General features: G+C 40.2%; 3 protein-coding genes and 1 long non-coding RNA gene across 10 annotated transcripts in view; 2 read left to right on the forward strand and 2 right to left on the reverse strand.

Annotated features, from left to right (window-relative positions):
* The first annotated feature begins 280 nt into the window (after positions 1–280).
* Positions 281–7,454, forward strand: LOC120305876. The gene is made up of 2 exons (XR_005556117.1): positions 281–411; positions 4,689–7,454. It is a non-coding gene; the product is annotated as an uncharacterized LOC120305876 (long non-coding RNA).
* A 3,430-nt stretch (positions 7,455–10,884) lies between these two features.
* NCEH1 (neutral cholesterol ester hydrolase 1) lies at positions 10,885–39,447 on the reverse strand. The gene is made up of 5 exons (XM_039338280.1): positions 38,904–39,447; positions 25,340–25,571; positions 24,092–24,161; positions 16,377–16,548; positions 10,885–12,174 (listed from the first exon to the last, which is right to left on the reverse strand). The coding sequence occupies exons 1-5, from the start codon at positions 39,039–39,041 to the stop codon at positions 11,557–11,559; spliced, it is 1,230 nt and encodes a 409-aa protein (XP_039194214.1). The 5' UTR covers positions 39,042–39,447; the 3' UTR covers positions 10,885–11,556.
* ECT2 (epithelial cell transforming 2) lies at positions 34,834–115,145 on the forward strand. Of its 7 annotated transcripts, XM_039338221.1 has the most exons (28): positions 34,834–35,421; positions 62,074–62,161; positions 62,274–62,351; positions 66,605–66,761; positions 70,398–70,477; positions 71,285–71,467; positions 72,958–73,047; positions 73,644–73,751; positions 75,237–75,310; positions 75,451–75,581; positions 76,457–76,572; positions 76,744–76,806; positions 77,418–77,640; positions 77,750–78,112; positions 79,593–79,729; positions 81,108–81,227; positions 81,872–81,940; positions 82,584–82,694; positions 83,818–83,914; positions 89,752–89,833; positions 91,787–91,865; positions 95,030–95,149; positions 99,771–99,909; positions 103,121–103,275; positions 106,789–106,896; positions 108,448–108,594; positions 112,080–112,311; positions 114,539–115,145. In XM_039338221.1, the coding sequence occupies exons 4-27, from the start codon at positions 66,632–66,634 to the stop codon at positions 112,299–112,301; spliced, it is 3,147 nt and encodes a 1,048-aa protein (XP_039194155.1). In that variant the 5' UTR covers positions 34,834–35,421; positions 62,074–62,161; positions 62,274–62,351; positions 66,605–66,631; the 3' UTR covers positions 112,302–112,311; positions 114,539–115,145. The 7 variants fall into 7 exon arrangements, with proteins under 7 accessions (XP_039194155.1, XP_039194164.1, XP_039194174.1 ...); XM_039338230.1 differs by lacking the exon at positions 34,834–35,421 and having other exon boundaries at positions 61,522–62,351; XM_039338240.1 differs by lacking the exons at positions 34,834–35,421; positions 62,274–62,351 and having other exon boundaries at positions 62,104–62,161.
* An 18,750-nt stretch (positions 115,146–133,895) lies between these two features.
* SPATA16 (spermatogenesis associated 16) overlaps positions 133,896–144,179 on the reverse strand; it is a 202,864-nt gene continuing 192,580 nt past the window's right edge. Inside the window, exon 11 of the mRNA XM_039338463.1 lies at positions 133,896–134,066. Coding sequence (XP_039194397.1) covers positions 133,944–134,066 — 123 coding nt within the window. The 3' untranslated portion in view covers positions 133,896–133,943. The remainder of the gene's footprint in view (positions 134,067–144,179) is intronic.

A 144,179-nucleotide genomic window follows, 5' to 3' on the forward strand; every position in this document is an offset into this window, starting at 1 on the left:
CTGGAAAGAGGGCGGTTAATTTTTTTCCAAATTGTACTGTTTTTCTGATTTAAACTTTTTAAAGTTTAAATAATGTAAAAAAAAAAAATGCTATACAGAGATGTGCCCTCCATTTTTTTTGCATATCTTCTCTGTCTGGAAAAAAAAAAAGAATCTTCCTTCTTCAACTTCATAAGACTTTTCAGGGTTTTTTCAAACTTAGTACATGATTGCAACGTGGCAAGAGTTGTGCTGATGTGGTTGACTTGCTTCCAACACTCTTCCCTTTTCTGCTCCCTGACCTCCTCATCAGAGGAGTTTCCCATGAGATTGACTTAAAATTTGAGAATTTTGGACAACTGCAGATACCAGCAGAAAAAGCTGATAAAGTGTGGAGATTCACAACACGTCCTGTATTTACTTCACAAAGAGGTAAAGGCAAATGTTACATGTCAAAAACCCAAGAGAAGCTCACTGAAATATTTTTTCCCTTGAAAAATAATTGAAAAAAAAAAAGGTTCCTTTTGCATCAAACCGAGGAACAACAGTTGAAAGATTACAGGAGTAAATAATATGTCTATTTCAGACACTATAATGTTTATGAAGTGAGATAAAGGAAATTTGGGTTACCTGAAAGTTGAATACTATGGATATTAAAGATCAATTGGAAATACGTAATTAAAAATGACTTAGGTAAAATTTAATAACAGGACATTGATTGTTTATTGAGATTTATTAAGATACGTATAAGCAAAAAATGTATTTATAAATGCGATAATGAAATTTATACTGAATTTTGATATAATTTGAAATTTATTAGTTTAAATATGAAATAGTAAACTTTAAAGGAAACAGAGAAGAAATTTTTGATGCTGTAAATTTTTGATGCTTTAAGGGAAACAGAGAAGAAATTTTTGATGCTGAAATTTTTGATGCTGAGATATCTACTAAAGACTGTATTATTGAATTATTGTTTAACTCAATTACCACATTGCCTTCTAAATACTTATATGTAAAACTGGATAGAATAAAATATCTTTAAAAAAAAAGAAAGATTACAGGAGGAAACTTTGGCACCACACAAGTTAAAGTACCACACAACATTTAATAAAAATTTGTGAATGACTTTTTTCTAACAGTCAAGAAATAACTGAGGTCAAGAAAATGGAGCAAGGGGATAAAGTTCTACTGTTTTTCTAATATCATCGATATTATGGGTCAAAACTGAACAGAAATATATTTTGTGGCTGTGAAAGGAGTGTAAACAAACTTTCCAATCTGAAATGTTTATTTCCACGGGTTATCAGTTTGCCTTGAACTCTTTTAAAGATTGCTTCTTGTGAAAAACAAGCATATTGAAGTTGTGGTCAACTCTGAATTTCCTAAACAAACACATTTTAATTTTAGAACTGAAGACTTTGCATTAAAGAGCTTCCTATTTTATAGAAAAACAGCTTTAGAGAGTCAGCAGTTGTTTCCAACTACGCCATCTACTGGCAAAAGAAAGGAACTTTGTAACAGCTAAATATTTCAAAATACAGGTAGTCCTCAGCTTACAACAGTTTGTTTTTATTTATTTTTTTATTATTTTTTATTTTTTATTATAAATTTTTACAATTTTACAGTAAGAACCCCTTCCCCAATCCCTCCCAACCCACCCCAAAACCCTCCCCCATTCTTCCCAGAGCTGAATACAGGGTTAACTAGAACTTAAAGGAAAAAACTTTTGAACCCAAATAAACCTTAAACAAATATAATTACATTCAATAAACAAATAATTAAATACTTTAACTCCATTATATATAAAAAACAGAAAGAGAAAAAGAAGAAAATAAAAAAATAAAAAAATGATAGTAATAATAAAAAAAAACAAAAAACAAAACTATTCTACACTTCTAAATAATATCTTAAACTAAGTATAAATTATTCAAAAACTAAATGATATTTTCTTATATCATACTTATATTGTATAAAATTTATCCATCTTTTCCACACCAAGAAGTACTTCTCTTGCGATTGATCTTTCAAGAAAGCCGAAATCTTTGCCATTTCAGCTAAGTAAGAGACTTTAAAAAACCATTCTTGCGAAGTAGGCAAAGATTCCGTCTTCCAATATTGCCCTATTAACAACCTTGCTGCTGTAATTAAATTTAACATTAAAATAATCTCTCTATAATTAAGTTTAACGTTAAAATAATCTCTTTGTCATCACAATCAAAAACAATACCCTCATATAAGCTTTACTTACATCCCATACCATTGCCATTGAAGTTCCTTTATGCATATTTAAAACAAAATATTCCTTTAAATACTCTTTAAGTTTCTGAACATTCATTTCTTGTCTAAATAAATTTTCATTCAACCTCCAAGATCTCCTCTCCTCTTTTTCAGTAACCATTTCCATCCACACTGGGCTGTGATCTGTCAGTGTCCTTAAAAGTATCTTTACATTCTTTACCCTAAAATATAAGTCCATTGTAACCAAAAAAAAAAAAAAAGTCAATTCTTGAAAAGCCTTAAGTAATTTAACCATCTCCATCATCCAGTAGCCTAGGAAAGACTGCTTGAAGATCTGCCATTGAGGATTGCAACCGAAGATCTCTTAAATCTTACTCCTCCCACAGGCTCAGAAACAAATTTTATAGGACTTCTTTAACCTCTTTCTTCTGTTGTTCCTTTTCTTTACGTCTATATGCAGCCCGAGTCATTCTCTGCTCTTTCATCTCAGCATGCTGAAACCACTCAGCCTGTAGTTTTCCAACTTTCAACAATACAGCTTCTTCAGACTGCTGTTCTGCCTCCTTCTCAACCAATACTTTTAACATTATAGGTGGTGATGAGCGTGCTCCCAGGACCAAAGTATAAAACTCCTTTGCTTTAGAAACAGTATTAAGTCTATAACGTGTCCCCGCATGGCTCACCACTATTCCAATCGGAATATCCCATCTAAATGGCATCTGCCTCTTTTTAAGTTCATCTGCTAAAAAGCAAACTCTTTTCTTCTTCTTAAAATTTTAGATGGGATCTCCTTTAAAATTATAACATCTTGTGCAGCAATCTGAAACCTCTTGTTATAAAAAGCTTGTATAATTTCATTACGCAGAGATCTTTTTCCAAAATAAATTACCACATCTCTTGGCAGATTTCTTTGCTTTGCAATCCAAGAATTGACTCTAAATATTTTTTCAATTTTTCTAAATATTTCCTCTTTTTCTCTATCCAGAATCACAGCAAAATCATTTGCTGCCATCTCTCTCAAATCTTGTTGCATATTCTCTCTCAGACCCGATTCTTAAAGCAAGTTCCATCTCTCTATATTGAAACATGACAATCTCCTCTTGTAAATTTTCCATCTTATTTTCCATTCCTTCAAATTTCTCCTCCAACACCTCCACTTTATCTGCAACTCCTTTAACACGAAAATCCAATTTTTCAACCACAGAAGCAAGTCCTTTTAAAGCCAAAACTATATCTTGCCTCAAAATACTATTATTCTCCATTAAAAGCTCTTTCACTTCACCTCTGATTTGAGATATAACATTTCCCATTATATCTTGCAAGTCTTTTACCATTATTGGTTGCATAGGAAGAGAAGATGGTGGTATGGCTTTAGGTTGTTGTGCTGGTAACATCGCTGGAGAAGAAGCCACCTTAAATGCTGTAGAAGTTACTTGGCGTTTTGGAGCCATCTTTTTTTTTTTAAATTTTCTTCTTTCCTCCTTCTTGAAAAATACAGAAAAAAAAATCCCTTAAAAAAACAAAAAAAAGATAAACAAAAAAGAGGGAAAATATTCCCTAAAACCCAAATCCTCCTTCAAAAAATCATTATAAAAAAGAAAAGTAAAAAAGAAGTAGTTAAGTAACCAAGTCCGTTCTGTTCCCTTAAGAAAAAGGGAAAACCTCCAATCGCCATTTTACTTTCCCTCTCAACAAAATAAAAAATAAAAATAAATCTTTAAAATTAAAGTCCAAATAAAATCACAAGATAAAATCCTCTGTTCAGCTCTGTCCGCTTTTTAAATAACTCACCAGTTCTCTTTAATCGCGGAGGTGGGAGCGGCGTCTTGCTTTGTCCCCAACAGCGGGAGACAAAGACAGCTGAGAAGCAGAGACATCCTGAACTCCGTGGGAGCACTCTTTTCACTCCCTCCCCCAAATCTTTTGGGGATTTCAGAGGCTCTACTACTATTCAGGATGATACTCCCCTCTCTCCCTTTGCCCGGGAAGGAGGTTTCAAACCGCGGAACAGCTGATGCCTGTTGTTCTCAGCGGTTTTAACGCTTACTCAGGAGGACGGCTACAAAGTAGCCGCCATCGCCAGCGCAAACCACCGGAAGCTCCAGCACAACAGTTTGTTTTAGTTCAAAGTTATAACAGCACTGAAAAAAGCGACTTGGAGAAGCCAGATTCATTTAACAACCAGGTTACTAACTTATCAGTGGCAGGGATTCACTTAACAACTGTGGCAAGAAAGAGCACCAAATGGGGCAGAACTCACTTAACAAATGTTTCATTTAACAACAGAATGTTGGGCTCAGTTGTGGTCATAAATGGAGGACTACCTGTACTTTGTACTATAGCATAATTAATACCCTCTAGCTGTGCTGGACTACCATTCATGGTGTCTTCTGATTATACTGGTTGTGGATAATGAGAATAATACTGCAGTGTGCCTATAAGTGTGATGTTTCCCTTGAATGATTCCCCAGATACCTCCTCAGATGTCGGGGGAGGATGAACCAATTCCTGGTACATCAGGAACTGAGTTGATTGAAGGCTCTGAACAGCCAATCTGGAAGGGATTTGGCTGAAGCTCCAGCTGGGGAAAACCTGCAGCAGCAGACGGCCAGCAACAAGGAGGAGGAACTGCCTTCTGCATTTGATCCAAGAACATATAGGGCAGAGAAAAGACAGGAGCAGAGAAGGTCAGCCAGACTACTCGAGAGAAGAGGGCCCCAGCTATTTTGATGGGCTGCACCAGAAGCCGGCTATTTATCACAGCAGACAGATGGAGGCATTGCTGGAACAATGTGTTTGTTTTCTAGCTGTGTGTTTGGTCATTGTGATTCCTGCTTCACTCTCGATTGACATTCTGTTTAGAATTGAATCATGCCTTGGAGACTCTGAATTTTCTTGCCTCATAATCTCTCTTCTATGTGAATTTAAGTTTTGCCTGATGGGTTTAAGTTTGTATGGTGGAGTTATTTTGTTTGAGCAACTTTCAAATGTCTTGTGGACTATTGGGCCATTGCTCTGTGGACTAACTTTGGTCTGCTTGTGGCTGGACTTGTTTGGGACCATTCTGGATTTTGATGAAGGGAATTGCTGGGGAATATTAATAAACTCACTAAACCACAGTTATGTGTTTGTGTGAATGGGGCAGCACAATAAGGTACAAAACTGGCAAACATGTTAGACTGGGTTTGCATATCATGCTAAACTATTGTTTATTTAAACATGATTTATTAAATGAAAGTTAGATACTTTTACCATTTTGACAAGCCATAAATCATAGTTTACAAGAAACAATTGCTGGTTTCACACAACATGCCAAGAAAATCCCAACAAACAGTTATATATGTTAATGTTGTATGAACTCAGTGTTACCCTGAATTAGGAATTAATAGAAAGCAAAATCTTTAGGGAGGGAATACTTTTATTTATTTAGCCAGCTAATTGATATCCTTTCTTTGCACATATAAAATGCTTGATTTACCCAAATTTATGCAATAGCTGCTAATTATGGTAAGGAGCAGGAGTATAAACTATGCAGAATAACAGACATTAATAACTGACTTATGAAGAATATCCATTCTTGCACAGATAAGCTGATTCACATATATAGGTCGGCTACAATCATACATTAAATCATAAAATAATTTGACTGGTTATAGTTTAGCAGTTTGTATAAACCCAGCCATTTGTGATTTTATATAAAAATTGTGGCTAAGCACAAAACCTTGTATGAGTCAGAGTTTTGGCCTTGATCCTCAAGTCACGAGAACTACAAGTGGACTTCTGAGTGTCTCAGATATTTCAGTCGCCCTAGCTTCTTTTTAAGGCTACATTAATAACTCTATTTTGAATAATACGTTTCCTTTACCATTGAGCACTCAATCAAACATAGGAACTGGAGCCTCTGTCACTAAGTAATGTGGTTATTAAGTGAGTCACACTCGATTTTACAGTGGGTTTTTTTGTGATGATTGATAAGTGAATCAAATGGTTTTTAGGTAAATCTGGCTATTCCTATTGATGTTGCTTGCCAGAAGCCCCATGGGAAGGTCCCAGATGGTGATCACATAATCCTGGTTCACTATAACCATTGTAATTACATGCCACTTGTCAAGACTCAAATTAAGATCAAAGTAAGTCAAGAGCCGTGGGGGTGCAGTGGTTAGAATGCAGTACTACAGGCTACTTCTGCTGACTGCTGGTTGCCAGCAGTTCGATTCTCACTGGCTCAAGTTTGACTCAACCATCCATCCTTCCAAGGATCCAGATTGTTGGGGGCAATATGCTGACTCTGTAAACCGCTTAGAGAGGGCTGTAAAGCACTGTGAAATGGTATGTAAGTCTAAATGCTATTGCTATTTTTCAGCATCATTGTAATTTCAAAGCAGTCATTAATGAGTAGTCTTAAGACAAGGATTACCTGCCCTAGAAACCAAAGGATCACTGACTTAGGCCAGAGCAGAAGCATCATTAGGTAATCAGTTAGTAAGCATGAACCTATAATATAGGCCTCTTCCCAGGTAAGGAATTCCATATTCATGTATATAATTTCATGATTTCTATTTCAATTTGGAAATTAAGTTACGGACCATTCTCCGGTTTCATCAGGCAATGCTTTGCTCCTCACTTCTCCTCTTTTTGGGAGAAGGGAAAGGATTAATGTAATTTATATTTTGCCATAAGACTAATTGCTTAGCAAATAACTGGTTGGCCATTGGCTAACCCTTAAATTGCTATGAATCCTACTTTCTTCTCAGTAAATATGCCTAGATTGTTCAACCAAAGAACCGATCGTTGTCGCCTAAAAAAAAGTGATGGACCAAAGTATTTGCTTTTGCAACTGACTATGGATATCATATAAAGCCCTTATTATATGGGACTGAGAATAGTGCCCACTTGCAATATCTTTATACAGCAATACAAAAGTTTGAAAAACCTGCACAAAGACAACTCTTGGATCAATATGTAATCCAATAGAAGGAAGGTATACACAACATCTGCAGCTTCTAGGAGGGCTGCCAAATCCTATAAGGAGCAAACTGCTTGCATTAGTCTTGACATAAAAAAATGATTTGCAGACAACTGACACAGAAACACAGCCCATTTTCCTCAGTGCATTGACCCCTAGAGTCTTCAACATGGTGCTTGCAGAGACCTTTCTTGACACTGTCCAGTTCCCAGCCACCCGATAAGTTTTTTTAAAATCATATTAATGTTTCTCAATCTTGGCAACTTTAAGATGTGTGAATTCCCCAATCAGCCATATTCTCAGGGCACTGGAAGAATGTGTACCAAGGCCCCACTCCTGTCCCACTGAAACTGAAAAGCTACTTGTCATCAATCTTCAAGACCCTTAGTGCCATCAATGATGAAAAGCCCAGACAACCATCTACAGCGGTTGTGCTCCATTCTGGTTATCATCAGAGGCCAGAGGTCACCATGGCTCTGCAAGATACGAATTCTAGCACTCCTGGCCTAGACTGCATTCCTGCCTCAGACCTACTGACCTGGCACCAACCCTTGCTAGTGACTTACTTCAAATTGCTGCTAGCGGTTAGAAATCCATCTGAATAGCTAATATGCTCTTGAGTGGTGTTTCTGCCAAAGATTGAGAATCCATCTACTTTTATACATGATTGGCACTTACTGGAAAATTTGCTAACTTGCCCAGGAAACAGCTTCTGAAAGACTGATTATAGAAGGATCAAACCAAATTTGGCAGCTGTTTCTCCCATAAGCAAGTGCTGTTGCTATTATTTTGCACACATACTTAGACCCACTCTGAATTCCAAATGTGTGTCATCTCCAAAAAGGTTTGGAATCCAGTATTTCATATATATATATTTCCATGCATGCAAAGCAAGTGCTGCAACAATTGACATTATTTAGAAATCAGGTACAGCAGAGTATGCTAGTACAAGGGTTGATAATGTAGTATGGACAAGAACCAAGACAATTATCAGAACGGAGTCTTTTGACCCCATCCCCAAATCGAAGTTTTAAAATTTCCCAACTCTCATGAGGCTTCCAAATCTCATTTGATGTCAATTACTTTTTGTGAGATCATGCCTGGAGAGAGGCAAGAAGACTTCAAGTGACCTGTGCTATTTTGCAAATGCCATGGTATCCATTGCTACAGGTGTGGAACACAATGAATGAGCTCACCTGTCATGCTAGGTCATCATTTAGCTATCATTGGCTGGGTTCACAAAAAACACTCAGCCAAACCTAAATAAACTACATTATGGTTTAGAATGACCCCTAAATTTGCTTGGACCTTGGGCCATTTAGTTTAGGTTTGCCAACGCAGACATGAAAACATGACATTAGCCCTGTTGGATCAAGCCTAAAGCCATTTTCATTGATCTACAACCCCCCCCCACCTCCAGATGTGAGTTCAGAGGAGGAAGGCATTGCATTCTTATTGCATTCTTTGACCAAGTGACAAAATTAGTGGATCAGAGGAATGCTGTGGATATAATTTACTTGGACTTCAGTAAAGCATTTGATACAGTAGATCACAACCTACTACTTGATAAGATAGAAAAATGTGGGTTAGACAGCATCATCACCAGATGGATTCATAGCTGGCTGACCAACCGTACTCAGCATGTGTCCTCAATGGAACTGCATCTACATGGAGGGAAGTGTGTAGTGGGATGCCCCAGGGCTCTGTTCTGGGCCCAGTGCTCTTCAACATCTTCATCAACGATTTGGACGAGGGGATAGATGGGGAACTCATCAGATTTGCAGACACCAAGCTGGCAGGAATAGCCAACACTCCAGAAGACAGGCTTAGGATACAGGAGGATCTGGACAAACTTAAACACTGGGCGCTATCTAACAAAATGAAGTTCAACAGTGAAAAAAGTAAGGTTCTACATTTAGGCAAGAAAAACCAAATATACAGATATAGTATAGGAGGTACCTTGCTCAATAGTAGTAACTGTGAGGGGAATCTCGAAGTCCTAGTGGGCAATCACTTAAATATGAGCCAGCAATGTGCTGCAGCTGCCAAAAAAAGCCAACTGTGCTAGGCTGCATTAACAGAGGGATAGAATCAAGATCACGTGAAGTATTAATACCATTTTACAATGCCTTGGTAAAGCCACACTTGGAATACTGCATCCGGTTTTGGTCACCATGACGTAAAAAAGATGTTGAGACTCTAGAAAGAGTACAGAGAAGAGCAACAAAGTTGATTAGGGGACTGGAGGCTAAAACATATAAAGAATGGTTGCTGGAATTGGGTATGTCTAGTTTAATGAAGAGAAGGACAAGGGGAGACATGATAGCAGTGTTCCAATCCCTTAGGGGCTGCCACAAAGAAGAGGGAGTCAAGCTATTTTCCAAAGCGCCTGAATGCAGGACAAGAAGCAACGGATGGAAACTAATCAAAGAGAGAAGCAACCTAGAACTAAGGAGAAGCTTTTTGACAGTTAGAACAGTTAATCAGTGGAACAGCCTGCCTCCAGAAGCGGTGAATGCTCCAACATTGGAAATTTTTAAGAAGAGACTGGAGAGCCATTTGTCCAAAATGGTATAGGGTTTCCTACCTGAGCAGGGAGTTGGACTTGATGACCTCCAAGGTCCCTTCCAACTTTATTATTATTATGAGTTTGAGTCTCCAGAGGAAAGTGTGTAGCTGTGTATTGGTCAGGATCGGGGCTCAGAGAGTGCTGGCCAGATGGAGCAGCCTTAGCTGGGTCTATCAGTGATCAGAGTGATAGGATAAGGCTGAATAAGTTGGCCAGGAGGCAACTGCTTCCCATTAGTAATTAGAAGATGGTGGAGTCCATACTTCCTCCTGCTGGAAGGACATCTAGAGGAGAGATGAGACAGGTGCAACACCAGTTAGCTAGGCTACTCATGAGGAGGTAACCTCACCCCTCATGAAAGGCTGCACCGGGTATTGTCTACTTAATCTTACTCTGAGGACTTGAGTATTGCTGGAGCAACGTGCCCAGTTCTGTGCTTTGTGTGCTTGTGCTGTTATGTTTGAATTGTGGATTGCTTTCCTGGACTTTGTGTGTGCCTCTTGGACTCAGTTACCCAGTGGCTCTTGCTGTGCTGAGCTTGGAATCCGGATTCCTACAATGGGGATGCTTTCTAAGCACCTGTCTGAGGAGTTTGAATAAACACTTGTAGAACTCTTGCTTATGGGGGGGGAGGAGGGCACCACACCCATTTAGTAATATTCAACTCATAGTAGTCCATTAGAAGCTCCAGCAAGCCCAGAGATTATAGCAGCCTCCTGTCCCAATGTTGTTCTTATGAATCTGGTAGATACTCCATTGCACCCACTAAGATCCAGGGGTGTCAAACTTGCGATGTCATGTGATGTGTCATGACACATCACACCTTTTTTTCCATTGCTGGCAATGGGGTGGGTGTGGTTTCGCCATGAGGCATCCAGCCCGTGGGCCGGCAGTTTGACACCCCTGTGTGACTAAGCTATTAATGACCACAGACATTGCTGTTCTCTAGGAATATGTCTAGTCTTCTTTAGAAGCCACCTAAATGAGAATGAATAGTATGTTTCTATAGCTACAGGCCACTTTGTTTCCCCAGAGATGCTGGGAATTAAAAGATATGCAAAATGTCCCTGGGTTACAAAGATCCAGCCCTAAAATAATCTTTTTTAAAATGGATCACTTCCAATAGGATGGATAAGGTAATAACAGAACACTTCCAGTGAGCTTTTATTACCAAGAATGGATTATTTTGCATACTTCTAGAGATGGAATGAATTTGGATCCTTCTGCATTCAAAACATATCCTTTAACAATGAACTATGTCCTCTCTACTTTTTTTGGGGAGGGGTGGGGAAGCAGTAACATTTGCAGCAATATATAATTATGCCAAATTGAAGGCCATTTGGCATTCTGATGGATCCACTGGCATTCTGCTATAGGATACAAATATGCAATGATGTCATGTATGTGGCATCCCTTTGCTTCATTCCTCATGAATACCCATAGGGAGAAGAAACTCTTCTTGTATGTAGAAATTCAGTGTAGGAAATCAAGGTTAGGAATGACTAGTTTTTTCACTGTTCTACTTGAAGAAACTTTTATATAAAACTATATTCAGAGAACATTTTTGTCTTGTAAGTCTGCAGGGGTACGGATTATTTAGCCACCTTTTTCTACTGCCTCCACTAAGACCAGATTTATTTCCTTGCAAATACACTTAGAATTGGATTCTGGAGATTACACAAGACTTTTCTCCATAAATCATGGGTCACAGAAGATGTAAGGGACAGCATGTACTGGAAATTCTCTAGCGATGTCTTCAAATCAGCAGCATGAATTGCTTTTCTAGAGACTGATTTATTTCTATTCACAAGTTTTCATTCAGCCACTTGAAATAGCTGTCTCTGGTGTGAAGTCCTGCAGAAAAATTAAGTGGCCAAATGGTGAAGAGCATGCAGCCATGAAAACAGTCTTCAAAGTGATCAATAGTGACGTCCACACCTGCTTTCTCTAACCGCTTGGCATACATGAGACCATCATCTCTCAGAATATCGATCTCACAAGTCATAATATAACTTTTGGGCTGCAGGCGTAAAAGTTCTTTTTCAGCCAGAAGCGGAACCGCATGGACATCTAATAAGGCAGGAATATTCTGGATGATTTCAGATTTCCCTACGGTATGAATTACTGGCTTGTAATCCTTCCTGAATCTTGAAGGCAGGAGAAAAGTCCAGTCTAGTCGGTCTCTGAAGGTATTAGCCTCGCTCACATCCAGAGATGTATGATTGTTCATCAACATGGGCTGGACAAAATCATAACTTCCATTGAAATATTCTATCCAGAACTCCACCATCACTGAGCGTGACAGGATCGGGCTGAGTTTGTTCTGTTGGTATGAAGGAGTATTAAAATCAAAAGGCTGAAGGACAGGATAGATTAGGGCCTGAAGCTTAAATCTATTGGTCATGTTCTCCTCTTGACTTATCTGTAGAAAGAAGAGAGAAAAAGGGGAGTGATACAGTCAAACAATCCATGACTATAGACCCCAAACATACTGACCCATAGTTTATTTTGATCAAGTTTGTTGGAAAATCCAGTGGAATGGCTTCTTCAGAAGTTGTGGGTGCTCTGTCACTGGAAGTTTTTAAGAAGAGATTAGAAAGACATTTGTCTGAAATGGTATAGGGCCTCCTGCCTGAGCAGGGGATTGGACTAGAAGACCTCCAAGGTCCCTTCTAATCATGTTATGCTGTAATTCTGCATTCTATTCCAAGAGTGACTCTGATTAGACAGATCACAAATTGGCCAACTTTAAGTTCAAAGAAGGTTATTACTTTACTTGAATGACATATAATTTAATATATAATTATGTATAATAACATACTTTCCTATGCTTGCAATATTTCACAATTAAGTAAACAAACCTAAAGTTATGTCAAGGAAAGAATGGAGAGGATTGCAGTTAAGTAGTCTTATATTATCCTGATTAGTCTCACAAATAATCTGCTAGGACAGCCTATCTCTTCAATCTATAAGGATAATTATTATGCCTGATTAGGTACTCAGTGCCTGGGAACAGGCCCAACATTATGCACGGAGCAGCAACAGCATATGAAGAAATCCACTGGGGTTCAAATCATTGCCACTTAGATTGGTCATATCAATTAGAGGCACTTGGAAGTGAAATAAATTGTCATCCAGTTAGTAATGTTCCATTTTGAACACTATAAATCAATCAAAATAATTTCTCCACTTACTATTGAATCTGAAAGAATCCTGCAATATGTGATTAAAACACCACCTGTAGCCTAAACTCAATGCTGTAGGCTTTTCCCACACACCTCCTGTATTGCAGCAAACAGCTTTTGTCTGGGAGCATATATTTTCTTTTACTGAATAAATCTCACTTTATTAGGTGGGTTTTACACAATACACTAACCGAAAACAAAGATCACATTACAGATTAGTGGGAAGCATAGACTAAGGAGTTAAGATGTATAGTGTGAAACTGATAACTTGGGGTGTGGAACTGTTAACTGGAAACTTTTTGTAATCTCAGTGTGTTGCACAGCTTACGTTTGGGTGGCAAATTGTCATAATGGCCTGGAAAAGGACTTCCAGTTCTGGGTTGCGGCACTTCTAGTCGTACGAAGAGACTTGTCTCCTCGTTGGCTAGCCTCCCTCCGTTGGCAGACCCTTATATGGGTCTAAAGTCGCCCTGGAGGATGTGACTTCCGTCGAAGAGGCTTCGCTTGGCTGCGGAGGAGCGGCAGCTCCTCCAGCTGTCCGGGCCAACTCTGAGGACCGATGGAGAAGAAGATCGGCCAGTAAAATGGTCAATCACTCAGCCGCTAGTAACTGCTAGCTGCTAGTAACCTCAGCCGCTAGTCAAAGAACAGCTAAGCTTAAAAACCCACCGTGGTGAATCCAGGTGAGATCTTTTTTTTCCTCCTCTCTTTATGCCTTTTTGCTTTTTTTTTTTTTTTTGCCTGTAAGAGCCCTCTTGGAACTATTTCCCTGACTTGGAAAGGCAGCTTCTATATTTGGAAAGAAAGCCAAACAAAATAATAGAACAAAACTTCAAACATTATATTTTTTTATATAAGTTTTGGGGTACTGGAAAAAAGTTTTTTTTTCTTCTAAGAATCCTGTTATCAATCTAAGCTGATTTGTTTTTTCTTTTAGTATTTCCTCCTCCACCTTTTCCTGAAAAAATAGGAAAAAAAGGGGGGGGGGAAGAAACAAAATGACTTTTGAAAAAGATTTCTTAGCTTACCGAGGACATCTGCTGGTTAAAAGCTAATATTGTATTTAAACTGTTCTTCAAGAGACAGATAACTTGATGCAGCTGAACAATTTTTAAAATGGAGTTGCACTCACATTTAAATTGTAAACTTATTCTGGAAAAGATCTATGAAGCTCAAGAAGAAATATGTGCTACAATAAAAGAGCTTACTATAGAATTAAGAGCCAGAATTTCTCCTTCAAACTTCAAAATTAACTTTCAGACCACACCTGCTTCTTCTACAAAACAGATTACGCAAGAAGAGGACTTGATTGCGAATAAAGAGAAATTGATTTTGCCTTATAAGCAAGTTATTTATGGTGTGAGGACCAGAAAAAGCAAAGACTGAGACTTGAAAGATTAGAGCAACGAGACTTTATGGTTAAGAGAGTAGGAGGAGCAATGCAGAGGCCAAGATGGTTCTCACTGATTCAAATGACACTATAAGCAACAAAGAGAGAATTATCAGCTGGAAGAGAAGCTTTGTATAACCTACTTGGTATAAGAAGAAACCTAGAATCAGACTCAAAAAAAGTTAAAGTTTTATGTAATGGATTAAAGGCAACCTAGAATTATGGATTGATTTAAGGACTAAGATTATTATGAGTTAGATGTAAGGGAAATGGGTGATTAATGGAAGATATACAAAGTTTATCTATATAAAAACTATTATTTCTAATAAGATGATTTATTTGTTTGATGCTCAATGAATTGAAATAATTTAAGGTTTGATGTTATTTTATTAGCTTAAAGAGATTGACTGATGGATTAGATAGCTTTAGGTGTTGAGTTAATTTAATAAGATGACTTGATTGTTTGATAACACAGATCTTATTAGTTATGACAATTACTGGATGTAATTTGAATTTTGTTTAATAGATTGAAATGATCTAAGGTCTGATTTTTTTTCTGTTAGTTTAAAGAGATTGATTAATTCAAGGACTAGATATCTATAGGATATTAATATGTTATTTTAAGTAAGGGACATTAGTGGAGGAAGCATTGAATAAGATTTATGATAAAATTAAGAAACTAGATTATATATGGAAAGGATACCCAAATTGATAATGTTTGTACTTAAAGTTAATTTGATTATGAAAGTGTAAATTTTTAACTTTTAAAGCTTTAAAAACAGGTATATAAATTAGGTTATTTAAGGGAAAAAGAGAGGGAATATTAGATGTATTGACTGAATTATGTATATATGTTTTGTCTTTGGATGTTTGACTACCCTAACACCACGGTGTGTCTTGAGCATTTTGTTTGAAAAATTAAAAAAACAATAAAATTTCTTCCAAAATAATAATAATAATGGCCTGGAAAAGAGGAAATGTATAGTCCAATACAGCCCCTTGCTCAAGCAGGAGAACATATATTTCTTTGTTCTAGATAGAAAGTTCATAGTAGTAAAAGGGATATGTGTAGTGGGATTTCTGTCATAAGTCATGATGGCCATAAGTCAAGGTACCCATGAGACCAGACCTGATTTTATGACTTTTCGTGTGGTAGTTGTAAAACAAATCCATTACTCCTATAGGTGATGGTTGTTTAATTATTTTTTTGCCAGAAACAAATCATTATTTTAATGGAGTGTGTGAACTCAAGCAATGAGAGAACCCTTGCACTTTTACTGCTTCCTTGGAAGAAGGGTCTTACAGAGCACATTTTATGACATCTACACTACAAAAAGAACTGCCAATAAAATAGACTGAGAAGCTAGACTTCTGTGAAGGGGAGATGAAACTGCTTTTAGCCTCTTAACTAAAAAGGAAGGAAGAATGACACAATGGTTTTATTCGGTTAAACGTGCATTATTCCAAAGGCTGATTTCTCTTGTAGCTGTGACATTCATAACTTTTGTTGATCTCAAGATAGCATAGGGGCCTTTTTTATACAAGCTAAGCTACTTTTAGAAACACACCCACACACATTACAGAAACACATCCACGCCCACCCACCCACATGCATTCTTTTTTGGCAAGATTTCAGAAATGGCTTGCCCTTGCTTTCTTCTTCCTTAAGCTGAGAAAGAGGGACTGGACCAAAGTTCATGCCTAAAGTGGGACTAGAACTCAAAGTCTCCCAGTTTCTAATCTGGTGCCTAAATGACTACCTAAAACTGGCTCTCTAATATCTATGTACAGTATTTATGTATCTATGTCATCCATCCATCCATCCATCCATCCATCCATCCATCCATCCATCCATCCATCCATCCATCCTCTATCCTGGCTTTTCAGAAATTGACCCCTTCTCCATTTCCAATCCTTTCCATCGGAGCAGTGAAGAACTGACCATTAAAACCTTCCCATACAAAGTGAATGCGTCTTCGCTGGCAATCCTGGCAACTTCTGAACAGGTGAGGATGGATTTATGTATAGGTCACTCAGAACATTTCTTACCTCTTGGCACACAGCAGCAGCCAAGTTGCCTCCTGCGCTATCACCAGAAATTGCTATTCTGGTGGGATCAACAGAATATTGAGCTAGGACATCTGGCAGCAGAAAATGTTTGCTGGCTCGGAGGACATCATCAAACTGTGCCGGGAAGTGGAAATCTGGCACTAACCTGTAACTGCAAAGAAAAGGATTTTGTATTAAGACAAGCCAGGGTTTATAAGTCATGATGGATTGCTAAAATGAGAGTCAAAATGACCAATTACAGAATGCAGTTATCAGCAACAGAGGAAAGAAATAAACAGGAGGGAGTGGTTGGGACATAGTTAGAAAGAATAGTGTCATGGAGAATATTTTGCAATATTTTGCACACAGGAAAAAAGGATGTCCTGCTTGTTATCCATGTCATGAGTTGCTGATTTTACTGTCCAAAATACACAGAAAAATAAAGTGATTGTTATCTTAGAGCAGTGCTTTTCAAGTATGATAACTTTAACATGAGTGGAGTTCAACTCCAGAATTCCCCAGCCAGCATGCATCTTAAAAGTTGCCAAAATTGAAAAAACTTGTCTTAGAATCTACTTCTGCTCTTGTGAAGATACCTAAAAGCGAACAGCTAGGAAATGGCCACAGCCTTTCCCAGCTATGAAATACAACTGTCATCATTTCTGGTTATTGGCCATATGGCTAGGGATGGCTGACATTATAATCTAACAATTTCTGAAGATTCTTGGGTGGGAAGAATTGCATGAGTGCTAGCTTAGTAAAAGCTCCCACTTGCTTGGCCCATATGTTATGCAGTCTGTGTTAGCCCCAAGCATCTATGGAAGCTTGTTCTCCAAAATTAATGACATTGTCTTATGGGAAGAACAAAATTTTCATCAGCACTAATGGCAGGAGAACGGGTATTTTTTTAAAAAATATCTCACAGCAAACCAAATCCTGAAGAATGCCTCTTAGCCATGCAAGCCACACAATGTAGCACATTTACTTTAAATCTGAATTTAAAGATTATTGTGGCCAAAGACCAGCATAGAACAGTAGAGTGCAAAAGAATAGGAATTATTATAATAAGAATAATATAATAAGAAGGGATAGACATATGAAGCCAGTCAAATATAGTCAGGATTGCTCCAGTAGTTACCAAAAGGCAGAATAATAAAGAAATATCAAAAGAGTAAGGCTATGTGATATGTAAACTAGGCAGAAATATAATGAATAATTCATGGTTTAACTATGCCACTTTAAAATTACCCTAGCTAAAATATGCAAGACAATACCTAAAACAGGTACATATCTACTTCTGATTGCACTCAAAAGATAAGTTCATACAGTATATCACAATACATCTCCTCTGAGCAGCTGCAGACACATTTGTCTGATCCAGAATAAAATTCCGTTTCTTACAAGCAGCAATCTCAATAAATTTGCCAAGTCACTGAGGTGCTCTTTGAAGCTGTGTGTTAAGTTTTCCAATGTCAGCAATTTGCCGCTTAAAACATGCAATCACCATTTTGTCCATAATAGTATTTGTTCCAAGGATGTTGTATTTTCCAGGATTGCCTGCTGAATGTTTAGGTGAGCCATTTAGTCTTCCCAGCCCCAAGCAAACCAATCATGGTGACCACTTCACAGTCTTTTTTATGTTCTGGTCCTTTGGGTCCTCAAACTTTATCTTCCAGATTAACATTTTGGATGAATGGTATGGGACAATAAGGCTCATCCTTCTGACCAAAGTTGAATTTCATTGCACAGTTATGGCAGATCCAGAGTCCAGAGGACATGTGGGAAAATGGACCATTCGGAAAGAATTTCTTTAGGGATCTTAAAAGCAATTCCAAGGTCCTGCCCATTCTTTAAGTGAGTTCCATCTCATCACCATCTAAATTAGCAAAACACCCAATCACATCATTTTCATCAAATTTCTCACCAAAATCTTCACTCTCACAATTGCATGTCTTTATCCCTTTTTAAGGAGTATTCATAAGAGAATTCCTCCGAACCAAGCAACATCCCACTTGTGTTTAATGACCAGCCAACTCTCACTTCATGTATGTCTCACTTCATTTAATCATAGTTTGTTAAATAAATGACCACGGCTAGCCTAAATGATGATTTGTAAGCTGCAGCAGGATCCACAGCTTACACTAAGCCAAAACTAAACAAATCACATTATGGATTTGCACTGTGGGAAGCAGCCCAAATCATAATTTGTTCTGTTGATAAGGGAAAGAGTTCAGAAAGGCTAAATTTCATTTTAGTATTTGCCATTCAAATATTAAGCCACTAGAGGACACTGGCTGCCTTGAGTTAGACAAGGATGAAATGCTTGCTTTCAGTTGAGGAAACCGAGAAAGGCATCTGTGTTTCTAATTTTAGATTAATTCATTTACGGGCTATTGTTTCAAGAAACAGCTCATCTTAGCCAGCTCTTGTCCCATTCAGAAGATACAAGCCTTTAATTTTATTTAACAACAACAATATTCAACCTTTCAGTAAAGCAGATATAGCACCTTCTATTTCATTAAGAGTTTAACACTGATGACCCTTGGCAATTTTATTCAGAAAGTGGTGTTTACAGCTTTAGGAGTCCCAGATTGCTAGTATTTTATGGAAAACAAGTCACTTCTTCTTTGTCTCTCTCAATCTGACATCTACAACCAGGTCCCCTTGTCCTGTAGGACCTCACATCTATCTAACATCAAAGAGAAAATGCAACCTGGTGCTGGAAAATGACACCTCTAAACCACTGCTTCCGATCCATCCTTTATTAACTCTTATTAGGCCTAGGCTCTACAAAGTCGGTTAAAGACCTAACAAATGTACTTGTGAAGCAGGTTCAGCTTGCATTAATTATGATTTAGCATATTGGAGAAATCCATGCTCTTTGATTAATATATGCATCACTGGACTGGGTCAATGTAGCTTGTGAGTTTTTAGAGTGGAACAGGAAGAAGAAGAAATATCTGATGACAAATATTAATTAAGGAATCAATCATAGTTTAAACAAGTTTGTGTGGGCTGGACACACAAACACACAAAACCATAATTTGAAGGTATGTATCAGTGTCAAAAATAACTAAATATAAAACAAGGCTGAGGTTACAGTAAATTCAATTCAGCCTGCATTTATGGATTATGATTTGGCTTGCTTCTATATCCAAGGTTAGGATTCCCCTAAAATATGGTTTCTAAGCTCTTTAATCATGGCTGTTTACTTCTGTTGCATAATTGCCTTAGCTAATCTTTAATCTGATTTTCGTGATAATTTTTAAAAGGGTTAAAGCATTACGTTATAACATTTTTTTCGTTTGTTTGTCATAGAACATTACATTACTTCTAATCTAGCTTGATATATAAGGATAACAATGTTATCTCCCTCCCAATGGAATATTTTGTATTTTCTTCTAATTTTATCATCTACTATTCTGCAAACATTTTCATGCAATAGCTGCACTTTGACATCTCTTTGTATCTTTTCTCTCCCCCTGCCTTGCCTTTTTAAATAAATTTAAAAAAATAGGTATCTGAAACTCCAACAGGGTGCTGGCTGGGAGATAGGCCTGCCTATGTTATGCTGTTATAAATGTGGGGGCACATGGACAAGAATTAGCCTAAGCTGATTGTAAATGTTAATATATCTTTGCTAGGAAAAACCCACTTTTGGGTGGGTTGGTGTGTTGTCGATCTGAATTCGAGGTGGAAATCATTCTAAGACTTGAAACTGCTCATCCACATTAATAGTCAGCCAATAATGGCACATAAAAATTCTGGAGCAGGTATCTCATTAGTTCAGAAGACAACTTGAACAAGATCCTTTTGGCAAAATGTCTATGGAGATTCTCAGTCATCCAGGTCATGGTTGTCCTGAAGGTGCTTTTCAAAAGGCAGCTGGACTTTCTTTGTTTTTACTTTGAAGAGGTTTTGCTTCTCATCCAAGAAGTTTCTTCAGTGCTGAACTGAGGAAGCTTCTTGGATGAGCAGTGAAACGTCTTCAAGGAAAAAAAAACAAAGAAAGTCCAGCTGCCTTTTGAAAAGCACTTTTGGGATGCCTTTTGATAAGGCCTTCTGAGCAATGATACTTTCATTAGTCAAATTCTTGTCCAAGGTTAGAAAGTAGACTGGGGTTTTGCTACTTGAGATGCAGGCAAAGATGAAAATTTACATCAAATTACCTAATTGACCAACAAGAGACAAAAGGAGTCCAATGCTGAGTCCGGTTTTGCATCGTGGCTAGCGGATGCAGAACGGCAGGGCTCTACCCCCCATGCCCAATTTTGCCCTGTTGGGGGCCATAAAAAGGGCCTAAAGTCACCCCAAAGAGGCGATGAAGAAGGAGGGGTATCTCGTTGGTTACAAAGAGGTGGTCTTTCTGTTCGATCTGAGAAAATTCCTCCAAACTGGCAGGGGAAAAACTGGCTACATTCCTATGGCCAGCCACTAGCTGCTGACAACCAAAGAAGAAAAGCACCAATTAACACATCGTAAACAGCATGTTTGGAACTGGTTGAGAATATTGATCCTTTCTTTACTATTTTACAACTGAATTTCCTGGGAAAGGCTCCCAAGAAGCTAAAAACCTCTGAATGTGAACAGAAGTGGCATTTTAATTTCTATGGGGGACAGAAATATACAATATTGAAGTGGAAGTAACATAAAGCTACAGTTTTGAAATTTGAGAACTGGGATAATTGTTAAGATTTTCTCTTAAAAAACCATTGAGGGGAAACATAAGAAATCAATCCGTTGTTTTAAGAATGGAAAATGGATTTTGAATGACATCTAATGGTGGACCTGAGTATAGCACTATAACTAGCTTCCTACCTGCTTGGTGATTCCTAGCCTAAGGGAGAACAGCTGGCAATAAAGGAAAATATTTTGGCATACTTATCACCTTGGGCTTACTGGACTATAAACACCCACTGAGCTTGGACTTTTAATCTCAAGAGTTAGAGGAAGAGAAAGAAAAACTTGACCTTTGATTACATTTGGCTGGGAGAGACGTTTGAGTTGTTTTCAGGGAGGCTGAACACTTTGAACATTATGGATTATAACCTTGCCGAGACAAAGGATCACTATAAAATATTGCTTTGGGGACTGGACCTGTATTCTAAAATCTATTGGATTATAAAGGCTGCATATAAAGACCAGAAAGACTGAGACTGGTGATATTAGAGGATCTCCAGGAATGATGCCTCAAGAAAAAACAAATACCTTTCAGAAAGAAATATATTCTGTGCTACAACTAATTCACCAAACAATTGTTGCATACAAAGAGGACATAAAAAGAAACCACAATGAGACTAAACATAAATTAAATTAAATCTACACCTAGAAAGTTCCCAGACAATGACTACAAAGTATGAATAAATACACCAGAGATCGGAAGATGAAGCAGAGGAAATGGACCTAGAGCAGCAGTTCTCAACCTGTGGGTCGCAACCCCATTTGGGGTCGAACAACCATTTCACGGGGGTTGCCAAACAACACAGTCCGCCATATTTTTCCCCCCTTTCCTTAGCTGTGCTACTCCCTCTTATTCTATTGGCTTTTGAAAGCCAATAGAATAGACTCTCTTGAACAGAGTCTAATTCTACTGGCTTTCAAAAGCCAATAGGAATTGTCCAGGCTGTCGCTGCCCTGCTGAGCCCACCAAAAGTCCCAGTCTGCAAACGGTGCTGCAAGTTGTCTGCAGCTAAGGCGAGCTTTCTGGATGTTTCCACCCTTCCCTGCTAAGCAACTATTAAATAGTAAAAGAGGGCCAGGGGTGGGAGGTAGGAGGCCGGCGGGCGCAGGGAGGTTGCTGGCGCGTGTGGGGCCCAGCGGGTGCCTTATCTCCCTTGGGCTGGGCCAGCTGGTGGCCCAGCCGGTGGTTGCCCTGCGCCCTCGCTGCCACGTGCCTTGGCCGCCCAGAAGCACCTGGGCCTGCCTGCTGCTGCATCGAATGTGCGGTGGCCAAGGTAAGGCTAGCGGGGCAGCGGTGGGCACAGGAAGGGTTGCTGGCGCGCGTGGGGCCCGGCGAGTGCCTTACCTCCCTTGGGCTGGGCCAGCTGGTGGCCCAGCCAGTGGTCGGCCTGCACTGTCACTGCCGCTTGCCAGCTACGCCTCGGCTGGCACAGGGGGCGGCACCACGCATGTGTGGCGCTCCTGGGCCGAGGCGGTTGCTGGGCGATGGCCCGTGTGCACCCTCGGCCTGCCCAGCATGCGCTCCAGCCACAGGAGAGGAGGCGGAGCATGCGCACCTCTTCCTGCCCCACCCGCAGGGAAATACAGTAGTCCTCGACTTACGACCACATGGTTGGGGGTCGCGGCATTAGGAAGGTTGAGAACCACTGACCTAGAGGCAGAAGAGATGAAAGAAGGGAAATATAAACTACTGTACACAAATAAAATACTGCAAGATCTACCCATAACAATGAAATTGTCAAAGACCCTTTACCCTTTAAGCTTACAAGATGCACCTGATGATAAGGAAGCAGATTTTGGGGAATGGAACATAGAGCTGTCAGGGGAAATGTTACAATTTGGGAGACAAAAGATGAGGGAGAAGGAATGTGGGAGTTGTTTAAGGAACATAAATGGGTGGAATTCCCCCTCAAAAATACCCTACCTAAATTGTCTTTCTCATGCCAAGCAACTTTCATAAAAACAGAAAGAAAATTCCTGGGCAATTTAATTGCCTCGGCTTGGAAAGCTACTTGGCAAAGAAAGAAAGCGAGAGTAAGATTTAAAAAATAGAAGATTTGATCTATTAGAGGGGGCATCATATGTTTAAGTACTTGTTTGAATATGGTTAAAAGACCCTTAGATACATTTAGACTTTTATAATGAAAGATATGATTTAGAATTAAAATAGCATTTTTTTTCTCTTCTTTTGATATGGGAAATATGAAAATAAGAGGATTGGTATGAATAAACGTTTTAGCTATATAAATGTAATGAACATTGAGAAAATCATAACTGACAAAAATACTTTAAATATTGATGGGAAATTAAACCTTAACAAGAGCACGAAAAACAGGATATTGATTAATGAATTGATATTATTTATATATTAGTAAAATATGATGAAGATGTTTATATTTAACTCTGTATACATCAATAGTACCAAGAATTGCAATTGTGTAATGAGGGGAAAATGGAAAAAATATGGGGAAGAAAGGAGGATCAGGGAAAAAATACTGGATTGTGCAGTATTGAATAGACTTATATTGAAGAAGTTAATGTTAAATATGTGAAGCCAGACAACATGTTGTTTACTAAGCTCTAAAGATTGTAATTCCTAAAAATCAATAAAACTTTTTTTTTAAAAAAAGGAATCCAACGCTGAAGATAAGACTTCAGAAACTAAGATGAAAACCAAACACATCACATTATGGTTCAAGTAATTTAATGACCAACGGTTTAGCCCAGGATACAGTATTTAATGCTAAAATCAGAGCTTATTTTGGTACAGCTATGAATATGGATGGAACCATTTGTCACGAATGAAGGCGACCCATTTGTTTACTCTTGCCAAGAAAGCTATAACGATCGGTGCATGGAACTGAGTTCAGATTAATGGTATGCATTGTTCCAGAACTTTATCCTTAGTTCTCTGTGTTCTATGTAGCATTTCTTTTTCTTTCCTCTTTCTTTCCTCTACTTGAATCTTGTCAAACAATAAAAAGACAATAAAACCCAGTCCATACCAGTTTCTTAATTGTTTGCAACATACTTACTCAATTGAGACAACTACAGCATCCAGAGATTCAGCCATAATCTCACAGAGATGATTATAGGTGCCTCTTTCTGCAGTGAGAGACAGTCAAGGATGAGAAAGAAGCTAACACTAAAAGTACAGTTGCAGAATGTCTACAGAGCAGATATTTTTATTTATAATATTTGCAGAAGTATACATTCTGCAAATGACATTATTGATGTATAAAAACATTTCTGTTGGGCTTTTGAGAATCCCAAGATTGCCACTTTTTCTTCTTTTTTTTAAAAAAAGAAATCCTGAACAATGAAATGAGCCCTATTTCAAAAAGAAAGAAAAAAGGAAAATCCCAAGATCAAACCCACCAACCCAATCAGGACTTTATGGTAACTGGCCACAGAATTCTGGAAAACAAAGTCCAGAGTTACCTTGCAGGGGAGATGGATAGCATAGAAATTTAATATTTTTTTAAAAAAAGGTTGAAAGATCAAGTGATAGCAAAAGTCTTTTCATTTAACAATCTTGCCCTGGTTTTCCTCCACATGTTATTTTCAGCAATCTAATTTAGGGAAAATGAATTGCCACTGGGATTATGGATTCAAGAGCAGAAAGATGCTTCAGATGGTGGAGGTCACTTTAAAGCAGCTGCACCTTTTCTAGGATTCTTGGGAGAAGCAGCAGCTTCTTTAAAATCCTGAAAGTAAGTGCTATTTTCCAAAGCACCTTCTGGGTTTCAAACTCTAAGTGCTGCTGATTTCTACTGTACAGGTAGTCCTTGGTTAATGACCATCTGCTCAATGACCACTCAAAGCTACAATGGTGGTCAAATGAGTGGTTCTTGTGCTCAGAATGGTTCTTATGACCAGTCATCAAAGCTCTGGCTTTCCAGCTCCCCTGTGGTCATAATCTCATGATCTGGGCACTTGACAACCAGCATGCATTTACCAGGGTTGCAGTATCTAGCGGTCACAAGTTCAGCATTTGCAATCTTCCCTGCCGGCTTCCCCACTGACTGTGTTTGTTGAAGGTGACACGAAATTGTGAAGATTTCCTTGCTTAACAAGCCATGCTCCTTGCTTAGCAACAGCAATGGGGACTGTCTGGATTGTCATTGCTAAGCGATGTGGCCATGTGACATTGTGCTTTGCCACTGTGTTGCTTAGGGACAGATATTCCATTGCCAAAGCAGGACTACCTGTAGTGAGTTAATGATCACAAGATGGGGGAGAACAAGAAAAAGAACATGCAGTCCCACTTTAAGATGGCTTACTTGTACTTAACAAAGCCCATCCTCCTCCATGGATGTAGATGATGCTGCGATGTAATGTCTTCTGGCTGACCTGCGTATTTGGCTGATACACTCGGACCTCTACGCCATCAAATAGGGTATCTGTTATCTTCACATGTCTTGAAGATGGCGTATTCAGGTTGTCTATCCAACCAATAAAACTATTTAGCAATTTTGCATGGTGGCCCACTCCTATGTAATGACCAAGGTCGCACTAAGGAAAAAAAGAAACAGTGAAAAGGCAAAGGATTTGAAAGACATACTGTATAATTAAATCCATAAATATATTACAAGACTCATGCAAACCTTAATACTACAGTGACTGCAGTAGAATATAACTGCGCCAGAAACCCTGGTGGTGCAATAGTTAGAATGTAATACAGGTAGTCCTCAATGTACCACCACAATTGAGCCCAAAATTGATGTTGCTAAGTGTGGGGAAAACTGCACGTGTAGCAAACTGCCATGCTTTCCCCCCCACAAACCTCATAACCTTTTGATATCCTTTGTCCTAATGAAGCAGCCAGAAGGTCATCCTCTTTTGACTTAATACCTTATCTACCTAAATAAATAATATGCTTAAGTTCCCCCTTATCTCTTCCTGTCTTTGTCAGTTCTTTCTCCTTTTGATCTACCTGTATTTGTTTTTACCTGGTCTCTGAACAGGTAATATGTTACTAGAAAATAGTTGCTTATACGAAGGAATTTTCCAATGAAGAAACTTTATGTCAGCATCTAAAGATTAAACTTATGAATATAAAATGTTAGCATTTAATGTAAAAGCCTGTGTATGTAAAAAGTATATAAAAACCAATAAACACACAGAGACTCTCGTTTCAAGCTGTGACAAACAGTTCTGCGGCAGCTTCAAATCTCTGCTCAAGACATGCCTGAGTCTTTTTCTTAGCATCATTACAGCTAAGTGAGACAGTTAAGTGAATTTTGCCTCATTTTATGACCCTTTTGCCACAGTTAAGCAAATCAACGCAGTTATTAAGTTAGTAACATGGTTGCTAAGTGAATCTGACTTCCCCATTGACTTTGCTTGTCAGAAAGTTGCAAAAAGTGATCACATGACATCAGCACATTGCAACCATAATAAATATGAATCAGTTGCCAAGCATCTGAATTTTGATCATATGACCACAGGGATGCTGCAATGGTCATAAGGGTGAAAAACGGTCAGAAGTCACTTTTTTCTGTGCCGTTGTAACTTCAAATGATCACTAAATGAACTGTTGTTAAATTGAGGACTACTGATATTGCAGGCTAACTCTGTCCACCACCTAATGGGCTCAAGGGAACTCAATCTTCCATCCTTCTGAAGTTGGTAAAATGAGGACCCAGATTGTCAGGGGCAATACGATGACATTGTAAACTGCCCAGAGAATGTTGTAAAGCAGGGATCCCCAACTCCTGGTTGTTAAGTGACTTTGCTTGTCAGAAGGTTGTGGACTTCAACTCCCAGAACTCCTCAGCTTTGCTGGCTGAGGAGTTCTGGGAGTTGAAATCCACAAGTCTTAAAGTTGCCAAGGTTGAGAACCCTTGCCCTAGGGCATTGCAACCGTCATAAACATGAACCCGTTGCCAAGCATCTGAATTTTGATCACTTGACCATGGGGATGCAGCAGTGGTCGTAAGTGTGAAAAAAGTCACCCTTTTAGTAACTTTGTTGTAACTTCGGTCAGTAAACGGATTGTTGTATTCAAGGACTACTTGTATGTTATTCTAGTTCTTATATTAAAACTGAAGGTATAGATTCTGTGGGGCTGGCCCATTTGGCTCCTAAAGTCTTGGTAAAAAAACCAGCCTCTAGCTCAAATCCCATATGTGCAACCTTTCTCTTTCATGACAAGTTTAACCAGTCCAGTTAAAATCCTACTAAAGGCGTTCACACAATATAATATACTTAGATTTTATTGTGCTTTCTTTCCTTGTGGTTACAAACCTAAACCACTTAGTTATAGTTCAACATATGTGAAAATAAGTAAAAAAATAAGTAAAAAATACATCTGATCAAGAGGCAGAATTCCAGTGATAGAAAATTGGCTGTGTTTTGAGAGATTTTTTTTAAAAAAATCTTAGTCTTTCACAAAACATTTTTTTTCTGTGCAACCCCCTGGTCCTGTGAGGCACAGTTTGAAAACCCCGATCAAAACCCGCTAAAAGGCAATTCTTAACATTTTGGACAAACTTTTTGTGCACAAAGGACTCTCCATCACATCTTTCCAAATTATAAGAGGTCTTCATGGAGATTTTCTCTCTCCAGCCAGGAAATCCCATGCATTGGATATAGAAAGGGGCTAAAGCTTTCCTTGTCTAGTGTTGTAAATATCAAGGCATATTTGGCCAGACATAAGTGTTGCTGGTGCTTCCAATTCTCTCTCCTCTGGTACTATCTTCAGGAATGGAGGAGAAAGAGACAGACACATTAAGGCTGCCACCTTTTAACAACCCAGTCTACTACCAAAAGCAGTTGTTTTCTTCCAGGATTGGATTAATGCGGAGTTGCAGAGCAAGAATCTCATTTCAGAAGCACTTTATATAACATTAGTGGTCAAGATCTGGAGTTTGTTAGCCTATAACCGCTTGCTCTTCTCAGTCAATCACATGCTTGGCCTTTACAATAAATGGTGAATTCTATCCATAGCAGCAAAGCTGTGGTATCATGCTCAGTTATTTTAGGAACAAAGAAGTGAATTCAAGACAGAAATCAAGAGGGATTAGATAAGTGACTCATATTTATGATGTCCTGGGGTCATGCAATCCTCTTGTGAGTCTTTCAATGGGAACAACCAAATTAACTTTACAACTATGTTACTAACTTAACAATGGCAGTGATTCACTTAGAACTTTAGAAGAAATGGGGCAAAACTCACTTAACAAATGTCTTACTTAGCAACAGAAATTTTGGGTTCAGTTATGGTACTAACTTGAGGACTCATGTAATGCAAATGACTCTTCCTCCTACTTCTTAAACTCTGTTTACTTGTAGTTTTTAAATTTTGCTCCAGGGAATTCAGGAGTTTCTTGGAACCTTAGCCAGTAATCCTCTGGGGGAAGATAAATCAAGATGGATGACTCAAGAGAGCTCACTTGGTTGTGTCTACTCCTCTACTGATAACATGCAGCAAATTAAAGTGGCCAAGGCTGTCAGTCCCATAATCTTTACCAACAAAGATGCCTGAATGTGAAAGTGTTTCACATGGAAAGACATTTTAATAACTATTAAACCTGATGAGAACCTTAGATGGGAGGGGGAGGATGGATCTAGGAAAGAGAACTGAGGAAAGGTGGGGCTGACTTTTTGTGCTGAGTACAGCGAGGTTGTGTGGGAAGAAGCACACCTAGAAATGCCAAACTATGTTGCATGGGTGAGGTAGATGACCCAAACTTTAGGCAATCCTCGACTTATAGTTATTACATTAATTGGCCCAACTTTATAACCTTTTTTTTTGCTATGCACTGCAATTGTTAAGTGGATCACATGGCTATAAAGCAAATCCAATTTCCCCCATTGATTTTCCTTGTCAGAAGCTGGCTGGGGAGGTTAAAAAACAAACAGTGATCACATGACCAAAGGATGCTGTGACCCTCATAAATAAATGCCGGTTTCCAAGCATCCAAATTTTAATCACGTGACCATGGGGAACGCTGCTATGTTCATAACTGCGAGGACTGGTTGCAAGTCACTTTCAACGACTCACTTTTCAATGCCGTGATAACTCTGAATGGTCACTAAGCGAATTGTTGTAAGTTGAGGACTACTTGTATTACCAAAATGTTCTATCTCAACACTAAATAAATAGAACAAGCACCTGCATGTGGGAGCATTGCACGGGTAGTATAAATATCATGTCAAAAAACAGTAACACTGAAAAGCTGTTTATTCAATGTTCCAAATAAGTAAATCTGCATCCTTACCTTTCTTTTTTCTAAAAGATCCTCCCCAGGCATGGGGTTGCTCTTGATTTTTTTTTCCCAATTCAAGAGAGAAAATAAGCCCCAGGCATTCCAGCTGAACATAGGTTGTCCTTGCTCAACAGATAGCAGGGAGCCCCAAGCTATAGCAACCTAGTCTCTTTCATTGGCCTGCTTACTCAATTCCAATAAGGCAGCAATCAAAAGCTATAGCAATATGTCAAATTGCCTAAGCTGTTTATTTGGCACTGTGTTTTTTCTGGGACTTAGTGATAATATTAGTTGGACGACAGCCTCTTTGGGAAACACCTGTTATTTATTTATTTTTAATTTATGTTCTGGCAAACTCCCAATAATTCTGGGCATCTATTTTCTGATTGTCTCTTTGGGGCTGGATCGAACAGTAGCTAACTCAGTCATGTGTCCTGGCCTGATCTTCATTAAAGCTTTGAAAAGGGTTAGGGAAATAATGAGATATTTAAACTTGGATGCTTAGCTGGGCAAGAGCCATGCTTAGCTGGGCAAGATATATCTCAGTGATGGAGAACCTTTTAGAGACCGAGTGCCCAAACTGCAACCCAAAACCCACTTATGCATTGTCGGGTGCCGGCTGGGTGTGGCCCATTGGCTGGGTGTGGCCCATTGGGTGGGTGTGGCTGCGGTGGTAACAGCAGACTGGGTGGGACTAAAAAGTTCCATCAATCAATTCCAACTTTGCAAGATCTTTTTTTTCCCCCGCAAGAAGTTGAAATTGACTGATTGATTGAACCTTTTTTTTTTTGCACACGGTGGCGGAGGCCTAAAGCAAAAAGGTTTTATAAAACCCAGCTGAAGGCCTAGGACTGGGGCAACAGCATGTGTGTCCACAGAGAGGGCTCTGAGTGCCGCCTCTGGCACCCATGCCATATGTTCGCCACCACTGGTTTATCTCATTGGTCAGTCCTTACATGTAAATAAGAAGCTTGTACTGGAGTCCCAGGGCCGAGTTCATACTTTGCACGGAAGGTATTTTGTGTTAGAACCATAGACATTTACATTACGCTTGATATTAAGTTCTAAAATATGAACTGCAAATCACAATAAGTTTATGTCAAATTATGGCTTAACATGAGTGGAGCCAGTCAAACCAAGCTTATTGTAATTGTGGAATCCTAAATGCTTTCTGAACTTTGTTGTTTGCTTGCAGACATTTCATCACTTGACTAGATACTGTAACATCAGCAGTGCTACTGAGTATAAGTTTGCTCTCTGTTAACATACATTAGCTGGCCCTACCAGTGTTTCAAGATGTCTTGTCCAAGGTAAGGGTTGGGAGGCTTATCTGCCAATTGTTCTAATTGCTGAGCTTGTCAATGGTACCATCATGTTGGTGAAGAGTTTTAGCAACTACATAGATCAGTGATTCTCAATCTTCCTAATGCCGCAACCCTTTAATACAGTTCCTCATATTGTGGTGACCCCCAACAATGCATGGTCCACGGGAGGAGCCTCACTGTTCATCTCAGGCCATGCGGGGGGGGGGCGCTTATGGAGCTAAGGCTGAATGCATTTCAGCATAGATGGCCACCACAAAATTGTACATTGGCTCCCGGCTGGCCTGGGCCAGGGCCAAGGCAGAGGGAATTATTCCCTCACTGTTTCCAGGATGGCTTCGTGGGCCACATGAAACCACTTCGCGGGCTGCATCCGGCCCCTGGGCCTTGTGTTTGACATGTCTGTCCTAGACTCTTTTGTTACCTGCCTCCCATTTCAACTTCTCTCCAAACTTTCCTTAACTATTTTATTTGGGGGAAAAGGGGGGTAGGTTTGTGCTAGCCCACTTTAACAATATTTGGAAATCTATTTCTACTTTATATGTGAAAGCCCCTTCACTGCAGCTGGATATTGAACTCACTGCTATTGCTTATTCATCCATTCCATGTTTGTCAGATTCAATTATTGCTATCCCCTGCAAGTGAGTAATTACTCAAAAACCATTTCAGTTACCTCACTCCCAGACACAAATCATGACAGGATTTGCCTCTCTCCTCTGGGTTTTATTTCTCTCACAGGACTGTTAATGTGGGAATAAAATTAGGGGAGACCCCACCCCAACTCTGTTGCCTTGAAAGAAAAAGTGAGATATCCACAAAATAAATCTAAGCACTGAGCCACGACTCTTTGAATCAGTGGACATCACTAAGATTCTAAAATTGTTTTCTACAATGGTACAGATCAGTCCTCATTTAGCAACCACAATTAGGACAAGCAATTTGTTCATTAAGCAAAGTGGTCGCTAAGTGAAACCACAACTGTTCTTATCTTATTTCAGCTTTCCTTTGCTTTACAAACCTGCAAAGGTCATTAAAATAAGGATTGGTTGTAAAATTAGGAAAGAAAACATGGGCAAATCTCATGCAGTATCTGTTAGAATTTTAAAACTGAAGCATGCAGATGAAATCTTAGCAAGAGTCATTCACATTATCATTACACTTCATACTGGATACATCTGCTGAAGATGATCATGCTTAACATATCCACAAGAATATTCTTGTTATCAAAATTTGATATTTCTGTTTGTTAATTTTGCTATTTTTATATTACTGTAGCTTTAAGGGAAAAAAAGCAGATTCAGGTTCTTTGTCCTTCATGTTTGACCAGCTACTCTTGGCAATCCAAGTATAATTGTCACTTGCTGCCCTATTCTCTTTGTTGCCTCTTTCTGATAAAATCATTGGCCATGGGTGCCTAAACTACTACCAGGAAGAAGGAAGGAAAGTTTCTTATTCATCTTCTTTTGTGAATCTTCTTTTCAAAATGGGTAATAGAGCCAAAGCAGGCATTAAATTTGCTTGCTACAGGATCCAGATTAGGCTTGCAACAACTTCACAACTGGGAACTGGAACTACATTAAGGTCTTCAAAGAAAAAAAAAGACACCCTCCAGCCAAGGCAGAAAGTGTATCAGGATAAAGAGAGAGTTGCCTATGCTCTCCAGTTCTCCAAATTCCAAATTTTAAAATAAAGCATTATTACTTTTTGCCTGATCTGCAAATTTCTTCTACATATTTATTTGGGAGAAATCTCCAAGAAACTTGGAGGACTTTGTTTTCAGTAAAGGATAGAAATTGCTGTAATTCCAAACACTGACCCTCCAAGCCTGAGCTGGTTTAATACTCCTGAATTTAATGGGCTTAATGCCATTAAATCTTATTTCGAAATTCTGCTGATCCCGGGACTTATTGCTCAGCAAACAAAGACAAGATTCCAGTCTTCTGATTTTTGGAAGGTTTATATTCGAAATTGTAAAGATACTTCCGCACGAGTGATGTCCTATAAAATGCAACAACCATATTTGTAAGTAAAGTTACTTAAAATCACATCAAAAGGCTGCAATTCTACTCAAGCTGATCATCCTGATTTTCTACGAGGTTGCGATGCAAAGGAGGCCTTCTTGAGATTAAGGCTGCAGTGCTAAAATCATTTGCTGGGGCTCAGAAATGAGCCTCGCACAAACTTGTGGGCTTGCTGGCAAAAGAATCTGTATATACGACCGCCCCGCACGGCCTAACTTCTTTCCCATCAGTAGCATGAAGCCCCATCCTAATCTTAGTTATTCCAGTCCTCCAGCTCGAAGCCGCAAGGAAAACAGGGAGCCGCTCTGACCCCGAAACGAACCCCCCTTCTCTCCCAACCCCCATCCTCACACGGTCTCCAGGCCAGAGGTTCTCCCGAGCACACAGGCACAAAACAGCTTTTTCAGGGAAGGGAGGAAAAAGGTGCACATGTGTAGAAGGCAAGACTCTTTCACCGGCACCAGGCAAAAGTCTCTCTCTTTCTCTCTCTCTCTCTCTCTTTCCCTCTCCCTCTCCCTCTCTTCTTTTAGCCTCGAAGAAGCTGAAGTAGGGACCTGCGAGCCAATCCAAGGAGGCGAAAGATGTCTTTATTTAGGAAAGGGGAACGGAGCTAGAGCCGAGTGTGTTTCGGTTACTAAGACCATCGGAAATATGTGTTTTCTGATGGTCTTAGGTGACCCCTGTGAAAGGGTCGTTTGACCCCCAAAGGGGTCATGACCCACAGGTTGAGAACTGCTGACATAGATTAACCCGGTCCTTCAAGTTTTCTAATAGCAAACTGATGGCTACTGTAACTGAGTCAACCACCCTACCACAGGTCATTCTTTTTCCCCATCTTTCCCAGCAACAGAGACTTCACTAGAGAACTAAGTCTTCACATAAAGTGTCCAACATGCTCTTTACTATAAATTATAAACTGATACCAGGTTGTATTAAATGCAATCCAGAATTCAGTTAATGTGAGGCTCATGTGGCTGATTTGCCTGAATTCTTTAGCATTTTTGGATTTTTAGTTTGATCTGAAAATATATGAACAGACTCAACCATAGTTTCAAGTAAAAAACTATGATCAAGTTAAATCCGAAAACATGCTGCAGTGAATCATTTAATATCTGTGGCAAGAAAGATCATAAAATGGGGCAAAACTCACTCATATCTGTCTTGCTTATCAACAGAAATTTGGGTTCCATGAGTTGAGAACTAGCTGTATTATGTTGATTGGAGAGCCAGTTTTAAATTTAAAAACCAGGAGACCGGCTTCCCCATTTTCAGAAGTTCACATGACTCTGGAACAGTGGTTCTCAACCTTTCTAATGCCATGACCCCATACTACAGTTCCCCATGACCCCCAACCACTTATACATCACTGGGTGCCAGGGGCATGGCCAAAGAAAAGGGGAAAAAAATGGCGGACAGCCTTGTTTGGCGACCCCCGTGAAATGGTCGTTCGACCCCAAATGGGGTCCCGACCCACAGGTTGAGAACCACTGCTCTGGAACATAGCAACCATCATATATATACAGCTGGAAGAAAAATCTCGTCTGGTTCTCATTCTAAGCTGGGAGAAAGACGCAGAACTGAACTGAAGGCAGGCTGCATTTTGGAAAGGAGGTCTCTGTTTATTTGGTAGTCAGAAACAACAGTGACAACAGCATATTTCTGGGCTGGCTGACAAAATGGGAGTGAGAGTAGGTGGGCCTTTAAACATTCTTTGGGGCTTGTGATTTGAGATGCCTGTTCCTGTGCAAGAACATTCCTTTAATATTTTAATGGCTGTTGCCAGATTCCTATGGGATCATGGCTGGCTCTGCAGGCAAAAGAGGAAATGCAAATCCTAGATGTTTTCTTTGTCTGACCTAATCTTGTCAGTTTTGGCTCTTTACCTATTGTGTTGCTAATCACAGTAGGATAGTAATCATACTAGGATACTAAAAACAATATAAATTATAAGATACAAGCAACAAAGTTATAGTCATAAGATGATGATAGGTAGGAAAGATGAGGAGTATCATAGTAATACAACTTTACTAAGTAGTTTGACATTGTTGTAGGAATTAGAGTGATGGTATGGGGGGAAAACTATTGTGTCTAGTTGTTCTGGTTTGTAATGCCCTATAGCGTCGTCTTAAGGGAAGAAGTTGAAATAGTTTATGTCCAAGATGCGAGGGGTCTGTTGATATTTTCACAGCCCTCTTTCTTGCTCATGCAGTATACAGGTCCTCAATGGAAGGCAGCCTGGTAGCAATTGTTTTTTCTGCAGTTCTAACTATTCACTGAAGTCTATGTCTGCCTTGTTTGGTTGCAGATCCAAACCAGACAGTTATAGAGATGTAAATAATTCCTTTGTAGAACTGTATCAGCAGCTCCTTGGGCAGTCTGAGCTTTCTGAGTTGGTATAGGAAGAACATTCTTTGTTGTGTTTTTTTTTGATGACATTTTTGATGTTAGGTGTCCATTTTAAATCTTGAGATATCATAGAACCTAGAAACTTGAAGATCTCTCCTGTTGACACTGTGTCGTCTAGTATTGTAAGAGGTTATAGAATAGTAGGGTTTATCCTAAAATCTACTATCATTTCTATAGTTTTGAGTGTGCTCAGTTCAAGATTGTTCCAGCTGCACCACAAGGCTAGTTGTTCAACCTCCAGTCTCTATGCAGATTTGTTGTTGTCTCGAATGAGGCCAATCACTGTTGTAATCTGCAAACTTCAGTACTTTAACAGAGGGATCTTTTGATATGCAGTCATTGGTATAGAGAGAGAAGTGGAGCGAGCACACAACCCTGGGGGGGCCCTACGCTAATTGTACAGGTATCTAATGTGATTTTTGCCTAGCTTCACTTGCAGCTTCCTGTATGTTAGAAAGCTTATGATCCATTTAAAAGTGTGGTCAGGCATGGCTAACTGATTTAGTTTAGTGAGAAGAATATCTGGAATGATGGTATTGAATACAACAAAAAGGACCCTTGCATAAGTCTTTGGAGATTCAAGATGTTGTAGGATGTGGTGCAGAGCCATATTAATAGCATCATCTGCTGATCTATTTGCTCGGTAGGCAAATTGCAAGGGGTCTAAAAGCGGATCTTTGATGGTTTTCAGGTGGGCCAGCACTAACCTTTCAAAGGTTTTCGTAACTACGAATGTCAGAGCAACTGGTCTGTAGTCATTCAGTTCTTTGATGGAGGGTTTATTTTGCACTGGAAGCAAAAGAGTGTTTGAAGCAAGAAGGAACATAGCACATCTCTAGTGATTTGTTAAAGATGCAGGTAAAGATGGGGGCTAGTTGGTCAGCACAAGCTTTCAAGCAAGGAGTTATCTTGTCTGGGCCTGGCTTTTGTCTGTGAAGTAGACCTTGTACATCATTTTCTATGATCACCAGAAGTAGAGGGCCCAAGGGGGCGGGGTCAGTTGTAGGAGGTGTGGCTGGTGTATCCGAGATGAGGATGGTAGAGATTGGTGACAGTGGTTTCTTCTCAAACCTACACTAAAACACATTCAGGTCATCTGCCAGTTGTCAATTTCCTTCAGCATAGAGAGGTTTGCTATAACGGGTGATATTTTTGAGTTTTCCACATGTTTGGAGGTTCATTTGTTGAGAACTGATTTCTTAGCTTTTCACAGTAGTTTCTTTTTGCTGCTCTGATCTCCCTTATTAATACATTTCTGGCCTGACTGTACAGCATTCTATCTTTTTTCCTGTAAGCTTCCTCTTTGGCACAATATACAATATAATTGCTTGAGTTTAGCCCTGAATTATTGTTATTGTATATTCGCAAGTTCCTGGTTGGCACACATAGGTCTTCACAAACACTAACATACAGTGGGGCAAAAAAGTATTTAGTCAGCCACCAATTGTGCAAGTTCTCCCACTTAAAAAGATGAGAGAGGCCTGTAATTGTCATCATAGGTAGACCTCAACTATGAGAGACAAAATGAGAAAACAAATCCAGACAATCACATTGTCTGATTTGGAAAGAATTTATTTGCAAATTATGGTGGAAAATAAGTATGTGGTCACCTACAAACAAGCAAGATTTCTGGCTCTCACAGACCTGTAACTTCTTCTTTAAGAGGCTCCACTGTCCTCTACTCATTACCTGTATTAATGGCACCTGTTTGAACTTGTTATCAGTATAAAAGACACCTGTCCACAACCTCAAACAGTCACACTCCAAACTCCACTATGGTGAAGACCAAAGAGCTGTCGAAGGACACCAGAAACAAAATTGTAGACCTGCACCAGGCTGGGAAGACTGAATCTGCAATAGGCAAGCAGCTTGGTGTGAAGAAATCAACTGTGGGAGCAATAATTAGAAAATGGAAGACATACAAGACCACTGATAATCTCCCTCGATCTGGGGCTCCACGCAAGATCTCACCCCGTGGGGTCAACATGATCACAAGAACGGTGAGCAAAAATCCCAGAACCACACGGGGGGACCTAGTGAATGACCTGCAGAGAGCTGGGACCAACGTAACAAAGGCAACCATCAGTAACACACTACGCCGCCAGGGACTCAGATCCTGCAGTGATAGACGTGTCCTCCTGCTTAAGCCAGTACATGTCCGGGCCTGTCTGAAGTTTGCTAGAGAGCATTTGGTTGACCCAGAAGAGGATTGGGAGAATGTCATATGGTCAGATGAAACCAAAATAGAACTGTTTGGTAGAAACACAACTTGTCGTGTTTGGAGGAGCGAGAATGCTGAGTTGCATTCAAAGAACACCATACCTACTGTGAAGCATGGGGGTGGCAACATCATACTTTGGGGCTGTTTCTCTGCAAAGGGACCAGGACGACTGATCTGTGTACAGGAAAGAATGAATGGGGCCATGTATCATGAGATTTTGAGTGCAAACCTCCTTCCATCAGCAAGGGCGTTGAAGATGAAACGTGGCTGGGTCTTTCAGCATGACAATGATCCCAAACACACCACCCGGGCAATGAAGGAGTGGCTTTGCAAGAAGCATTTCAAGGTCCTGGAGTGGCCTAGCCAGTCTCCAGATCTCAACCCCATAGAAAACCTTTGGAGGGAGTTGAAAGTCCATGTTGCCCAGCGACAGCCCCAAAACATCACTGCTCTAGAGGAGATCTGCATGGAGGAATGGGCCAACATACCAGCAACGTGTGTGCCAACCTTGTGAAGACTTACAGAAAACGTTTGACCTCTGTCATTGCCAACAAAGGATATATAACAAAGTATTGAGATGAACTTTTGATATTGACCACATACTTATTTTCCACCATAATTTGCAAATAAATTCTTTCCAAATCAGACAATGTGATTGTCTGGATTTGTTTTCTCATAGTTGAGGTCTACCTATGATGACAATTACAGGCTTCTCTCATCTTTTTAAGTGGGAGAACTTGCACAATTGGTGGCTGACTAAATACTTTTTTGCCCCACTGTATGGTGTTACAACATCTGCTAGTTCATCCAATTCTGCAGAGGTATCTTTGAAAACTTTCCAATCAGTGCAGTCAAAGCAAGCCTGTAGCTTTAGCTTTGCCTCTTCAGTCCAAGACTTCAGTGATTTAATTGTTGCTTTTAAGCCTATGTCTATAAACAGGTACAAGGTGAATCATACAGTGATCTGAGTGCCCCACAGCTGCTCATGGTAAAAGAGCCATAAACATCTTTTAGTATGGTGTAGCGTGTAGCAGTGGTCTAATCATGTATACTTGCCTTTAGTGAGACAGTTGACTTGCTGAAAGTATTTTGGTAGCTCTTGGCTACCAAACGCGGAAGACTTAGCTTTTTTATGATTGATAAGGATTCTCACACCAAGGCTTTCTAAACCAGGAAGACCAATGCAACTGAACGCCAGAAAACCCGAAACTAGGAAGATGCGTCCCAAAAGGAACCCAGATGAGGCACGCCTTTCCGATGCTGGTTGAAGCAGCATTAGTCCCAAGGCAAACCAGCGGGCAAAGGACCGTTTAAAAACACAAAGCAGCAGCGCACCAATCCGCATCTCATAGATCGCTCCAAGAACGTCTGCATTCGCGCAACCCATTTACCAACTTAAAGCCCACCCCCGATGTGTGTGTGTGTGTGTGTGTGTGTGTGTGTGTGTGTGTGTGTGTGTGTGTGTGTGTGTGAGACAGAGAGAGAATGCATAGAATCAGAAATCGGCATTCGAAAGACGTAGGTTATAGCGGATAACAATGACCTTGATTGGCCAAGGCAACCGCTAGCTCTTTTCTTGGTAACTGCGCTCGTGTCGTGTGAATCCAGAGAGCTGCGGGCAGGAAGGGAGGGAGAGGGAAGAGACTTCTGCGGGTTTTTCTTACCGATTGTTGCACGACCCGGAAAACCGCATTCAGCATCATGAGATACCAAGGCTGGGAGACGGTGCTGGGTAGCGGCAGGTAGACATAATAGGCGGTCAGCGCCAGCCACCCGGCCAGCAGCACCAGGGCCGACTTCATGGCTCCGGCCCCTAAGCGTCGTCACCTTATTCGCCCTCTAGACTCCGCAGCCCCGCGGGCCTTTTTAAACTGGGCGACTTCTTGCGGCAAAGGCGGCGAGCAGCCTCCCATTCTAGGCTTTCATAATCCGGGCGAGCCAATCGGGGTGGAGAGGCGAGAGGAAGTCCGGCCCTTCCGTCGCCTCCGAGCCGGCCGTCTTGGTTTTTCTTTGCCGGAGGCTGAGCTTCGCTTGGGAGCCGTCGGCAGGGCGAGGCGGAGGAGAAACGCGGAAAGCCACAGCGTTTGTTCTGGCGTCCCTCCCACCTTTGCCTTTTGGAGAGTTCTAAAATTAGGGAAAGGGCTCCCGGCCAGGGAGGTCACCTCTAGCAGGTGGACACAAATGTTCCGGTCGTGACATTCAGAGATCGGAAGACGGAGGGCTGCGTGTGCTTTTTCAAACAGCCTAGTCACTTCCTTTGATGCTTACCCACTCTGTCTCCTTTGATTCCCCGCCCCAACGTTCTTGTACCAGGTAGTCCTCGACTTAAGACCACAATTGACCCCAACATTTCTGTTGCTAGGTGAGAAGTTTGTTAAGTGAGTTTCACCCCATTTTACGACCTTGCCACCGTTGTTAAGTGAATCACTGCAATTAAGTTAGTAACATGACTAGTCTAGAGAGAAAAAAAAGGATTGGGGGTGGGGATATGATAGCAGTATTCCAATAGTTGAGAGGCTGCCCCAAAGAAGAGGAGGGTCAACTTATTTTCCAAAGCACCAGAAGGCGGGACAAGAAACAAGGGATGGAAACTTAATCAAGGAGAGAAGCAACCTAGAACTAAGGAGAAGCTTCCTAGCAGTGAGGACAATTAACCTGTGGAACAGAAGTCAGAAGTTGTGGGTGCTGCATCACTGGATGTTTTTAAGAAAAGACTGGACAGCCATCTAATCTGAAATGGTATAAGATCTGCTTGAGTAGGGGGTTCGACTAGAACAGTGGTTCTCAACCTATGGGTCGGGACCCCATTTGGGGTCGAACGACCATTTCACGGGGGTTGCCAAACAACGCAGTCCACCATTTTTCCCCCTTTTCCTTAGCTGTGCTACTCCCTTTTATTCTATTGGCTTTTGAAAGCCAATAGAATAGACTCTCTTGAATAGAGTCTAATTCTATTGGCTTTCAAAAGCCAACAGGAATTGTCTAGACTGTCTCTGCCCTGCTGAGCCCGCCAAAAGTTCCATTCTGCAAACAGTGCTGTACCAGTTGAGTAGTCTTCAACTTACGACCAGTTGAGTAGTCCTCGACTTACGACCGGTTGGGGGTCGCGGCATTAAAAAGGTTGAGAACCACTGGACTAGAAGGACACTAAGGTCCCTTGCAGCTCTATTCTGATTGGTTGTTAAGAGAATCTGGCTTCCCCATTGACTTGTCAGAAGGTCGCAAAAAGTGATCACATGATCCCAGGACACTGCAATCGTCATAAATGAGTCAGTTGACAAGCATCTAAATTTTGATCATGTGACCACAGGGATGCTGCAATGGTCGTAAGTGTGAAAAATGGTCATGTCACTTTTCTGAGTGCTGTTGAACGGTCACTAAGTGAAGTATTGTAGGTCAAGGACTACCTGTATTGCATAAATAAGACCTTGGCTTATTTAAAACAAGGAACTATCCCTAAGCGTAATTGAGGGGTAAAGTAATTTAGGGCTACCGTAGGTGGCCTGCAGAAGCTCAGAGGTCTAGTGGAAGATTGCAAAGAGATGTCCCAAATGTGCTTTTTCGAAAGGCAACTGAAGAGGTTTTGCTTCTCATCCTTTGGAACTGAAGACGCTTCTTGGATGAGAATCAAATTGTCTTCAAGGAAAAACAAAGTTCAAGTTGCCTTTTGAAAAAGCACCTTTGGGACAACTATGACTTGGATGACTGAGAATCTCCATACATGTTGCAAAGAGATGATGGCAGCAGTTCTTGAGGTGCCAGAGAAGGAGGCTAACATAAAATTTGCCACCCTCCCCCATTGCCAAGCCCTATTTAGCCTTAAGAGATAGCTGGTGATTGACACTGTCCTTTCTATTTTGAGAAAGAGCAACTAAAGCAGGCATGTCAAACTGCCAGCCCGCGGGCCGGATGCGTCACACCAAAACCGCACCCATCCCATTGCCGGCAATGGGGAAAAAGTAATGGCTCCCTTGTTTCATTTCTCACCAAGTATTGCCTGGTATTGGGAAAGCAACTGTCTGCCAGTTCTGCTTCCTAACCCAGAACTGGGTTAATGTAGGTGGGTTCTTGGCTTGACATATTCAATCTCCTGTCAAGGTGCCCAACAAATAAGATGTAGGCACCGAGGTGTTTTGAATTTGAGATTCACCAAATGAGCTATTTCTGAGCACGGGTCTCTGGAAAAAAGCACCAATTTGGTGTTTGAAAAGAGCCTGGCTGTATGTTGTTACAAATGAGGAGAAAGATGAAGTGGATATGAGCATCCTAGTACTTGAAGTTCACAGGTCATAGGAGAAGGGGCTACATCAAGCAGGAGAGCTCCTTCATGCAAACTATGAAGACAAGCAGGAGGAGAGGAAGAGATGCCTGTTGAGGAGGAGCACCTATAGAAACTGTGGCAGGCCCACCATCTGGAAAAGACTGCAGATGACTGAAGAAGGAAAATGGCAAGAAGCTTGCCAAAGAGATTGTGTAGCAGGGAAATTGCATTACGGAGATGCAGAGACTGAAGAAACCAAACCGTGTCATGGGAGAGGTTAACTGTTCTTGCTCATGTGTGCACCTGTCTGTATACTCCATCAAGGGCTTTTCTTGGAAAAGTGCTGTGAGACTTTTATGCATTCCCTGAAAACTGAGGCTTGTAGTGGTGGAGGGAGAGAAGTGGAAGCTTCAAGTAATGCATCTCTGCTGTTCAGAAGCTGATATCATCTCTGATCTTCCACGTTACCATCACCCAATCCTTGGTGCATTGATTCAAACTTGAGCCTGAGGAGATCTATGTCTATGGAGACTGAAACTGGCCTTGATTGCCTTGGATTGGATTTGAAAGACAACAGGAAAAGCAGAGCTCTATTTCCTTTTCCCTATGATGATGATGATGATGCTAGCACCCCTTGAACACCATTGGCATTGACAAATTCACCATGCGTCAATTACAAAAGCCAGCTTTACTGGAAACAGCTTCCATCCTGCAACAATATCTGTAACACCATCAAACACCCAGATCTGCCTCTCCCAGATCCTTGGCAAGGACTGGATAGGTAGACAAAAATGCCACATCCAGTCTCAGCATCTGGCTGACTGTGCGAATAACAACAACAACAACAATAAGGCTGACTGTGCAAATAATAACAATCTGAAAGAGTGCTCCAGCAGAGTTGCATCATGGTTTCCCCAGACTTCTCTAATATTCTAAGGCAATATACCTGAATTTGGAGAACGTGGGAGCTGCGAAGAAGCTGCTAGAACCTACACTCTCTTCTTTCACAAACCATGCATTAACCCAGAGTTTCTTAACTTTTGGCAACCTTAAGACATGTGAACTTCAACATCCCAACTTATCGAGGCAGGAATTAAGGAAATTTGCACAATCTGGTGCTGTCAAAAGAATCCTTAACCTGTCGTATAAGGATAAGCCCTGCTATAGATGCGCCCTGCAGATTCCTGTCTTGACAAAGTGCTGTTTGGGAATTTCTGGAGTTCTGCCAACTAAAGCAATGTATTTCATGAGCTCTCCTTATAGGAATGAGACTTAATATATATATATATATTTTATATATATATATATATATTTTACAAAGTAAATTGTAACCAGTTTTGTTAACAGCCAAATTATACTTTCTAGCTCCTTGTTGGGTGGTATGTGATGCTATGAAGGGTGTATTAGAGACCTTAGTATTTCACAAATATATTGGTATAATATGGATATATTCGGAATCAAGCTTTTTGGTAGATAATTTGCAAATGAAATTTTGGAAAATGTCTTTTCTTTCTCTTTGAAGTCCAGCATATAATAACAAAATACTTTACTGTTGAAAATTAAAAATACTATGAATCTGGCAACAGAAATTCAGAATTCCTAGCTTCCCTTCTTAAGTGTCAAATGGATGGGAATAAAACAATGGATGGAAAATTACTGAATAGACTACAAGAAGTAAGGAATTACTGAATGGCTACAGGGAGTAAGGAAATTAGTAATTCAGATATCCACATTTGATGTTAAAAAAAGAAAAACAAAAAAGTATCTCTAGAAAGAATGACAGAGCTTTTAAAGAATCTTAAATACAACAAATAGGCCATGCTGAGTTTCTGGCAGAATGTTTTAAGAGCTTTGCCAAATAACTACTCCAAATTTAGTTCACCTCTGTAACACTATTTCAGAAGGTCAACCTATTTTCAATTCATGGAGATAATCCAGAATCTGTTTTCCTTAAACAAAAAAAAAAAGGATCCTACTCATTCAGGGTATCACATTGTAACAGTACTGAATCAAGATTTTTAAAATGTTACCTCTTTATTGGTCTACAGACTAAATAATATAATTACTCATCTTATCCATAAGGATTGGTCTGAATTTATTCTTGGTTGCCAAAACACAGTTTCTATTAAAATTGTACATGTCCTAAAACACTGCAAGAAAACTAACGATTTTACTGACATTGTTATCCTTGGCTATAGAGAAGGGGTTTCCAACTGGGGGTTCCAGAAGGTGTGATATGGAATTTCAGGGGGTGTAACAAACACTAATGAAACATTTCCTAGGGGTGAAAGGCATAGAAAAGATTGGGAACACCGATGTTGGGCCTTTGACTGTGTATCGTGACTCTTGATTTTTTTCTCCTTTCTGTTCATTTGTGTCCAATTCTCAGAGACTGCCTGGATAAATTCCTGCAGTTTTCTTGGCAAGTTTTTCAAAAGTGGTTTGCCATTACATTCTTCCTAGGGCTGAGAGAAGTGACTGACTCAGGGCTACCTAGCTGGCTTTGTGCCTAAGATGGAACTAGAATTCATGGTCTCTCAGTTTTCAGCCTCATGCCTTAACCACTACACCAAACTCAAGACACTCATTTATTGACTCCCCTGCCAAAATTTGAATCGGGTGATAATTCTCACAGAATATTAAACACTCAACCATCTAGCACCCAAGTTCAAATAAATTCTGAACTATACAGAGAAACATTAAGGAGTCCCTTGCCCCTGCTTGCTAGCATTGGAAGAAAAGTCTTCATCCTGATTCATCCAAGCTGGGAATAAACATGGCAACTGCTTTGGGAAGAAGGTTGTAGTTTATTGGAGAGGAGAGCCAGACAGGAAGATGGCTCTAGCAGAAAAGAGAGGGAACACATGTAGGGAGTGGGTTTTTTATACCTTCTGAAGCCTTTTGAGTTGTTTCCTGTTCCTTGGCATGAATTTTGAACTGAGTCTGAGTGTGCTTTTCTGGGCCTTGGTATCTGTGATTTAATCCTATTATATTTCCCTGGGGCTGGGCTAATGACTCTTAGAGTTTGGGTGAGGTATGCAGATTTTAGGTCTTTGTCTTCTTAATCTTATAGCTCCAACTTTCCTGAATGATCTGCGTCTGCATTTCTATAGAGCTGGTTTCTGCTTGGAGAAGGCAGACTTGGGGCTATTAAGAAAACTGGGCATGCTTTTCTGCCTCTTTAAGATCCTTTGAGAAAATATATTTTTCTGCTCTTTTAATACTTCTTTCTCTGGAGGGGCTGACTTCCCACACTAGCATTGGAACGTCTGTCCCAAAGATGCTTTTTCAAAAGGCAACTGGTCTTTGTTTTTCCTTGAAGACGTTTCTCTTCTCATCCAAGAAGCTTGGATGAGACCTGGAGGAGTGAGAATATCCATAGACATTGGAAGTCTGGATATAAAACTTGCAACAATTGTTCTTGCCTACCTTAGAGGAATGGTTTCTTAAAGTTTCTTATTTATCAGAAATGGCTAAAATTTCGGCTTATCTGAAAGACCATTCACAAGAGAGATATAATTCTGTGTGGAAAAGATGGGTAAATTTTGTTCAGAACAAATATGGGATTAGAAAGTATTATTTAGCTTTTGAATAATTTATAGTTAAAGTTGTTATGGTTAGATTTGCTGATTTTATTGTATTGGAGTTAAAGTGTTTTCTTAATTTTTTAGGATTTATGTATAGTTGATTGATGTTTATATAATTTTTATGTTTTTTTTTCCTGTTCTTTTTAGCTCTGTATTCAGCTCTGGGAAGGGGGGGGAGGGTTAAGGGGGGGATGGGGGGAGGGAGGGATTTTATTGTAAAAGCTTATAAAAATTTTAATAAAAAAAAACTTGCAACAATTGTTCCTATACATATAGATACAAAATGATAGATTTCTTGTCTCTGCATGTGCAATATAGCTTTTGATATTAATAATATCAACCTTATTGATTCAGACAGGAAGACAAGGATACACTCAGCATCCAGGCTCAACTGAGATTTGTTTCCTTTCTTTGTAACCAAAAGAAACATGAGGAGCCTGTTCCCTGGGGATGGATGTAGCTTTATTGGTTCCTGTTGGCATTGTTAGGGAGTCAGGTCAGTTGCTTCCAGAAATTTGGAACTCTACAATGGAGAGCCATACCTGGCTTTTGCAGCTGTTTTATAATCTTAACTTTTTCTACAAGGATTAAGCAAGGAGGATATATGATTAAGCTCTCTGATCTTACTGGATTATTATGCCTAAATAGCTGCAAGAGGAGAATATAGGATTAAATGGATTGAATTCACAGATGACCCATTTAAATGTATTGGCTATCCTTTAAGACACATCATCATTCTATGTAGTCTTTGATGTATGACAGTTGGGACCAGAACTTTGAAATATAATGCTAAAGGCTGCCCTTCTTAGCAGGTACAGAATGCAGTTGTTAAATGAGTCATGCCTGATTTTATGACATTTTTGCTGTGGTTCGTAAGTGAATCATGTGGTTGTTAAGTGAATCCAAATTCTTCCATTGACTTTGCTTATTGGACGCCACCCAGGAAGATTGCAAATGGCAATTACATGACCCTGGGATGGTGGAACCATTCCAAGTATATGCTGGATACCAAGCACCCAAATTTTGATGATGTGACTATGGGGTGTTGTTACAGTTTTTCCAGCATCATCAGAACATTGAATGACCATAAGTTCACAAGATGATCTGTAAACCTACAGTATTATAATTATCCTATTGGATCAAAGGGATAAAGGGAATTATATAGAATGGAGAAACCCTCTATATAAAGGCAACTTGATTTGAAATTGTCTTCTAATCTACAGCATACCTAATTTGTAGGTATGCTGTAGATAGAAGACAGTTTTGAATCAGGTTGCCTTTATATAAAGGGCTTCTCCGTTCTATATACTTCCCTTTATCTCTTCAATCCAATAGGAGTAATTGTAATTTGATCTTCAGTTTTCAATCCATACACTGTTAGTTTACATCTATTTACTTTATTTACCATTTAAATGACTTTTCAGGACAGATAAACATTTGGGGGAAATAAACAGCTAATAAAAGCAATCTAAAACTAGATCAAGAACTCAGAAATAATTTATTTATTTATGAGACTTATATACCGCTTTAAGTGCAAGCACTCTCTAAGCGGTGTACACCAGTAAGCAATGTATATATATATTTACATTGCCCCCAACAATCTGGGTCCTCATTTTACCTACCCCGGAAGGATGGAAGGCTGAGTCAACCTTGAGCCGGTGAGATTTGAACCACTGACCTGCTGAACACAGTCAGCTAAAGTGGCCTGCAGTACTGCACTCTAACTGCTGTGCCACCTCGGCTCTTAAACTTAGAAATCTGGTTGTTCTGAATTTTTAATTTACAAGCATCCTGGATTGCTTGCTCCTTCTTGTATCTCACCCTACTGCAACAGTTTTGTGTGATCATGACAATATTATTATCTGTTCCCAGATAATAAAATGGGAAGGAGAACAAAATGGATTCTCCTGACAGTGATCTATCCACGCACCCACACATTTGGATCTTCCAGCCCCAAGAATCTCATGGGGTTCAGAGAAAGCCATGCTGGTCAGGTGCAGAATTTACATGGCAGGATTATAGGTTTACCTAACAAAACCTCCTATTTTATTTCTGCAGGAATTCAGAGATACAGAACTTAAAAACAGGAAATAAGTGTGCCCATCTGTCCTGATGTTTCGTGAATTTGTGAGAAGTTTGTAATGGTTCCAAGTTGTGATCAGTTTATATTTCCGTAGAGTGTTCTAATCTTTTGGAAGAGTTGGCATCAATCTCCTTAGTCTTCCATGGCCAAAATATGCATGTTAAAAACTTTATATTTTTACTGTGTAGCTACCTGCCAAGACACCTCTTTCCTTGGCACACTTTCTGAGCCCTTTCTTAGCAGAATCTTCAGTGCCTACTTCACTGAACAATGTTTCCTTAAACAAATAGAACTTGAAAATGATAGAGTCTATTCATATTCAAAGAGTCTCAATGGTGTCATTGTTGTTGGTATGCAATGGCTGCTAAAGCTTTGATTTGAAGTCAAGTTGTTACATATACTTCACATGAAAAAGAAGTAGCAATTAATGATAATTGAATCTTTAGAGAAAAAAAGTTAAAGAATTATTTTGGTATTGTTTTATGCTTCCTATTCTTCTATAGTCTGGTTTAGATCTTTGGTGGCTGCTAAATGAACTTAAGAAGCTTTAGTTTTCTGCTTCTAAAACAGAGGTGTATGGCCATATTTAATCAGCTATGAGTCCTTGTACAGAAAAGCCGTTTGTGAAAATTAACACATAGGAAAATGTTGAGAGTCAGGTTAATCATGAGTGATTTTTCATAGTATTTTGGTTAAAATAAAATAAGAAAAGGTTGGCTAATCCATGGGCCCATATGTATGGGATATGTGAGATAATTCTAAAAAGCTGAGAGAAAAGCCTATTGTATATACTTATAATAGGCTCCTCCACAGAGAAGCCAAATAAAACATTTTTAGTGTATTTTGGCACCTAAAATTCTTGGCTTATTTGTGAATATTGCATAAGATAATATTAGAAAAATAAAAAGAAATCTTAGAAGAAATAGTGGAATATGATCACAGATTTTAAACTTATTAATTTACAGGTGTTTTATTTTTATTAGAGAAGATTGTTTCTCTTAATAGGAGTTAGGTTTAGTACAGTACATTTATCCTAGGATCAAATTCACCTTTTTTGCTTCAAATTGTATATAATTAAGTCTTTGAAATTGAGGAAGAATCTTCTTGTTCTTAGGACCGTCCAGTTGACTGGTAGATTGGGTCTTTATTTTTTATGTTAGTAGGGGTAAGGCTTTTTCAGACACACAAACAGAATACTAGAGTTGGGAAGGATCTTATTTTAGTCCAACCACCTGCTTGAATAGGAGACCTTATTATATTCTGAATAAAATGGCTGTCCAGTCTTTTCTTAAAAACCTCCAGTGATGGAGGACTTACAACTTCTGGAGGTAAGCCGCTCCACTAATTAATTGTTTTCACTGACAGAAAATTCCTCCTTAATTCTAGATTGCATCTCTCTTTAATAATCTTCCATCCATTACTTCTTGTCCTGTCCTCAGGTGCTTTGGAGAACAGGTTGACCCCCTCTTCTCTATGACAGTCAATCAGGTACTGGAAGACTGTTGTCATATTACCCCTAGTTCTTCTCTTCTTTAGACAAGACATATTAAGTTCCCTTAGTTGTTCATTGTAAGATTTAGCCTCCAGTCCCCTGATTGTCTTTGTTGCTCTTCTCTGCCCTCCCTCTAGGGCAGGGGTCGGCAACCTTAAACACTCAAAGAGCCACTTGGACCCGTTTTCCACAGAAAACACTGGGAACTGCAAAACCCTTTTGACATCTAAAATGAAAATAACACTGCATATACTAGAATAGCTATTTCAAGCTTTTTAACTCTCATCAGCTAGCCATTCCCTTTATGGGATTCGAACCTAGGCAGCCTGCATACTAGGCAGATGTATTAACCTCCAGGCCGCTGGCTCTCCTCCCTTCTTTTGTCAGCCGAGCCAAGGGAATATATGGTAAGATTTTTTTTCCTGTTCAGATCCGTCTGGTTGATGCACCTTGGTTTTTTTAACTGCTATATTTAATTCTTTAACTCTTTGTCAACAAAAAAAGAAATTCAAATTTGCAGTAGCGACCTGAGCCTGCTTAACGCTCCTAGGTTGGGGCTGCAAGGAAAAAGTGATCATAATTGTAGAACTGCAATATAGCAGTTAAAAAAACCAAAGTGCATCAACGCTCTTCTCCTCCTCATTCAAATTGGCTGCTAATGGCTTGGGTGGCTCTGCTCCGTCCAACATGAAGAAAGTGGAGGTCAGCAGAAAGCAGCTTTGACTGAGGAGAAGAGCGTTTTTTCACCAGGTTTTATATTCAGGGCTCACTCTGGATCCATCATGATAGGCTAAGGATACATTTGTCACTCTTGATTGGTATACCTCCTATATTTGGAAATGGGATTTAGCTAAAAGAATTATTTATTGAATACTGGATGAAATCTGTACCTGAATTGCAGCAATGGATTGTGCAAATGTGTTTGTCAATATTTTAATTAGCTTTTTTTCAGTAGATGAGCAAAGATTACTTCTGAGCAATATGGTCAATTTTTTTGCTCTGCTTAAAAGACAAGTTCTACCTTTCTCCTTTTCCTTAATGTTTAATTGTATTGTTGCATTGATTTTTTAATTCTTTGCACACGTTTGTACTTTTTAATTAGTTGGTATAATAACAAATAACTATAATTAATAATTCTCACATTCTTGAACTTCTTCCTAATAGCTGATTTCAAGGATTATAAGCATCTCTTTAAGCAAAACAAATTGGCACTGTCAAAATATTAAGAATCTTTTTTGATTTTTTTTTTTGGATAACAAAAATTCTAAAAACTAAATATATTTCTTTAGGAGCCTCTTCCATAAAGCATCTGGCTGTTTCCTGAACAACAGATGGTCTTAAACAATTGCATCAGAGTAAGCTCCATAAAGCCTACAACAATTAAAATTGAGAGAAACAAGAAAAAAAATCTGACTGAATTTAATTTAAATTATCACCAACTCACCCAAGCTGCTGTTTTGTCCTCTGGGGAAAAAGTACAAATATAGGTATGTATATCTGTATTTATCACTTGTAGAAGAAGCAGCTTCTTGGGTAAAGGGAGAATAATAATTCAGAAATGAAATTATAAAGGTTTTTCTCCCTGTATCCAGTAGTATGGGCCCACTAATTAATTAAACAATGCACATATATTTGGGAAATCCTAGATGCACCTGCAAAATGAAAAGATTACTGCCCTTTTTAAACTGTATAACGTTCAGCAGGTGGAAGGAAAGTGCAATAGTAATAAGACTTATATCTGCTTTGTAGTGGTTTACAGTCCTCTCTAAATGGTTTACAGTCAGCATATTGCCCCCAACAGTCTGGGTCCTCATTTTAATGATCTCGGAAAGATGGAAGGCTGAGTCAACTTTGAGCCGGTCAGAATTGAACTGTTGGCAGTCGGCAGAATTAGCCTGCAATACTGCATTCTAACCACTGCACCACCATCTATAGATGAGCCTATTCCCATTTATGGGAAAGGTGGGGAGATATGTAAATATGACTGCCTGCATGTGGCTGCACGATGTTAGATTGTGAACCCTAATTTCACAAGTACCCAAAATGTGACAGTGATGACATCAGAAAATACACCCCAAAAGTGGTAAAATGCATTTCTGGATGGGCAACTGGTTGAATTTCTGAAAATAATATACTATACTTCATTTTACATGGTTCATAAACCAAGAGGTGGGTTAAAATAGAAGATCAAGGGGTTTTTTTTTTCATTTGAGCTTCACTCCTGGAGACCCCATGACACATACATTCAATTTTCTTGGCAAGGGTATAGAATTGGTTTGTCATTGCTTTCTTCTCGAACGTTTTTTAACTTCCCAATATAGCCTGCCCTTTTCTTATTTTCTGGTGGGCTTCCATTCAGGTATCAACTAGGCTCAGCCCTGGTGAAAGATATTATTATTTTCAGAAATACAACCATTTGCCCAACCTGAAATGCATTTTGCCATTTTCTTAGCCTCTGATTCCAAGCATGGTCAGTTAGATGTTACTTTCTGGGGAGATAAGTGGGGCAAACTGTCAATGCAATTGGAAAGCCCCTGCCTTCTTTGTTCTTTTGTATGAACTATGACATGGTTATAGTTTCATTTCAGCTCTTCCCCATTATCTCAGACATCTTGCAAATATGGTTGTGTCCTTATTTCTTTTCCATGCTTGGTTTTAATAATGCCTCGCTAGAACTGAGCTTGCCTGATATTTGGATTGAGCTGGTTCAAAATGTGCAGTCTAAATAAACCAGTTTCAAATGCCTGAATAATATCAGACAGCTGCTGACAAGCAATGAGCATATTAGAGAGATATTGGGCAGAAGTGACTTTTTCTATTACACTGGTGCTGTAAGAAAACTGGCAGGTCTTTTTCACTAAAAGGGATCTGTAAATTTAGGAAGATTTTTCCAGGTCACTGAGTTTGAATACAAGACAAAAATAAAGAGAAACCTTTTTTTTTTTTTAATTGGTTTGGTCAATTTTATGCTTCGCTTGGGCAGTGGAATGGATTCACGCTTCATTTGCAGTTTTTCAGTTTTTATCTTTTGCTTTAAAATTTAATTATCCATGTGTTCCACTCCTTCACCTGGAAAAAGATGTCTCAAGTCTTAAACAAGGAAAAGCTTGTTAATTTTATATTAGAGCACTGCTTTATCTGAGCAGTAGAAGCAATAGTTATAAGATAATTTCAGCCTCTTTCAGGAATGTTGAAAAATATTTGATGGATTAAACAAGAATAATTTCCAGTCTAATCAGGCAAAGAATCTGACTGAGTCCTAAGTACTAAGGCTGAAAAGCATATTAAAAAGGATTGTTTTAAACCAGTAGCCTTCTGTTGTTGAACTGGGTTGTGTTTTAATAGTACTATTCTTTTAATAGTTCTTTGTTGTTAATGAGGCAGAGGGGGAAAGAGGATGAAAAATAAGAGGAAAGTAGAGTAAAGAGTAAAGTAAAGAAAAGAGAGGGGGGAGGGAGGGAGGGAAGGAGAGAGAGAGAGAGAGAGAGAGAGAGAGAAAGAGAGAAAAAGAAAGACAGACAGACAGACAGATCATGCAGTAGTACAATAAAATATAAAATGACTGCCGTTGTGGATAAGGTGAAGATACCTGGGTATATCACCTCTGGTTGGCCTTATCATAGTTTAGTCATTCCCTTATCCTGTACTCAGCATCACTGCATAGAAGAGAAATCGAGAAAAAGATAGTGTTTTGTTGTTGTGGCACACTTAGGTTAGCAAATTAGTAAATGTGAACTAAAAAGTAAAGTTTGGGCACAAGAACAAGGGTGAATTTTGATAGATAGAGACTGGGTGTTGAGTGATTCCAATTCTTGATTGGGCACTTGGTGAAGAAAAATATGTTAATGTGGAAAAGTGTCTGTGTCATCCAGGTCATGGTTGTCCCCAAAGGTGCTTCTTTCAAATGGCAACCGGACTTTCTCATTTTTTTCTTGAAGACATTTCATTTCTCATCCAAGAAGCTGCTTCAATTCTAACCGATTGGTGGGAAATGGAAAGGAGTCAGTTAGAACTGAAGAAACTATTTGGGTGAGAAGTGAAACATCTTACAAAACAACAACAAAGTCCAGCTGCTGATTGAAAAATGCACCTTTTGGGATAAATGTGGAAAAGTTAAGATTTTTTTTTTTTTTAGAGCAATGCTATAAGATATTCCAGACCATGGCAAAATAAAATGGGGAACTGAAAGGAAAGTTTTGCAAGGAAAAAAAATGTGAGTTTGCAACAAAATTGACAGAACTGGGCCAAAGTGAAGGCTAAATAAAACAAGAATCAAATGTATGTTCCAGGTTAAAGTTGAATCTGACTTCCAGTATCTTCCATGGCATAGATGTAAATTATACTGCTAATAATAGCTTTAAAATTAAATAAGAAACTGCATTTTTCATGGAACAAAACTGATTTTCTACCAACTTTCTCAGTTTCACTGTTGAACAGATTTGTGTTCAGAAAGATAAAGTTAAACATTGGTGATCCTTCCATGAGTGAGATATTGTCATGACAGAAAACTACTTGAGCGTGGCTATTGCTAGGAATAACTGAAAATGAATACTATATTATTATCAGAAGTTTTTCATCAAAATGTAGTCAAATAAATGAGGGGAAAATCACATGTATTGTATTGTACAATATTCAGTAGAGGCTTTAATGGTACTTTGTTAACTACATGCATTTTTAAAATTGTTTTGGAGCATTATTGATGTACACTATGAAATAATAAAAAAAGTATTGTTCATGTCCACAAATTCCTTTTTTATTTCAAGTTCTCAGCAATTTTATTTTGAGTAGATATGCACAACAGTGGAAGAAGAGCAGGAAAAAGCTGTGTTTCTTTCTCATATTGTATTGGTTCAAGAGTCAAACTTTACCAATGACATTTTGAAAAATGAGTAGCTACATGACCTTAGTAACAACCTGCAACTTTACCAATCTATGCATGCATCCTGCTCTTTTATGATCTGTGAGATAACAATACAGTACTAAAAGACAGTTAAAGCTTTATGGCACAGTAATAGCTTCTTGTCTTTTATTTCTTCCATCCTGCAGTAATGATAACTGTTGTGTCCTGAGTCTGAAAATGCAGGCTCAGGACATTGCAAGGCCGGGCTTTGCAGAAGCTGCCCGGGACCAAACTGAGTGGCGCCAACCTTGCGCACATGTGCAAGGTGCAAAAAGTGCCTGACGATGTTGCCATTATGTCCGGGGATTTGGGACGTATAAAAGGAGGCCTGTGTGCCTTTGCTCGTTGTTGGAGTTTTGGATAAGCACAATAAAGAGTTGTTCTGGAAAACATGCGTCTTCATCATTCGCCATTAATGCGAGGACTTAACACTGGCGACGAAGATGGGATCCTTCACAAGATAATCAGAAGGAAGCTGTAAAGACTCACCCAAAGAAGTCCTGAGAGGAAAAACGGTGTTAAAGTCAGCGTTCCAGCCTGCCAGTACAGCGTCGCTGGAGGATGAGTTTGGCTGAAAGACACTTTCCCTAAAGAGAAGCGAGTGGTGAAGTGATTGTGAGGATTGCGAAGATCGGTCGGTTATCTGAGTTCGATGTCTCACACCCGGAAAGATGGGAATCATACGTTGTGAGGGTGGAGAATTCAACCAAATTCGAGAAGATGGCTTGAAGGCTGCCACCTTTTTGTGCGTCTGTGGACAGGAAACTTTTGAGATTGCCGAAAATTTAGTGGCCCCTGCCTCTCTGGAAGCAGTAACGTATGCAGATCTCAAGAAACCTCTGAAAGAGCATTTCCAGCCCAAGTTGTCCGTCATTGCTTGGAGGCACACATTTGAACAAAGGGATCAGAGGGCAGGTGAATCTGCTAAGGACTTTATTGCGGCCTTGAGGCGAGCAGCCAGACCATGTGAATTTAAAGATTTGGAGGAAAGGCTGCGCGATTGTTTTGTGTGTGAGTTAAGTAACAGAGACTTACAGCAAAAGATCTTCACTAAAGAAGATGTTTCCTTCCAAGATGCTCTGTGAGAGGTTACAGCAGAGGAAGCAGCAAGTGGGGCAGTAAAGAATATGCGACCCACCAGAAGCTCTTCAGAGACCGTCACCGTCCACCAGGAGAATGTGCAAGAAGAATCGGAGGGAGTTCCTGACGAAGAGGTAGATAAACTTTACCAGGCAGCTGGAAGGAGACAGAAGGAACGCACAGAGAAGACATCCACAGCTCTTCAATGCTTTGGATGCGGATGACGCCACAAACGAGCTGATTGCCGGTTCCGTTCTGCCATTTGCAGAGCATGTGACAGGCAAGGCCACATCGCATCTATCTGTTTGGGTCGTCAGAAGGTACAACCTAGAGAAGAATTGCATCTGAAAGGTACCAGGGTCCCCAGCCAAAATAGGGTGGGTTTTTGCGCAACACGCAGAAGTGTTTTAAGGACAGGCACACATAAACCCCTAAAAAAGAAACTGTCCGTTAAAGTAAGATTGCATGGGGTTCCTTTATCCATGGAATTGGACACTGGGTCTGCTCTCTCCATAATTTCCCTCAACACATTCAGGAAAATTTGCAGCAGCAGTGGCCTTCGAGCTAAACTCAGGCCATCCAATGTAATACTCACAGACTTTCAGAATTCTAAGGTGTGTGTTAAGGGGGAGGCCACCCTTAAGGTACAGTACAAGGATTTTGAGGGTCCCTTAGATGTGTTGGTTGTTGCGGGTGAATGTACGAGTCTTATTGGACTCGATTGGTTTGAGGCTTTGGGAATCCAGGTCACAGGGCTGCACCATTTGCAAATGTCAAGTCTTGCAGAAGTTTGCAAGGAATTTGCAGATGTGTTTAGTTCTGAGCTTGGATCCTATAAGGGGCCTCCAGTTTCATTACGATTAGATCCTTCCATAACACCCATTAGGGTTAAGCCTAGGAGGGTACCTTTTGCCCTCAAGGGCAAGATTGATGCTGAACTGGACAAATTGCTCCAGCAGGGCATCTTAGAACCTGTAGATTCTAGTCCTTGGGAAACCCCCATAGTAACGCCTCTAAAGGCTAATGGGGACATACAGGCCTTTTGGGGGCTATTAAACTTTTACCATGCATTTCTGCCAAATAAAGCTGCTATAGCTGAGCCCTTGCACAGGCTCTTAGACAAACAAGCCTGTTGACAGTGGACCAAAGTCCATGAAAAAAGTTTCAATGAGGAAGTTTGCTTACTTCCAATGCAGTACTAGCTCACTTCAATGAGCAACTACCTGTTTGCATCGCCTGCGATGCTTTTCCATATGGGATAGGAGCAGTACTTAGCCATCTGAAGGCTGATGGGACACAGGTCCCTGTGGCTTATTATTCCAGAACCCTATCTTCTGCTGAGCGTAATTATGCTCAGATTGACAGGGAAGCACTGGCTATTGTGGCTGGCATTAAGAAGTTTCATGATTTCATATACAGCCGCCACTTCACGGTCTACACTGACCATAAGCCCTTGCTGGGGTTGTTTACCACTACCAAACAAACTCCACATATCTTGTCTCCTCGTATGCTGTGTTGGTCCATTTTCCTGTCAGCATATGACTACTCCTTAATTCACAAACCTGGAAAGGAAATGGGCCATGCTGATGCTTTAAGTAGATTACCCCTGCCAACACTGGAGCCTGATCCTGCTCCAGCCATTAATATTCTATCCATTCAAGAGCTGCCTGAGTCTCCCCTCAATGCTAGGGATGTGGCTGCAGAAACTGCCACTGATCACACGCTTACACGTGTGCTTACATGGGTGTTGTCAGGATGGCCTAACAGGTGCCCGGATACTGAGTTCCAAAGTTTCTGGCAAAGGAGGCATGAGTTGTCCACTTTCAAGGGTTATCTGTTATGGGGAAGTAGGGTAGTAATCCCAACCTCATTGAGGACTAGAGCCCTGCACTCTCTACATGAGGGACACCCTGGGATAGTCAGGATGAAAGCGCTTGTGTGCAGCCATTTGTGGTGGCCTGGCCTTGATAAAGCCATCGAGGCCCAGGTACATGGGTGTCGTGTGTGCCAACAATCTCTGCCTGAAATGCCTCAGGCCCCAGTTCATAGATGGGAGGAAACTCAAACTCTATGGTCTAGGGTACATATAGATTACGCTGGGCCCTTTCAGGGGCGATTCTTCCTGGTTGTTGTTGATAGCCATTCTAAGTGGCTAGAGATTGTTTCTGTGTCCTCCACTACTATTGCCAAGACTATCCAGGTGCTGAGAGTATTTTTGCAGCTCATGGCCTTCCAGATGTTCTGGTTCCCGATAACGGTCCTCAATTTACCTCTTCTGAGTTCCAGGCTTTTCTTCAGCTCCCTTCCACCCATCCACCAATGGAATGGCTGAGCGTATGGTGCGCACCACCAAGGATGCCCTTAAGAGACTGACTTACGGTGACTGGCATCACAGGTTAGCAGACTTTCTTCTTGCACATCGCACCACACCTTGCACAGCCACCGGGAAGAGCCCTGCTGAACTTCGATAGGGTCGCTGGCTTATTACAAAGCTGGACAGGCTGCATCCGGATCAGGTGGCGTCTCAGGTGCTGCATCCATGGGCACCGAGGAGCCTGCAAGTGGGTGCTCCGGTCTGGACTTGGAACTACGGGCCTGGTCACCTCTGGGTACCGGCTGTGGTCTGCAAGGTCTCTTGGACCTTTGTCCTATGAAGTGTCCTTGGAAGACGGCCGCGTTTTTCGGCGGCACATAGATCAGCTGCGTACGAGGCTGGAGCTTCATCCTTCCACTCCTGGCTCTGCTCTGGGGGGGGGGAGGAAGGCTATAGAGTGCATTCTGAGAATCAATGTCAGCAGCCATTACTGGCCGCTGAGGAGGCCATTGATCCCCCATCTCAAGGTTCTGCAAGTGCTCCGAACAGGAAGTCATGGGGCAGCCATTTGTGCAGGGGGTCATCTCACACACCCATACTTACTCCAGCCAGGGAGTCACACCGGGGGTATCTATATTATTCACCCATAACTAGTAATTCTCCAGATGGGGAGACTGACCGGGGGTATCCACACAACTCACATCCTGCAAGAGAACTGGCAACACAGCATGGGAGCACCAAATTCCGCAATTGCTCCCAGAAGGAAGTCCTCTGTAAGGGGGCAGAACAGAGAGGATACTTCTGATTCTGGAATCTCAGGCATGACCTTGGGGTCCGCTGGATATTGGGGCCCTGCAGATACCCCTGTTTCTCCATCTGCTGACCTTGAGTTCGAGGGACAGTGCTCCCAAGAAAGGTCCATTGTGGATTTGGGGACTACCCCCCCAAGGGATGCTGGTTCAGGCTCAGAGGGCCCAGCCAGCCAGCAAATGGGCAGGTCAACCAGGTACTTGGGGCAGCAAAGCCCTGACCTACTGAGCCTGGCAGGCGAGCAGATAGGTCAGGCAACAACACCAGGGTCTTCTGGGACAAGTGGGCAGCAATGTCCTGGCTCACCAAGCCTGGTGGGCGAGAAAAGGAAACAAGCAAACTCTCCCGGTCCGAGGAGGTCGCAAAGGGCCAAGTGCCCTCCCAAATATCTTTCAGACTTTGTGAAGTTGCTGTCAAGTTACAAGGGGTACTACCCTTAAGGTCATTAGTTAATAATGTAGTTTGTTTACTTATGATTTTGGGTGTCCTTGATTAACAAACAAAAGAAAGGAACTTGTGGGCGGAGGCAACCTCAGGCACCCCCTTCCATGCTTGATTCTGAGGAAGTTTGACGCTCTTCCCAAAAGAAGATGTCAGGATTGTTTCAAGCTAGGGGGGAGGGGTGTTGTGTCCTGAGTTTGCAAATGCAGGCTCGGGACGTTGCAAGGGTTCCCAGGCTTTGCAGAAGCTGCCTGGGACCAGACTGAGTGGTGCCGACCTTGAGCGCATGTGCAAGGCGCGAAAAGTGCCTGACGATGTTGCCATTATGTCCGGGGATTTGGGACGTATAAAAGGGGGCCTGCGTGCCTTTGCTCGTTGTTGGAGTTTTGGCTAAGCACAATAAAGAACTGTTCTGGAAAACGTGTCTTCATCATTCGCCATTAATGCGAGGACTTAACAATAACTTTATATAATTAATTAGTTTCTCACTGAAATGTACAGCTCAATTTGGTGTATAATTTCTCAGAAGCTATCCAACTCAATTCCATAAGTCTCACTGTAAGCACACAATGGATGAAATATATTACATATATGATACTCATCTTATGCAATAGCAGACAATAGAATCATTATTTTGAAACTTACAGGTGAAACCAAATGCATACTCTCCCACACATATAAAGTGATTTAGTTAGGAACAAAAATAACATAAGTGGAAATGTTATTGTCTTTAGCCTTTTAATCAATACTGTTACATCAACAATCTTTGAAATTACTTTATAGTATAGATATAATTACGCTTGACAAGGATATTGACCTGAAACAGATGAATTAAAATATTCATCTTGCATGTAAGCACAAGATAGTTAAGAGCTCTGCTTCCTGTAAAGTAAGTTCATTTCTCTTGGTATCTTCCATTCACACGTGATAAAATGGCCAGATTGGTGAAAAATCAAGCATCTTTTTTATAACTTAATGCTGGAAGAAATAACAAGGCATAGCTTCATATGTAGTTATACCACACACAATTAAGTCCTTACGTAAACAGGAGACCAACCTTCATTCAAGACCAAATATAGAGCCAGTTTGATCTAGTGCAGGGGTTCTCAACCTTGGCAACTTTAAGACTTGTTGTTTAAGCTTTGCTGGCTGAGGAATTCTGGGAGTTGAAGTCCACAAGTCTTAAAGTTGTCAAGGTTGAGAACCCTTGATCTAGTCCTTTAGGCACCAGGCTAGAAAGTGGGAGACCATGAGTTCAAATAACATGAAAGCCAGCTGGGTGATTTTGGGCCAATCACCAGGAGACAGTGAGTTCTAGTCCCATCTTAGCTGTCAAAGACAACTGGGGACTTTGGGCCAGTCACTCTCTCTCAGCCCAACTCACCTCACAAGGGTTTTGGTATGGGGACAATAGAAGGAAAGCATACTGGATATGCAATAATGGCGAATATCTGTAGCTCGGTTGTAGGATGAGAGTGATGGTTTGTTCTCTGAGCTTGTGGTTTGGTTTCTGAACATTTCGTTACCAGTCTAGGTAACATCTTCAGTGGAATTTAGGGGATGTCACAGTGTCCTGTTTATAAGGGCTTCAGGTGTGGGTGTGTCAAGTGAGGTCTTGTCTGACCCATCACAAGTCCCTCACTTAACATACCCACACCTGAAGCCCTTATAAATGGAACACTGATATTGGCATCTCCCAAACTCTGCTGAAGATGTTACCTAGCCAGGTAACGAAACATTCGGAAACCAATCTACAAGCTCGGAGAGCGAAACTTCATCCTCAGCATACTGGATATGTTCGCTGTCTTGAGTTATTTGTAAAAATAATAAAGGCAGGATACAAATAAATAGAAAAAATAAATACATAAATAAGCTTCACATTTAGAATTCAAGGAGGTGGAGTTAGGGGATTCCCTTTATGATAGGATTCCGTAGGGCATAGGCAATCTCATTGACAATGCCATTTTAGCTGTTATGGTATTGAGGCACTATATATTTTTTATCTCGTCTTTATTTTTTTATAAATAATTCAAGGCAGTGAACATGGACTTGAAGTCAAAATAACATTAGTACTTGTGCCAAAGCAGCATGCCTTGCCTCCAGAATGTTTCACTTTGTGCCACACCCATAACTATTTCCTCTGGCAATAACATGTAGCTAGAAATCAATGCCCTAGGTATGGGCACATACATGGTGCCTCAATATGTTGATATCTTTATGGCTGATCTAGAATAATACTTACAAAACAGGAAAGACACGTGCAGTAATAAAATGCTCCCTAAAGAAATATGTTAGTGGTTTTTACCTTTCTTCTGAATGAACAAAGAGCAATGTAATTTGCCTTCATATGAATGTGAACAATCTTTGTGTTCTTCACTGAAAATTCAACAGATGTATAAAATGTGCTAATTTGATATTGGGTTCACACCATAATTGACCAGGCCCATTTAGTCAGCATGAATCTTGATTTACTATCTTGCAAAGTCAGCCTGCCCAATTAGGGGGTAATCCTCGACTTACAACAGTTTACTTAGTGACAGTTCAAAGTTACAACGGCCCTCAAAAAAGTGATCTATGACTGTTTTTCACACTTAGGAACTATTGCACAATCCCTATGATCACATGATCTGTTGTGTCCTGAGCCTGCAAAGGCAGGCTCGGGACGTTGCAATGGTCCCGGGCAGTTGCAAGCTGCCCGGGACCAGACTGGGTGGCGCCGGCTTCGCGTGCATGCGCAAGGCGTGGAAGCGGCCTAAATGTTACCTTTTTGCCCGGGGGATGCTATTAAAGGAGTCAGAGAGGCCTGCGAGCCTCAGAGCTGTGACAGAGAGAGAACTACTTAAAATAAAGGGCTGTTGGAATTACAGAATGTGCTGTATTCATTCGCTGTTGACTTGAGGACTCAACATGATCAAAATTCAGATGCTTGACAACTGACTCATATTTATGATGGTTGCTGCATCCCAGGTCATGTGATAACCTTCTGTGACCCTCTGACAATCAAAGTCAATGGGTAAACCAGATTCATACAAACGTTTTACTAATTTAACAACCGAAGAGATTCACTTAACAACCATGGCAAGAAAGACTGTAAAATGGGGCATAATTCACCTAACAAATGTCTCGCTTAGCAACAGAAGTTTTGGGCTCAATTGTGATAAGTTGAGGACTACCTGTATATTATGGTTTAGCATCTGGTACAAACTTAGGGGCTTGATTCACTAATCACCTTAGATGGGTTGAATGTATTTAATCTGAGAACCTTACCTTGGATAAGATTTTGATGATATGCCATTAGGTTGTTTTCATCTAGGAGGAACCACATAGATCTTGCCCATGATGATCAATCTCTAACCTGTTCTTTTATGGCACACTCAGCCAATGTAAATTGAATCCATCCATTTTGCTGCTGATCATCCTCTTTTCTTCCATCTTTCCCAGCATCAGAGCCTTCTCTAGAGAGTAGGGTCTTCTCATCAGGTGTCCAAACTAAGCTAATTTGAGCCTGGTTATTTGTGCCTGAGTGAGAATTCTGGTTGAGCCTTGGATCTTGTAGGATCAAATTCTAAGTACGGTAACCATCTCTTTGGGGAATCAGATTACCAAACCTCTTGGTAAACCATAAAGTTTTGCTTTAAACTACATTGTTGGTGAGCCATGAAAAAATATCAATATTATATATTGATATTTATATTTTGTTTCATGGCTCGCCAATAATAATTTCAGGGGACCTGGCTGGGCCCATCCGTTATTCTCCAAAAACAAAATATGTTTGGATCTGAATCTTCAAAACTACAATTCCCAGAAATCCTTGCGTGGAAAGCCGCGAGCAAATCTGGAATTTTTTTTTTTTTTTTAAATCAAAGGCGGGACCAACCCTGGCAGCTGAAACAGTAGAACTTGAACGGCAAATCCGGTCTTTCCTCCCTCCGTCGCTTCAACAACCGTTGAAAGGTAAGGCCTTTCCTCATATCTTCCAACCAATCTCAGGTGAGCTCATCCCCGCAAGAGGCGGGAAACAGCGGGGTGTCAGCTGAAAAGATTCTCCCCCCCCTCTTCGTCATAGGCTGGAGGAGACTCATCTCGACCAATAAGTTACCGCCCATTCAGACGTGCCCGTTCTCTGAAGAATTTTCAAGTAAAGGTAAGGAGACCTGGAACGCCCTCCCGGAATCGTCAACCAATAGGAGCTCGGCATTTCAGAACCGAGCCGCGCGCGCTCGCGCTTCCCCCTCCCCTCCTCGAGACAGCCAATCGGGAGCCGGCCGAGAGTGGACGCTCGTTTTTTGAATTGGGAGGTGCGGGTGTCGCGGGTGGTTCTGGGATGGTGGCTGGTGTGCGGACCGCGATGGTACCCTGAACGGTGAGGCGGCGGGTGGAGGGTCAGCGTGCAGCCGGGAAATGAGTCGGTCAGGAGCGACAGCGTGACGCGCGGGTGGCGGGGAGAATTACAGACCCTTCTCGTAGCTCCGTGTCCGATTGCAAGCCCTCCCAAGAGGCCGCCCAGTCTTTCTCAAAAGCAGTGTGTGTGTGGGGGGGAGGGGGATTACGGCTCCCATAATCCACAGCCAGCAAATCGTGGGATGTTCTGAAAGAGTCAGACCGGGTTCACCTGGAAGCCAGAAGGCTTCTGTGATAGGCTACGTTAATGAGGAAATTGTCCTCCCTTCATTGCTTGGGTGCACCTGCTTAGGTTATTAAATCCTCGGCGAATTGGTGAATGGGGGTGCAAATCTACCCCATTTGGAAAGCTATAGGTTGCGAAAGGAGGTGAGCTTTAATCTCTCATCTACCTTGTTTCTGTTATCTCATCAGTTACTAAATTATTTATATATCAAATTTCTCAACTGCCCATCTCCCTCATAGACGGGTCTAGGCGGTGTACAGTTTATTCAATATAAAGCATTAAAAACTGGATAATCTTAAGATTTGTAATTTTATTATAAGGGTATATTATAAAATATGTAATAGTAATTTGTAGTAATTACTATTACTAATATATTAAATGTATATGCTGCCCAACTCACAGTGACTCTGGACAATTTATGCATTCTTAAAAGGCATTTAATAAGGGAAGAAAATAAGATGGCAGAAGGGGATGGGGTCAAAGAAAAAAGGGGGCTTCAGTCAACCTCTGCAAAGGCCTTGCAATTTTATTAGTTGGATTTATCATCCACTTTTATTTTGTACAATTCAAGGTGGCATAAATAATGCACCCTTTTTCTGTTTTGTCTACAAAAACAAAACAGTTCTAGTCCTGGCATGTAGGCCACTTGGGTGACTTTGGCTCATTATCAGTCCAGATGAGTAGGCAATCACATAAATAGATTTTCTCGATGTCAATCTATTCCTAGTCTGTTGTTTCAAATCTAAAGGTGCACACACAACCACTATAACTTGCTGCTGCTGGGTGACCTCGTCCTATCCTGTTTCTTTCTTTAAGATTCAACTTTCACCTCCAGAGAGTGTCACAGGAAATAACATGCCTTGCACTATTCTGATGTTTATAGGTATAGATACATCACAGATTTGAATGTCAACCAAGGCTTTCCATGATTGTTCTACCAAGTGCTAATCTGTGGTATATTTCTTGACTGCTTGTTACTGTTGATGGTTGATCCCAAAACACAGAAATTATGACTTTGATATCTTCATTGTCAGCTCTAAGGCTGGTTGTTCTAGCTGTTGCCCTTAGTTTGGTCTTTATATATTAGTCCCATTTTTTTCACTATTTGACATTTATTTATATTTATTTTTCAAACTTATGTAGCTGCCCATCTAGCAAATCAGGTGACTCTGTCAGTGTACAACAAAGGTAAAAATAATGATTATTAAAAAGCCTTAAAAACTATTAAAACACAGCGGAAAAAGAAATAAAGAGCAAAGGAATGTTAACAATAACAGAGCAACCTCACCAGTTTAGTTCCTGGTGTTCCTCAGGCTTAATGACAAAACCAGATCTTGAGGGGCTTTTGGAAAGTTAAGAGTGATAGTGACAATCTCACCTCTGGAAGGATGTTCCAAATCTTGGTGCCACAGCTCAGAAGGCTCATTGTCTAAGATCTACCAAATGTACCTTCCTAAATGACAGAACCCATAGCAAGCTATTTCCACTGAATCTTTCAGCATGTAAGCTTGCAGAATCTTTGCATTTTTGGCTATCAATGTAGCATCATCTTTATTTTATAGCAGAGGCTGTTGATGTTTCTTCCTCCAATTTTAAAACCATCTTCCTATACAGTTCCTTAATGTATCTTCAGCAAATAGGATGAATACATAAGGGTTGTGTATATAGAGTAGAATAACTTTATTGTCACTTTAAATGTACACTAATCAGCATACATTAAAATGAAATTTTTTGCCTTCAGCTCTCAGAGGGAGAGCCTTATCCAAACCTTTTGCCAACTTGGAGCCAGTCTGTTTCTTCCTGTTCTGATGTGCAGTGGCCTCTTGACTTGTACATGAGGATAATGATATGTCTGGGATTCCTACTTTTTTGAGCACTTTCTGCAATTTGAAGCAATCAATACAATCAAAAGCTTTCTATAATCAATGAAACACATACTCTTTTTAGTATTCTTTGGCTTTGTAAATTATCCAGTGTGGATCAGCAATATTGCCTCATGTTCCTCAATGTAGTCAAAAGCCAGCTTTAACTTTTTGGCATCTTTCTTTCCATGTAGGGTTTTAATCTCTGTGATTTGCTACATTGAGTTGACCAAAAATAAAAGACAGGAAAAAAAAACTAAAATGAGAGCACTGATTCCAATAGATATACTTCCTGGGGTTTTGTTTCATTGTTAAGGCTTAGGGTAATTTGAAAAACAATTTTTTGTATTCTACTGTTATAATAGAGCAAGAAATATTGTATTGAGAAGTTATCCTCCATCGCATCAGTTATACACTTTTTTTTTACATTGGGCAAACCAATTATAGCTAAAAAGTTGGGCTTGTGTTTAGCAAAACATGGTATCTGCAGTTCTATTTAAAAAACAACAAAAGTTGTCCTTTTTACATTATGAAAATACTTCATTCTGAGATAAAATGATGACTCTAAATCTATTTTTTCTTAAAAGAAATGATTCTTAGCTATAGCTTCAAAATAAAAGCAATAGGTCAATTTCAGTCTTAATAAATTGTTTCCTTTTACCAGTGGTCCACTATTAAAGGGTATATGTTGTATGTATGCTTCAGAATATTTGAGAACCCTTTTTTAGCTTGTATCAAGTCTGATTATACTCTTCCATGGAGATGGTGGTGATTGCCTTTCTATTTCAATGGCATGTCCTTACTTTATTCTGGGCTATTCTGCCAGTTCTATGGATGATGAATTCCAGGGGGGCATATCATTTCCTTCAGCTGGGTCATCTACTGTACATCTTTTTGGCAGCACTACAATCTCAATAATTGTAAGTTATGAAGATACATGTCTTCCCAGACACATTTAAATATTACCTTTAATTTTGCCTTCCCCCTTATTTAATAGGTAATTGTTCACCTGAGAGATTCTGTATATCTTAGGAATTTTCCTATGGGAGTCTTCATATTGTAATGGAGGCTTGAATGGAAACAGCAGTCAGTAGCAGTAGAAATATAAAATGGGGGGTGGGATTCTTTGATACTGGTTCTGTTATGTGCTTCTGGCTACTTTCCTTCGTGACCAGAGGCAAGCTCGCCTGACCAATAACCAGCCAAGACACAGTGAAGGCCTTTTGTTTCGTTTATTGCAATAAGCGGGGAGAGAAGCTATCAAAGCTTGGTTCTCTCCAAAGTTTTAACCCAAAATATCTCCTTCTTTTATTCATCCCTATCACCGGCTGCTACAGCCCTCCTCTTTCCCCATTGGCTGAGGTAGTATGAGGTTACACTCTTTCCGTCCGCCTATACACATTTCCTGATAACATACTAAATCATATTCACATATACAATAAGAATAAGAAAAATTAGACATGTAAATGGTTATTTTAAACTCAGATATATTTATGTCCCCATTTTAAACAATAAGTTCTTTCCTGCTTTTCAATTCAGTGTGCCTCTCTTCTTATCTTATTCGGCTTATTTTCCTATTCTCCATTCAACCTTCCTGGCTAGCCATTTCCTTTAAAAAAACTATCTATTTTATGACTTCCCTCTTCCTTTCTCAGACCCAGCTATTTTTGCCTATATGGTTTATCTTACTTCCTTAATCTCTTCCTGACTCTCACCATCTGTATTTTTCTTATTCAATTAGTTTCCATTGTATTGTCTCTGAAGATTTATCATATTGATGTATATTTATCAGTTCTGAAGAGAAAACCTTAGTAATGAAATGTGAGAATCCTCAAAATTACAGTGTTGCTAACCATCTTAAGCAGATTACTTATTGTCATATTTTTAAGTTGGATGTTTCTCGTGCAGCTGTAGGAGAGGGATGCCATTTTGACCATGACTGAGAACACTACATTCATGTCTGATACAAGGAAAAGCCTCTTGGCAGATTCTTCTGTTCTTGACTCAAAAATTATAGAAAATTCCAAGGAAAATGTATTCACCCCCGATGCGTCTGACTGTAAAGGTAATGTAGATTTTTATTTTAGTGTATTCCCCCCACACTGACTTTTAGGCTAGTGGTTCTTTCTGCATATGTTTAGTGTATGGGATGTAAACATTCAAATGCATGCTTGTTTACAATTTATTTATAATAGAAACCAATGTCCCTAGACATGAAGATAATAAAAATCATAATGTAGCCTGTCTGCCCACAGGCTTATATGTTGCATTTATTTATCGAAGTAAAAAGCTTCTATTTTTCTTTTTGGCATCAGAATGGAACCTTAAGGCGCTACGAATTTCAGTAAAAATAGTAAATAGTAATAGAAAGGCACCTTAGATATTAAATCATAAATACATTACGAAAATACCATAACTAAATTGTTTTCTTCAGTTAAGAGGAAACAGTGAGGGAGGATGGTTGGGTTATCTATGAATGGATATTCCGTAAAATATTTCACTAACAAGGAGGCTCTCTCTGTTAGGGCTTGCTATTCAACGGGTAAAGATGGTGAAATCTAGAAAGATTCTAATAAATGTAATGCAAAATATGAAATATGTTTTACAAGACTCAATCCTTCTTGGAACAATCTCATGAGTACTGATGATGTTGCCTACAATATTTGAATAATGAAACATCTGCAAAAAAAACAACCAAGTTCAAAGAGCACAAGGACCTCTAATCTCACCAATGCAGGAGAGGATTGGAGACTTCACACTGAACCACTGAGTGGATAAGATACACTACTCAGGCCTTACACCGAGAATAGCTCAAACAAGGAACACAGAGCTTTTGGACTCTGGTGCTATCCGAAGCTGGCAGTTCAAGCCAACACGAGAAGTGGTTTTCCCAAGCAGCCTGTCAATCCTAGAAACCCTTTCTTGAATGCTTCCTTAAAACTGGCTCATCAGAAAGTGTTTTTTTTTCCTGTGGTATCCAGCACAGAGGACAACCACTGCAGTGAGAAGACCAACTCTTTCCTCTTGCCAACCACCTTTCTTGAGAACAGGTCTTGGAGAGGAGTCTGCCGTTTTGAAAAATTTGCTGCTTTTCTGCTTAGCTTGGTTCTCCGCCCCCCCCCCCCAGATAAAAGTTCTAAAGAACTAAACCAGAAAGTCTAGTTCTACATATAGAACTAAAACGTTTGAAAAGTGTCAACAGGAACACTAAGTCTTTTCTTGAAGGCTTGTGCCAGATGAATTCCCAAATAATGGAGCTAAAAATAACTCTTCCTTCCGCTTCAGGAGCAAATGATGCAACGCATTTAACTGAGTTGATCCTGGTCTGTGGATGATTAATAGTTCATTGCAAAGGTTTCTGCAGCTCACTAGAAATAACAATGCACATTTCTGATAACAATACTATAGGTAGTCCTCGACGTACTACCATAATTGAGCCCCAAATTTCTGTTGTTAAGTGAGACATTTGTTAAGTGAGTTTGCCCCATTTTATAACCTTTCTTGTTACAGTTGTTAAGTGAATCACTCCCACTGATACGTTAGTAACCCGGGTTGTTAAGTGATTGTGGCTTCCCCATTGACTTTGCTCATCAGAAGATCGCAAAAAGTGATCACATGATGGTCATAAATATGAACCAGTTGCGAAGCATCTGAATTTTGATCATATGATCATGTGGAGATCATGTGCAAAGGTCGTAACTGAAAAACGGTCATAAGTCACATTTTCAGTGCCGTTGTAACTTTGAACAGTCACTAAACGAACAGTTGTAAGTTGGGGACTACCTGTAGTTTGTTTGCTCCTCGTTCAAATTATTTGGCTAAGCGTAGACCAGCTAGGAAAATTCTGGTAATCCCTTTTCATGAACAAAAGACTTGGGAGAAAAACCTCTGTAGGTCCTCTCAGGGTAGCACCAGGAGTATGGTTTAATTCAGTGTATGAACCTTGCTTGCAAAATATTGGCAGAAGTGTGCATCCTACAGGTTTCTAGAAGTGAACTTAGATATAAGGCAGGCTTATATCATGGATTGATCTTGTGCCCCAGTTGCACTTGTTTCTGAATTGCGAAGCTCAGATCCCTATCACTAATTCCTTGGCCAAGTTCCAGCTGGATTATATTGTTGTGTGTTCTTTGTGGAATTGCTCTTGAAGAAAACTTGGAAGCTTTAAGTATTGCACAACACAGTGGGACATGCAGTCTTAGTGCTCCAAAGTTCATTTATGCAACACCATTGCAGCTTGAGCTGCATTGGCTTCCAGTATCCTTCCAAATGCAACAGCACGAAGCCAAGTTATTCCTAGAACTGTCTATCTGATTTTCTGTCTGTTCTGCTAGACTGAACAGGATGGACATACTCCAAGTCCCCTTTTATCATACAGTGCCATCTTGTGTATCCAAGGAGAAGTGTTCCCTGTCAAAGCCCCTGCCTATGAAACAGCCCCCTCCCTGAGGTCTGGATGGCCCTGACCCTCTTAGCTTTCAGGGAGATTATTAAAACCTTGCTTTCCCCTTATATATTAGGACTGGGATGTTAGGGGAGCCCAAAATACATGTTTTTTTTAAAATGAAATATCTTGGTTATTGTTTTCCTCAACTGGATTATTTTATTTGGTTATAGAGGTTTTTATATTATTTAAATATGGATTATGTACTGCCCAGTTATATATTTAAGATAGGCAGCTATATCAATTTTCTAAATAAATAAAGCTAAGGATATGGGTGCAAGCACTAAGGTGATAAGCACACGTCACTTTAAAAGTGTGATTGGTGTTACTCCAGAATTGTGCAAATTATATAGATGTAAGTATAATATAGATAAATATTCACAGAACTGGAAGAACTAATCTGAAAACATTTGCTCATATTGTTACTTGCTCCTGAATCTGATCTCAACTTACTGAGTGCATTAAAACCTGAGTGTAGTATAGTTATTGAGGACAGCTAATACAATTCCTTTAACTAGGCAGGGGTTTTGGTAAAATCATTATTGGGTTATTGTATTTGAAAACTGATTTCTTATTGTCTATGGAGATTCTCAGTCATTCAGTCTTGGTTGTCCCAAAGGTAGCTTTTCAAGAGGCAACTGGACTTTTTTTGTGTTTTTCCTTCCTCATCCTGGAAGCTTCTTCAGTTCAAAGAGCTGGAGAAGCTTCTTGAATGATTTCCAAGAAGAATTGAAGAGTTTCAAAAAGTCTCAAGAAGTTGAAGAGTTCCAAGAAGTTCAAAGAACTGAAGAAGATTCTTGGATGAGAAGCAAAATGTTCTCAAGGAAAAACAAAGAAAGTCCTGTTGCTTCTTGAAAAGGCACCTTTGATTTCTTATTTTTCACGGGTAGTTTCCTTAATTCGTTCAAAATGTAAAGCATCCTTGCATTACGTAATACTGTTTTATATGAAAGAGACCAACGGCTCATATAACCCAATGTCTGTGTGGAGTAATGATGACTCTTCTGATTGCTCACTTTAAAAACTAGTCCAATTGCAATCTGTACCCAATTGGTTAAAATGTAGTCCGCTAAAATATTTTCTGTTCTGGGAATAAATTTGCTTTTCAAGAAACTTTAGATACAGGGATTTTGTTTCTAGGATGTATGTAGTAGACAAATCACCTGTTTGTTTTTTTTCCCAGTTTCTTCACTTTTCTTTCTTCCTTTAACCCTTGAAGTTTTTTGTAGGCTGATGATTTCCTTCCTTTCTCAACAGAGGAAATACTCCCAGTTGAAACCAAGGTGATTTTAGTTCAGGAAGCTGCAAGATGTGAAAAACTCATAAAAGCCTTAGAGGTTTGTGAATTTGTTTGTTCATAGTAGTAAAATCCCTGCAGCTGAAACTCTAATTTACTGTGTTGTTCTCATACTGAAGTTCTCCTTTCCTATGCAGCTTTAAGACAATGGAAGTTCCATTTATAAGATAATAAAAACTATTTCTGGTGAACCAGAAGAAAAATAATAAGTATTATCCATATGATATTGGGAAAAAGGGTGTCTCTGTTTGCATGCAGCATGTTGCACTATTTGGGATTGGAGTAGAGAGAGAGGGAAGCCACTACTATCAAAACTTAGTAGAAGGATAAATGAAAGGCATGGTAGAAATGAATGGCACCCTGTGGAAACAGGTGAACAGAAGGACCAATCTGCTTTGAAGTTGCTCACATGCCTGTTTTGGTTTCAGATTTTACAAAACTAAAAATTAATGAGTCTTATACTGATGATCCAGAACTTAAATTAGACAGGTCTTGTTTCTGTTTGGAAAAAAAAAAAGTCACATGTTTGTGTTTGTCCCACGGCTCGGCACTCAGAAGTCTGGTTAGATCTTTCATTGGGGGAACAACATAGAAAACCTACAGGAGCCGTAGTTAGAACAGAGTATTGCAGGCTAACTCTGCATTCCCACTGTCAGGAGTTTGATCCTGACCAGCTCAAGGTTGACTCAGCCTTCCATCCTTCCGAGGTTGGTAAATTGAGGACCCAGATTGTTGGGGACAATATGCTGTAAAGAGAGAGCTGTAAAGCACTATGAAGCAGTATATAAATTTAAGTGCTATTGCTATATGTGTTATTTATAAATATATATTTATTGAAACAATGCAGGATATTAAAGTGCCTTACATAAAGATGGAATCTATGAAAACGTATGATGACTCTGACTCACCGGAGGCTGAGGCTGTCTTTGTACTATCAGACTTTGAAGATCCCATTTTTAGTAACTTGTACAAGGCAGACTGCAGGATCTTTGGGCCCCCAGTGGTGTTTCAGTGTGCTAAAAAAGGCGAGGTAAGAAAACAATAAAAGTACATGGAAAATTGCTACCTTTTAAGATATATTTTATTTATCTTGCGAATACAGTTGATAGCTTTTCCTGTCATTGAATTAAAAACATTTTTTTTACTTGAACATACTACTATTCTTATCAGAAGCATATTTAAAATAATTTATGCATAAGGAGGAATAGCAAAACTACACTAAAACTACCAGTACGGAAATATAATGAACTGTAGCAAGTCATCAAAGTACTGAATAGGCAACAGTATGGATTTGTTAAAAAAACTACAGTTATTTATGAAAAATGATAATGTCTCCAAAGGTCTAATAACATGAGCTTTAAAAAAATATTTAGTAACTTTGCTGCTGGGGCTGTGTGAATTGAATGTAATTTGCTGCAAAAAGGCCCTTGCTCTACAATGTCAGTATGATTCATCTTTTTGGGGTGTGTGAGAAACACATTTCTCTTTGAGATGCTTCATACCATACAAAATACCTTCTAGCACTTTCTATAGGCAGCAATGAGCTTCTGAGGACATGCTATTATATTGCATCCCTCAGGGCTTCATTCTTTCCAGTATTTTTTAGCATTTAAGTGAGCCTGCTGGGAGAGATCATTGGAGTTGGGTGCTGTCAGTTGGCTGATGACACTGTCAGTTGGCTGATGACACTCAATGTATTTCTCTGTGAAATCTTCAAATAATGACACGGTACTCTGAATGCTTGGCTAATGTCTGTAATGGGCTGGATGAGAGATATTAAAATGAAATTGAATCCAAGCAAGATGATGTACTGTATATTGTCAGGAGTCATAAGGATAGATTTTCCCTGTTCTGAATAAGGTCAATTTTTTTTTCTTGAGGCTTCTGGACCAGAGCCTCTTCTGATTTCACAGACTGAGGTTACAGTCAGGAACAATTTTGGTTGGCTTTGGTTGAAATAGCAACTTTGTCTTTTACTGAAAGAAAATGACCTTAAAATGGTGTATGCTGCTAACTGCTGTCTTTCACTTTGTCAGATGCTTTCCATGGACTGTCCTTGAGTCTAGCCTGGAACTGGCAATTGATGCAAACCCAACAGCTAATTTGCCTTTGGGAAAAGCAAATAGAAGCTACATCAAACATGTGTTTAAAAAGTTGGCACTGACTGTCCATTTTTTCCTTGCAAAATACAAAGTACTCATTATCTTTAAAATGCTGTGTGCTTGAATTCAGCCTATTTAAGAGAATACTATGGTCTTGTGACAGCCTAGGATTAAAACTCTCAGGGGTCTTCTTTGGAATGTATCCAAAGAGTCAAGTGGCATACAAGTCTAATAAATTATATTTGCTGTTAGTATTGGTATTAGTATTATCCCTCCTGAATTCAAGAGTCCTATTTTCTTAAGACCCTGCAATAGCACTATATTAAAGAGGCTTTTGAATGTGGTTTTTGGTTAAAATAAGTTTAATAAATAAAAAATTGAAAATTTTGGAAATGGTATTAATCAGATTTTCTTTCAGCCTCTACCCTTCACGTGTCGTCCATTGTACTGCACAAATATGGCGAATCTTGTGTTATGCTTCACAGGATTCAGGAAGAAAGATGAACTGGTAAGAATGTTTTCTTTCTGCCAATTTTTACTAATATGGTTGATGTGAACAATTGGACTATTAGTTAATATTTGGACATTATCTTCAAGCTTGGCCTTATCTGGTATTCGAGCAGAGCTTCAGAATTTGGAAACAGAACACCTGAGCCTTTCATTAGATTGATCTGATCTAACACATTCATTTGAAATGGATAAAAAAGTAATTTGTTGGACTTACAGAAGGCAGATATGGATTTTAAATTCCATTCAATTTTTTAAATTCAATTGATAATATTCATTAGATTATAAAAGGGTTAACTTTTTACATAAAGACAAAAACCATTTTGTTTTGAGTTTGGCTTTAATATATTTGTGTATTTGGCAATTGTAGTTTGTAAAGCATTGTATAAATCAAGCCAATTTGTGATTTAGTCAAATTGTCACTAAAGAAGCCGTGATTTCAGGTGATGTAGGAATTCAGAGTGAATTGTACAGTTGTTGTGAAGCTTAAGCTTAAACCAGCAAGAGAAATTACTCTGAAGTGTAAATGACATCCTTGCTTTGTCCAACGGCAATTTTATTTCAACATGTTCAGCTGTGTTCCAATTTTGCTTTTAGGTTAAACTGGTGACCTTGGTTCATCACATGGGAGGGATTATTCGGCGGGACTTCAGTTCCAAAGTTACACATCTGGTGGCTAACTCTACACAGGGAGATAAATTCAGAGTAAGTGAATTTCAAATTTCCGTTAAAGGTTTAAGTGAAGATTTTCTTTTTGGAGATACCAGAATATTTGGTTCATTGAGAATAACAACAAACACAACAAAACTTTTTTTTTTTTAAAAAAAGAATTATATTTCTGTAATTCAAGGTTTTAAAGCAATGAATGGGTATTGAATTCAGGGTCTAATAGTGAAAGCAGCAAGAGGATACAGAAATAGACTTTTGATCAATGGATGCAATCTTAAAATGCTGCAGTGATATTTATCTATAAGCCTCATATGTGCGTAGTCATGAAACATTTCCAATACTCTTTATTTTGACATAATAGCTTCCTACTTTCATGAATGAGGGAATCTTGCTTAGACTTTCTTCCTTCTGATCAACTCTATGATTGTGATGAAGGGAAAATAATGCTTCTTTTGGAACTCTTCTGATAGTGTCTAAAAACACATTTTGTGCAGTTAAAAGTGGTCATTGAACAGTGCAAGAGTCATTTAACGCTGCTAGTTATATATTTTATTGCTACATGCCATGCTAATATTTTGTAGCATGCTTGAAAAATTGAAAATAGAATTTGTATGTTAATTTGATAATTTGATCACTTGTAATCCATCAGGAGAAAGCTCATGCTATCCTTCAGAAAAAAAGCAGCAAATGCCCTAATATAGAAATTATATAGCAAGCCAGTGCCTAAGAATTGGCTATGGACAAGGGGCATCTCATAACTGGGTTGTAATGCTATTTTGTTTTGTTTTTTGCACTTTTTTCCCCCAGTAAAATACATTTGTTTACAGTGTGCTGTTATTTAAATGCCTTTAATGACCAAATTTGTATTTTATGTTATTGGCTTTCAATTTACAGCATATCAAATAATTGTTTTCTTTAAAAAAAGATATACATTGACTTTATTTAAGGCTGCATACTAGTATTACTGTGACTCATACAAATATAAGGGATGGTAGATAATGAATGAATGAATGAATGGAAAATGTGTCCTCAAAACTTAAATGAAGAATTGTAACTGTTCTATGTTCCATGTTTCTTATGTGGATTAATTGATTGCTTTAACAGCTAAAACATATTGGTTTGCAATTAAATAAAGGTGTTTAGAAGCGTAATTAAAATCTCAATAATTTATATGTGCAATTGAGATTTAAATGCAGGTTGAAGAGACAATGCCAAACTTCTAATGGTCATAAAACTATACTATAATTTGATGTTATTTTTGAAGAGCTCAATTGATGGACAGGAACACCTGAGTTGTATTTCTGATACTTGTTTGTAAAGTACAGATTTGTTCCCAAGTTGCCCTTTTAATTTTTACATCATTAAGACTTATTGAAACCCAGACTCATTTAATCTCCTGCCTCTCTCTTAAAGGCTTTATCAAACAAAGGATAAGATGAAATAGGCATATGGATCTGTATCTTCATGCAAGTGTTAACAGTGCTTTAAAATGAAAGGGTTGTTCCTTCCCTTGATTTGCAGGTAGCTGTGAGTCTTGGCACTCCAATCATGAAAGCCGAGTGGATTTATAGATCTTGGGAGAGAAGAAATGACATGTACGTATGATCTTTCCAGTAGAAAGGCCTTGCATAGCATTCTTTTAGCTTGAAAGCAAATATTTCAGAATAATAGGAAATAAAATTTAATACAGTTGCCTTAAATTCATTCCTTTCTCTCTGTCCTTTCCCTCTTTTAGTGACTTTTGTGCTGCTGATGAAGAATTTAGGAAAGAATTTAAAGTTCCACCATTTCAGGACTGCATTTTAAGTTTTCTTGGATTCTCTGATGAAGAGAAAAAGAACATGGAAGAAATGACAGAAATGCAAGGTAAATATGAGAAGGTTATGGCTGGGTGCAAAATTTGGTCTAATCCAGTGGTTCTCAACCTGTGGGTCGGGACCCCATTTGGGGTCGAATGACCATTTCATGGGGGTCGCCAAACAAGGCTGTCCGCCATTTTTCCCCCTTTTCTTTGGCCACGCCCCTGGCACCCGGTGATGTATAAGTGGTTGGGGGTCACCACAACATGGGGAACTGTATTATGGGGTCGCGGCATTAGAAACATTGAGAACCACTGGTCTAATCCATTCTTTATTTTAGCCATCATGTCCTGTTAAATCATGGCTAAATTTGTGTCTCACACTAAGCCACAGCCTTACTACAATATGGCTTTCCTAGACATACGAACTTTCCATTATAACTGACACCACAATCTATAATAAGAAATCTAGTAACAATATGGCTATTCCTAGTCATGGATTCATACATTTCTTTGGAGTTCTTGATGCTCACTGAACTTGATTGTTTGCTTACAGGCATTTTATTACCAGACTAGGTAACATCTTCAATGGTAGAAGGGAGTAGGGTTTGCTGTATGTTTATATACAGTATCTGGTTTAGACAGCTATTATCTGCTGCAACTGTTATATACAGTTTTTGTTTATAAACAGAACAAACCTCACTTCCTTACTAGAGGATGTCAAAAGTCTACATTTATTTAGATTAATAAGCTTTACATTTCTTTTGTAACTTCCTTTCTAAATGGCTGCATTGAGCAAACCTTAGCTCTGATGTTTCATTACTACATTGTGATGTTTCTTTACAATTGTTAGCTTTCTTATTTCCTTTTATGCATAGTTCATAGCAGTAGATTGCAAAAGAAATTATAAAATAACAGGCAATTGATTATTTTTCATCCACAGGAGGACAGCATTTGCCTGCTGGTGATGAACGCTGCACTCATCTTATAGTTGAAGAAAACACAGTAAAAAATATTCCATTTGAGTTGTCTCCGAGCCTTTTTATTGTAAAGCAAGAGGTCAGTCTAAATATAGTACCCTGGATTCTTAAACACATTTATTTAATAACATTTTCTGGATTTTATAGATTTTATAATGGTAAGCCGTGCTCAGTAGCTATTCTTAAGTGTGGAATGATAGATAATTGCACCAGCTTGAATAAATGACAGAAATACTTTTTCTCCCTCTAGTGGTTCTGGGGAAGCATACAGATGGATGCCAGAGCTGGAGAATCAATGTACTTATTTGAAAAGGTATGCTGCTATGCAAGAAAATGGAGAATTTGGGGAACAATTGGCAAAATCAGGCCTAAATCTCTCAAATGTGTTTCCCGGGTTAAACTTGCAAGGGAAAAAAAAACAATAATTCAAGTGGTCTTCGTCTTACAACAGTTCATTTAGTGACCATTCAAAGTTACAATGTGACTGAAAAATGGGACTTATGACCATTTTTCACACTTACGACCATTGCAGCATCCTCATGGTCATGTGACCAAAATTCAGACGCTTGGCAACGCTTGGCTCATATTTATGACGGTTGCAAGTATCGTGGGGCCACGTACATCACTTTTGCCACCTTCTGACAAGCAAAGTCAGCACAAAAGCCAGGTTCACGTTAACAACCGGGTTACTAACTCAACAAGTGTAGTGGTGCACTTAACAACTGCAGCAAGAAAGGTCGTAAAACGGGGCAAAATTCACTTAGCAAATGTTGTACTTAGCAACAGAAATTAGGGGCTCAATTGCGGTCGTAAGTCGAAGAACTACCTGTAATAACCTTGAAGGGCAAAAAGTGATCATCTGTACAAAACCTGGGCTGTAAAAGAGAAACGGTTACTAATTGGGACATCTGTCTTTCACTATAGCCAGACAGTCCCGAACTGAAGCCCTCGACCTCGCTACTGTCTCTAAATACTCCCAACAGCAACCGGAAGAGACGGCGTTTGAGAGAAACCCTTGCCCAGCTAACCCGAGAAGCGGACATGTCTCCCTTTCCACCTCGGAAACGGCCATCGGCCGAACATTCCCTTTCCATGGGATCTTTACTTGACATTTCTAACACCCCGGAGTCGAGCATGGCTAACGGAGGTATTGCTGAACTATCTTTGTATATTTTTGTTTTTCTCATGAAAATAAAACACCGCTGGATCATTCTGCCAATATGAGTAACAGGCTTTTTCCTTCTCAAACTATGCAGGGAAGAGGCTAGAATTGAGAAGCCCGGAGAAAGATAGAGAGAAAGGCACCTATGATGTCCTTAGGCTTAGTCGGATGAGGAAGAGATCCTGCAGAAACTCCAGTTGTATTTCTTTGCATAATGCTTCTTGTAAATGTTATATAAACGCATTAGAAAGTCTGCAACAAACAGCCGAGGCAACTAGCAGTAATAATCCTGAAAGCCTAGTTAATGGAACACCTCAAATGAATCTCCAAAAATATTTTTTTTTGCCAATGGAACATAAAATAAATCGTGTCAGCTTCCATTCCATCCCGGTTTTGGAAGATGTCTTATGTCAACAACCTCCAGCTATAAGCATGCTGAGAACTTCACAAGGTGATGGTGGGTTGACTGACAGTGTTTTTAGGTAGAAAGGATTGTTTGCTTTGAATGCAGAACTTAAGTGCACCACAGGGACAATTTCAGAATGACCATTGGATCAGTTTGGAGAATCCACTTGCAAATCAGCTTTCTCCCTGGAGATGTTTTATATATAAATTAAGCATTTCCAAGGAGCGCAAGCATTCGATGATAAAGGGTTTGGAGGCTAAATTTTGTGAAGGTTGAGGGGACTAGGTATGTCTAGCCTATTGAAGGGAAGGATTAGGAGGGACCTGTTTGCCAGTAGTTGTGGAGGCTGTCACACAGAAGTGGGTATTCTTTTCTGAAGCACCAGAGGGCAGGAAAAGAAGTAGCGGGTGAAATTTATTAAAAAGAGATCCAACAAGCAAGAAGAAATTTTCTGACAATGCAGTAGCTTGTCTCCTAAGGTTGTGAGGGTTCCATCATGGGAGGTTTTCAAAAATAGATGGGACAAGCATTTGACCGGGATGGCAAATCTTTTAGAGACTGAGTGCTGAAAAACTGGCTCCACCCCCTGCTCCACCCTCTGTCCGGTCCCCACCCCGCCTCCCCCACAGGGCCACTCATTGCCTCCAGGGCCCGCCGTAGATTGCCCAGGCAGCCCAGCAGCGCCATGGTGGCTACGCCCTCTGCCCACGCCCCACAGCATCAACTGCGCAATGGGGCGTGAGGCAGAGTCTTATCTACGCTGCTTGGCTGCCATGTCCTTGGCTGCACTGCTCCGCATGGTCCATGCTCAGGGGCGACTCCTCCAGGGGGGCTGCTGGTGGGGTTGCAGAAAGAGGCAAGGCTGGGGTAATGGCACATGTGCCAACAGAGAGGGCTCTGAGTGCCACCTCTGGCACCCATACCATAGGTTTGCCACCACTGATATAAGATCTGCTTTGAGCAGGGTTGGACTAGAAGACTTCTGAGGTCCCTTCAAGCCCTAAGATTCAGTGATTCTCATGAAATGCAAGAAGTTAGAACAATCAGCAAAAAGGCTATAAGTTCAGCAATATTTTTTTTTATGCCTGTTGATGGTAATCACGGTTAGGTAATTGGATCTGACTAATAATCTGAATCAAATTCAAATGTCAGTTTCATGTTTGGGTTACTAGTAGGTAAGCTGTTATTTGGAATTCATAGCATATCTAAAATTCCTAGCAATTAATCCTACAGCAAATTGTACAAGTTCAGAGCGCTCTAGTTGTTTTCCACGATGGTGCTGATATAATAGTTAGCAGTTATTTCACAGAGAGAAAGTAGTCGACATAACCACAACATCACCTGATGATATTGAAGATGACCTCTGTCTTCAGTTTTTGGTGTTTTGGGCAGTCATTAAAACTTGTACTGTACTCAGCCCAAGTTCATGTTAAATTGGCCTTTCTATTTTAAGAATGTTGCCTAGCTTCTGTAATAAGTTTCCTGCTTTTTAAAAAAGAAAAGTGTCATAGTATTTCTCCGTCCTTTGCAGAAACGCCTAAATCTTGTGCCAAGCCATCCAAAAACACAACTCCCTTTCCTTCAAAGCAATCCGCCAGGTGGCAGGTTGCAAAGGAGCTGTATCAGACAGAAAGCAACTATGTAGATATCCTGACAACTATAATCCAGGTAAGTTGCTTCATTTACTGCATCATTTCTTAAATTGATGCTTTTAAGTGGCTTGTGTTAAGACTGATTCTGCAGCAGCCAGATAGAGGTGATTCCTTGTGCATATTCCAAGAGTCCTCGCTTCCTTCTCGGACCTCAAGTCCACTCTGTGCTGTTCTGGAGGAGCTTCTAAGTCCCTGGAATGAATTGGGGGGGGGAGCATGATAGGTTTTCAGGAAGAAGAGAGAACTCTCACTCATACCCTTCCATACATGTTAACTCAGTGGTTCTCAACCTTTTTAATGCTGCGACCCCCAACCGGTCGTAAGTCGAGGACTACTCAACTGGTGCAGCACCGTTTGCAGAATGGGACTTTTGGTGGGCTCAGCTGGGCAGAGACAGCCTGGACAATTCCTATTGGCTTTTGAAAGCCAATAGAATTAGACTCTATTCAAGAGAGTCTATTCTATTGGCTTTCAAAAGCTAATAGAATAAAAGGGAGTAGCACAGCTAAGGAAAAGAGGGAAAAAAATGGCGGACTGCATTGTTTGGCGACCCCCGTGAAATGGTCGTTCGACCCCAAATGGGGTCCCGACCCACAGGTTGAGAACCACTGTGTTAACTGAAGCAGTTGCTAAAGTAGAGCTGCTTCACCGTCAAAGTACTTTTGGTTTCTGTTTAAGGGGCAGATATGATCATTTATTCATTTATATTTTTAATTTGGTAATGCTTTCTGAGTATCTTGCTTATGTTAAGCCATCTTTGGCATCTACCCACCATGCAGCATGTCTGAATTGAAGTTGATTTATGGGGTCTATCTGTTTCTCAACCTCAGCAACTTTGAGATGGGTGGACTTCGAAGCAAAGCTGGCTGGGGAATTGTGGGAGTTGAAGTCCACCTTTCTTAAAGATGCTGAGGTTGAGAAACACCAGTCCAGCTTCATGAATGTTTTAGCCTGAGGTGCCCCTCTGTTGGGCTTGTCTCTTTCATGTACAAAAATCTTAAATCCCATATTGGGGATTGAATGTCTCAGCTTTTTCTGGAGGTTTATTTTTAAAAGGAGATGAAACTACACCTCTGCTTTAAAGGACAAGCCCAGCATATGATTTAGAAGACAATATCTTCAGAGAGAGATTCACGGGAACAAAAGGGATGGGAAAGTTAATTTATCAAGTTTGTCTAACCGACCAAAATACACAAAACACCAGTGCATGTATGTAAATACAGTCATTCTACCATAGTCCACGTATAATTTTCTAATATTCCCTTTTTTTTTTTTACCACTCTATAATCTTTTAATTCTGGGTAGAGTCCGAGCTATCAGCTCCATCCAGAGCTGAGCGTGTGGACTGGCCGGACAGCTTTCATAACATTGCTGACCTACTTTTTTTTCTTCAGGTCTTTCAAGTCCCTTTGGAAAAGGAAGGACAGCTCGGAGGCCCTATTCTTGCACCAGAAGAAATCAAAACAATATTCGGCAGCATTCCAGATATCCTTGATGTACATATTAAGATAAAGGTGGTACCATTTTAAAACAGTCTATATTGTGAATATTATTTTGCTCAAACACCTTGCTTGTGCTGCCCTGGAAAAAACCTTAATATTCCTTTATGACCTCATTAGTAAATAAGAAAGAAAGGAGCAGAATTGGAAGTGGCTCTGGTGTCATCATACTTTGTTAAATTCATCTCCTTCCTTTCTTCCGGCACCAGCAGTTCTGTAAAGTGGACTAGGTTGAGAGATTGTGACTGGTCCCCAAGATCACCCCAAGATCACCCATCTCCTATTTGAACCTGAGATTCTCTAGCCCTCCTCCAACAGCTGAAACCACTCCAACATATAACCCCAAAATCTTGTATAAATAACTTTCTAATACTTTGACAGTTTGCTTGAGCACCAATAGCTGATGATTCTAAATCTTAAATTTTGTTTTCGAGCATTATTGCAGTATTGGTAATGCTGTTGTTTCATGGCATCCATACTGACGGAGCTCCTTGATATTCACTTGATTAAATATTAAAAATAAAGTTTTTCTTACTTTCCCCTTACTCTCCTTTCCTGCTTCCAAAATTCATTTAGAAGTTCAAACATTAATGTAGCTTGCTTTTTTAGAATTACGAATAATTGCAGATGAATAGAGTGCCATCTTTTTGTTATTTTAGGAAGACCTCGAAGACCTTATGATAAACTGGACTGAAGACCAAAGCATTGGGGATGTTATACTTAAATATGTAAGTTTTGGTTTTTGCACTAACTATGAATTAATGCTGTTATTTTATATATAAAGTGGACTCTTCTGGTCTACCTCTTGGTCTTATGAGGGAGCCTTTTTTTTTAAGGCATTGGGGGAATGCAGTTTAGCTCTGCTCTTTGTATTATTAGGCGACATTTGGACGAGGGACACCTATTCATGCTTTTAAGTTTACTGAATCATGAACTTGTGTTCAATAGAGTTAAATCACTTTCTACAGAAACATGATTGCAACTCTATGCTAATGACCCTTAGGCAAGGTCTTGCTTGTAGTGTGAAATAAAGAAAATTAAAGTTTATTAACCTGCAAGGATCTGGGAGGTTACATAAAGGTGGGCTACAGAATAGTTTTAGAAGGATTATTGGCAGAGCAATGTGCATATACTGCCCTGTGTTTTTATGTCTACTTGGGCAAGTGTAAGCATTTATGCATTTGCTTTGCAAATATGTATAGATGTTTGTTACAGTAGCAGGTTTAATGAACTAACACCAGCAGAGGTCAGCTACGGCACAGAGCTACTTCAGCAAACACACTGACTTCAAATTGCTTGCTGTGAAGCACTGATATTATTTAATTTTTCAATCACATGCATGTTGTAAATAAAAATTTGGGATTCTTTCAGTCTAAAGACTTGGTGAAAACATATCCTCCTTTTGTGAACTTCTTTGAAATGAGCAAGGAAACCATTACCAAGTGTGAAAAGCAGAAGCCCAGGTTTCATGCTTTCTTAAAGGCAAGTATTCATTTGCTGGTTCTAATGCAGCACTCTGTCTCCTGAAAGGTGCAGTTTTGAAACTGAAATAAGCAATTAAGACTTGAGCACCATGGAAGCACAAATATGCTAGAATGCCGTCTTGGCTGCTCTAATAGGGAAAGGTGCAACTTTGAAATTCAGAATAGGTTGGTGGAATAACACTATGCACTTTACTTTTGTGTAAAATATAAATAGCACCTGATCCTAAGATGTTTTAAAGGGGCATAAGCTAGACTGGCAAAATTTTCTTGTTTGCGCTTGTAGAAAGAACAACATTTTTCTCTGTCAAGAGCTTACAGTCTTAATGTAATTGCTACTTGTAAACACAAGCTATCCTCAGGCGATCTTGGTCATCAGCACACAATTAGCTCCACTCTGAGTCTTCATTTTACTTTATTTTTCCTTTTTCCTTTGATTTTCACATGACTCAATTTAATAGGCCCAGCAGAATAAGTCCTGCAAAGCTAACCTCTTCCTATGTGTACATCAGAAACCAGCGCAAGGGTTAAAAACAGCTATTAAGCTGAAACCCCCCACCTCATTTTCTCAATCTTTTATATCCAGAACAACTTTGTTATAGTATTTGGCTCCATGCCAGATTATAGCCACTCTTTTGCCCATCTTGTTTGCATAGAACTGGTATAGACTCAAAATGGCCTCTTATTGATCGGGACCTCTCGCTCAGTTTTAAAAAATGTCTCTGCTTGCTTTGTTTGTTCTTGCCAACATTGGAGAGATGAGAGCTATTTAGGCATTCCATTTTTCTCTTTTGAATACAGTGTAACAGCCTACTCAAAGTAATAAAACAGAGCCCCTACTACTCAAATAATTAACGGGGAATTAGCAGTGAAGAAAGACGTAGCTTTCAAACTACTGATTTAATCGTTTTTACATAATAATTTAGTAAATATCTTCCAGCCAGGTTCCCAGATAAGCAATTAACAACCTATGTAACAAGTCAAACTTACATTTTGTAAAACTCAGTGTCGTATAAGCGTGGGAGCCACTGACATTGCAGAGATTGTTTTTTTTTTTTTAAGAAAAGAAAAAAAGAAAAACTGGTTACTTTCTAGAAATAATGCTACAACTTCTTTTGCAATAGATAAACGAAGCTAAGCCAGAATGTGGTCGCCAGAGTTTGGCAGAACTCCTTATCCGGCCAGTACAGAGACTACCCAGTGTTGCCCTTCTTCTAAATGGTATGTTCAGAAGCTGGCTTGACCAGTGATTGAAGTAATTAGTTAGCATTTGTAGATGAAATCAAATCTGGTTATCTGAAGGACCATCTCTTCCCAATTACATCCACCCAACCCACTAGAGCGGGAAGACAGGGAATGTTATGGGTCCCATCTCCTAAGAAGGTACATCTGGCAGGACCCAGAAGAAGGGCCTTCTCTAGGGTAGCTCTCTCCCTTTGTAACATCATCCCCACACTTCGCAAGGCTCCGAAGACCTGGTTTTGCCAACAGGCCTGAGGAACCCAGAGTGGGATGGAGCCCATCAAGCAGCTGGTGATTACTTGTTATCGCCAGAGGGGTGGGGAGTTATTGTTTTTATTCCTTTTATATTGAGATTTTTTTATTGTTTGTAAGCCGCTTAGAGTCACTGAGAGTGAATGGGCAGCCATATAAATGCAATGAATGAATGCTTGGGGTGTAATTTTAGCTCTTTTCACTGAATAAGACCAACTAGGTCTGTGAACTCCCTTAAAAAAAATGAACTAGAAAATATCTTTTATATATGACAGGCATATGAAATATATTGTGTTTGCAAATAATCTGCTTTAATTTTAATTTTCAGCATTAATTGAATGGTAAAGTCTATGAACTATACTCTAATTAAGATGGATAACGGCATATAACATAATAGCCACTTCAGATGCTCTTTTAATATGCGGGCCCTGAAGTTCTCCATTATCAAGAAACACAGAAGCTATTTCAATTCATTACTAGCTTAAGCCAGGTATAACCACTTAGGCCTAAATTGCATCAGATTATATACCGTAAATGCCGGCGTATAAGACGACTTCCGCGAGCGCTGAAATCGGCGCCAAAGACGGGGGTCGTCTTATACGCCGAGTCGTCTTATACGCCGGAAATACTGGTAGTTTCCGGCGAATAAGACGACGTTCTAGGAATGCGACCCGGCTATAAAGACGGGGGTCGTCTTATACGCCGGGTCGCCTAATACGGCGGCATATACGGTACTTTAAAGTAGTACAGGGCTGGCTTAGTTATAAAAAGAATGTGCTTAATGTGAAATCTCATAATTGCTCATTAAAACTGACTTTAAAAGCCCATGGAAGAATATATAACTGCAAGAGAGAAATGATGGTAAAAATCAGTTCATTTAAACCAGTGGTTCTCAACCTGTGGGTCGGGACCCCATTTGGGGTCGAACGACCATTTCACGGGGGTCGCCAAACCACACTGTCGGCCATTTTTTTCCCTTTTCCCTAGCTGTCCTACTCCCTCTTATTGGTGGCCACACCCATTTGGGGGTCACCACAACATGGGAACTGTATTATGGGGTCACGGCATTAGAAAGGTTGAGAACCACTGATTTAAACTTTCAGAAGTACATTTAAAAAACAGGATTTTTTTTTATTCTAGAAAGTGCTGGTCTATTGCTCAGTGGAAAATCATGCTGTGAATGTCCTGCTTTGTCTCTGTCTTCTCTTCCCCTCAAGTCTCCTGGACTTTTAACCTGTACGCTCATCCTCACTGTTATGTTACGTTGTGGTCCTCACTTTGTTTTTTTCCATATTCCATGTGACTAATAACTCCCGAAATCCTAATTTTTCTTATAATAATCCTATGTCGAGATCCCTCTCACAATTACTATTATTGAGTAAGGTACCCCCTATACTATACCTGTACATTTGGTTTTTCTTGCCTAAATGTAGAACCTTATTTTTTTCATCATTGAATTTCATTTTGTTAGATAGCGCCCAGTGTTCAAGTCTGTCCAGTCCTTCTGTATCTTAAGCCTGCCTTCTGGAGTGTTGGCTATTCCTGCCAGCTTGGTGTCATCCGCAAATTTGATGAGTTCCCCATCTATCCCCTCGTCCAAATCATTGATGAAGATGTTGAAGAGCACTGGGCCTAGAACAGAGCCCTGGGGCATCCCACTACACACTTCCCTCCATGTAGATGCAGTTCCATTGAGGACCACAAGCTGAGTACAGCCGATCAGCTACGAATCCATCCGGTGGCGATGCTGTCTAACCCACATTTTTCTATCTTATCGAGTAGTAGGTTGTGATCTACTTTATCAAATGCATTATTGAAGTCCAAGTAAATTATATCCACAGCATTCCTCTGATCCACTAATTTTGTCACTTGGTCAAAGAATGCAATAAGGTTTGTCTGGCATGATCTGTTTTTTGACAAACCCATGTTGGCTTTTAATAGTGATTTTGTTTACCTCTAGGTGTTTGCTGATTCGTTGTTTGATTATTTTTTCCAGAATCTTCCCAAGTATTGAGGTCAGGCTGATAGGTCTGTAATTTCCTGGATCCATTTTTTTTCCTTTTTTGAAGATGGGAACTACATCAGCTCTTTTCCAGTCCTCTGGTAGTTCCCCAGTGCTCCAAGATCTTTGAAAAATATAGTTCAGTGGTTCTGAGATCACATCTGCCATTTCCTTGAGAACCTTGGGTGTAATCCATCTGGTCCTGGTGATTTGAACTCGTCTAGGCTGGACAGGTGCTCACTTACCATTTTCTTGCCTATCTTAACTTGTGTTTCTATTCTGTTTTTTATGGCACTATTTTTGATAGGTTGGTCTGTTTTTTCCCTTTGTGTAAAGTCAGATGCAAAAAACGAGTTAAATAGTTCTGCTTTCTCCCTGTTGCTTGTCACCTTCTTGCCCCTTTCTAATGGACCAATCATTTCCTTCACTTTTTTCTTGTTTTTTATATGTTGAAAGAAGCTTTTTTTTTTTTTTTTGTTATTTTTGACTTTGGTTGCAAGCCTTTGTTCATTATGAGCCTTAGCTTTCCTCACTTCATCTTTGCAGGCTCGGGCTATTTGTTGATATTCTGATTTAGTTATGTTCCCCTCTTTCCACTTTCTATACTTGTCCTTTTTATCTTTCAATTTATCAGAGAGTTCTTTATGCAGCCATGCTGGTTTATTTTGAGAGCTGTTATTTTTCGTCTTTGTTGGTATTGAGCTAGACTGGGCTTCTATTATCTTGCTTTTCAAAATTTCCCAAGCTTCTTCAGTTGTTTTCCCCTGGAGGATTCTCATCCATGGAATCCTTCCCAAACCCTCTGTTAAGTTTATTGAAATTAGCTCTCTTGACCTCCGTCACCAGACCTCTCAGCTGACAAGTGCAGGAGTTCGGCGCTGCAACGGCTTCCCCTTTGCCCTCTGCACTGGCCAAAGCGTTGCCGGTTGTTCCAGCTGACGGGCGCAGGTCTGGGGGTCGCCAGCTAACGGGCACAGGAGTTTGGCGCTGCGGCAGCCTCCCCTTCGCCCTCCGCACCGGCCAAAGCGTTGCCGGCCATTCCAGCTGACGGGCGCAGGTCTGGGGGTCGCCAGCTGACGGGTGCAGGAGTAGGCACCGCAGCAGCCTCCCAGGCATCTGCTTCTTCGGCTGGAGCAGTTCACAGGGCTTGCATGGTCCCCGAGGGCTGCTGACGCGCTCCCCGCCGCTGGCGACCATGCAACCCCTTGCAACTGCTCCAGCCAAGGAAGCAGGTGGCTGGGAGGCCGTCGCGGCGCCTATCTCCTGTGCCCGTCAGCTGGCGACCTGCGCCCGTCAGCTGGAACGGCCAGCAACACTTTGGCTGGTGCGGAGGGCGAAGGGGAGGCTGTCGCAGCGCCGAACTCTTGCGCTTGTCAGCTGAGAAATCTGGCAACGGAGCCAGCTGGCATGGAGGGCAATGGGGAGGCGGCGGCTCAGCGGGCAGGATTCTGCCTGCCCGCGAATGTCGGGTCAACCTACCCCATCTGTAAAAGAAAAAGTCTTCCGCCCAAGCATAACACCAGCAGTTCTGTGCCACGGAGGCTTGAGACACGGAGGCACGGGACGCGGAGTGGCACGGTGCCGTGGGAGGCGGCAGGACAGGGGGGAGGGGTTACCTGCGTCCTGCCAGCCGAATTCTGGAAGCCTGCCTGAATGAAGAATTTTAGGGGGTGTTGAAAGCGAGACAGACTTAGGTCTGATTAAGGAGAGTGGAAGGGAGACGAATTCGGGGTGGAGCAAAAAACATGGGGGGAAGGTGTTAGGGAATAAGCACCAAGGTACATGGTGCCTTGCAAGGGATTCCTGAGTGTTCTGCAATTGTTTTTTCTCTCTGCGCGAGAAAAACTTTTACGGCATAAATCTGAAACCAGGTGTTGCTATGAGGTGGTGCAGGAGATTCTTGGGAGAGGCGAGGACAAGCTTGGCGGTTCGTCTTTCCCAATCCCCTTCCTCTTCTTCACCCCCTTCCCCGGCCTGCCTGCGATCTGATCTCATGGCTCCGTGGCTTTTCTTTGCCTAGCCTAGCCAAGCTTTCTTCCGCCCGCCCCTTTCCTGGGAGCGCCGAGGAGGTATGGCAGAAACACATGAATTGGGATTGTGGCGCCCTTGGGAAGCTGATCATGCTTTGAACCTTAGGAGAGGAGGAGGAGTCCTTTCCTCCTTCCCTCCCTCTCTCCCTGTCAAGCCCAGGTGGGCTCGACATGAACAGGCTGGGGGAGGGGTCAAGGATGATGTGCGGGGCGGCAAAGGAGACCGGGGGCCGCTGCCTCCCCATCGCCCTCCACACCAGCCAGCTCCGTCGCCAGACCTCTTAGCTGACAAGCGCAGGAGTTCGGCGCTGCGATGGCCTCCCCTTTGCCCTCCGCACTGGCCAAAGTGTTGCCGGTCGTTCCAGCTGACAAGCGCAAGTTCGGGAGTTGCCAGCTGACAGGCGCAGGAGTTTGGCGCTGCAGCGGCCTCCCCTTCACTGATCTGAGTTCACGAGAAGTCAAACCAGTTGCTGCACAATGAGTCCCTGAGGAGGGCGGGGCCTTGCTCTGCGCCTGCACTCTTCACGCGCCTCCTTCAGGGCACATTCAGTAAAGTTCGTGCAGGCTGCCGCCAAGCAGCATATTTTCCACAAACAAGTGAGGTGGGAAGGAGTGGAGCAGGAGGGAGGAAGGTGACGCCGTGGGGGGGATGAAGGCGACACCACGTACCACCAGTCAAGTGGTCGCGTACCACAAATGGTACCCATACCACCAGTTGACAAGCCCTGCTCTAGAAAGAGTACAGAGAAGAGTAACAAAGATTATTAGGGGACTGGAGGCTAAAGCATATAAGGAACGGTTGCTGGAATTGGGTATGTCTAGTTTAACGAAGAGAAGGACGAGGGAGGACATGATAGCAGTATTCCAATATCTCAGGGGCTGCCACAAAGAAGAGGGAGTCAAGCTATTCTCCAAGGCACCTGAAGGCAGGACAAGAATCAATGAATGGAAACTGATCAAGGAGAGAAGGAACCTAGAACTAAGAAGAAACTTCCTGACAGTTAGAACAATTAACCAATGGAACAACCTGCCTCCAGAAGCGGTGAATACTCCAATACTGGAAGTTTTTAAGAAGAGACTGGACAGCCATTTGTCCGAAATGGTATAGGGTTTGGACTCGATAACCTCCAAGGTCCTTCCAACATTATTATTATTATTATTTATTATTATTATTACCTTACTGAATTTGACTTCATGAGTTTTGTAGTAAACATAGGTTTGATATAGTTTTTGCTGTAATACCATGCTCAAGATGCCTCCCCTCCCAGCAGGAGTGAGATCAAATTGCATTTGATAAATATTTCAGTTTTTCTCCATTTAGGAAAATAAGCGTATGCTTTAAAAGTCAATAGTTGAACAGCTAAGGTTGCAAGATTTCTGCTTCATCAGCCCTCTAATTTCAATTGGTAATTTCTTGAATTTAAGTACCCTAGATTTCTGTGGTGACAGACTCTCAGAAATGTCCACTTTTAGGGCATCATGTGGGATGTTTTTATGCACAGTTGCTCTGTTTCAATCTTTCCTTATTGCAGACCTCAGGAAACACACCGCAGAGGACAATCCTGACAAGGCCACCCTAGAGAGCGCCATTGAGTCATTAAAGGAAGTGATGACGTAAGTCCGATGACTCTAGTTGATGCTGGTCTCAAAATTAATATAACACGCGTTTAGGAATGTTCGAAACATTTTGTGTCCAAACTCTTCTGTGTGTGGAACTTGGGGTTTTGAGTGGTTGGTTCCTGCATCAAAATGTTGGCGTTATTTTCTTTTGAATATGAAAACTGGAGAACAGAAGGCAGAAAAGTCAAGCCGGGGAGGGGGTCATAGGGGAAAAAAAACAAGACTGGGACATTTCCTTGGTGATGGTATGTGCAGACATTGGCAGCCATGGGAAAGAGGAGAGAGAAGATGAGCAAGCTGATGGGATATGCTGAGCTTGGACCATTGCAGGAAGGAATGGGTGCACTGGCTATTACATTAGTGGGTGAGTGGAAAAGAGAGAGGGTGGTTGGGAGAGCTCTTAGAATAGTGTTCCCCAAACTTTCTGGCTTTGTGGACCGCTGAGGGGGGGGGGGAGGAAAAGGGATGATTCTGTGCGAGTAGCCGTCATGCGTGTGCATCTCCATTTGCAGAAGCAGCAGGCCTGTGTGCCTGCTGTTAACACAAATGTAGTTGCATGCACACGCTTGTCTACCGCTCGCAGAAATGGAGCTGCATGCGCCTGCTTGCCTGCTGCTTGCACAAATGGAGCTGCACATGTGTGCTTGCCTGCCGCTCGCACAAATGGAGCTGCACACGCATGCTTGTGCGCTGCTCGCGCAAGTGGAGGTGCACGTGCTCGCCCACCGCTTCCATGGCCTGGTTCCAAGCGGGCCATGGCCTAGTACTGGGTCGCGGCACACGGGTTGGGGATCCCTGTCTTAGAAGATTGGAGGTGAATGAACCTGCACAGAGGCTAAATGGGGGTTTGAGGGACATGGCCTTTCCTATTCACCTTGAAAAATATCCCCAAGATCCTATCAGATTTTGTGTTGACTGAAAGAGAGAAGAACCAGTGTGTTCTGGATTTTGTTTTTGCTTAACTATAGCCAACCTGAAATGGTTTTATAGGACTTCCAATACTTGATGGCTTCAAACCTAAAATTGTTCGGTTTCTATTTTGCCCATAGCCTTCTAAATTATCTTGGAAGTAATATGCATTGAGTTGATTGCCTGATAAACTATATGGAATGCATCAGCAAGTTCTGTGCACTGAAACTCCTTATATTTTAGAAGCTGTAGGTGGTTATCATCTTGATATTTGTGAATAGCTGCTAACTGCAGTTCAGTCCATGTAAACCTTAGAGTCAGGTTGAAGATAAGGACCTTAGGTTTTCCTGGAAACTCACAGTTTCTAACCTCTACCCTTCAGTAGTGTAATGAGGCATACCTTATTTCATAAAAGGCTTTCAGTTAGTTTTCAAGTTTCTTAAGATGCTAAGGTATGTTTTCTGTATAACTTGAAGGAATGAAAGCTGAAGAATAAACAGTGAGTGAAATCACTGAAATCAATGCTGAATGATCTGTTCCATGGAAGACTTACTGAATCTCATATTTTAAAACAGAAAAGGGAGATATATTTAAAGTTTAAGATTTTTGTGGTTTTTTTTTCTAATTATTATTTTTTATTTTTTTTACTTTCTTTTATTTTCTTTTTTTTCTCTTTCTGTTTTTTGTATATAATGGAGTTAAAGTATTTAATAATTAGTTTATTGAATGTAATTATATTTGTTTAAGGTTTTTCTGGGTTTAAAAGTTTTTTTTCTTTTAAGTTCTAGTTAACCCTGTATTCAGCTCTGGGAAGAATGGGGGAGGGTTTTGGGGTGGGTTGGGAGGGATTGGGGAAGGGGTTTTTATTGTAAAATTCTAAAAATTTATAATAAAAAAACAAAACAAAACAAAAAACAGAAAAGGGAGAGCAGGCCAGGAAACTTAATCTTTTTCCATCATCAGCTTAAAGATTTTCTCAAGTTTATATTTGTCCCACATTTTTCATCAGTGTTTTCCCAAACTTTTTTTCCCTTCTAGACATATTAATGAAGACAAAAGGAAGACTGAAGGTCAAAGACAGATTTTTGATGTTGTTTATGAAGTAGATGGTTGCCCAGTAAGTAGTAGTGTAGTGCTCCGTTATATTTTTAAAAATGCAATGGTGAATTTGAGCAAAATGGAGAGTAAAAGAGGTGCATGAGTCCAAATTTGGAATTTTGAGAATTTGAGAAGTGGTGGACACCCACAATGGTTGCTAGAGTTTTTGTGGGACATGCCTTTCTATTCTCAGTAGGTCTTGCCAAGCATTGGGAGGGATCAGGTACCCAGGCAATTGGTTCTTTTGGATCCAAAGACAATAAGGGATATTAAGCTTTAATATTAATCCCAGGCAACAGGCTGAAAAGCATAACAATCCAAGCAAGATAATACCCAAATCTCTTACAAGCTACCAGGAGCATCTTAATAACGACAGCAGAGGTACTCTTAGGGCAGCCAGGTTCCATATACCCAATGCTGTGTTCTATATAGAAGCTCCCAACAAACAACCACAGTCTTAAGTTTTTTTTATCAAAACCTGGCACCATGATTTCATGGCCCTGCAGATCGCCTGATCAGGAATCTGCAAGACCTAACTTTGATTGAGTGGCACTTGCCTCTGGGATGAATAGAAAGTTTGAGATTTTTACAGGTTTGCTGCTATGTGAAGATTCCACCCCCCTCCCCTCTTTTATTTATTTATCAAGCAAAAGTGAAAAAACAAGCAGGTTAGCTTAGATCTTTCTTAATATGAAGAGGAAATCAAAGTTATGTCATTAAACTCCTCAAAATAACAATGATCTTCCACATTGCCATTACATAGTGCTGTGGATGTATAAAATTCCATATGTGGAAACATTAGCAAATATTCTATTCCTCCCCAAAGCAGACTCATTTTGCTTGAAGTACTATGACTAGGACTCAAATGCTACTGCTTGTGAGGATACACTTTCAAAAACGACTGAGCTACAGTATGTCCAAATGGCATTGACAGGAGGAGGTTCAGCATGGTCCAGAGACATCTCTGCACTCTTCACTTGGAACTCCTGCCACTTCCCACTTAATAACCTGCACTTCTTGGGTTATGAAAGCAACTGGGACTACTTGGATTGCCATTGTTAAGCAATGCAGTCATGTGATGTCATGCTTCATAACTACATTGCTTAGTGATGGCAATCTTGGTCCCAATTGCTGTTGTAACTTGAGAACTACGTATAGCTCTCAATCTAAATGTCAATTGGGAGCCTTTCAAAACCTCTGGGAGTAGAGCGCTTTAAACCTTGGAAATTAGCCTAGGTCTGTAATCCATTTCCCCCAAAGTCTGGTAACAGGCATCTTTGAGAGGTCTTCACTGGATATCAAGATGGCACTTGGTGAAACTCAGTCCTTTTCTATTGAAAGCTTTGTAGGTCATTACTAGTCTTTTGAATTGAGCCAAAGGTCTATTAGTAGCCAATGCAGCAAATTTAGGACAGTTTTTATCCTGCAAGAACAGGTCTGAGTCACCAGTAACCCTATTGTCACATTCTAGACAAGATGGAGATTTTGATCTATCTTCAAAGTCTTCCCCAAGTAGAGTATAATAATTTAGCTGACTGGTGATCAAGATGTGAATAATTAACACCAAAATGTCCAGGTCCAAGTAGGCTTATAACTAGGCAACATCCAAAGCTGGGCAAAGACTACCCATGGTGTTCATCTGTTGTTTAAGTAGTGGGTATGAGTTTAGAAGGAGACCCAAGTCATACTCTGAGGTCCTGCAAAGAGAGCCCAACCCCATCTAGAATGGCAACTGGGACCAATGTTCCTATATGTTGACTGAGGTACAGTAACTAAGTCTTTGAGGGGTTAAATCTAAGCTTATTTTCCCATTCAGACAATAAAACAGCCACCAGACGCTGATTCAAGTTTTCTGTGGCACCTTTAAGAATCAGATTGATTACAGCAGGATACAATAGATAAATCTTCAGTATGGCCTGGGCAGTAATATACAACTGAGTTTCATCAGTTTTCTGAAGTCAATTCATTTTCTACTGATATACCTTAGTGGCTTTATATAGATGTTGATTAGCATAGGGGAGAGCACCAAGCCCTTGGGTAACCAAGGCCTTGACATCTGTTACTTCATAGTGACATGCCAAAATTGTCTATTTAGATAGGAGCAGAATCACTGCAGAATAGTGTTTCCAACTTTCACAATTGAGGAAGATATGGTAGTCAGCGATATCAAAGACTGTACAATTAGTACAGTAGGGTTATGCTGCCTTTTTGATCACGTAATGGCCAATGCCAACCCAATCCCCTAACTGGGTATGAATCCTGATTGAAAGATTTCCTGTAGGATTCTCTTGGGCTGAATGGCCACCACTTTCTTCAGAACCTTCCATTAAAACTGCTGGATCCAGGAAAGCTTCTTCAATTTCCTTTAAGGAAGGTGGCATCAATCCTTCTTCAAACAAGTATTAACATTTCTCTGATTGCCAACAACTCATTTCACTTGGATGCCCAAAGGAGTCAGGAAGGGCTTGGATCCAAATTTATACTGCAAAGAACTTAGGCTCAGTAAGGTCAAAAGAATCCTAGATAATATAAGATCTATTCTTGCTCACTATGTTAGTTTCTGTTGTAAAAATGTTAGCCTAGGACAAACATGACTAACTTTATCTGCCAATCAGCAAAATTATCCAGTGAGCCTGTAGGAATCTTATTCTACTCATTGCTCCTCAGTGTGACCCAGGTAACCATTAAAGCCTGCTTTTTCCACCATTGTCTGTAATCTCTGGACATGTCGGACCCACTAGCTCTATTAAATCTCCCCACTCCAACTCTTCCTGTTCTCTCCCTTTAGGGCAGGGGTCTTCAAACCTGGCCCTTTTATGACTTGTGGACTTCAACTCCCAGAATTCCTCAGCCAGGCATGCTGGCTGAGGAATTCTGGGAGTTGAAGCCCACAAGTCATAAAAGGGCCAAGTTTGAAGACCTCTGCTTTAGGGAGGAAAGAGGGAAGCCCCCATAAGCATTTTCCAGCCCCTCCCCTGGAGTCCAAATCCTGAGAAATCCAACATTCCTTTCCCAAGAAGGGCACTTATTCCATGTGTAAGAACCTTTATTAGGTATGCTGTGCTGCAATAACAATTTGTGTGTCCTGAGATAAGAGAGCATTCTCTACTTTTATCATTATTTCTTGGTGATGCAGCAACCTCCCAACTTTTATTTTTAATGAGCTTCTCCTATGCCCAATAGGCTAACCTTTTGTCGTCTCACCGCTGTCTAATTCAGCGCCTGGAAACGGTTGCACTTGGGGACGACCTCTGTGACAGAGGGGAGCAGGTCACCCTGTTCCTTTTTAATGACTGCCTGGAGGTAAGTCTGCAGTGACTCATTTGGCTGTGACATCCTGGAATGACTTGCAACTCGGAGGAATAAATAACATCCAAATACCTGGAATCTGTGAAGGGCAACTTGAATGCCGTTTCTTTTTGTCCTCAGTGGAAGGCATTGTGCTATGTGTAGCAGTCACTCAGCTGGTAAGGACTGCTGGAAAAATTGTCACAAGAGAGTACTTTCTCTCTGCATTCTTAATGCTTTGTAAGTCAATTCTGGGAAAGCCAGGAAAATTTGCTGCTGCTGCGACTTGCCACAAGCAATGAAAGCTGTGGTCAGAAAGAAAAGAGAAGCATTGTCATTAGAGTAATTAAGAGACCCTTTCGGTAATTCTTTCTGGCTAAATGAAAAACATGTTTTCACTAACCTGTTTTGTAACATGGTATAGTTATGATTTACTTAACAGGTTTGCCTAAGATCCCAATGGACAAGGTCTCAAAACCAACACTAAGTATTGACAAATCAGAAGCTTAGGTTCATATCACACGGGAAGTCCAAATCAACCTGCTACTACATAGATCACACTGAGCTAAACTGTGGCTTGTTTACATGTAGTTTATGGAAGGAACTATAATGGGGGAGTTGCACATTATGGTAAGACAAAACCAAATAAACCACAATGGGTGTACTCAACCCATGAATTGTTGAGTTATGATAAAAAGTTTACTTTTGTTAAACCTAGAGATTATAATAATTACAGAATTTAATCTGATCTGGACTCCGTTGTTTGCTTTTGTTAGGTGGCAGTTTATTCATAAGATAAAAGGTGGCAGCTTATTTAAAAGATAAAAAAGATACTTTATTCATAAGATAAAACAGCTCTCCTTTACCCCTCAGATACAAACAGATTCACTAGAAGTTGAATTCTGCATTAACATTATACAGTGTACTAGGTTCGTCTCTTAGAAATTGTACCAGATGTGCAGATCTTGCTAGTTTGTGTAACTCTTGTCAGCTTTTGCTGCTTCAGCCACAGCTGTCCCTATTCTATGAAATACTTTCTGTGCGTCAGCTGTTCTGGAAGATGCTTGGTTTCCATCTGAACATGTAACTTTGTTATACTGTCGCATTTAACACTCAATTCATCTGAGTGAGTGAGCTTTCCTTCCTAATTTCAGAGGGCTCCAAAAATGTTGTATTGTTCTGATATGCTTTTGCTAGTGGGACTGAATGCCACAATGTTTGATTGATAAAAATGAATGTGTTCATATCTCTGTGCATACAAGAAGATATTTATTCTGCATGATCTGCAGTTTCTGTCAGTATACCAGTTATATTGAAGAAAGCATCCATTGTATTGATTCTTGAACAAATGCCTTAACAGCCTGATTTTTCCAACACTTATCCCAACCCAATAGCTCACAGTTACTGTGTGTGTGTGTGTGTGTGTTTGTGTGTGTATGGGTCTTTGGTTATTCAGGTTTTCTCCTGCGTAAAATTGGAAGTGCCAAGACACTTCCAATTTTACGTAGGAGAAAACCCGAATAACCAAAGACCTACATACATACACCCGCGAAAACCTCAGAAAACATATATATATATATATATCCAAATTTCTTTTTCTGACAAAGAATTAAAGAATTAAATTGGGAGACTAAGATGGCCATTTCGAGCTCATTCTGCTCTCTTCAGTTAGCCACACCCTTTATGGGATTCGAACCTGGGCAGTTTACATACTAGGCAGTGATTTAACCACCAAGCCACAGGCTCTCCTCCTGCATATATATATATATATGTATGTATGTATGTATATATGTATATGTATGTATATATGTGTATGTGTGTGTGTGTGTGTGTATATATATATATATATATATATATATATATATATATATATATATATATATATATACACATACATACATACATACATATATACATACATACATACATATACACTTATGAACCTGAAAGGAGACTTGACACTCTTTAAGTTTTGTTGTCCTTCTCTATTGTCTCTTCATCCTAACATCTGCTTGATGCCCAACAAGCCAGAGAACATGCTAGATTGGTTTTCTCTTCTTAGTGGATTGATGGATCATGGTTAACACTGCTATAATTCATTAGTATCTTGATGGTATTTATGGTTCTGGCACTGTTTCAGGCTCTCAGGACAGGGTCTCAGCAGCCTGTAAATTCTCATGGGACTTATTTCTGTTTAATGTGAATCAGTAACAGGTTTATGTCAGGTAATTCTGTTTTGCCGCTTCTTGGGCTCCAAAAATGTCCACATAAGCAGTTATAACCAGAAATTACTGTTGAAAAATACTGAGCTTGGGGAAAACAAACTAATCAAGTTTCAGAGGCTTGAGTCTAGCACAGGGGAGGCCATAAAACACATGTTCATTATGGTCTGTCCAAGTTGCATCATTAAGGATGTAAAGCCTTCCATGCAAATCTGCCCTAAATAGCCAAGAGTGAATCTGAACCCAGTCCTTCATCTTTGATGTTAAATACTTCAGCAGATGGCCCATTGAATTTTAATTGCCAGGACCATAATACTGTGTGTGGGTTGGGTATAGTGAAGTTACTGGTTGCAAAACTCAGCTACCTGAGAACCTCAATGCTCAGGAAGAAAAAAACCTACCTTTTCTTGTTTTGTTCTAAATATCTGTCTTGCTTTTCTATGCCAGTAAAGGCTGCCATGAGGCTACCATGAAAGCTAACTCAAGTAAAATCATAAAAACAAAAACAGTAACCTTGATGAACAGCAAATTAGAGTCTCCAGCTGAAATGGAAAAATCCAGTCAGTACATACCTTTATTTAGATTACCAACATGTACCAAAAATATGCAGAAGTATGAGTTCTTTAGTTAAAACATGCTTATTTGTCTTCAAAGCTGTTAGATCTAGAGCTGTTAAGAGTAGCTTCCATATGGCACAGTCCTTGCTCTCAAGTTTATAATATAAATTACACATTGGAAAAGAAATAAGATAAAAGCAAATCCAAATATCAGTTTGTAGATTTGAGAGTTGTAGAGTAGATTTTGTTGTAGATTGTAGAGTTGAGAGAAGCTGTTTGGGGAAAAGAAAGCAGGAAGCATAGTCCTAAGCACTGGGATGCAATACCCCGGTTCTTTGTTGCAGCTTGATGAAATGGCTGCTGTGAGATATGACTACTGAGAGAGGAATGTGGACTTTTTCAGTCTTCTAAAGACAAATTATAAAGGAATACAAGCAGCTCTTTTGGGGCAGGCCATATAACAACCTGGATGTCAATAGTTTCTTTGTGGTGGATGAATATGAAATGAGGTGAACTGATACATGTAGTAAATTTCATAGGGGAGGAAGAAACAAATTAGGAATCAGAAATCTTATTCTGTCTATGCCATTTTGTAATCTTGTAAAGCATTTGTAACTCTAGTATTTCCAGGCATTTCTAAGAAGTGACCTGTAATGGGGATGTCATCACTGTGAGCATAATAGCAGGCGCAAGGTATATAGAGTTTAATAGGTTCAGACAACGCTTGATGAGATTGAAGTCATGATTCTGTGCCCTCTCCTTAACTGGAAGACACAAATCTGAGATACAAAGATATTAAGCTCTTTGTATATCCCACTTTAGTGCAAAAGCCATCACAAAGTAGCTTATCTAATAAATCATAAATATTATGGGCAGCATTTAATTACATTTAATTAGACTAGAATCCTAGATTTTGAGGGACTATTAATATTTAGTCCTACCACTGCTTAATGAACCCACATTACTCTCTGCTCTTTATTTTCACACTCTGACCATCCTTTTTCTCATTCTTTGAACCAGTTTGAATGTTTCTTGAAGCTGCTTGCCACAGTAGCTAAGATGGGTTTTGACCGATACACCCTAGCAATGGGTGATAGGTGAAACGATCACTTCTCTGATTTGTGGGCTGTATATTGCATACATATTCAACAGTTTAGTGAATTAAAGATTGCAACCATTTTGTCCAGAAGTGTGTATTTTAGTGCTGTACAACTTTCGGTTATAATGTGTACTGCAAATCATTTGGTGGTCAAGTTGATTTATCAAGATGGCTGACAGTGGTATTGCAAGCAGCCTGAAGAAGTGCAGGTTTTGTTATTTGGCATATTTGCAGAGAATTAACATAAGATCTAGGCCACTGGGCATCCTGTTGCAAGATAATATGGATTGCACATCCATTGGCGTATGCTCAGTGGAAAGGGATTAGGTGAACCATAGTCTCCCAAGCCTGGATGGCAATAGATTGCCTAACTCTGCTTTCAGATAATTATCTCACCCTCCAGACTTATGTCTGCTTGCATAGCCTGGATTTAAAAATGGAAGGGATAAATTTAATTAGCATTCCCTGATACAGTGCTCTACTCCTGGCCATATGCAGCTTGGGGACATTTTGTGAGTACAAGGCAGAGGAGAAGAAGAGGAAGGCAGCATGCGGTGTTGAAGAGAACATAAAATCTCCAAATTGCTCTCATAAAAGAGGGGGGTCGCCTGGCATTTTAAGAAGAAACTCTAAATCCATACATGGCAATTGCTTAGGCTTTCTGAAAGCCATTGTTGGCTGCAAGACTTGTCATCTTAAAGGTCTTTGTAAACACTGGAGCTGCTTTCTCAGAAAAGGTTTCTTTGGTTTTGTGACAGATTGCGAGGAAACGGCACAAAGTCATCGGTGGCTTCAAGAGTCCGCACGGCCACACCAGGCCACCAGCCTGTCTCAAGCACATCATCCTCATGCCTCTGTCTCAGATCAAGAAGGTACTAGACATCCGAGAGACAGAAGGTTAGAATTTTTTCAGTGAATTGGGGGGAGGGTAAGCTTTCAGCCCCAACCTAGTGTCTCCAGAGACCTCCTCAAGACTGTTCAGATTGGGGAAGACTTGAACCAACACATGGAATGATTACTTTAACTGCTGGAGGGTTTGGACATGGCTGAACAGTGAGATCTCCTCCAAAGAGCTTTTACTTGGCAGTCAGGGAACTGTAAATAGCCATTAGAAGGAGTAGAGAGAGAAGGCAGCCAAATGTCAGCTTGTGAACTTGTATTTGTAGAAAACCCATCTCAAAGCTTTTAAAGTGCACAGCTCTTGCTTTTCTTTTTCTATGCTGCTTTGTTCAGTGCTTGTCTAAAAATAAAGCATTTCATGTGGGTGTATTAACCTTTAAGAACAAAGGTTTCTATGACTGGCACTTTAATCTTAAGCAGCAGTTAAGCCCACATTCCTGAAATCTTTTAGTAGGCAGATGCAGCTTCCCCTCCCCCCCCTCCCCAGATTATGGCATTTACATTGCTGTAAGCCTTGCTAAAATCAGTGTGACTTTGCTGGAGAGACAGCACTGAGACATTAATTTCCCTTGTTTATATCACCACTTATTGCAGCAGCATTCTGTACCTTGGAAAGATTACTTTTCGATAATTGGAGAAAAGGTTGCTATGAGCTAGCTTCCTACAGCTTGCCCTCAGTGCATACCTGTAAAATAACTAGAGCTGTAAGACATGAGTTGCACGTTTCTATGCATTTTTTTGTTTTGCTACCTTCTTTCTTTTTCTGGATAATAATAATAATAATAATAATAATAATAATAATAGTTGGAAGGGACCTTGGAAGTCTTCTAGTCCAACCGGCTGCTCAGGCAGGAAACCCAATACCATTTCAGACAAATGGTCGTCCAGTCTGAAATGTACTATTGGCTGTCCTGAGTGAAAATGAATCGAAGTATATTCCTGTGGCTGGGAACTTTAATTAAAGCCCGGTTTTCAAAGTCGAGTTTTATAGATTTATTTGGAATTGGGTTGAAAGATGAGTCAACACAAGATTGATGAGGTTTGGGAAAATTGTATATGCCACTAGAGCTTTAGGAACTGTAGATCAAATGAAAAGGTATGGAAGTTCAATGCAATAGAATAGTCCTGCTCTTTGGCTGCAAATTAAGTTCTCCAGCTAACTATATGTATACTTCCTCTCCTAGAAAGCGTGAGGAATAGGTTTTATATGAATACGAAGCAAAAAGAAAGTATACTGAAGAATAGTGAATTGCAGGCAGCGTTATTTTGCTGGTTTGGGTTTGCAGGATTGTCTGGGACGCTACACATCCTCTTCACGACCTGTTTTCCTTGTTCTGGCAGGAGGCTTCAATAATAATAATAATAGTAGTAAAGTTGGAAGGGACCTTGGAGGTCATCTAGTCCAACCCCCTGCTCGGGCAGGAAACCCTACACCATTTCAGACAAGTGGCTGTCCTGTCTCTTCTTAAAAACTTCCAGTGTTGGAGCATTTACTGCTTCTGGAGGCAAGCTGTTCCACTGATTAATTGTTCTCACTGTTCGTGTCCTGCCTTCAGGTGCTTTGGAAAATAGCTTAATTCCCTCTTCTTTATGGCAGCCTCTGAGATATTGGAATACTGCTATCATGCCCCCCCTTGTCCTTCTCTTCGTTAAACTAGACATACCCAATTCTAGCAACCGTTCCTTATATGTTTTAGCCTCCAGTCCCCTAATCATCTTTGTTGCTCTTCTCTGTACTCTTTCTAGAGTCTCAACATCTTTTTTACATCGTGGTGACCAAAACTGGATGCAGTATTCCAAGTGTGGCCTTACCAAGGCATTGAAGAGTGGTATTAATACTTCACGTGATCTTGATTCTATCCCTCTGTTAATGCAGCCTAGCACTGTGTTGGCCTTTTTGGCAGCTGCAGCACACTGCTGGCTCATATTTAAGTGATTGTCTACTAGGACTCCGAGGTCCCTCTCACAGTTACTACTATTGAGCATGGTGCCACCTATGCTGTACTTGTGCATTTGGTTTTTCTTGCCTAAATGTAGAACCTTGCTTTTTTCACCATTGAATTTCATTTTGTTAGTTAGTGCCCAGTGTTCAAGTCTGTCCAGATCCTTCTGTATCTTAAGCCTGTCTTCTGGAGTGTTGGCTATTCCTGCCAGCTTGGTGTCGTCTGCAAATTTGATGAGTTCCCCATCTATCCCTTCATCCAAATCGTTGATGAAGATGTTGAAGAGTACTGGGCCCAGAACAGAGCCCTGGGGCACCCCACTAGACACTTCCCTCCATATAGATGCAGTTCCATTGAGGACCACTCGCTGAGTACGGCCGGTCAGCCAGCTACGGATCCATCTAGATTCAGTCAGTTTTGTTCCATATATATGGGCCAGCCTGCTCACAGTAAAAAAATGACAATACAGCTTAAAATTCAAGCCAAGATTGTGGAAAGTGGGCTTTCTGAAATGTCATATGTCACTATAATCCAATATTTCTCAACCTTGGCAATTTTTAAGACATGGACTTCAACTCCCCAAATTCCCCAGCCAGCAATACCAGTATATTACTTCACTCTAATAGTGGGAACAGAGTGGAAGTTCTCAAGGGTCTGACCTCTGTCTCTGAAGACATGTCAAATGTAGCTATTTTGAATTCTCTGCGTTGACTCTTTGTTGTGGTTGAGTTTGTAGATATTTAGCTTTTACGTCTTTATTCTATATATCCAGCTTTGTCCCTTGGGACTCTGTACCTTGTTTCAGCCACTGCAGGTTTAGAGTGGCTCCATAAAATATTGTGCAGCATTATTACCGCTTAATTAGCTTTAGTCGTGTAGTTTTCGGTGGCTGGAGAAACTACCCACTATAGGCCCCAGAGTTGGGAAATTCTTATAGGAGTGGATTCTTTTAATAGCATTTCTTTTGGTCTTTGAAGCCCAGTAAATTAAATTCTCTGGTAGCACAATTCTGCTGTACTGGGTAGCAATTTGAAGCTTTCAGGAAGCCATGAAAATGAGAGCTAATATGGGGAAAGGAAATTCAGCTAGATATAAATATACAAAGAGCCAATTATATATTGATATGGTTTGCTTGTTAATGTTCAGGACTATAAATGTTAGTTCTTACCTCAACTTAATGTTCTCTGCAATATTCTCTAGTACATGCTTTCCTCCTTTAATTGTTTATTTTTATTTATTTTTTTAAAAAAATCTTTTCTCTACAGACTGCCACAAAGCCTTTGCATTGGTTGTGCGGCCGCCGACGGAGCAAAGCAATCTTTTGTTCACTTTTCAAATAACAACGGAAGAACCTCTCAAGGAGGATTGGCTGAAGATGCTGTGTCGGCATGTAGCAAACACAATATGCAAAGCGGATGCTGTAAGCACTTGAGATGAAAGTTGATGAGGAGCACACATTATAGAATGAGTTAATAGAACAGGTGACCTCTAATCTTGAGGTTGGGAATCACATTTGGGATTTCTCAAACATTTATGAGTATGCTCACAAAATGGCTGAGCTATTTGCCAGAAGAGTAGTGAGGGACTCTTGCCATCTTCTCTAGCCTCCCAGGTTGTTCAGTATTCCATCATCTCCTTGTTTTTTGCCTGGGAAAAATTCCCAATCAACCACAAGGGAGCAGCTTCCCACCACTTAATTCCCTAAAAGTGCTTGAAGCCCAGAGGCATTGGTGGGATTTATTTATTAAGCTTCATTTGTATTGCCACTGACTCCTTGCAACTCTAGGCAGTTAAAACCCAGTAAATGAAAAAAAGGTTAACAAAAGATACTATTCCTAAAAGAAAAAATATTGCCAACTTTGGGAGATCTTCCTACTCAAATGCCCTGTGAAACAAAACAGTCTCAACCATTTTTCTGAAGATTGCAAGGGACACATTTGCTCTCTTGAAGCATGATATTTCAGGAGGGAGTGGAATTCTTGTGAGGATCTGGTTTTCTGAGAGCCCTCATCACTTCCAGCATTGGAAGCAATGTTTTGCTAGACAATGTTGGGTAGACAGATTCTACCTTGTACACCTGATCCTAACTTGTATACCTGATCCTAAACCTTGGGCTCTGCAGTGTTTTGGATTTGATTCAGAAAAGGTACTTCAGAGCGAGAACCAATGTAGCATCTATCTGGGGCTCACTGAAGCAGCCGCCTCTTTTTCTGGGTTCCCATGGCTGCTGAAGAAGGACTTTCCCTGAAGTTCCAAAAAATAAATGTGGCTGCTTTAATGAGTCACAGACCAGTGCTGCATTCACAATCCTGCTGATTCCAAATCACCTCTTCTGAATCAGATGCAGAACATTGCATTGCCTTCGATCCAAATTCAAATTATCCTTGAAGCTAATGCTTTGCTTCCCAGTATTTTACTGTCTACTTTTTTAAAAATTGAAAATCTTAAACCAAAAGCAATAGGACCCAGCAGGCATCAAGGAATATATTGTTTGGCATATAGTTGTCTCTGGTCATGTTGAGGATATAGGAGATCTGTGTATGACAAGTAAACTTATTATTGCTATAATCCAAGTATGTTAGCAGAGTTCTAATGAGTACATTGGCAAATCCTATTCATGCTTTGAACAGTCAGGGGATAGCATCTGCAGATTATAAAACACTCCATAAACCAAGGACCAGCTTATTATGGAGACATTATTCCCAAATGGCACAGTAATGTCTTTTAGGTGGTCTACTGGCAGACATTGGTGTTAGAAATATAAAACTTGAATGCTGCAAATTGAATAGCACGGAAACATCACCACTTATGGGCCTGTTTTACATGTCAGCCTTTGTGGTATGAGGTAAACTCTTGGCACAGAATGGTTTCCTTTTCAGGAAGCATTTGCGCCATGATTGTTGGCTCTCTGACAAGATTCTTCTTGGGAAAGCTGTCTGTTTCAATTATTGTAAGAGCTGTTTGTTTACATTCTTTTTATTTAAATTTTCTGATATTTTTAGTATTTTAGAAATTATTCTTTTAGCTGCCACATTTTTGATTTTGTTCAAATGCAGAATAAAAATAAGTTGGATAAAATTAGTGGAACTTATGTTTTTGAGATGCCCACTTGATTGATTGGGTTCTCCAAATCAAAACTGGAAGTTTTTAAGAAAAAACAGGACAGCCATTTGTCAGAAATGGTATAGGGTTTCTTGCCTGAGCAGGGGGTTGGATAGATGACCTCCAAGGTCCCTTCCAACATCATTATTTATTTATTTATTTATTAATTATTATCGATCATCGCACAGTCAGCCAGATGTTCAGACTGGATTTGGCATTTTGTCTACCTATCGAGTCCTTACCCAGGACCTGGGATAGGCAGATGTGGATGTTTTATTATTATTATTATTATAAAAGGAAATAAGATCTGTCTTGGAAATAAAATGAATCAGGCATTAAAGTACTATAATACATAATAAAATATATAGATCAGTGATTTTCAACCTTTTTAATGCCGCGACCCCCCCCCCAACCGGTCGTAAGTCGAGGACTACTCAACCGGTCATAAGTCGAGGACTACTCAACTGGTGCAGCACCGTTTGCAGAATGGGACTTTTGGCGGGCTCAGCAGGGCAGAGACAGCCTGGACAATTCCTATTGGCTTTTGAAAGCCAATAGAATTAGACTCTATTCAAGAGAGTCTATTCTATTGGCTTTCAAAAGCCAATAGAATAAAAGGGAGTAGCACAGCTAAGGAAAAGGGGGAAAAAATGGCGGACTGCGTTGTTTGGCGACCCCCGTGAAATGGCCGTTCGACCCCAAATGGGATCCTGACCCACAGGTTGAGAACCACTGATATAGATGGACAGTTTGGTCTAGTAGTTAAGGTTAGAAACTGGGGGATTGTGAGTTCTAGTCCTGCCTTAGCCATGAAAACCAGGTGAGTGATCTTGGGCCAGTCACATTTCCCAAGTTGTGGGAAAAATAGGAGAAAATAGGAATATTACAGATGTTTTCTGCCTTGAATTGTTTATTAAAAAATAAGGTGAGGTATAAATTACATTAAAAATGTGAGGTGTATAGGGAAGGAAGGAAGGAAGGAAATTATTTAAAATACTTGCTTTTTTTGTCCACAAGTATAGATAGATCATACTGTGTTACCTATGGTATATCTTAGGTTGCAATGGTAAATGAATGTCACATATATGCTCCATTGAGCTCTGAAGTTTTCTGAGCACATTTAAAACAAAAAAACCCTGTCTTTTAGACCAGACCGCATCATGTCAGAAATCAGTCCATGCAAACCAGCGAAGCCTCATCCACGGGATGCAGGCAGCACACAAAACCACATCCCTTCCGATCTGCAGAAAAGCCTCTTTCCACAGAACCAGTTCCTGGTGCCCAAAAGGTTGGGGGCCATAGACGTTGTGATAAACGATATGGAGGTATCAGAGAACCCATCTCCAGGTTCAAGACGAACCTGGTGTCAAGCTGAATTACAAACAGAGCTTAGATACATGTTCTACTTCAGCAGTGCAAGTCACATCTGTCCTTCCTCTGGTGACGCATGGCTTATCTCTCTCCTATTCTAGCATAAGGGAATCTTGATTTCTTGACTATGTGTGGTTTGTATCCTTCTAGAAAAAAACCAAAAGCTTTGTTTTCTCAAATTACTTGTACACCATTTCCACATGGTGGCAGCAGAGGCTTAAAACCTGATTCTCCCCCCCCCCCTCCATTTGCCAAATAAACAGTAGAAAGTGTCTATACTGTGGTCAATACCAGAATAATGTGTCAGATGTAGTGTAAAAATTGTCTACTATGGAAAGGTAGGCTTGTGAATTTTGGGGAGTTAAGTCCTGGGTTTTTGAACGTGGATTTGAAATTTAAGATGGCTTTTTTTTTTTTTTTTTTACCCTTGAAGCTAATAGTTGGGACTTTTTCTTGCCAGGAAAATCTTATTTATGCCACTGATCCTGATTCTATTGAAGTAAACACGAAAGATGTGGATAGTACATTGAGTAGAGCATCACGGGCCATAAAGAAAACCTCGAAGAAGGTAAGAGGCTTAGCTTGAAAAGGATTTGACTCCTTGAATTCTAAACTGAGGACACAATTTCATTTCCCAGTGAAATTATATATATATATATATATATATATATATATATATATATATATATATATATAAAATTTTAAATACTTTGCTGCCTTATTTTGGCTTTCATACAAAACCCCATCATCTTACTGCCTTAATCTGATGTCAGGGTCTTGGTTGCTTAAGAAAACCCTCTCCCGCAAAATCCATATACTCTTAAAATAAAGCTATTTAAATCCCTGTTAGGCCTTTTTTAAAAAAATAAAAAAAGCAGTTAAAATCATCCTCGGCAAGACTCACAAGGCCTGAATTTTTGATCCCAACTATGATAAAATACAGATCTTTAGTATTTTCCAAGTACATTTTTTTTTAAACGCGCTGGTACATATCCTGCGTTTCTGAAGAGATTGTGAAGCCATGCCACTCTTAATTTACTTCCTATAGGAAAATGATGCCACATACAGTAGGAGAGAAATTGAACAAATGGCCTGTAGAAAGGGGTGGGGCAGAGGAGAGAAAGGTTGCAAAGACTGATAAGGAAGGAACAGCTTTGAACTGAATGGCTTGGCCTGGAAAAAAAAAAGTTTCTTTTAGAGCTTTTCATCTGCAGTGCTTTCTGTAGGGATGGAGGGGGGGGGTTCCTCCCTGCCAACTTCTTCAGCAGAGAGGTATTTACCCCCCCCCCCCAAAAATTCTTTTTCCCTTATTATTTCCTCTTTTAGTGGGGAAATGACTTCCAGGGAATGCTGTGTGAGACAATGAATACAAGTAATCCTTGACTTACAATAGTTCATTTAGTGACTGTTGCAGTGTCCCGGGGTCATATGATCATCTTTTGCAACGTTCTAAGAAGCAAAATGAATAGGGAGGCCACATTCACTTAACAACTGTGGCAAGAAAGGTCGTAAAATGGGGAAAAATTCACTTAACCGCCTTGCTTAGCAACAGAAATTTTGGGCTCAATTGTGACTGTCAGGCGAGGATTACCTGTACTGATGTTTTGCTAGCCTGGCTAACGTTAGAACATTCTCACCAACCATTGCCTGGATATAATTTCACCAGCTGGGGAGCTGTGAAACTCTACACCCTGTGTTTCCCTATTTATTAGAGTTCTCTTGTCATTCTGAGAAGAGTAAAATAAATTAATAGTAACAAAGCTCACAGCCAAACCTAATTCAAGCAGGCTGTTGAAGGATTGAAGCTGAAGGAGGCTCGGTCCTGCCTCAAGTTTGCACAAGGAAAGTGAAATATAAATCGGTAAAACAAATCAATACTGTAAAAAACTAACCAGTCCGGTAAATCATTTGAAAGTCTATGACAGAGCTGCACGACTGCTTTAAGAAAAGGAAATTTGAAGTTGCAGTGTATATAACCTGAAATGAGATTGCAACATTCTGTGAATCATAGTGTACTTGCAAGTCAGCACACTCTTTTTGGAAGATTTAGAACCAGTTTAAGTATCGGGCACAACTTCTTTGTTTTACCCATCCCTTTTTCCATGTCAACATTTTGCAGGTTACCCGAGCGTTCTCTTTTTCCAAGACCCCAAAGAGAGCGCTTCGAAGAGCTTTGATAGCCCACAACAGCGTAGACGGAAAGAATTTCTGCACCACTAGTGAAAGCTTTTTAGGGAGCCGCCTTGCCAGTACCTCATCTTTAGCGGTAAGTGACTTGCCTGGGGAAATCAGGGCTAATATGCAAGCAAAGGGGAAGGCTGAGTTCTGGGTTGTGCTTATTGGAATAATGGACTTGCTGATATCACATATTTTAATTTTCTGAAGTCGTGCCAGCTATCTGGTCAGTGTAGCCAGAAGATAGCAAAGAATAGAATCCTCAATAATAAAGAAATATTTTCTAATAGTATCCAGAAATAAAAAAGCACGATGGACATGCTGGAAGTTGATTTAATAGATGTCAAATGAGAGATTTGGAGAAAACAAAACAAATGTTTTCAGAGTATCTGAAAAAGTTTAAAAACAGTTGAATAACCATAAAGACCATCTCGTATGTAATGACATTGTTTGTGTAGCTGGAATTTAGAACTTTGACAAGATTGTTCAAATGATACCAGCATCCCATATAAACAGAGGCAATGAGTTTTGCCCTTCATCACTGGTCTGTGCAGACATGAATTTACACATGTGAATGCCCAGAGGACCACATGAAGAACCAGTTACAGGAAAAGCAATTTGCTAAAAATATTCAAACTATTAACTTCAACCAAGAATTTGGGGCGAAAACTTCATTAATAGATTTGTACTTTCTTTGGCCACCCAGCAGGGGGTTGGACTAGATGACCTCCAAGGTCCCTTCCAACTTTTTATTATTATTATTGTTTTTGTTGTTTTTGTCGTTGTTGTTATTATTATTATTAATGCAAAAGCCTGTGATGACTGACTTTCCTGTTCCCCTTTCCCCAACCAGACAAACTTTATATTTTTTGCACATTTGATCAGAACAAAATTATGTTAAAGGAGTTCTGTTAAACTTTAGCAGCTTAATTACTTCAGCAGTGCTTGAAAAGCAACAGATTCTCCTTTGCTCTTTGTCTTGATCAGATTTTGTTGTGTTCAAGGAAGAAAAAAATATTTTACTACTGGTCATTATTGTATTGTTACAGTCTTCTGTGTCCTATTTTAGCATAGAGGTAGTTCTCAACATACAATAGCAATTGGAATTGGAATTTCCATCGCTAGGCGATGTGGCTGTAAAATGTGGCCATATTATTTGCTGTGGTCCTGGTTGCTGTTAATCAAATCTCAACTATTAAGTGAGGCAACTTCCTGATGCTTCCCACAAATGGGGAAATTGGCAGGAAGTTGCATGGTTCAGACATATATCAGTGGCTGTGCCAAGTGGGAGAGGGAGTGAGGGGTTCACAAAAGGGACCGGTCAGAGAGGATGTGCAGGGCTGTGTGAGAGAGGTGTGTGGGTTGGGTAGGGTGCAAGAGGGTGCATAGGAAGCACATGTTGGTCTGAGGGGTGCACAAGAGGTGCAGTGGGGATGTGGGGTAAGGCAACCTTGGCTCTTTTATGACTCGTGGACTTCAACTCCCAGAATTCCTGAGCCAGCCATGCTGAGGGGAAAGGAAGAGGTTTCCAAGCTGAGCCATGCTGGCTCAGGAATTCTGGGAGTTGAAGTCCACGAGTCATAAAAGAGCTAAGGTTGCCTACCCCTGCACTAGAGGTACAGATTGTGAAGGGTGTGAGGAAATGCAATGGGGTGCATGAGAGGCATGGTGTGGGTTGCGGAGGGTATCCTGGGGAGCATGAGTGCCTGGCATAGCACAAGCAGAATGGGACAACTTGCCACAGCCAACTCGCCGCGGGACAACTCACCGCAGGACAATTTAACTATTCAATTTATTTATTTAATGTTTGTCTTTCACATTTCATTTTGTCCCTCCTTTGGCATCCTTTCTTTAATGATTCTATTCCGTCATTTCTTTGATATTAGCGTAACACTTGCCCCACAGCAAGTTGTCCCATGGCGAGTTGGCTGCAGCAAACTGATTATGGCAAATTGGCCGTGGTGAATTGTCATTTATATGACAATTTATATGAAGCCGCTGGGTGAGATCATCAGACAGCATGGGGTGAGGTTTCATCAGTATGCTGATGATACCCAGTTATATATCTCCTCCCCGAGCTCTCTCAGTGAAGCGGCCAATGTGATGGGCCGTTGCCTCGAAGCCGTGAGGGTCTGGATGGGGGTTAACAGACTCAGGCTCAGTCCTGACAAGACCGAGTGGCTTTGGATGTTGCCTCCCAAGGATCATGTTGACTGTCCAGTGTTGACTCTTGTGGGGGAAAATATACCCCCTTCGGAGCGGGTTCGCAACTTGGGTGTCCTCCTTGATCCACAGCTGAAATTGGAACATCATTTGACGGCTGTGGCTGGGAGGACCTTTGCACAAGTTCGTCTGTTGCACCAGTTGCGACCCTACCTGGACCGGGAGGCTCTCCTTACAGTCACTCATGCCCTTGTCACCTCACGTCTGGACTACTGCAACGCGCGCTACATGGAGCTACCCTTGAAAAGTATTCGGAGACTACAGTTGGTCCAGAATGCAACCGCGCAAGTAATAGTGGGTGCTTAAGACCTGGCTTTTCCGGCAGGCCTGGGGTTTATAAAATCTGACCCCTGGATGACTGTTCTTGTACTGTTTGTTTTGTTATGTTTTATGTGTTTTTATTGTTAGCCGCCCAGAGTCCTCCGGGAGTGGGGCGGCTTATAAATTTTAAAAATAAAATAAATAATAAATAGATCCAGCACAAAGGCAGACAGGCTGGGGGAGGGTGCATTGGTGGGAGAGACTTATCCCAGCAACTTGCATCCTTCCCTGGCTTTTTAAGGAGACACTGATTTTCTGAGGAAGTCCAAGCAAAGGTTGAAATTGGCAATCCCATGATCATGGGGCAGTGTAACAGGTTGTGAGTGGGAACCAGCTGCCAAACGTGCAGATCACAATCACATGACTTCAGGGGTGCTAGGATGGCTGGAATTCCAAAGACCAGCCCTAGCTACCTTCTGCAGCTCCATCATAATCTTGGTTGCAGGCCAACAACTGCCTCTATTGAGAAGTGTGTATATGATATCTAAACTTTAGCATAGTTGATAGGAAGTCAAAGGAACAAAAATAGATTTTTAAGAGACATTCAACGCCTTTTTGTTTATCAGAATCTACTGGGACCCAGTGCATGTGCTTTATAATTTGTATGGTTATTAAGGTTAAAGATCTAAAGATTTAAACAGGTGTTTGATGTTATTTAGGGATATCTTTATAGAGAAGGAGGTGTCAAATGCTTTCTTTATCTTAATGCAACTGCCAGCTTCTGGTGGCCTTATGTTAGAAAGATTTTTTTTCCCTTCTGAGAGATTTATATTACTGTAACAGCTGAAAAATTAATTATATTGGTAAGAAAATCATGATCAGGGTACAGTAGATCTTGTTCAGACTGCCTTGAATATGTTCCACTGTTGGGTTGAAAGGACATTCTTGGTATTTTGATTTGAAGAGTAGCAGAGCTCTAATTACAGTTAAAATCTGTGTTAGTGAAAGTACCATATGTAAAATCCTTAAAACTTGCTTGGATACAATATGTAGATTAACCTGTTTTCTTCCTCCTTCCTATATTGTTTTTAGATGATGCGTACTGCTTCTACATACAGCTTAAATGGACTAATTAAACACACCCTTAACATACAACGCTCCAACTCTATTGACGGGACCTCCCAAAACATTAGATCTCGACCTCTAGTCCGTTCTTCCCATGATCTAGAAGGACGAATGGCTTCCAGCTCTGAAAACTTAAAGAGCTGCTCTCTGACCAGTTGTTATCCAATCATCAGCAGTGATGAAGTTTAAGCTGCTTAAAGTGAGCATCATCACTTTGGGGACACTTCTTGGAGACAAAATAATTTGTGTTAAATATGGCACATGGTCTATCCAAGATCCAATAGATTCTGGCTCTCTTTGGGTTTTCTGGGCACTATCTTGATCTTTTGATTTAACAGTCTGTATCAGATAAGATAATGCTTACTTCTAGGTTTCTTCTCATGTTTATGATAACTTCAAAATGTTAGATTCCCCCCCCTTTAAAAAAAAATCCTAAACTTTCCTGAGTAAAAACAGTTTAGACATCATATCATAACAGTCCATCCTTCCTTGCTGCTGTTTTGTAGTAGAACCATCAAGAGATGTTCATGGTCCCAGTGGTACAAAATAGCCCAGGATGAGATGTCTATGGAGATTCTTAATCACTCAGGTCATGGTTGTCCCAAAGGTGCTTTTTCAAAAGGCAACTGGACTTTGGTTTTTTTTTTGTTTTTGTTTTTTTCTTGAAGACATTTCGCTTCTCATCCAAGAAGCTTCTTCATTTCAGTTCAGAACTTACCTTTTGAAAAAGCACCTAGGATGAGATGCACCGTGGCCAACTTTTCTTTTCCTTTCTTTGGGTTTCAGCACGTCAGTACAGACCATCAAAATGTTTAAATGATCTTTAAAACTGGTGGCAAATTTAGTTAGTTAATTCATTATGCAGGCATATAAGCTGCTTCAAGATACTAGTGGCATGCATTCCGTCTGTAACAAAGATGAAGCTAGCAATAATAAAACAGCACTTATAATCCTTAATTGCATTCCAATATAGATTTCCATCACAGATTTGGAGGAAGGGAAGGGCAAAGGCTTCCTGCAGCAAGCAGGTCTCAATGACCTCCTTTTTTTCCAAAAGTGTTGGAGTGGCTCTAATTTTAGGTAGGAAGAAGAACAGTGACAGAGAAAGGCCTATTTTCAAGGGTCCCAAGGCTAATTCCCAATTCCCAAAGGAAGCCCTCCTTTCCCAAACTTATAAAGAGCAGGCATTCTTAAAAATATCCAGGTCCTAAGCCACATAAGGCTTTAAAAACGGCAGCTAGCATCCAGACAACCACATCTGGAAGTCTGCTGATAACCAGTGCAAAGGCACAATGAGGAGTGCCCATAATTACTCAAACCACATGTCTATGAAGATTCTCAGTCATCCAGTCAGAGCTGAAGAAGCTCCTTGGATGAGAAGCAAAACGTCTTCAAAGAGAAAAATGAAAGTCCAGTTGCTTTGTGAAAAAGCACCTTTGGGATACACAGTATTTCCTGGAGGTTTAAGGGGCCTGTGTAATGCTTTAAGCGCTGAAGACCTGGCTCTTTCCACAAGTGCTGGGTTAAGAAGTATGGACCTTTGCGGGAATTGTATTGATTTCCCAGTGTATCATTCCCAGGTTATTGTCTTCTTAGTTTTTATTTCATTGGGTATGTTTTTTTAACTTAAGTATACCCTGTCCAGAGCTGCAATGAGCTAGGTAGCATACAAATTAGATGTACACATTCAGTACTTTTATAAATAATGTACAATCTGTAGCTTCTAGGTGGTCTTCAAGAACAGCTCAATGTAAAGCACATTTAAGGAATGCAACCAAGAAATGATTAAAGCATGAATGACCATATGCAGGATCTCCTGATCCAGGAACTGCCATAAATGGTGCCCAAGATGGTTATGTAGAGGCCCTCTCAGTCCCTGCCCCTTGCTCTTTGAAGAGCAGCTATAGGCCCAACAGGACCATCTGTTCTGAATGAGAGTGCCATTTGGTCCTAAGAAGATAAGATTTGTTATAAATAAGCAAGTCAACTGTTTTTTTTTTTTAAGATTGGAAAGCTTGGTAGGGTGAAACTTCTTAAAATTAAATAACAAATGGGGTCTTAGTGTTTTCCTCTCTTTTGACGGTTGGTTACATCAGACCTGAACTTTGCAGGACATAAAAGTCATGGGAAGCTGTAACTTAAAATAAATGCAATGTACACACAATAGTGTTGCTGAAGGCACATGGAGTTGCTTTAGCGATGAAAAAGGGGGTAAGAAATTCCATACATGATATTCAGGACATTTGGAAGATTTATGTTTTAGAATTTTTTTAAAAAAAGTTTTCTCATTCTGTTTCCCAAAATAGCTTTGATCATGCTTCCTCCCCCTCTCTCTCATTTTGAAAGGTATATTATTGATATATTTTTTTCTACAAGAAATTACAGTCTTAACATTTGCTTTTTCCCCTCTCTCCCAAACAATACAGAGCATCCATTCTCCTTCCTTGATCAATCTGCCATCAGTATTTGAAAAGAGAAGCCACACCTTCAGTCGATCAACTACTCATTTGATATGAAGTGGTTGGAAAAAGGAGCTGCAGCTTAACGTGATGTGGACCAAAAGAAGTCCTAAGTGTTCAGGCAACCATATGCTGACATAAATGGTGGTACTTAGTTAGCACTTAGTGGCGATTAGTTAGGTTTTAGATGACACTAAGTGAAACCACTTGGAATTCTCTGATTTTGTCTGCCGAGCAAACAAAAGATGGACCTTGTTACAGATAACATATTAGTTTGCACAGATTGCTTTACATGGAGATATTTTGCTCAGTGTAAGCCATTCATTAAAATGAACTGCATTTTTAATAGTCTTTATACATTGGATGTTGTCAAGTAACTACTGCATGGATGAATATCTAAAGTAAAATATTTGTTTCACCTCTGAAATAGAGATAATAGACTTTCTTTAATATAGAAGCCTTCAACGTTCTATCAAAAAGAAATATTTTTTTAAAAAAAGCTTATATTTCAGCGTGACAATATGGTGATGAATTCCAGACAACCTTTATATCTGCCCAGCGATTTAAAATTTAGCTGCTGATGTTTTTTTTTTAACTTTTGTCCAACAGTTTGAAAAATCAATAGAAGTGGAAGCCCCTGGAAAAATAATTGTAGATAATTGTATTGACCAGTTGTTTTTAAAAAAGAAGAAATTGTCTCTAAAGCTTTGTGAAACACTTCCTTTATATAGACGTTTTATGCACATATTTCAGATGTGAGATGAAAATGGAGATCTAAGTTTAATATCTACAGCTGCTATTTTTTAATTCATAGTCTGTCATATAAATTGATTTGAAATGTTAGCCCCTTTGATTTTTCTCTCCGCTCTACTTCTGGTAATTTTTTTGCAACATGAAAAATAATGAAGTTCCCAGAATCTATTTCTCCACTCATTCTGGGAATTAAATTTCTGCACACAATAAAAAACTTTCTCTTGCTGCCTTTATTTGCAAGTGGTATTGGATAGGATTCTTTAACTTCCATCCTCTTAATGGCATCCTCGCTACATACAAGTTAGTGTAACTTAAGACTATACCTTTATCACTTTTTAAATCTTCTTAAAATACTGTGCCAGCAGAAACTTTTGAAAATAAACCAAACTGTAATTTTGGATGTCTAATCCCATTGATTGTATATGCTTTGTCCTAACTTCTGCAATACCAGTTCTGTTTCAGCAGCATGAACAACTTAGCCTACTGTGTTGCTTTTTAAAGTTTCTTAGAGGAAAAACAGCTTTTCCAAGCTTATCTATTCTTACCTACTTTTTGTAATTAGTCACTTAGATGTTATGAACCCTGTTGGCTTTGTTGGTGGGTACATAAGCTCGAATATTACTTTATCATTGATTTCAATACTGCTTGCGGTTGAAGTATCCTTTTACACAAGAGTTGGAGGGCAGGTTACTTGATAAGAGGTCAGAGAACCAAATTCTCAAAATCTTCCCTAGCATTGTGGCTTCTTGACCAATCAGTTGCTGTTTTGTAATAGTAAGATACCACATAGGGCATAGGCAAACTGTGCCATAATTCAAAGCATGGTCTGATCAACCCAGTGAAGCTTCTTTGCACAATAGGCATCCAAGATAAAGCTTGTTAATTGGCCAGTTTTATACCCTGAGCTATTGCCAAGTTGGATAATATTGCATCCAATCTATGTTTTGGCTCTGCAAAAAAAAAAAAAAAAAAATACAGAAGGCTAATTCAGGTCAGTATCTGAAGCTGCACATTCTAACAATAGATTAAGTGGGACTGAAAGATTCAAGGGAAGAAATGAAATATAATGGTAGACAGCAAGAGGTGGCTAAGATATAATGGCAATTTTTCTCAAGATGAGCAATCTGTATATTTTTTTAATTTAAAGCTGTGGTAATTTGCCCTCCTACAGTCTGGCAGTGTAGCAATCTCACTATCAACATGTTCACCTTTTTAGGGTCAAGAGCCCTTCTGATGAGAAGGGTGCGAATGTGGAATGAATCATTGCTTTAAAGATAAAACTTCTTTCTCTTTTCAGGGCTTTCCAGACAGTTCTATTTAAAGTTCCTAGTTCTGTTGGAAGAGACTTTTTTCTTCCTGCAAACTATTAAAGCATTTATGGGCCAACCTCATGCTTCCCAGGATTGTTAGGCTAGATCAGTGATGGCGAACCTTTTAGAGACCGAGTGCCCAAACTGCAACCCAAAACCCACTTATGTATCATCAGGTGCCGGGTGGGTGTGGCCCATTGGGTAGGTGTGGCCCATTGGGTGGGCATGGCTGTGGTGGTAATGGCAGACTGGGTGGGGCTTAAAAGTTCAATTAATCAATTCCAACTTTGCGAGATCTTTTTTTTTCCCCACAAGAAGTGGAAATTGATCGATTGATTAAACTTTTCTTTTTGCACACGGCGGTGAAGGCCTAAAGCAAAAAGGTTTTATAAAACCCAGCTGAAGGCATAGGACTGAGGCGATGGTGCGTGTGCCCACAGAGAGGGCTCTGCGTGCCACCTGTGGCACGCGTGCCATAGGTTTGCCACCACGGGGCAAGATTACAGTTCTCCAAATTTCCTGCCAGTATAGGCATTAGAAAAATTTTTAGGGAACAAAGAAAGATAGCACATGGCAGTATATACATTTTGAAGTTTTTGCTGTTTTGTGAAAGCATTTTAATGCCGAAATCAAAAGTAGATATCACTGGCTGAAATGATTGGCTCCTAAGCACAATAGCACTGCACAATCTGATACCCTTTTGCAGGGTTTCTCAAGCTTTGCAAGTTTAAGATGGGTGGACTTCAACTCCCAGAATCGCCCAGCCAGCATCCTGCAGTTTTCTTGGCAAGATATCCAAAGTGGTTTGCCATTACCTCCTTCCTAGGGCTGAGAGAATGACTGGCCCAAGGTCAACCAACTGGCGTTCGTAAGGCAAGACTAGAACTCGCAGTCTCCTGGTTTCTAACCTGATGCCTTGATTAGAAACAATACAACTGAATATTTCTGTGCCCAGGGTTCAACCATGATTGACTTGTAGTTGAGTTGAATCGATTTGGAATACTATCCTGTTGTCACTTTCTTAGGTAACCACAAATTATTATAAGCCAGAGTAGTTATTAGATCCCTTGTATGGATATTTATGGGTTGGATAAACATCTTTCCTATTTGGAAATGATATGGAGAAAACATATTGAGATCAGTTAGAGGAAAAAACATGAGTTTCACAGCTTCCTCTCTCCCAGTGGAACAGTTTGCCTCCAGTGTGGCAGCTCCATCATGGAGGCTTTTAAGAAGAGACTTGTCTGGCATGATATAGAACAGTGATGGCGAACCTTTTAGAGACCGAGTGCCCAAACTGCAACCCAAAACCCACTTACACATCGTTGGGTGCCGGATGGGTGTGGCCCATTGGCTGGGTGTGGTCAATTGGGGTGTGGCCCATTGGGTGGGCATGGCTGTGGTAACGGCAGACTGGGTGGGACTAAAAAGTTCAATCAATTCCAACTTTGCAAGATCTTTTTTTTTTCCCCATGAGAAGTTGAAATTGACTGATTGATTGAACCTTTTTTTTTTTTTTTTGCACACGGCAGTGGAGGCCTAAAGCGAAAAGGTTTTATAAAACCCAGCTGAAGGCCTAGGACTGAGGTGATGGCGCGTGTGCCCACAGAGAGGGCTCTGAGTGCCGCCTCTGGCACCCGTGCCATAGGTTCGCTACCATTGATATAGAATACCTTGCTTGAGCAGGGAGTTGGACTGGAAGACCTCCAAGGTCCCTTTCAACTCTGATATTCTCTTCTGTCCTGTCCTATCCTATCCTATCCCATCACTTCTCTGCTATTTTATAGCAAGGTTCATTCTGCTTTGTCTTCTCAGTCAAGACCACCATACTCGAACTCCAGATAGTTTATTTGTAGGGGCTGGATAGGTTGGTCAAGAACTAATTAAATCAGTTCCAAAATGCAAGACCCCTTCCCACTATCAAATACAGGCTACATCTACTTTACATGAACAAAAGAGGGCTCGCAGGCAGGTTACAAGTTAGGCGTCAAGCTCCTTAACTCATTTCTTACTCATTCTTTAAACTTTAAAACATTAAATGCTAAACAATAAAGTTACTCGTCCTTTGTACAGATGAAGTCATGGTAAGTTAAGGATGTGTTAAAAAATACGTGCATTAAGTAATTCTCTACTAGGCTGTATGCTAGATTGTACCAAGTGCACAATTTTTCCATCTTCCTACAGGTCACTGCTTGATGTAAAGCAACATCCCATGTGATGTTTGAGAGACCCATTTAGCTTCCTGTAACAAATACAGCATTTGTGTTTCCTCTAAACATCTATGTCTTAACCTATTTGAAGTTAATCTATTTTCGTCAATTTCTTTTACCTAAAGGTTAGTACTAACCTAATTAAATGGAAACTATGCTAAACGGGATTAGACTTGAGTCTCAGTGGACATGTAAGCGTTTGCAAAATTTCTCCATGATTGCATCTATGAAGTTAAGCAAAAGTAATTCCAGTTTTTTTAACTAAACAGTGTAATTATGCTAATATATATATCAATCAGAACAGAGCTTAGAAGGGACCTTGGAGATTTTCTAGTGTAATCCCCTGCTCGAGCAGGAAAGCCTATACCATTTCAGACTGGTGGCTGTCCAGTCTTTTCTTAAAAACCTCCATGATAAAGCTCCTACAACTTCTGAAGGCAAACTGTTCCACTGGTTAATTGTTCTCACTGTTAAGAAGTTTCTCCTTAATTCCAGGTTGCTTCTCTCCTTCATTAGTTTACATCCATTGTTTCTTGTCTTGTGCTTTGGAAAATAGGTTGAATTCCTATTTGTGGCAGTCCCTCAGATACTGGATTACTGCCAGACACACACACACACACACACACACACATACACACATATATACACACACACACGTGTATATATACATACATACATACACATTGTGCCGCCTGTTTAATTCTTCCCCTCTTCTGTCTTAAGTCTGTAAAGAAGCTCTCTTCAAAAGCAGTGTTTCTTAACTTAGGCAACTTTAAAATGTGTGAACTCCAATTTCCAGAATGCTGGCTGGGAAATTCTGGGAATTGAAGTCTACACATCTTACAGATGCTAAAGTTGAGAAACACTGTTCTAAAGCCTTAAGTGATCCAAATAACCTGAGGGAGAAATTATCCAAAATATTTGAGGGGGGAGAAGAAGGAGGCAATACTTACTATCTCATTCTTAGCTTTGATATACTTATAAATATGAAAACTTTATCTTTGCCTAAAAAAATGTATTGCAGCCATCTACATGTTTTCTGCTACTCTCTGATGATACGGATAATATTTCAGTTACTTATGCGGTGTCACAGCCTGAGGTGAATGTAAATATAAGCACAATTGTTTTTCCCAAAGTACCTTAATTTTCTTTTTTCTTTTTTTCTACTTTGTACTCCACCAGTTGATATGTTAGACAGCTGATGGCTAACCAGTCAGGCTTCTAATTAAAAAGTAACAGTAGTTTCACACTTTCAGCTTGATTCTCGCATCAGAAGCATCTGCTAGATGAATAAATAACACTCTCAAAAAGGTATTGGTCCCAGTTTAATCATTTGAAAAATTTGCTATGAATTTGAGAATTTGTAGCAACTACAGACTTCACTGATAGCTGATTAATAACCAACAAAACTGCTGGATTAAACTAAAAGTCTCTAAAACAGCATCCTTGTTGCCCAAGAGAGCCAATCAACCAATTTCCCTAGAAAATCTGCAAGCTGGATAGAAAAGCAGCATCTTGTTTCTACACTTAACTCCTAGTGTATCCCTTCCTTTGAATCTCAAAATTATACGTTATCAGCCTTCCCCAACTTGATGCCCTTAATTTTCAGGAAATACATTGGCTCCTAATTAAGGAAATAGAAATTTACTACCTCTGCCAAATTTAGACTGGGGGAGGTTGATACATGGCCATTATTCATGGCTTGTAGTCATTTATGGCTTTCACTTCTGTTAGTTTGCCCAATCATTTCTTCAACCACATGGCCTGGTTGTTTATAAAATAGGGTCCCCTAACGATGCTTTCATTATATCAAAGCTTCAACTCCCAGAATGACTATTTAGCAGGGTCTCTGAGAATGCTGTGAGGACCCGTGGTGGTGCAGTAGTTACAATGCAGTATTGCAGGCTGCCAGGAATTCGATCCTGACCCGGTCAAGGTTAACTCAACCTTCCATCCTTCCGAGGTCGGTAAAACGACCCAGATGGATGGGGGCAATATGCTGACATTGTAAATCACTCAGAGAGTGCTATGAAGCACTATATAAGTCTAAGCGCTGTTGCTAATCTTATGTAGACCAAAAACATCTAGATGACAAGAGATGGCAAAAAGCTGTTTTTTGCAATGACCCAGTTGAGAGAATGAAAATTCTTCCTCTTCTTGCTCCTGTCAAAAATCCCTAACAATCTTTGTATATATTTTTCACAACTACATTGCTTGTATGGAAAAGCATACAACAGTACCCTTAGAAACTCACCAGTTTTTTCTTTCTTTCTCAAAATGAATATATCGTAAGCTAATGGGTCTGGGAATGCTGCTGCTCTACCTAATTTGAAAATTTATTGTGATAAAACTTGTTACCTCGTTTGTCCAATCAGGTTAATTGCTTTACATTTAATTTTGGGTGAAAGCAACATACTTTAAAAACTTGCTGTCCAAATGATAAGCTTCAACTTCATTTTAGAAGCACTATTCTTTGTTTCTGGTTGTGGACTCTGTATTTTATCTCTTACTGAACCAAAGGACCAACTGATTATAAACAATGAAAACTTTCAGAACTTTATTTAACAATGGCACTATATTGTTAAAAACAATGTAGAGTTAATATAGAATATGTTTTTTTCCAAGAAGTAGTTCCATGAAACTCTGCCTCCAGATTGCTTAGTTGGTTATTAGGCTTACTGTTCGTTTATACTGTAAATACTAGTTATTTTTTTCCTTCCTTTTTTAATACTCTCCCATTGAAAGCATGTTTATTATATTTTCTCTTAGCCTTCAGGTTGCTTTCTTAATCATACTATAGTGACTCCCGTAGGATATGGTACAGCCCCTAAATTAATCCTGGCTGGTTAGGTTTCTTTTCATCTCACAGATATCCTGAGATGGATATGTTTCTATCACCTCTTGAGGTCTGGATTCTGACAGCTTCTGAGCCATCTCTCCTGCAGCCTCTGTGGCTTGGGTCCCATCAGGAAGATGATCATACGTCTGGTTGGTAGATGGGTTGTGAATTGTTCAACTTGCATTAGTTCTTTGACTTAGAACAGCCTAACAAAGAAAATAGATTTGGGAAACAATCAGAAATTACACAGAATACCTTTCTTGTGGAAGGTAATAGGAACAAGAGGCCACAAGAGGCCTCTTGTAACTTACACAGGGAAACAAAGCTAAAATTAATGCAGCTGTTGATTACCACCAGTTACTAATTTCTGGAATATGCCCTTGATTTGGAAGAAAAGTTGTCTTCTTCTGGACTGCCTCTGTTATCATGGGATAATTCCAGGTGGTCATTTTTCAGATTGTCACATTGTTTTCCAGGTTTTCTCTGTTCCACTTAATTTTCAGAACTTGATTTACAAACCTATTTACAAATAGAGGCATTCAGGTTTTAAAGGGTACAAATGTATTGCCAGGGAGGGACCTCAGTACAAAGTGAATTCATTGATTCATATGCTTACATAGCTGTTTAAACGCAAGTTGGGCCCAACTTTCTGAATGCTTTGAAAGGGATTGCTGTACAACTGACTACCCAGCATGATGGCTAATTGAATTAGAAAATGACTTTCAAGGGAATTATTTGGTTATTGAAGTGCAAAAATTTATCCTCTGGGTCAAGAGATTGAATCTAGCTCAGGTTGGTAATGATTTTCAGTCATTATCAGTTTTTGGTTTTCCACTAAGACTGGCCCCACTGAAGAAACAAAAAACAAAAAAAATCACAATCCAGAACTTCAACCATTGAGGCTAATGTGGGAAGTATGCCAGTAAGTAAGTTAATGAATACTGGCTATCATACTGATGTATAAAAGGGAAAATCAATATCACAATATCAGCAGATAAATTCCCGGGCAGGATCAGCCTGATCAAGTTATTATTACAAGTTTTCAGAACTGGTAACTGAGGAATTAAAAAGGAATGTGTGTACAACATAGTCCACAGTCTTGCATGTTGACTTCTAATGATCTCCATCTTTTTGCTAGTCCAGGACCAACAACTGTTTTCCTGCTGTTGTTAACCTTGACCAGCATGTCCTTGACAGCACTACTGTCAGCAAAACATAAAACATAATTTTCATGGGTATTATCCAGGATAGGTTGGAGAGGGATTTAATCTTGTTCTTCAGTGCCTGATTCTAGTGGGTTTGATGCATGAGTATGAATGTCTTATTCTTAGCTAACTGCCATCGTAAAAATGCTATTCAGTCTTTTTCTGAACCTCACCAACCATCTCACAAAGGGAGCCCTCAACCCTGGAAATCTAGAGAAAGTTACTTTTACTTGTTTTCCACTGAAAGTTGACTGAGACCAAAGTTGATCTCATTAATTCCAGCAGGATTTGAGTGTGGTGAACATTATGGACTGTTAAACACTTATTGATTAGGTTTACACATTAAACTAATCCAAAGTTTGCTTTTTCATGTTTTATTGAATACGCCAATAGCTGGGTGTGCAGATCCTGTTAAACCATGAACCAAAATTTAAAAATCATGGGTGGGTTCATGCAACACTATGAGCCAAGATCAAAGAAAGTATATTATGTTTAGTGTAATGTATGAAATGGGAATTCTTTTCCTTTTTTTCTCATCTGTTTCCTCCTTCACACAATGCCTGTTCCTTTGCGCCCCAATTTATGTGGATTACAATGGTAAGTTGATGGGCCATTTGCTATAAAATGCAAGGTCGTGGCATGAACTGAGGAGGAAGGGAAGAGATGTGTATTTGCAAAGCCTGCATAACAAAGATAAAGGAAGAGGGAGTGTGGACAGCTATGGCCCCTTTCAAAGTAGAAAACAAGAGCTGACGGTCAGGCACATCATTGTTTGTTGTGACCCATTGCGACCCCATGAATAATGTTCCTCCAGGTCTTCCTGTCCTCTACCATCTTCTGGAGTCCACTTAAGCTCACTCCTACTGCTTCAGTGACTCCATCCAGCCACCTCATTCTCTGTTGTCCCCTTCTATTGCCCTCAATCTTTCCCAGCATTAGGCTCTTCTCCAGTGAGTCCTTCCTTCTCATTAGGTGGCCAAAGTATTTGAGTTTCAACTGCAGGATCTGGCCTTCTAAAGAGCAGTCGGGGTTGATCTCTTCTAAGACTGACTGGTTTGAACACCTTGAATCGAAGGGACTCGCAGGAGTCTTCTCCAGCACCATAGTTCAAAGGCCTCAATTCTTCGGCGCTCAGCCTTTCTTATAGTTCAACTTTCACAGCCATACATTGCAACTGGGAAAACCATGGCCTTGACTATACACACTTTTGTTAACAGGGTGATGTCTCTGCTTTTTAGTATGCTGTCTAGATTTGCCATAGCTTTCCTCCCCAGGAGCAAGCGTCTTTTAATTTCTTGGTTGCATTCCCCATCTGCGGTGATCTTGGAGCCCAGGAAAATAAAATCTGTCACTACCTCCATTTCTTCCCCATCTATTTGCCAGGAATTGAGAGGGCCAGATGCCATGATTTTGGTTTTCTTAATGTTGAGTTTCAACTTTTGCACTCTCTTTCTTCACTCCATCAAGAGGCTCTTTAGTTCCTCTTCACTTTCTGCCATTAGAGTGGTATCATCTGCATATAAGGAACAGTGCTAAGACAGAGCCAATAGAAGACTTGCTAAAAGTCTTCTAGAATGCCTATTAGTTAACTTTTGGGAATAGGGTTGAAACAGCTAATAGAATACTTGGTAGATAACTTTTGAAGTGTTTATTAGTTAAGGCTTAGAAATAGGGATGGTGTGGAGCCAATAGAAGACTCTATTAGACAATATTTCTTTATCCCGCCCTGAAAAACTGTATAAAAGCTTGTTGAGTCCTTTGTTCTGGGTCCTAGCATTTTGCTGGCTGGGACCTCTCTTGCTGAAGTGCTTCAGTAAAAGGAAATCAATCCTGCCTCTTGAGTCTGGTAATCTTCATCGGCTTTGGCGCTAGGCTAAGACCCAAATTTGGGGACAACAATCAACTGAAGGCTTTTCAACAACTTTAATTTCTACGACTCAGTAGAGAACAAAAAGGCTTTGGCTAACAGCAGCCATTTTAGCTGAAAGCACCTAGCTCTTACAGTTGTACTATAATGAGGTTACATTCAAGAATATGTTTGGCGTGTTGCTGAAATGTTTCATGTGGAGACTTTTATAAATGTTTTAAAAAGAAAAATTGGGGTAAGAATAAGATATCTGCGATTACTTTTAGCTTCTACCATGAAAACAGACTGGCTGGGCACAGACCATATTATGTTACTCTCTTCATTTTTAATGTTTGGCAGGCTAATGGTCTGTCTCTTCCTCCCTTTCCAGTCCCAGGTTAATGAGGTGATTGTGCTGGGAAGAGAGGGGGGAAAATCCACAACTGCATTATCTGGTAAACAGAAAGGATAATACATGTGCTTATTCTCTTGCCCAGATAGTACAAAGGTGTCCCAGGTTTGACACTGCCTAGTATCTTGCAGCAAGAGAAGGGACCTATTAAAGTTAGTCTGTGCAGAATGCAACCCACTTTTCTTGGCTGGGTTGAAGTTTTAGAGAATGCAGAAGGATTTGTGCTCCTGTAACAATCATGAGAGCTATTCTTGAAAGTTGCAAGTGTGAGTTTGCCTATTTTGGAATCACCGTTTGGATAGTAACTGCTGCGTGACAATATTTTATCCTCTGGGGTTTCTTTCTTCTTCCCTGCCTTTTGCTGTTACCCCTAAGCAAATCGTTTAACTTCTCAGCAGGCTTCACCTTCCCACCCCTGTATTTCTATAATTTAATCTCGCTACACATTTAATTTCTTCAGCCCCTGAGACTGACTAGGCACCTTTTTTTTTTTTGTGTGTGTGTGTGTAAGAGAGTAGTGCTTTCCTTTTCCCCATTTGGCATTTCTTCTGACAGAAAGCATAGCCTTTATCTGTAAAAGAAAAAAAAAGTTTTTCAAAGTGATTTTGCTGCTGCCTTAGAGGAAAGTGGCCTCTTTTTCTCTTTTGGTGGTTACAAATTGCCCAGAAAATTATTTCCAACATGTTTCCTCAAGTTTTTGTTTTGAGGAATTTGTGGAGGCCATTCAATTGATCTAAAGTAGGTCCTCAAAAGTTTTGATCTAGAACGGTATTTCTCAATCTCAGCAACTTTAAGTTATGTGGACTTCAACTTCCAGAACTTTTTAATTAATTAATTAATTAATATTTTTTATCCCAATGTTATTACTTTACAAGTAATTTAAGATTCTTTCTACTCTTTTTCTCAGCCAGCCTACTGAGATTGAGAAACACTGATCTGGGGAGCCCAATTCCACTAGATATTAACTGGCAGCCATTTTAGGTGGTGCTGATGCTATTTGCCTGACTGCTATTGTAAAAATTAACCACTGAATTCTTAAGGTTCCCCATTACACGGTATTAGGAAGAAGTAACTGATCTAAGCAGGTGTTGAAAAAAGATCCTCTGCATAAGCAAAAGATAGGCACGAGTGTTTTCAGAGTTAGATGACCAAACAATGGGTTAACATCTGCTAGAAATCTAATTTACAAAGACAGAGGTCTAAAAAATTCTTATCCTTTTATGCTGGCAACTTTGCATGTCAGAAGAAGGAAGAAGGGCAATCTGGATCTAATCCATGCTATAATGGAAGAACTGACTGAAGAGGGTGATCACAAACGTTGGGAGAAAGTGACCACATTACTTCTGATTTCTCGATATTAAGCGGAAGTGGAAGAGTCAAATTTGAAACTGGATTTCAGAAAAGCAGATTTTGATGAACCTAGACAAAAGGTAAATAAAATCCAAGGATCTGAAATCCCAAAGGACAAAATGCTCGTGCAGGATGAAAAATCTCGAGAAATAAGATTCTGAAATTAAAACAGTAACCTTCTAAAACGATTAGTATGAATTCACAAAATTTTCTAAAATGTTGAAAAGAAAAAGGGAAATATGTAGAAAATGAAAGGTCTACATAAAGAAGGAAGAACATGGAGTAATTATCAGAAACAATAGAAGCTTCATAGCAGATATTATGTGGTTCACCCTTTCACTAGTAGTCTTTAGAGGTTATTTGTCTTAAAGGCTTCAGGAGATCCTGCACTCATCCCAAGGTTGAATCTCTTCTGATTTCATGATTCCACAAATTTACATTTCACAATTTCTCCCAGAAATCATTATTAACTGAACTTGGGATAGCTAATAATAATAGAAAATATTCAATTTTGCCCTACCATGAAGCAAAATTAAATAAATTATTCCTACCCAGTCCAACACCAGGAGTAACTGTTTTTCTGGGTCCAAGCTATGCAATTTTCCTGGGTGATTTGTTGAAAGCCGTTAAGCGTTAATTGAAAGGTGGCCTAAAACTGACACAAGGTGAAGGGGTTACGGCAGCTGCTTATGCAGCCAGTTGGATTTGCTGCCACTGGAGAAAAATTGAATGGGAGTGTTAAAAGAAAAATCTTCATCAGGGTCCAGTCGAAGCTGGGAATAAACAAAATGGAGACTGCTTTAAAAAAGAAGGTTGTAGTTTATTGAAGAGCAGAGCCAGACAGAAATGTGATTCTGGAAAAGCTGACCACATGTAGCTGGGAGTGGTGGACTTTTATACCTTCTTTGGGCTTTTGTGTTTGAGGTTGTTTCCTGTTCCTTTTGGTATTCTGATGGTGGTGGGTTAATCCTATTATGTCCTAAAGGTCATGTCTTTAGAATTTAGGTGGGGTATGTAGATTTTAGAGGTCTTTGTCTTTCTAATCTCATCAGCTCCAAGCTTCCTGGCTCCAGTCTTTTTGAAAGGATTATCAGATCTGCATTTCTACTGACCTGGTTCCTGCCTAGTTTCTGCTTGGGGTTATTAAGAAAAACTGGAGCTGCTTTTCTGCCTTTTTAATATCCCCCAAAATATTTCCTTCTCTGGGGGAGCTGTCTTCCTACAGAAGAAAGCAGCAGTGAGACAGGAAGCCCTTGTCGTGCCTGAGACTGTGGCTGCTTTCAGTAATGCACTTTAACTTGACTTAAGTATATCTCTTTTCTGGGTTCTGCAGTAGAGGAGTGTCTGCAGGGTAGAGGCAAACAAGCAGAGTTTGGATTACATCTTTGTGGCCATCATCTTGATGTTTTTGACCCCATTCTGCAAGCATCCTGCCAAAATACAATAAACTAATCAATCAATCTTAGACAATTACAAGCACATGATGGTTGCATTTTAAGTGATTGAGCAGGTTGTGAATGCAGTAATCAGGCTGGTCTTGAAAATGCAGAGATAGCCCAAGAGAAAAAGTTGGACTCTTAAACTATACAGAGGGAGGTGCCATGAAATGCTTGCAATGTTAGAGCATTGACTTTTAACTTGCTGCCTTGAGAAACACACATACCTACCTACACGCACACACACATAAACAAACACACACACAATGGTGGAATCTCCATCAAGGACAGTGGTTCTCAACCTTTCTAATGCTGCAACCCCATAATACAGTTCCCCATGTTGTGGTGACCCCCAACCACTTATACATCACTGGGTGCCAGGGGCGTGGCCAAAGAAAAGGAGGAAAAAATGGCGGACAGCCTTGTTTGGCGACCCCTGTGAAATGGTCATTCGACCCCAAATGGGGTCCCGACCCACAGGTTGAGAACCACTGATCTAGGAGATTGTGAAAAGACTGGTGAGCTTGGAGCTTTGTAGGAAAGAAAGTGACGTAGGCCATAACCCCCCACCCCCCAAAAAATTCTTGAAGCTTTTATCTGGTTGTACCCAAGAGAATGTAGTCAGTCGGACAAGATTCTTGTAAATAGGTAGACAACAATAAAGAAGCAACTCTGATCAATTCATGATGCTATTTTGATTTCTTGCACCTAACACACACACACACACACACGCACAAATGTACACATCCTGCCTGGGAAGTAGCTTTAATGACACTTGTAGTGTTAGCCTTATTCATCTTGCCATATTCATCAACAGGGAACACCTACGAGGCCATAACGTTCCACTAGTAACAAAGACCATTGGCATTGTTATCCTTACTCCTATGCAACAGCAATACTTTGTAGCTCTGTCTCAGGAACTGACATTATCTCAAGACTGCCTGGATTGTGCAGCAACCTGCAATCCATTTTTGATTCCATTGCACAGTTTTCTTTGAGTCCAGATTGCATAAATCAAACTATTATGTGTTTTGTCAGCATTTTGATTTAAGAGCTTATGAAAATCTTGCCTAGGCTTTCCAAGACTACGTATTGCCCATCGAGAAAAGTACAGACATTTGAAGGTGAAAAAAGAGGCATGGCTAGCCATCCTATGTCCAGGATGAACTTTATGGTAAGCAAGTACCCAGACAGTAAGAAATGTGATAGGGGAACCTTGCTGAAGCTCAACAACAGAAACCCAGAGTCCAGAGGTTCAATGAGCAGAAAACATTGCAAACACAAAATAGCTTGGAAGGAAATATCAACGTTCAGAAGTTTTGTCTTGGATAAAATGGAACACCGCTTGGAATGTTCTAATAATTTATAGGTTGTTTTTTTTAAAAAAAATCCCTCTAAGCCAGTGATGGCGAACCTTTTAGAGACCGAGTGCCCAAACTGAAACCCAAAACTCACTTATGTATCATCAGGTGCCGGGTGGGTGTGGCCCATTGGGTAGATGTGGCCTCTTGGGTGGGCGTGGCTGCGGTGGTAATGGTAGGCTGGGTGGGGCTTAAAAGTTCAATTAATCAATTCCAACTTTGCAAGATCTTTTTTTTTCCCCATGAGAAGTTGAAATTGATTGAATGATTAAACTTTTCTTTTTGCACACGGCGGTGAAGGCCTAAAGCAAAAAGGTTTTATAAAACTCAACTGAAGGCATAGGACTGGAGTGATGGCACATGTGCCCACAGAGAGGGCTCTGCATGCCATCTGTGGCACACATGCCATAGGTTCACCACCACGGCTCTAAGCTACAGAGCAGGGATGTTAAACTCAATTTCATCGAGGGCTGCATCAGGGTTGTGGTTGGTCTTATGGGGGGGCGGGGTAGGCGTAGCCAGAGGGGGCATGGCCAGCTCAACATCACTCATGTCGGGGGGTGCTTGTGGTGGCCTGGGCAGAGATGGGGGGATCCATTGTCTCCAGCCAAGGAAGGCGAGACCAGGGTGAGCACTATACCCTTGTCCACCAGAGGAGCCTTGCTGTCCCTTTTAGGCCATGCAGAGGACCCCCAGTGATGCAGGCTGCCCAGAACCCTGGACAGTGGAGGGCAAGTGCCCAGTCCAGCCTTTCCCAAGGGGGCTGTGCTTACCTCCTCAAGGCTGCTGCTGATTGGCTTGCTCTCCTTGGCCATGTTGCTCATGGTGTGTGCAGGAGGACAAAATGTGTGGGTCAGAGGGAGGCCCACTCCCTCTCTCGGTGAAGAGACCTGGCTTTGTAACAAAAGCATCCTCAGCAATAAGATGGGAGACCACCAGGAGAGGTCAGGAGGAGGGGGCAAGGGGATGGCTGCTCGTGGCCAAGTGCTAAGGTAGGACTTCCTTAGGGGATACTTTCCTAAGAGTTCACAATTCAAGAATACCAATGTGAATTTGGATTGCCAACAAAGTCATGTCTGTGACAAAACAGAACACAAAATTGCTTTCTCCTTTGAGCCCAAGTCTCAGTGGATCCAAGATTGAAGCAGAACTGTGTGAACTGGGGCATCTCCAAACAAGTTGCCTCTCCTTCCTTCCTTCCTTCCTTCCTTCCTTCCTTCCTTCCTTCCTTCCTTCCTTCCTTCCTTCCTTCCTTCCTTCCTTCCTCCCCTGCTTCTCATTCCCATCTTTTTCCTTCCTCCGTGCTCAGGAAGGAATGAAGGGAGGGAGACAGATTGCCAGCGCTGCCAGTGGCCATGCTGCCGCTGGCCATGGCTATCTCATGCAGGTGGGTGGAGGTGGTCCTGGTGAAAGGGAAGCCTCGAGGTGGAGAGGCTAGGGCCATGTAGGTGCTGGGTGGGAGCACTGATTTACAACCTAGTAGCATTTGTCAAAGCAAGAATGTACTCAGATCCATGGGGTAGCCCTGGAACCAGCGAGAGCTGCCCCACTGCCTCTGCCCTGCCCACTGGGTGTGCGCACAGGAGGCGGCCAGCGCCGGCGTCCTGGGTGAAGTCAGCCTGCGGGCAAGACAGCCAGCAGGGATGCCAGACTCCGCCTGCTCACCATCTCCTACATGCGCGCCCAGGGGGTTGGGTGCTGGCGCCCATCACTAGTTCCAGGGCTGCCCCATGGATCTAAAGCTGAGTGCGTTTCCAGAGCAGCTGTGTGGGCCAGACGCAACCATATGGTGGGCTGGATCCGGCCCATGGGCCTTGTGTTTAATATGTCTGCTATAGAGATTCAGAGAGAACATTAGCCAATATAGCAGCAGTCACAGGCTGGAACTAATTGAATGAAGGGAGGGATGGGGATGATGGTGAGTGAATTAAGCCTATTTTCATTCAGAACAATTTTGGAATTAAGCAAAAAAAGACTGCTGTCTATCTGGAAGGTGAGTTAAAAACAAAAGGCTGTTTTTAACTTTTTCTTTTCCCTCTACAGAACTTTAGAATTCGTGAATTAAAATGCTTGATGGTAACTTAGGCTATAGTTTTCAAGCAGATTGCTAAATATAACAACTCTTGAACATTTAAATATAAAAAGCGGGATGTGTGTGCCTTACAGATAAAATTGCTGCGCTCTTAAAGATTTACAAATTGTTTTGAGATAAAACTAGGTATTTCTGTAAATTTAGACTCTGAATGTTATATTCAGATTATGGGAAAATAGCAGAGATGCTGTCTATTTTTTTTTTCCTTTTTATTTTGCTGGTTTGAGCATAGCCTTCTTTCCTACTAGATCTGATTTTGTTGTTGCTATTGAAATTTGCTGACTGACCCCAAAGCTAAAGGCATGCAGAGAAGTATGCTGCCAGCATTGTTGTATTGTTCATAGTTTGTGTTGACTTTGATCCTAGAAATGGGATGAGATAGAGGAGAGGCAAATTAGGTAAGGCTTATACACACACACACACAAAATAATCTTGGAATCTGAGTAACCGCCACTTCAATTTTAAAGCTAAATTGTAACTCACAAGTGTGCTTAAGCAGAATAATTGAAAGTCAAATTCAAAGATATAGGGCAAAGTAATAATTCTACTACTGCAAACATAAAGCAAGGAAAAAAAGCAGCAATTTTATCTTGAGTTATACGAGGAAATGTTTTTGGATACCTTATTCAATTATCTGACTGACAAAGTTTAGATATGAGAAATGGTTACTGGAATGCAAAATAATAGTAAAAGAACAGTGATATCCCAATCAGTATTCTTGAAAGGAAGAATAAATAAGAATTGTGCTATTTTTTTCCACCATGATTCTGGATTAATTAATTTACACTGTCCTTATGGATAAGAAAGCTGGATGGTGCTTTAGCAATTAGCTAGGCATTATACACACTGGAAGCTTTTAAGAACAGCTACTTTTATATCAACTGAAGAAGTTTAACTTTCTGTAGTTCAATTAAATGATGAAGAATATAAACACCATGGCTCTAATATACTGTGGCTGCAATTCTCAAGAAAATTGTTCTTCTTTCTAGCAGTGTCCCAAATTTTTGACTTTGCAGACATCGAAGTACAACAGATCCACCCAAGAACAATGGATCTTTGAACATGGGTATATTCCTTCTGCCTAAAGGCATGATTTCTGTCAAGGCTTTCATATACTAGGAAACTTACTACTCGTTGAACTTACCAATAAGCAAAATAAGTGGCAGTTCTAGTGGCAGTTCTAAACGTAGGATTAATAACCCTCTAATGATTTACTCCCTATCAGAGGACAGAATATGATTTACTTTGCCACTAAATACGGAATAGATAGAAGGCTCCATTTGGTCATTTGCTTCTTGCAACTAATTTTGGCAGTAGGACTATTTAATGTTTTGAATGTGTACACATTGGATTAACAGCCAGGAGAAAAAGTCTTGGAAGTGTAACATTTTGTGTGTGTGTGTGTTTAGCTCTCCAGAACGGTTGTCATTGTCATCAGAACTGTTACCTATTCTTCCAATATTACTATAGTTGCCACTAATATAGTAGCTTAACAAAGTATTAGCAAGCTTTATTTCTTGTAGAACATAGAATAATAGGGTTGAAAGGGACCTTGAAGTTTTCTAGTCCAACAACCACTCAAAGCAGGAGATCCTATACCTCCAGTGATGGAGCAGCTACAAATTCCAGATGTTAGCTGCTCAACTGCTTGTTCTTAGTGTCAGGAAATTTCTCCTTAATTTTAGATTGGATATCTCTTTAATGATCTTTTATCTTATCCTGCCCCCAGGTGCTCTGAAGAATAGGTTGCTCCCCTTCTTTTCTGTGACAGCCCCTCAAGTACTTAGTGCTATCCTATCACCCCTAGTCCTTCTCTTCGGTAGACTAGGCACATTTAGTTCCCTCACTCGTTCATCCTATGGTTTAGCCTCCAGAACTTTTATTATTTCTGTTGCTCTTCTCTGCACTCTTTCTACAGTCTCAACATCTTTTTTGTATCATGGTAACCAGAATTGGATGCGGTATTCCAAGTGTGGTCTTATGAATGTGAACATACTTGATGGATCACCATAGATATTCAGTAGGCTGCATTCAGTTTGGTAATCCATATGTTGCACATCCAAGTCAGTAATGGTCAAAGACCTACAGCCTTTTTATATGTTCATGTGCATCGCAATTAAGTCTCTGAAATTTCTCTGAAAGAGATTACCCTCTGTATAGTTCTGAACTGACTGAAAAGAAACATGACACACTGTCTAGCAGGATCTGCTCCAGGAAAAGATTTGTGTTAGGAATGGAAAAGATCAGCCCAAAGTGTACTGACTGTATTGTGCCCAAAACAAGGTATGCAGTAGTGATTGAAATTCCTGAGTGGGTATGAATAAACAAGACCACAAAACCCTGTCAAGCATCTCATGAATATGTATTCCTGTCTGATGAGACTAATGAAGTGCAGGAGCTGGTTGCTAAGATGAGTTGTACGGAAGGGACATCTCATTAATTTGAGATGTCCCTTTCTACAATCAAATTAAAGGCCAGCCTGCATTGTCAAATTCCTGTAGTAAAAATGTTCTCTCTTGCCATTTCTGGCACAGGATATGAGCCTCTCCTTAGTAGGCCTAGCATGGCTGTTCGCTCTGAAGCCGCTTCATTTTCATTTTCTGTCGTCTTGCTGTTCTGAGTTTCTTGGTTTTTAAGAAACTATCTTCTAATTGGTATAGGAAGTCTTCTATAATTCCAACCTGTGGACAAACATAAAAAGAGAAAGGCTGTCAAAAACAAAAAATGTGGCAGCCGTCTGTTTTGCAGTGTTTTTTGTTAAAAGCATTGCTTTCTCTTCAAAATGCCTTAAAAAGGGGGGGGGGTACCACTTCTGAGAAGCAAAATTCTATCTCAAAGGCATACAGTGTTTCAGGAGCTAGGTTTCCACCCATTTTTCAGATGGCACCAAGGTCTGAAGATGTAATGCCTAATTTCCTTTATAGAAGAAAGCAGAGCCCATATGATAGAAAAATCAAAGTAGACGTATGCTGCATCTCTTTTAATATGGTTCTTTTCATTGGAAGTTGTCACTGGAAATTAAACTGACATCCTGACCTTTTCAGAATGGCTAAACAACTGCTTTCATTTAAGTTTTAAAAAAGATACCATGTTCATTGGAGCATTTGCAATTTCAAGCTCAACCTGAAGTGTTTAACATGTTTTGGATGACAATTCTTACCATCATTGCATTATTCACCAAGGGATAATCAAAAAAGGACAATATGAATTAACTATAATTAAAAAGAATTCAACACAATCATCAACAATAAAATAATCTCCTATAAATCAAGGCAATAAAGCAATAAAACACAATTAAACACAACACATTGACCATGCTGTTTGGGTTTGATAGAAATTATATTCATAAAGAATCACAAAACTGTGTCTCAATTATTTTAGCCATTTTATGAGGGGGAATTCACTGGAGAAAGCAATTATGTATTTGGAAGAATTAGCGAGAAAAGGAAACTAGGCCATCAAAGAACATGGTGGCTGGACACTATCAAAGCTGATGCCAGCCAGAACATAGAACAACTCAAAGAAATAGTGCAAGACTGGAAGATGTGGAGTGACCTGGCCCATAGAATCACCAAGGGTCAGACATGACTGAATGGATATAACCACCACTATCATCCTCATCTCATCCTCATCATCCTCATCCTCATAAAGATTTGAAGAAGCTACTGGAAAGGCTATTTTGAGTGACAAGATTTTTTTCTCTATTGCATTTTCTTCGGCTCTCATATTAATTTTGTTTTCTGAACTGAATAAGTATCTGTCTACCTTTCCATCCATGCAGCTATATACAGTACTTACAGTAAATTCAAATTGATATTCCCTTATCTAAAAATATAAATGATATTCAAACTGAGGTTAAGCCATAAGAGGAATTATAATATTGCTTTGACTAGGGCTATAGAGAGCCACACTTAACTAGGTTGGTTAATGACTTAAAAAATGCAGCCATTCAACATGCTAAATTTGATTAGTGTTAACCTTAATTAGGTTATTTTTGTACTTTAACATTATGTAAGAATCCAACCTGTTTGATTAGTTCAGTTCAATTTATTGTATGAATCCAGAAAAAAGATTCAATAACCACTGGGGTATGTTTAAAAACCTGATTGGCAACCTCTACATCCATCTTAATGGTATTTGCTGGTATGAAACAATTAAGATATCTTATTTCTCTCCGAACATTTTGGGGGATTGCAGCTGAGATGAAGTCATCATAACAGATTCCATTTTGGCTTGGCCCAAGATGTTTTATTATCTAACGGAGAAAGACAAAATGTTCTTCCATGCAATTCTACGTGCAGAAATTATTTATGTAGCCATTTGGATACTTTTTTTTAACATTGCCTATCCAATGGACTTCCCCTTTATGGATTACTGCCTTGTCGTGGCGAAGGGGCTTGCGTAACTCAGTGAAGCTATAAGCTATGCCATGCAGGGCCACCCAAGACGGACGGGTTGTAGCAGAGAGTTCTGACAAAATGTGATCCACTGGAGAAGGAAATGGCAAACCACTCCAGTATCTTTGCCATGAAAACCCCATGGACAGTACTAAAAGGAAAAAAGATATGACGCTGGAAGATGAGCCCCTCAGGTCGGAAGGTGTCCAATATGCTACTGGGGAAGAGCAGAGGGCTAGTACTAGTAGCGCCAGAAAGAATGAAGCGACTGGGCCAAAGCCGAAAGGACGCTCAGCTGTGGATATATCTGGTGGTGAAAGGAAAGTCCGATGCTGTAAAGATTTTTTCTCCATAGGAACCTGGAATGTAAGATCCATGAATCAAGGCAAGCTAGACGTAGTCAAAAAAGAGATGACAAGACTGAACATCGACATCTTAGGAATCAGCGAACTAAAATGGACAGGAATGGGTGAATTTAACTCAGATGACCATCAGGTATACTACTGTGGGCAAGAATCCCTCAGAAGAAATGGAGTAGCCTTCATAGTCAATAAAAGAATAGGAAAAGCAATACTGGGATACAATCCTCAAAATGACAGAATGATCTCAATTCGAATCCAAGGCAAACCATTCAATATCACAGTAGTCCAAATCTATGCCCCAACCACTGGTGCTGAAGAGGATGAAATTGACCGGTTCTATGAAGCCCTACAGCACCTTATAGAATTAACACCAAAAAATGATGTCCTTATCATCATGGGGGATTGGAATGCTAAGGTAGGAAGCCAAAAGATAACCGGAATAACAGGCAAGTTTGGCCTTGGAGTACAAAATGAAGCAGGGCACAGGCTAATAGAATTTTGTCAAGAGAATACGATGGTCATAACAAACACTCTTTTCCAACAACCCAAGAGACGGCTCTACACATGGACATCACCAGACGGTCAACATAGAAATCAGATTGACTATGTGCTCTGCAGCCAAAGATGGAGAAGCTGTATACAGTCAGTAAAAACAAGACCAGGAGCTGACTGTGGCTCAGATCATGAGCTTCTCGTTGCAAAATTTAGGCTTAAATTGAAAAAAGTAGGGAAAAGCACTAGGCCACTCAGGTATGAACTAAATCATATTCCTGATGAATATACAGTAGAGGTGACAAATAGATTTAAGGAACTGGATCTGATAGACAGAGTGCCTGAAGAACTATGGATGGAAGTTCGCAACATTGTACAAGAGGTAGCAACTAAAACCATCCCAAAGAAAAAGAAATGCAAGAAAGCAAAATGGCTGTCTGAGGAAGCTTTGCAAATAGCTGAGGAAAGAAGGGAAGTGAAAGGCAAAGGAGAAAGAGAAAGATACACCCAATTGAATGCAGAATTCCAGAGAGTAGCTAGAAGAGATAAGAATGCCTTCTTAAATGAACAGTGCAAAGAAATAGAAGAAAACAACAGAATAGGGAGGACCAGAGATCTCTTCAAGAAAATTGGAGATATGAAGGGAACGTTTCATGCAAAGATGGGCATGATAAAGGACCAAAATGGCAGAGACCTAACAGAGGCAGAAGAGATTAAGAAGAGATGGCAAAACTACACAGAAGAACTATACAAGAATGAGCTTAACATCCCAGATAACCACAATGAGATGGTCATTGACCTCGAACCAGACATCCTAGAATGTGAAGTGAAATGGGCCTTAGAAAATCTGAGCAACAACAAAGCTAGTGGAGGTGACAGTATTCCAGCTGAGCTATTCAAAATCTTAAAAGACGATGCAGTAAAAGTGCTACACTCAATTTGCCAGCAAATTTGGAAAACTCAACAGTGGCCACAGGATTGGAAAAGGTCAGTTTACATTCCAATTCCAAAGAAAGGCAATGCCAAAGAATGTTCAAACTATCGCACCATTGCACTCCTTTCACATGCTAGTAAAGTTATGCTTAAAATCCTACAAGCTAGACTCCAGCAGTATGTGGATCGAGAACTACCAGAAGTACAGGCAGGATTTCGAAGAGGCAGAGGAACTAGAGATCAAATTGCCAACATACGCTGGATCATGGAGAAAGCTAGGGAGTTCCAGAAAAACATCTACTTCTGCTTCATTGACTATGCTAAAGCCTTTGATTGTGTGGATCACAACAAATTGTGGCAAGTTCTTAAAGAGATGGGAGTACCAGACCATCTTATTTGTCTCTTGAGAAACCTATATGCGGGTCAAGAAGCAACAGTGAGAACTGGACACGGAACCACTGATTGGTTCAAAATTGGAAAGGAGTCCGGCAAGGCTGTATACTGTCGCCCTGCCTATTTAACTTATATGCAGAGCACATCATGAGAAAGGCAGGGCTAGATGAATCAAAAGTTGGAATTAAGATTGCCGGGAGAAATATCAACAACCTAAGATATGCAGATGATACCACTCTAATGGCAGAAAGTGAAGAGGAACTAAAGAGCCTCTTGATGCGGGTGAAGAAGGAGAGTGCAAAAGTTGGCTTGAAACTCAACATTAAGAAAACCAAAATCATGGCATCCGGCCCTCTCAATTCCTGGCAAATAGATGGGGAAGAAATGGAGGTAGTGACAGATTTTATTTTTCTGGGCTCCAAGATCACCTCAGATGGGGACTGCAGCCAAGAAATTAAAAGACGCTTGCTCCTGGGGAGGAAAGCTATGGCAAATCTAGACAGCATACTAAAAAGCAGAGACATCACCCTGCCAACAAAAGTGCGTATAGTCCAGGCCATGGTTTTCCCAGTTGCAATGTATGGCTGTGAAAGTTGGACCATAAGAAAGGCTGAGCGCAAAGAATTGAGGCCTTTGAACTATGGTGCTGGAGAAGACTCCTGCGAGTCCCTTGGACTGCAAGGCGTTCAAACCGGTCAGTCCTAGAAGAGATCAACCCCGACTGCTCTTTAGAAGGCCAGATCCTGAAGTTGAAACTCAAGTACTTTGGCCACCTAATGAGAAGGAAGGACTCACTGGAGAAGGGCCTAATGCTGGGAAAGATTGAGGGCAATAGAAGAAGGGGACGACAGAGAATGAGATGGCTGGATGAAGTCACTGAAGCAGTAGGTGTGAATTTAAATGGACTCCAGAAGATGGTAGAGGACAGGAAGACCTGGAGGAACATTGTCCATGGGGTCGCGATGGGTCGGACACGACTTCGCAATTAACAACAACAATCCAATGGACTTAAGAGTATCAGGTTTGGAACTGTGGACTAGTTCAGTGGTGGGATTCAACCTGTTTGCCCCAGTTTGGCAGAAGTAGTAGCTAATTTTTTCTTGCCCAGGCCCAGAATGGACTTCTGGATGCGGCATCCACACAGAGAACCAGTTGTTCACATATTAGAATCCCACCACTGGACTAGTTGTCTGATATCTCATGTCTGAGCTCTTGATGCTTCCAGGAGCTGCCAACTATGGTGGCCTTCTTGTTCTTCCTATGCCATGGCTATCCTTGATTGAGAAGGCCCTGTACCATTGCACATACTTGAAACAGGTGTATGAGTTACTAGATACTGCCTTCTATGATATAGCAGGTACATTACAACAGGGCACAGATATAACAGGGCACATATAATAGGTATAACAGGGCACAGATAAACCCCCAAGTGGCCTCAATGGTCTCAGAGTGCTAACGACCAGATGACTGCAAAAAATACAATCCTTTCCCTCCCCTTCCACCTTCAGAACCTATCCTTCCATCCCCCTACCATCAGTCACAACTGATGAAGCTTCTTGAATGAGAAGTGAAATATCTTCTTCCTTCTCAATGAAAAAAATAGTGTTATGGTTCCAGCTAATGAAACATTTCAAAGAACTTCCAGGCATTATTTTCCTAAAAGTCTTTTATTGTTACAAAATGTCGGCACAGGCACAACGGAGGGATGCTAGGATCTAAGTTCTCTTCCTCTGAGCAGTTAAATTATCAGCATGTTCCCTCTCTAAATTAGCCATCATATCTCACATTATCCAATTAGTGTGAAGGTCAAATGTTTTCTTCCTCTTTCTTTCCTGGACTTTACCCCCAACCCCCCTTCTGCTCTGTATTAACCCCATAATTACCAGACAATTCTACATATTGTCAAAAGCAAGAATATACAATATTTGCAGCGTTGACAAATAGTTCAGTTGCCTTTTGAAAAAGCACCTTTGAGACAACTATGACATGGATGACTGAGAATCTCCATAGACAAACAGGTACGTTCACATGGGAAAAAATCTATGTGGTTGATAAGAGTCAACAGTGACTTGATGGCATATGATCAATCAATGAATCATGTTACAAGAACCTGTATAGACACTCGGCTTTTCTTTATGAATTAACCACTTTAACTGGCTGCTGTTTAATCATAACATTCCCTGAGCAGGGATGGCATCCTCTCCCTTAGAAAAAGTTATATGTTTCCCCTCTTGCAAATCCTTAACACAGGTGAGTGTCTGTACACATTCTTTGGTATGCAGATGTTTGTGTTTGCTAGATAATGACCCCTTTTGCCTCCTCTTTCCGGCAGCAATTATTGTTTTCCTGATGTGGGACAGACTGATATGGGTGCCTTCATTCGGCTGGTGCACATGCCCACTGAGAATTGATCAGAATGCTATCTTTGAATGACATTGAAAAACAGCCACTTGAAAAGGAAGACATGCCGAGAAAATTAATCTTAAGCAAGTTTTCTCGATAAGAAGAAAATACTGGTGGAAAAGCTGTAGTTGTAGAATGAAAATGTAGGGAGAAAAATGTGTGTTTCTTCCTGCCCTGCCAAGATGCATTTTTTTCCTATTAAGTCTGGATGAAGTTCTAAATAAATACATTTTCCTGAGAAACATCTCTCACCAAAGAGTTCAATAAAAGAGTAGAAGATGCAAAACAAGGATTCTTGCAGATGTCATCCATCTTGCCCAAGAACAAGTCAATGATTATTTTAATAAGGGGCATATTGAAATGCCTATCTTTTCTTTACTCCACCTATTTCATGAACAGCTTTGAGACAGAGAGCTGCATCCAGGTGCTCTTCATAAATAACACATGTATTTATATAGATCTATATATTTATCATTCATGTTTATTCATGGGCATCACCATTCTCACAAATGCAAATGGCTACTAAAGGAACCTCAAGATAGCTGAGAATTTGCAATTAATTATTTACCAGACAGCAGCACTTTGATGCAGAAAAAAAATACTTCTTTTTCCTACTGGACTGTAAACTCTCAATTCATTTCCTTAAAGTAAATACATTAAATTCAATTAATGCATAAGTCTGCAGTCGGTCTGGTAGTGCAGTATTTTGTGCATGAACTTGCTTGCCTGTGTCACCACAGATTCACATAATATGTGAATCAGTTTGAAGTTTGTTTACCATTGAAGACATAGGAAAAAAAATAGGATTTACAAAAATATTTGCAACAATGTTGTATTTCAAACTGCTATGAAATGCATTCTGAAAATAGTACTGTTTGTTCCATGGTTTTTAATATGTATTTGGTATTAAGAGCCAGTTTCCCCCATGTAAAACTACCTATTTGGTTAAAATTTCCATTAGGTTCTGCCCCTGATATCCCTCCTCCGTATAAGAGATTAGGTAGAGTTCCTTTTAAACTGTCCAAAACATTAATTTGTTACTTGCTTATCATTCTAAATGCAAATTAAAACATTTTTTATTTGTATTAGCCTTTGATGAATTGAGTTGTTTGCTGCCAACTATGTGTCTCACACACACACACACACACACACACACACACAGAGATACACAAACCCTCATACTGTAGAAAACTTCAAGGAGATTCTTTGCTTTCATGAAAATTTGCGAAAAGCATTCATCCATTTGAAGCTCCTTTCTGGTGCAACACGTATGCCTATTTCTAAAAATGAACTTGAGTTTATGCACTGAGGGGCTTCATGCTATAGTTCCAGAAGCTTCTTCAGACTCTTCCAGGCAATTACAGGAAGTCCTAGAAGAGTAAGATATGCATAGGACAAGCACTGAAATCTCTTTTGCCTACAGGAATCAGTGGTCAAAACCTTAGGTAAAGATAAAGGTTTCCCCTGTCCAGTCATGTCTGACTCTAGGGCACGGGTGTCAAACTCGTCACGTGACGTGTTGCGACGTATTGTGACTCTTTTTGCATTGCCGGCAATGGGGTGGGCACGGCTTCGGTATGATGAAATCAGCTTGCGGGCTGGCAGTTTGACACCTCTGCTCTAGAGCGGCGGTGCTAATCTCTACTTTTTAGCTGATGGAGCCAGTGTTGTCCAAAGACATTTCCGTGGTCATGTGGCCAGCATGACTATATGCCAAGGCACATGGAACACTGTTACCTTCCCACCAAAGGGGAACCTATTTATCTACTCACATTTGCATGCTTTCAAACTGCTAGATTGACAGGAGCTGGGGCAGGGAACGGGAGCTCACTCCATTGCATGGTGCTTAGGTCTTGAACCGGGACTGTCAGCAAGTTCAGCGTCTTTAACCACTGATCCATCATGCCCTCTTGGTCAAGGCCTTGGAGCAGTGTTTCCCAAACTTGACAATTTTAAGGCATGTGGACTTCAACTCCCAGAATTCCACAGCCAGCGTTGCTGGCTGTGGAATTCTGGGAGTTGAAGTCCTCATGCCTTAAAATTGTCAAGTTTGGGAAACACTGCCTTAGAGTACTGTAAAACACTTCAGAGAGGTGAATGGCATTGTCTCTTTACCTTGAACATCACACTGTGTCCACGATGTGAATTGGTTCTTTATCCAGGTAAAATGCAGCTCTCTCACACTGTGTTGTATGTATATATAAAGGCAGGGATTTTTTCAGTTCTACTGTTTTGATAAAATGGTTGAGTATAATGTCTTTAGCATCTAAGAAAAATGAACTTGGCTGAACAGCTGTTCCTGCCAAAAGTTGCCCTATTTCTTTGGAAACCATATGTCTATTCTACCAGTACTACATGTTTTCAGGTAAGGCCCGTGAACCTGTAGTTCTTCCCAGTGGCTACATCTTTTCTGTGCTTACACTGCTGACTGCCTGCCACAAGATAGGAAGCTGGATATTTGCCACAATCAGAGACATGCAAACTTAGGTAGAATGTTCAGAAGCAAAGAGTCCTATAGCTGTAAAGTAATCAAGGCTTGTCATGAGTTGGGACCAGGAACCTGATGAACAAATGACAAATCCAAGAGACACAATAAGGTGGAGTCATGGCCCAACAAGATAAACATGGTAGAGCTGAGGCTTAAAAAGTTGTTCTGAGTGAGGCTAATAAATAAGTCACGCTGAGCCACCAGATGCACAGCCGAGGTACACTACTCATCAGAGTCTGATCTCCTGCCAGCCTGGTTCTTGGCCAATCTATCTGACCTGTGGAGCTCAATTCTTTGTGGCTGTATTTTTAACGTATGCCACTGCTTGGAACAGCGTTGGTGAACCTCAAAGTCCGAGAAGCTCTTAGTGAGTTCAGACAAGGACTTGTGGAACTTTCTGGATCTGCCTCAACCAGAGTAGAGTTACTGGTTTCAAAACTGCTGGAACTAGCCTTTCAGGAATTATTAGAAGCTTCTGGATCTATTCCCTCCTTTTCATCATCGGAAACAACTCACCAGGACTATAAAAACATTATTATGATTTATTCAATGTGTATGGCTGCACATCTCATTTAAGAACTTGGATGGCTCACAATGTATGAAATCACCACTTTCTTTGAGGTACTGGAATGGAAACTGAGGTGCAGTGACTGTCCTCTCCATTTCCATTGCTGCATTATTCACACTGAAAGCCTCAGGTCGTGAGGGTGGGACTCACAATGTCCCTCTTTGTGAGATGAGATATAATGTTGTGTTATCCTGGAAGGAAGACAGGAGTTCAGCTGTGAGTCCATTCAGGTGGACTAGTATCTGGTGATACTAGACTAGCTTTGCAGAAGAGACTATTTGCACCACCGCTTTAGAGCAAAACAATCCTTGTAACCATCCAACATTTTGGCTGTATTGTAATTGAACTGCACACTTGTGTCTAAAAATAATGCACCCATCTGTAGAAGAAAGCCCAGAAGTCCACATTGGAATGTAGGATCTATCTGTCTGGATTCCAAAGTAAGTTACTTCAAAATCATGTTGGACAGCTGGATGGATGATTTTAAGGGACTATTTTGAGAAACAAATGGGGGGGGGGGGAACTGTTGGTAATTTTCAGTTCTTCCTGTGCCATTTTCTTAATACTTCTGTCCTGTTGCCCTACCATTAGCAATGGCTGCCATATTTGGGCTTCCAGATTGCAACTCCCATCCTTTCCATCTGTTATGAAGCTGTGGGTTATGGGGGCAGTAGTCCAGCCCTCTGCAAGTAGCAACAATATTTCGTATACTCTATCTTTCTTACTTGGGTTATAGCATTACTATATTTCCTCACTTA

This window comes from Crotalus tigris, unplaced genomic scaffold, assembly GCF_016545835.1.
Source record: "Crotalus tigris isolate CLP2741 ecotype Arizona unplaced genomic scaffold, ASM1654583v1 scf7180000017549.6302385, whole genome shotgun sequence".
Lineage (NCBI taxonomy): Eukaryota > Metazoa > Chordata > Lepidosauria > Squamata > Viperidae > Crotalus > Crotalus tigris.

What these genes read in the sequence shown, in the direction of transcription:
- ECT2 (XM_039338221.1), top strand. Translation starts at nt 66,632, where the DNA reads ATGACTGAGAACACTACATTCATGTCTGATACAAGGAAAAGCCTCTTG. An exon ending in TTTTTATTGTAAAGCAAGAG is followed by an intron (nt 76,573 to 76,743) that starts GTCAGTCTAAAT and finishes TTCTCCCTCTAG; the next exon opens with TGGTTCTGGGGAAGCATACA. An exon ending in ATGTACATATTAAGATAAAG is followed by an intron (nt 81,228 to 81,871) that starts GTGGTACCATTT and finishes TTGTTATTTTAG; the next exon opens with GAAGACCTCGAAGACCTTAT.
- NCEH1 (XM_039338280.1), bottom strand. Translation starts at nt 39,041, where the DNA reads ATGAAGTCGGCCCTGGTGCTGCTGGCCGGGTGGCTGGCGCTGACCGCC. An exon ending in ATGGGCTTTGTTAAGTACAA is followed by an intron (nt 24,162 to 25,339) that starts GTAAGCCATCTT and finishes CTCTCACTGCAG; the next exon opens with AAAGAGGCACCTATAATCAT. An exon ending in CTGCTGCTGTGTGCCAAGAG is followed by an intron (nt 12,175 to 16,376) that starts GTAAGAAATGTT and finishes TTCTTTCTACAG; the next exon opens with ATAAGTCAAGAGGAGAACAT.